This window comes from Papio anubis, chromosome 10 (assembly GCF_008728515.1).
Source record: "Papio anubis isolate 15944 chromosome 10, Panubis1.0, whole genome shotgun sequence".
NCBI lineage: Eukaryota > Metazoa > Chordata > Mammalia > Primates > Cercopithecidae > Papio > Papio anubis.
Window position 1 is genome coordinate 76,302,785 of NC_044985.1, and position 144,179 is coordinate 76,446,963.

Sequence of the window (144,179 nt, forward strand, 5' to 3'; positions counted from 1 at the left end):
AGTGGAGAAGGTTGTTATAAGGTATTTGCACTACACTGGAAGTGTTATACTGTCATTGAAGGTGGACCTATACTAGTTTAAAAATATTAAAAAGAAAACACTCAAGTTTTTTTTAAGACATAAAACAAGGAAATATATAAAATGCAGTAAAAGATGCTCAACTAAAAGTTGAAAGAATGAGAAGCAAAGAACAAATGCAACAAATAGAAAATGGTTACCAATATAGTTGCTATTAATACAACCATACCTATAACCACGTAAATGTTAACTGTCTAAGTATACAAACTAAAAGACAGATAATAGAGTGGATAAAAATAATGCAACAACCATATGATCTTTATGGCATGCTTACATTAAACATAAATACTCAGATATGTTAAAAGGGGTGAGAAAGATATATCATGCTTACATGAACAAATCCTAAATGCATATTGCTAAGTGAAAGAACACACTCTGAAAAACCTATCTACTGTATGATTCCAATTATAAAGTATTCTGGAAAAAGGGAAACTACAGAGGGGTAAACAGATCAGTAGTTGCTAGAAGTTCAGGATGGGATAGAGGGTTGAACAGGCAAAGTGCAGGGACTTTTTTAGGGTGGCAAAAATATTCTCTTTATGGTACTGTAATGCTAACTCCTTAACAGCATGTGCTTGTCAAAATCTGCAGAATTTCCCAACGCAAAGAGTGGATCTTAACTTACACAAATTTAAAAATATTTAGGAGGCCAAGAATTCCAGGGTAGAATACAGAATGTGATGAAACATTAACTGTATTGCAAATATATGAAAGACTGCACGAAAGTGGTGGGAAAATATAGTGTAGACCTAACTAACTGAGGAAGGGAGTGTAGTCTGTAAGACTGAAGGCAAAAGGACTATATGTATGCTCTGTGATCTACCTGATAAAGCCATTTTTAGTGACAGTATGGGCTATTTCTCAGACTACTATTCGTAAATATTGGACTTGAAAAATTAAGTAAATAGATGGTCAATGGTGGCAGCAAGATTTCTTCCTGTTGGAGGAGGAATTTACAAATAAGTAAACTAGGCCGGGCGCGGTGGCTCAAGCCTGTAATCCCAGCACTTTGGGAGGCCGAGACGGGAGGATCACGAGGTCAGGAGATCAAGACCATCCTGGCTAACACGGTGAAACCCCGTCTCTACTAAAAAAAAAATACAAAAAACTAGCCGGGCGAGGTGGCGGGCGCTTGTAGTCCCAGCTACTCGGGAGGCTGAGGCGGGAGAATGGCACAAACCCGGGAGGCGGAGCTTGCAGTGAGCTGAGATCCGGCCACTGCACTCCAGCCCGGGCTACAGAGCAAAGACTCCGTCTCAAAAAAAAAAAAAAAAAAAAAGTAAACTAGGGAGGCTAAAATAATCTATATGGTAACGGATTGGACTTAGAAAGCTAAATATGAACTCATGTTTAATTTAAAATAGATACAGATTATTTTCTATTTTATTTTTAAAATTTTTTTATTACTATCCTACTGAAAAAAAAATAGAGTCCTAAAGAAAAAAAAAATAGAATAGATACAGAACATTACTTATAGAAAAATTTATAGGTATGTTGATATATGTGCATGTGTTATTCATTCATATATTTGCATGTGTTATTCATTGCTCTGTTCTCTAAGAGGGTCTAGAACCAATAACATCTCAGTAGTGAGTATAGCAACTCATACTCCAATTAGATATTGATTTCTAATACTATTCTCCGATAAAAGAAACTAGGCCTCCTTGAGAAATGGCTGATTCTAAGACTGGGGCAGGAAATACTGAAAAAATGAATCTATAGCACCTTAGTGAGAGCAAGTAAGAAAGTGCTCAGAAAACACCACAATGACGGAGAATGCAATTATATGTCAGAAAAACACAGGAGCCAATTGAAAACGCCTTCAATGACCCAAAATGGTCCAATTTGAGCATCAGAATAAATAAAATATTATTTTATTATAACCTAATGATACCTTTTGGCTGTGTCCCCACCCAAGTCTCATCTTGAATTCCCACTTGTTGTGGGAAGGACCTGGTGGGAGGTAATTCAATAATGGGGACAGATCTTTCCCATGCTGTTCTTGTGATCGTGAATAAGTCTCATGAGGTCTGATGTTTCTATCAGGGGGAGTTTCCCTGCACAAGTTCTCTCTTTGCCTGTCACCATCCATGTTAGACTTGACTTCCTCCATGCCCTCTGACATAATTGTGAAGCCTCCTCAGCCATGTGGAACTGTTAAGTCCATTAAACCTTTTTTTCTTCCCAGTCTTAGGTATGTCTTTATCAGCAGTCTGAAACCCGACTAATACACCTAATGTATAAAAATAAGTATCTGTGGTTTCATATTTACATAAATAAATGATCAAATAAAAATAGAGAAGAAAAATAAAAGAATAGAAAAACCTGCCTTGCAGGGAAATTCCAAATAATTTATGTAGATACTCTTAAAGAGAGCACAGTGCACACTGATCTTCTTCTATATCGTATGTATAGAAAGAGGGAGGGGGAAATACCATTACAGTGCGGAAATCTGACAAACACTACTTTAGCTGGTGAGCAGGGTTTACATTAACCTTTTTACTGAAATACTGAAATATTAACCTTTATATGTACCATTAATATGAGTGATAAGGCTCTGTGGTTTTCCTTGCCAAAACCCTTAACCCCACTATAATCATAAGAAAATCACCAGACAAATCATAACAGTCAGCAAAAATCAATATTTCTCAAAATTGTCAAGGTCATCAGAAACGCGAAGAGTTCATGAAGCTGTTGTTGTCAAGAGGAGACATAAACAACAAAATCTAATGTGGTGTCTTTTGATAAGAGCCTGGATTAGAGAAAAAATAGTAGGTGAAAACTTAGGAATTCTGAGTATCGTGATCAATTTTTTTTTTTTTTTTTTGAGACGGAGTCTTGCTCTGTCACCCAGGCTGGAGTGCAGTGGCCGGATCTCAGCTCACTGCAAGCTCCACCTCCCGGGTTCACGCCATTCTCCTGCCTCAGCCTCCCGAGTAGCTGGGACTACAGGCGCCTGCCACCTCGCCCGGCTAAGTTTTTGTATTTTTAGTAGAGACGGGGTTTCACTGTGTTAGCCAGGATGGTCTCGATCTCCTGACCTCGTGATCCGCCCGCCTCGGCCTCCCAAAGTGCTGGGATTACAGGCTTGAGCCACCGCGCCCGGCCTCGTGATCAATTTTATGTGCTAACTTGACTGGGCCATGGAATGCCCAGACATTTGGCTAAACATTATTCTGGGTGTGCCTGAGAGGATATTTCTGCAAGAATAAATTTTGAATCTGTATACTGCATAAAGTTAACGTATGTGGGCCTCATTTAATTAATTAAAGACATAAATAAAACAACAGCAAATAAAGCCAATTAAGAGGAGATTCCTCTTGCTTCACTCCCTTGAGCTAAGACATTGGTCGTTTCCTGCCCTCATTCAGACTAAAACATCAATTCTTCAAGCATCCCCTCTGCCTCCTAGGTTCACAGAGTGCTGTGATATTTTGGAGGCACGACTGCAAATACTTATTAAAAGCTTTTTGAGTGCATATACCCTTTAGCTTAGTAAATTCACTTTTCGATTTGCAAAACAAATGACACATTGTTTACAATAATAAAATTTTTTAAAAACTTAATTATTTTGTAAAGGGAAACCAGATAAGTAAATTAAGATATACGATAAATTGAACAATCTGGAATCATTAAAAATGATGTGGTAGAAGAAGTATATATAACAATGTATATTCTCATTATATTACTTAGCAAAAAGTAGCTGCTTATAAAAATAAATGGTTAATAGTTAAGCCCTAATAATGGAAGTTTTTATGTAATGAGACAATGTATTCTGCCTTTGGGAGATTCTACTTCTAGAAACTTTCTCTAATTACTAAATTTAGATCTGTCCTATTAATGACCTCCAGTATTATAGAGACCATATCCAATTGTTCTTCCATTTGGTAGGCAATTGTCTTTTCAAGTCTTGTCTTTAATCTTCTTGTTGGGGAATAAGTTGAAAATTCTTATTTATTTTACTTGTATTTCATATAACAAGGTCTTATGTTTAATTTTTGAACAGGCTGAAATTTCTCCTATTTTGTTTTTAAAACCTTATAATGAAACATAAATCTACGTATGTTTATTGCGGCACTATTCACAATAGCAAAGACTTGGAATCAACCCAAATGTTCATCAGTGACAGACTGGATTAAGAAAATGTGGCACATATACACCATGGAATACTATGCAGCCATAAAAAAGGATGAGTTTGTGTCCTTTGTAGGGACATGGATGCAGCTGGAAACCATCATTCTCAGCAAACTATCACAAGAACAGAAAACCAAACACCGCATGTTCTCACTCATAGGTGGGAACTGAACAATGAGATCACTTGGACTCGGGAAGGGGAACATCACACACTGGGGCCTATCATGGGGAGGGGGGAGAGGGGAGGGATTGCATTGGGAGTTATACCTGATGTAAATGACGAGTTGATGGGTGCTGACGAGTTGATGGGTGCAGCACACCAACATGGCACAAGTATACATATGTAACAAACCTGCACGTTATGCACATGTACCCTAGAACTTAAAGTATATATATAAAAAAAAAGAAACATAAATCTAATATTAAAATACTTGGGTGTGATGTAGTGACTAACGCCTGTAATTCTAACACTTTGGGAGGCCGAGAGAGGTGGATTGCTTGAGCCCAGGAGTTTGAGAACAGTTTGGGCAACATAGGGAGACCCTGTCTCTACAAACAATTAGAAAATTAGCTGGGCATGTTGGCAAGCACTTGTGGTTCCAGCTAGTCTGGAGGCTGAAGTGGAAGGATCGCCTGATCCTGGGAGATAGAGGCTAGAGTGAGCCATGATATAGCCACTACAATCCAGCCTGGGTAACAGAGTGTAACCCTGTCTCAAAATATATATAAGTGACCAGTCAAGATTCATGAAGCACTATTAGCTAGATCATTAATTCAACTGTATATGGTGTTTGATTTTTCTCTTACTTTTTATTTCCTCTTTCCTTCTGTTTATTTCTTATTTCCATTTTCATTTTTTTCTGGAGTCACATGACACTACTGATGTTGACTAAATTTCTAACTTCCACCCAACACCCATGGTGTTCCTAAGCTCCCTCTGTTCTACTTTGAATTTGTTAATTTAGAGATAGAACAAAGCACCACTTTTAACCTGGTTAAAAGTTTTTATGTTCATGTACTTTATTTCAAAAATATTTTTTTGTTTTTTCTCTCCAAAGTATGCTATCCATTTCTCATAGCTTCCAGTCATTCACATATTTTTTCAGCTTTGCTTCTTCATTTTTCATCAAAAACATTGATGAATCATCTTCCACTCAATACTATTAATAGCTTCATAGGCAATAATTAATACCTGGTCATGTACATAACAACCATTGGGTGCCAACTTGAAACTACTAATACATTCTGTAAGTCTATGAATCTATCTTCTTCAGAGCTCGGCTTTAACTACTGTTTCTTTGCTGAACAACTCTTTGAATTTTTAATTTAAGCCAGATTATCTTAGCTCTTATTTTTCTGTAATGACACACAGTGAAAGTATATGCATGTATCCTTATTTTTAAAATTTACCTTTCCATAGGTAAATTTAAAAATCCATGGGAGCAGAGACAATTACTACTTTGATTACCAATGTATTTTCAGATTTTAGTGGAAGGCTTGAGGTAGATTAAGTATTCAATAATTTTTTTAAATTAAATAGTGAATTCCATAGGATCCATATCATGACAGAGTTATAGTTAAGGAATATATATGCATATATATCCATGTGTGTGTACATTATACATATATAAATATATATATACATATAGATCTCTCTATCTGTCTGTCTGTTTGTCTGTCTATCTATCGAGATCCTTTTCCATAAGTGGTAATAGTTCTTCAGTTAAAAAAGATGTAGTTTGAAATCTATTTTTTTTTAATTTCCACATTTACACTTTTATTGCATGGACATAGGATTGGAAAGGGTCATTTCTGAGGAACCTTCCTGGGTTACCTCAGTAAGTCTTTTGGATGTGTAAAAGACATGAGTTACACTCTTGATCCTGAGTACCTGCAATTAATCCCAGTAGGTTCCACATAGCAGGTGCTATTAAGGTGAATCACTGGGACTGAAAAAGAACAAACCATTTTTGCCTCGCTGCAATAGCACTGCAGTGATAGTAACACAGCCTTTTGTTACAGTCTTCTCTAGCTATGCTTGGTACTATATCCAATGCCAGGTGGAAAGAATTCCAAGATTATCTTCATGCCTTTGTCAAACTTTTTGTTGAATACTATTTTTTAATGAAAGAATATAAATATCTGAAACTTTATGTTGTACATTTCTGCTTTTGAGGGTTTGTGTCTGTAAAATTTTGTGTCATTATATATGGCTTTGTTCTTTCTTTGTTGAATTTCTTCCTCCTCTATTTAATCCATGAAAATGCAAGCTAGAGACATTTATAAATATTATGAAAGTTGCTAAATTCATTTTCAGAAATAAAACTCTCTAGTTTTCCAATCAGCTTATTCTTTCCTTACATAAATTTCTGCTTGTGACAAGCTTTGTCCTCCGCTAAGCCAAGTAAATATAGCTCTTTTTCTGTCATCAGACGTGCCAGGCTCTTCTAATCTCTCATGTTATTTCTTTTTAAGCATGGCCAGAAGGCCAGAAAGAAGAAAATGTATTTTATTTCAAATAAATTGTTTTATCTTTAATGTGGGATGCTCTTATTGGTGACTGCAGTTGTGTGTATGGGTGTGTTTAATCTCTGAAATCACATGTCTCTTCTGGATCAGGAGTCTGCAAACATTTCCACATAGTGTAAGATAGTAATTATTTTATACTTTAGGATATAGTTGCAACTGCTTAATTCTACCCTTCTAGTGGAAAAAGAGCCATAAAAAGGCATAAATAAATGCATATCTAGTATTCCAGTAAGATTTCACTTCTAGCCTGTGATTGTAGTTTCCTAACCCATCCTCTAGTTTGCTGAGAAAATTAATATTTTCTATTTTTGCTTTATTTCATGCTTTCTAATTTTTGTCAACAAATATATTCATAGAGTGTTCAGAAATGATATCTCAAAATTCTAAAAATTTTTTTTCTAATATTTAATAAAGAAAATACATGTGTAGACTTAGACATTAAGTGTATTTATGCATTTTTTCTATACATAAGAGTTCCCTCATTTAATTATTAGAGGAAATTATATTGGACTGCATATACTATTATTTTGATTTTCTGCATTATATTTATATCTAATATCAGGACTTGGAAACACCGTAAGGAAGAAAAACCTTAAATAATTTATTTTCTTAATAGTTTTGTAGAGCCTCACATTTGATTTTGTGGAAATTTTATCTTTATATGTCCACATCCTATAAGGTTATTGGTGTGAAAACCAGTTTACTTCTTTGATTTATGTTATATATCTTTCGAAGTATGCTAATGTAATGGAATCACCAATACACATGCAATGTGCTTTACCTGGTTTCATTAAAAATGGTAAAAAAAAATAATAATAAAAGAAAAACAATAAACTATTGTCATCATGTAGTGTTGTAATGATATCCTTGACTGGTTTTCAAAGCATCAACTTTTTAGTCAGATAAATAAGTTATCTTGAGAGTCAGCATATTAAAGGCTGCTGGCTGACAGAAAAAAATAGAAGAAAAAATTGCAATGCACCTTCAGTAGAATAATATTAAGGTTTAACAATAATTCAACATGTTGTGGTTCCATGTGTGCATCCATACACAATTCCACATATGTTTGTTTCTGTACATGATTGTGTATTTACATATTATGCAGTTAGACAATAAATTTTTAATATTCTGGAAGCAGAAATAACACCATTTTCACATAGATCCATCTAACTGTTCAATAAAACTTATCAAACTCATAGAAACATATTTATAACAACCTATGCTGGCTTAATACATTTTAGTAAAAGAACAATTTCAACTTATTACCTAATTTAATATGACATTCACAACCTTCTACAAAGTCAGGTAAGTAAATGTATCCCCTCTTTATTAATGAGGATGCTGAGTTTACAGTGATTACTCATCTTGCTCATGTTTTTATAATACATAAATTTCATTTTTAGGATTAGAGAACATGAATTATGATGCCTGGTATACACTCCCCACTCCCCTGTCTATCATAATTTCCTTTCCTTTGAACGACCATTTTAAAATAATCAAATTTTGACTCAAATACACAATATATGTATAAGACATAACTCAAACTATTTTGTCCTGCCATGCCATAAATAAAATTTCTTTTAAAATCACTTTTTATCCATGTTATATTCTTATGGAATAGGCAGAGCAGGTATTATTACCCCCCCTTTTTTCTGATAAAGCTAAAGAACAAAAGTTGTTAAGTGAGTTTATTAGTGTTATACTCCTAGTACCACACAAACATTATAAGCTCCAGCTTGGTTTCTGGGGCAGAAACAGGAAAATTTCATAAAATAGTAACAACGATAATAATGATAGAACAAAACAAATTAGTAACTAGTAGTCATAGGTCATTTAATGTGTCAGGTGTTTTCCTAAATGCTTTATATATTAGCACCTTTCTAGAGATGAGGAAAGTAAAGACAAAAGCTACTAAAGACAAAAGCTAGTAAATGATAGACTGTTGACTAATTCAGACAATCTTACCACACAGTCTGTGCACTTGACCAGAGCACTCTGCCACCTCTTTTACTAAATTAAGCTCCATTGTGTCCAGCAAAATAAATATTAGTGAGTAGTCAATGGAACAAATAGTTACAAAGTTAAGTAAGGTGATAGTTACGAAATAGGTATATAACTATGTACAAAACAATACAACTATACATTTGAACAGTAATTTACATATTAATTATTGTTTCAGAATAGTTTCACATACATTATTTTATTAGTCATAATATAGCCACAAGTGCAGCAGCTAAAAACCGTAGTACATAATTTTTATTTTTCTTGATGAATTGCAATTTTAAACACTATACGTAAATTTTAAGTCTTTATCCATCAGTTTAAGATGTTAAGTTTGACCTATTACCTTTTACATATGGTATTAGTGCCCCACATTACTCTCCAAACCTTTTCCTATTGCTGAAACTAGGTCTTCATCAGGTTTTCTAAGTTGTTAATTCTGTATACTTAAAATCTAATAAACAGATGGTATAATTTTATCCTTATATAAATATTATTCACTGAAGAGCCATGTATTATAATTACATCTGTGGAGAAAATAAACAATTGAAAGAAATTATTTTAAATACCAAAGTCAAGTGAATTTTAATCTCATGGCATTCCATTAAGCTTTACAAAATCGTACTACCAAGGACCATGTTTATCTCCAACAAACTATTTTCCCTGAATTTTAATGGGCCTTTTTTCTTTGAGAAAAATATGCCTGATGATTGACTTCTGCTGTCTGTCATTTAATCATGCAGTTGTTAAATATCCTAACCTGGCTCAGTTGTTTTGTAGGCACATACATGCCTATCATGATTTTTTAAAATTATTTTATTGTACACCCCATTTTGAATATGTACTTTCTTAGATCCCTTGTCTTTCTCCTTTTTTATTTCTAACTTTTTAATATTATAAATGAATGAAAATGGCATAGAAGTGGAAACTCTAATGAAAAATCAAGTGAAAATTTAAAACTAAAAAATTACAATAGCAAAAACTAAACAAACAAAGGGTAGACAGGAGAATACACAGAGATGAGAGGAAGATTAGAGAGCAGCACATTGACAAAAAAATACTCACATTGAAGCTGCGTGGGTTCTCCAGGGAGACCCTGAGACACAGCTTAACATTCAGAATGTTTATTTCAGAGTTCCCATGAGATTCACACTTTTTGGAGGAATGAGGAGGAAGCTCTGTAAGGGAAAGGAGGAAGATGTATGGGTTATTTTGGAAACTTTCCACATCCAAGTTTCTGTTCACTGTTGCTAGGATGCTGATCAAGAGAGTGTTTTTATATTTAATCTTCATTGATCTAAGGATATCCTGGTCACATGTTTGAGTTAATGAAATCACCTTTGAGGAAAGTTATATGACAGAAACATTATTTTTGATGAGAATTCCAGTTGAAGGAAGAGTAGAATTGTCATCAAGAAATAACAAAATCTCGCAGTCATTATTCCATCCAGCTTTTCTGCAGTGAGGATGAGCCACTGATGCAAAATGTTCCTGAAACCAATCAGAAAAGATGTCCCTGCTGCCCTGGTGATCCATGTTTCTTTGTTAGCATAATAGTGGAAGAATAAAAAATTCACTCCTTGAAAACAGCAAGCATGCAGGCTTTTGCCTATCACAACAAATCTATACTTAACGTGCGTCTACTGCATTATTACATACCACCATTGTTATTGTGTGCTCGGCATTTTAAATTTCTGTAGGGGTTGTCTCATCAGCTGCAGTTACTGTCTTTCTTGGGCAATAATGCCAAAGTAGTGATATTTTCTTAGCATTATAGACGAGTTCTAGCATCAGATTTTCATCAGTGATACTTTAGCAAACTCATCAATGAATTTCTCTGGGAAGGACCACTGCAGGTCTTTAAAAATTTAATACTGTATCTTTTCCTAAATTACTCCAACAAGCCTGTTGAATATTCACCGTACCCTCCAATTTTCAGTTCATTGTGATAGATCTTTGCTTGTTTCATGCTCAACATACCATTACATGGCATGTATTCACTACAATGCTCACAGATCTAATCCTTCAATACACAATAAAGATCTTCATTTTTAAGCTCTATTCAGTGTTTTTCTATTTATCAGTTAACCGCTGTTCATCACTTTCAACATAAAATTCAACAGTTTATACTTTTGTTTCTTCAGGATATAGCATGGTAGTTATTTCAGCACCATAATTTTCTGTAAGATACTTCACATTTACAACGTTGTCCAGTTTCTCTAAAGACTTGACTTTCTATGTTATTGGTAAACTTAAATGCTTTCTTATGTTTTGTCGCTGTTATCCATAGGGTTATCTGCAAGACCTGATGTTTTCAACAATATCTTTGTACCACACAGCAAAGGATAAGCAAAAACAACACAGTGAGCAATACACATAGGTCTTGCCCTATCTGGGACATCGTCAGGAACCTGTTGTTGGTGCATCCAACCTGCATGCATGCCATTTTATTACTCTGTGTAAGTGTGCTTGACTGAGGGAAGCTGGGCATGAGGAAAAAAATATAATGCAGCTGAAGGGTGTTAGGGTCATTTTTCCCTCAGGGATGCTGAAGAAACTGTGTATTGTATACCTGAGTTTTGATTGTGACCTGTCACATGGGGTCAGGTGTAAAATTTTCTACTTGTGGCTTCATGTCAGAACTCAATAAGTTTTGGATTTTGGAGCATTTTGTATTTTGAATTTCCAGATTAGGAATAATATATATCTTTATATCTATATCTCCAATTATATTCTCTTGTCTCTTGACATACATATATGCTGCTTGTAGTTATCCAAAGGTTCCCCATTAATCTTTTTATTCTCCTCTTCCTCCTCCTTCTCTATATTCCCCTTCTTTTTCTTTCATTTGTTTTTGGTAGTTTATACTGCTATGTTTTTAAGTTCATTAATATTTTTTCTGAAATATTTAATGTGACAGTAATCACTTCCAGTGTAGTCTATATTAAACTTCTTAGTTTCTATCTCAAGAAGGTTTATTTAGATTTGAAAATGTCTCTAAAATGTCTCTACAAACATATTCAATCTTTCTTCTAGCATTTAAATGTATGAAATGCGAGTATAACTATTATTTCAATAGCCTTATCTATGGATTCTAACCTCTACATAAATTCTGGGTTACTTTCAGTTGATCGATTTTTCTCATTATTATTAGTCATACTTTCTTCATTCTTTGCATACCTATTTTTTGTTAAATGCCAGAAATTGTGATTTTTTACCATTCTGGAAACTAAATACATATGTATTCTTATAAATATTCTTGAGATTTGCTCTCGGATGTAGTTAAGTTACCTGGAAACTGGTTTATTCTTTCAACTCCTGCTTTTTCTATTCATGGGGTGAGATCAGATTAGCATTGAAGCTAGAGCTAAATTGTTCCTCACTACTGGGTCAAAGCCTTTCTACATATTCTGTTCGATGAGCCATATATATAAATATTTCCCTGAATCTGACTAGTGGGAATAGAAAAACTTAAGAAACTTACCAATCTAATACTTATCCAGTAGATGTGCATAGCATAAAGAAATGCAATAATATATAATCAGAATAGTAAGAATAATACATGATAATCAAATTCAATTTATTTCAGAAATGCAAGGTTAGTTTTCCTAAAAAAGAAAAATAGATGAGGCTTTTCATCATTGTAATAGAACTAAATAATAAATTTATATGATCATCTCCATAGTTGCAAAAACAGTATTTTAAAAAATGAACACTGAAATAGAGTTTCAGTCTTGGCTATTACAGATTTATAACCTCTTACCCTAAACAATTATAAAAGCAAGACAAAACACGTTAAAAATTCATTTACAATATTGGAAAGCAATCAAATAAGGGAAATACTAATCCCTCATTTAGTTCAGCTTTCACCTTAAAAATATTCTTGAAACTGCATTGCCGATAAAGAAAACACTTGCAGAAAATGGTAGTTTTACCAGATAGAGGAAATAGATTTCAGAATTGAAGACTCCCAAAACCATTGGGATTTGTGGGAGGCAAGTTACCTGAAGAGATCCCCAATAGTCTGTGTAAAAAGTCTCCTAAGTATATGTATGAATAAACTTTTGAGAGTTTCTGGGAAGCTAGAGTTGAGCAGTTGAGCAGAGATTTCAGAGGCTACACATTGCATATTCCATCAGTAAATGCAAAATTAAAATAGGCAAAGTCTATAGCCAAGCATTAAAAACATCAAGATAGTGGATTGTTAAATTAACTACCTGCCAAGGAAAAAAAAAAAGTAACATTCTTTAGAGGAAGATAACATAAACTAGAGTCTCTACATTTGTTATCTATAAATTATATAAAATTTTACATTTCTGGATATGTAAGGAAGTAGGAAAAGTGACTGATAATCAAGAGAAAAAATAATCAATAAAACCTTACCTGGAAATGGTCCATATATATTGCTGATAGCAACAGAGAACTCAAAGTAACTATCTTTAATATAGTAAATAAAATAAGGAAAAATATGGAATAGATCATTTCAAATAGGAATTCAAATCTATAAAGTAACTACAAAACCTATAAAAACTTTAAAAATAACCAAATAGAAATCTTAAAATTCAAATGTATCAACATTAAAAACTTTTTTTATACATATAATAAGATTGAGAAGAGTAGAAGATCAATTGAACTATAGGTCAATACAAAGGATCCAAGTTGAAAAATAGGTAAAAATTTAAATAACAGAAATAAAAATGAGAAATATTTGTGTTACATGCTGAACACATCTCATACATAACTAATTTAAGTCCCAGAAAGAGAGAAAAGAGAATGGATCAGAAGAAATATTTGAAGGACAAGCAAAACAAATAAATGGTCAAGAATATTTCCACGTGATGAAAGGGAAATCTTCAGATTCAATAATCTAAATAAATCTCAAGCATAATAAATAGAAATAAAGCTAAAACCATGCCATACTCAAATTTCTGAAATTTCTCAAAGACAAAGAGAAAAACTTAAAAACAACAAAGGTAAAAGCCATATTACCTTCAAAGGAGCAAATTAAGCCTACCTGATGATGTTACAAAGAAAGGAGAAAGCTAGATGGTAATGGAAACAGATACTTCAATTGTTTAAGTGAAAGACTGGCAATCTAGAATCGTGTCGTCAGTGGATATATTCTTCAAAATGAAAGCAAGACAAGGATCTTTTCAGAAAAAAGAGAAGAAACAGGCCAGTCACTGTGGCTCACGCTTGTAATCCCAGCACTCTGGGAGGCCTAGCGGCCGGATCACGAGGTCAAGAGATCCAGACCATCCTGTCTAACATAGTGTAACCACATTACTACTGAAAATACAAAAATTAGCTGGGCGTGGTGGTGCGCACCTGTAGTCCCAGCTACTCCAGAGGCTGAGGCAGAAGAGTCGCTTGAACCCAGGGGGCGGAGGTTGCACTGAGTCGAGATCGCACCACTGTACCCCAGCCTGGCGACAGAGCAAGACTCTGTCCAAAAAAACCAAACAAAAACAAAAACACACGCAAACAAACAAAAACACGGAAGAAACAAAAACAAAAACACAATTGTATCAGTGATTATGCAAAATGTAAAAGGTTTAAACCCTTCAAATCACAGATAATAAAACAATTTTAAAGCTCCAATTACATTCTCTCATCTCTTGAAAATTTATAAATTAAAAAAAAGAGCATACTTTAAATAACTCAGGTGTCAATGGTAAAATCACAGTGTCTGTGAGAAACTATGTGGAACCCATAATAAAAATATATATTATCAAAATTTGCAGGATATAGCTGACATAATGCCTAGAGAGAAATTTGGAGCTTTAAATTACTATATCAGAAAAAAGAAAAACTGAAAGTTAATTATATAAAGGATGCATCTCATTAAACTGAAGAAAAATAGTGAATTAAATACAAACAATCTTACCCTTTTAATTCCTTTGTAGTATTTCATAGTGGGTGGTTTCCAAATTTTGCTAAATGTCAAGATCAACCTTCCATTACATTTAAAACTAGCTTTCTGATTAAGATGTTAGATGTGGGTTATTGTTTAGCTCTAAAATCTGTTAAAAGATGAGTTAGAAACGTATAGCTTATAAAATGAAGACTAAAAAATATATATATTAACATTAAAAATTTGCGACGAGGGCATTAATGATTGTAAAATAAAAGCCATTTTAAAAGACAAAAATATAAGAGAAACAATTGAATATACTTATTTGTGTATTTAGCCTACTTTTTTATCCATCTAGATAGCTGATTGTACCTACTATAAGTATAGATAATTGGAATATATATCTAAAATATTAACCACAGTTATTGTTGGGTTACATGATGACTAGTTTTGTTAATTTTTACATATTTTCAATATTCTTATAAGGAACATAATAATTATGTAATAAAAATTTTTAAAGAAGCACTAATATATCCCACTAAGGACTTTTTTTTTTTTTTTTTAACTAATTACTTACATATATTTTCCTAATTCTCATAAAAGCCATAAAAAGAGATACTGTTTGTACCTCCTAGGACAGATTAAAGTCAGAGTTTTCTACAGAAATTTCAAGGAATGTTGATTCAATTATTTTATCAAATTAAATTAATCCTTCAATTAGATTTCCATTTAGATATGAGTTAAAAGGCGATAGATGTAATTCCATCAGTAAAAATCTGTAAGATTATTAAAACTTTTGTATTCTCATAATTTCATTTTAGAGAAACATTTTAAATGTTATCCTTTAAATAAGGTAGGCTCCATTCAAGTTTCCCAATAGTGATAACACAAGAGGGAGATGTACTAAAAGACGTCAGGAATAAAAAGTCAATATACTTGTTATCAAATAGTTAACATTAAAATGTAAGAAGGTCTTTGAAATAAATGTGATTTTGAACAAAATCACAAAGAAGATATTAAAATATATAAACCATTTTATTTAAAAGTTAATAGTGCACCTATATAAGCAGACCAAATATATTTACTTAGGAATGCATTTGTCAGCGTATGTGTGATATAATATACTAGATTTTTAAGTGTCCTATATTTTATCTTTAAGTAATTTTAATTATACTATAGACTATATGATTAGTGCTCATAATTTATTTAAAAAGTAGATATGTGTAATTTAAAAAGCAAAATTATTCCTTAATATTATCCCATCCTATATTAGATAGAATTTTTAATAATGTTATACATATTCTTCTTTATACAATGGTACTTCGTAATAAAAAAAAAGAAAATAATTTAGCAGCAGAGGATTGAACATTATTGTAATTTGGAACTACACAGTTTTTTGTTTCTGGTTTTTTTTTTTTTAACTTCAAAGTTGTTCTCTGAACATTTAAACAATTCGGAAAGCCCTGTGACCATTACATCTTTTTTGTGTAGTTCAACCTCGTTAAAAATACTTGCTAATGAATTTGGAACCAAGAGCCTGCAATCACAAAGTGCAAATTAAGACTTCTGTTGTCATTAATGTAAGGAAACACCCACAAATCAAGACAAAATGGATCTCTATATTCTAAACTTTGAAGTTTTTATGAGAAATAAATTAACCATAAAATTAGAGTGCAGGCAGTTTTCTGAAGAAAAAAAATCTTAAAGGTATTCTAAAATACTTAAAAGGCAATACTTCCTTTACAAATTTAGGCAGAGACACGTAAGTTGAACAAGGCAATTTGAAAATTGGGCAAGATTTAGATTCTCATTAAAATTGGTCTTTGCTTAAGTTTTCTGAAAGTGAATTAGACACACTGTAAGTGGCTGCTACACAGTAATTTAAACAAAAACAACACAGATGAAATGCTCTTGTACTGCCTTAGACTCCTCAAACCTAGATATTCACAGAAGTCTCTCGAAAATGATGACTACTTCCAAGATGGCTATTTCAGAGCAGAATAAATAAACTTTTTTGAAGAGCATGAGAAAAAAATAAAAAAGAAATATTAAAAGTGCAGACAAATGTGTATGTTTAAGCTTTTTTTAAGTGAGAAGGAATTTGTATTTTTTTAACATGTACTCATTTTAAATATTCAATTTAGAGATAAATGTATATAAGAACACACAAAATTTAGATACTGTGCATCCACAAAATAATTATAAAAGTAAGATCATTTAAAAGGATAAGATCTAAAGAATATATGAACACTAATCCTTTTTAGCGTGACAATGTAAAAATAGAAATCTTATAAATATGAGCCATGAAGCATTCTCATCAGGATTTCACTGCAAAACATGAGACCAAGTTCTGAAAGACTGATTATATTAAATATCTCGACATATGTTGTTTAAGTCATGTTAACTTAAGCTTCTATCTCTATTAAAAGTTACAAATATACTTTAAGACCTTATTATAATTTCTTTCATATATCATTTGAATTTGATGAAAGAAACTAAGGCATATTTCGTATTTCAAAACATACATGTTCAGGATTTGCTAGATCAGATTTGAACCACTCAGCTTAACAATGTACCTCTCTTTAAGTATTGCTTTTATCATTACAACTTCAATTTTAACACTTAGACAAGATTTTGAAGGATCAAAGATAGGTGTCCTTTATTTAGATGAAGTCAATCAAGGAGGATTTAGTTAAAACTTTAATGTTAAAACTTTAAAAATTTCCAGAACCTTGTTACTATGGCAATACTTATTTTTAAGTCAAAATGGTTAGCATTCAGAATTCAGTTTAGAATAATTTTAAATAACCTTTGTTCTCTAGTCTCTAGTTCCTAACATGTTTGCCTCAGGAATCTCATTGAAATGAAAATATATATAAGGAGAAATATGATTAAATTTAACATATATATTTTCATTTCAGTGAGGTATGTGTGTATACACACAGACACACACACGCCTATTTTGAGAGCGAGCGAGAGAGTGAGTTAGAAGCAATTTCTACTGGTTCATAATTCCACATGGTTTCTTTATTTTAGACATTTCCATTATTAAAGAATGGCCATCTTGGATATAATGTTCTCTTTTTTGGTAAATTTTAAAAGGACATTATATTTAAATATTTCAGATCTATTTATATGTGTAAGAAAGAATATAACCAAAATCTGTTTACCAGTCACCCAAATCAAGTGCAGTTAAACCTATTTCTATCTTCCACCTCTTTCCTTTAGGAATTTTATCTTATTCATTTTTCTACCTTAATAGACAGATTCCTAAACTGTTGATAATATGTTTTCATACTTTAAATGTTGACCAAAGTACTTTTATATTGTTTGTATTTTTCTACAATTATAGTATTCTTTGCTATTTTTTAGTTGTGTTACTATTTTTTAATAAGTTTTCAGATTAGGAGGTCTGTTTATTGATGTTATATAGAAAATATTACACTGGTTTTATTCATATTATATTCAGTAAATTTACTTGTTTAATTTAAATGATTTGCTTACAGATTCTCATGTTTTGTTATCAAATGTTTTGAAAATAATGACAGTTCATTCATTGCCAAATTTAATATTTTTAATTTTTTTCCTTTGTGTCCTCCTATTCTGTTAGCTTAGACCTTGACATTGTTGCACAAAAATAGCAAGTACCAGGAATCTTGTATTCTTTACAATATTAAAACAATGCATCTTGAACTTTGAAATTTAAGATGTTTTCTGTAGTTTTTTGGTAGATAAGCTTTATTGGGAAAGAGTTAACCTTCTATTCATAATTTCATTTTAGAAAATAATATTCACCTGTAGGAATCAAATGTATTTGTAAATAATTTTTAATAAAATTTAAGTATATATTAAATCTCACATGTGAAAATCATATAGCCCCTGATAATTAAAAAAAAAAACTGAAAAATAAAAATAAACTAAAACCCAAGATATTTCTCAATTGTAAACATAGATAAATCAAATGTTAGTATACAGCAGTACACACAATCCAGAAATATATTAGTCGAATCATGAGTCTCAAAAATATTTATTTCGAAAATGTTAGAATGGTACTTTATTAACATGGAATTGAAAATCCTAAGGAAGATTTTTTACAGACATAAATCCTGATTCTTTCCCTTAGTACTGTGTCCTTGAGCACACTATTTACTCTCATTAATACTTTCTTCAGGGTTAATTTAATTCATGTCACCAATAATTTAATAATACCCCAGACTTTATATTTTAATGATTTGTGAAATAAGTTTTTTAAATAGCATATATGGATACAAAGGAAACATTCATTATTGTTGAAAATATTAGCTATTGGATCAATATCATCATTTTTATTTTAAATAAATAAATAAGACAAGAAACTAAGAGAATATAAACTATTATCGCTTTCTGGTTACATGATTTCTTTGAATACGTTTACATTTCAGTTAAGCTATATTAATTGAATGTGAAAAGATAAATTGAATAAAATTTATAAAATTAGTGAAATGTTATGGCTATTTCTATAATTAGTGTTCAGAAACCTGGCCGCTTAAAGAGTCAAATATATATGAATGGTTATCTCAATAGCAATTTTTTGGTTGTTTTCTTTATGAAATTTTCTGCCTTGTAAATTTTATCCAAAGGATGCATGAGTTTAATAACACTAAAATGAACAATATTTTTATAAGAAATAGTGGACTAAAAGTTTCCCCATTGTCGCTGAATTTTTTTTTTTTTTTTTTGTAGATTTCAGAATCAGAACTGAACACAAGGGATATAGAATACTTCATTTCTTAAGGACAATCATTGACAACTAGGGTTGCACACTTTCCCTCAGAGCCAAACCAAATTGTCACATGTTCTTACTTACAAGTGGGAGCTAAACATTAGGTGCATATGGACATTAAGTAAACAATAGACACGGGGGACTATTAAAGCGGAGAGGGAGGCAAGAGTTAAAAAACGACTTCTTGGTTACTATGCTCACTTTCTGGGTGATGGAATCGTTTGTACTCCAGATCTCAGCATCATGCGATATACCCATTAACAAATCTGCACATGTATCCCTGAATTCAAATAAAAGTTAGAGAAAGAAAGGAGGCTTCATATTCACAGGATGACCAAATGGGAGAGAGATTAATAGAAAATATACAAACCAAAACGCACAAAGAACAGAAAAAGAGAATAGAAAAAAAGAGAGCAGAAGAGACACAGAACACTGGGAAAATTTCTGCCAAACATACAGTTACAGTCCAGAGAGTAGTCAAGAGAATGGGGCACAATTAGTATTTGATAACATAATTCCAAAATATTGTCAAAACTGTTGAAAGACACCAACTCAAAGAATCAAGAATATCTGAGAACCGCCAATAAATAAATAAAAAGTGTACCAAAGTACAATTTTTCTCAATGTTTGGCTGCAGGAATATCATCATCATCACCTGGGAATTGGGTAGAAATACAAATTCTTAGGCTCTACTTCAGGTCAACCAAATTTGAAACTCTGCCTACAGGGCCCAGAAATCTATATTTCAACAGGCCCTCCAAATGAATGCTTTATAATTACTAAGTAAACTGATGGGAAAAAAGTAAACAAATCTGAGTTACAGCAGAAGAAATTAAGACAAATATAATCATATTGTTGTAAGCTAATATACAGACCCGAAATACAGCAATTTCAATGTATATTATCTTTTCTAATATCTAAGCATGCAAGTGATTCAGCGAATGACGATGTAGATCTAGCAAGTGCATCAATGTTGTCACACGAGTTTATACCAGGCAGGGCGTGGTGGCTTACGCCTGTAATCCCAACACTTTGGGAGGCTGAGGCAGGTAGATCACGAGGTCAGGAGTTCGAGACCAGCCTGGCAACATGGTGAAACCCCGTCTCTACTAAAAATACAAAAAATTAGCTGGGTGTGGCAGCTGGCCCCTGTAATCCCAGCTTCTCGGGATGCTGAGGCAAGAGAATTACTTGAACCCGGGAGGTGAAGGTTGCAGCGAGCTGAGATTGCACCACTGTACTCTGGCCTGGGTGACACAGCAAGACGCCATCTTGGAAAAAAAAAGAGTTTATACTAATTTAATATTGTATTTACAACCAGTATTATCTCTGATTTTACAGGGCCATTTTTTACTTCAGAGAATGGTTCATTTTGACTTGGATGCGCAACCTTCTTTAAATTATTTTGCAAAATGTTTCTTTGATTAGAAAAAGCATGTAAAAAGTTTGAGGAGAGCGTGCCATTAAAAATATTTTCTTTAAATTGTTATATGAGGAACTTTATTTCTGTGAAAATATTTGAATGAACATTGATCGTAATCTTCCTCCACCCTGAGCCATTGGATGTTTCACTTTTGAACTTCAGCTATTATATTAATAGGAATCTTAGAGCGTTTGTACATTTATTATCAGAGATTAACTTAAAACATAAGCAAATATGTGCATTGTTTCATGACAATATGAATACTAACCATTGAAATTTCTATTTTGTCATTTAGAAATAGCAAAATTATTGTTTAGGTAAGAACATTTTTCCAATATGGCTTTAAGATAAAAATAGATACAAATAAGACATTGAAAAATTCCTTTCAGGGGAAAGTTTATTAGGCACAAATACTTCTTAGTTTATACAAGCTACTTATTTGTAAGTGGAAATTCTGAACCTTTTGAAGCAGTATCTGAGTTGTCAACATTAAGAGAAGTGTGATTACCTATTGCTTTTGTTGTAAAGGTAAAGAATGCTGGCTGTGTCTTGCTTTAACATGACCTTCACAGGGAGTATCAAGGGCAGTTTACCTTTTGCTAATTTCATATATTGCATGCTGTGGGTAAGACTTGACCAGCAAAAGAAAATAGATTTTGGTGGCATTTACTTTACTTAAATTCAATAATATTGTCGTTTAAAATAGACCATTTTGTTCAAAGAAACATTTTGAAAGTTATTAAATCTTTAAAAAAGTATTTGTGTGTGTATGTGAATGTGTTTGGCATGGTTGTGAAAAAGCCAAAGTGAAAGAGAAAAATGTAAAAGTCTGCTCACTAGATATGCTTAATATCCCACATTTTGGATGAAGGCAGGGGGACTAAGCAGCATCCCTAAATCTAGTAGAAGAGGAACATAGGTATGCATATATTAGGCAGATTATGAATAACATTGTGACTTGTGTTTCAGAAAGAATATTACACGAATAGCATTTGTTGTTGTTGATCATTGTGTTTGAATAAACATTCCTTCTATGTCATATTACACAGTGTAATATCATTTTAGAAATTGAAGGGGTTGAGGTATATTAGGCCATCTAATGTCATTTATTTCACTGAATAGAAAAACAGAGTATGGAGAATTTAAGTGAATACCTTTAAATGTTTCACTTGAATCCAATGTGAAATGGTAGATTTTATTGTTAATATATAATTACCACTGTAATTATTGAGCAGATAGTTGAGGCAAACTTTAAAATTTTAAAACATGTTCTCAAATTCTTTGACTTACTTTCCATCAAGAGTTGGCTGTATATATACCTTCCCTTTGAATCTGAGAGACTTCTGAGTATGAGAGTGAAGCCCAGAAATCTATGTATTAACAGGCTTTCCAATTGAATGCTGGAGACATACTACAATAATACTTTAGTGTCAATTGTGTAGGACAAAGTAACACCCTATAGCTTCTAAGGCGATGTCATATGAATTATTACATCTTCTACTGTAATGTCTTAGAATGTTTGCTCTTTGGACAATTTCTTTGGGATTTTTCTTTCGGAATCCAGCCACCCTGCCATAAGATCCTGATATATTATGGGGTTACAGATAGGTGTTCCCGTAGCCAATCCTTGCTAAATTTAGCTTTGAGTCTTCCTACCTCATGCTCCAGACATGAAGAAGGCTTTAGATATTCCATTCCCCAACTGTTCAAGTCATCACCAGCTGTTCAAGTCTTCCCAACTGAGGTCCCAGACATTATTAAGCAGAAATTAGACATCCCTGCTATGGAAATCTCCAAATTCCTGTTTCAAAGAGTATTTGATAATAACAAACTAGTTTTTCTTTTGTAACACTCATTTTGGCATGGTTTGTTATATAGTGATGGATCTATGAAACACCAGACAAAGAAACCATCATATTAATGATTATAGTTTATAATTCTTGAGCATTAACTATGTATCATGACTTTAATAAAAATTATTTCACTTGGTCTATCATCACATTAAAAAAATAAGAGAAAGCCATTAAATATTTAAATCAGACACCTGTGTCTCAAAAAATTCACTATTTTTTTCCTTTTAAATGTGTATGGCAACCACTCAGATTTGTGGTCCAATTACTGAGAGAGATAATTGAGAAAAATGTGTATATGGATGCTTACAGCTTAAGGAGAAAAAATAATGATTTCATGGAGTTATAGAACTAAGAAAAACAAAAATTTACTTAGTAGAAAAACATGCTTAGTAGACAATGTTAAAAGAGGTGGTGTGTTAGGGTATTCTTGCATTACTATAAATACCTGAGGCTGGATAATATATAGAGAAAAGAGGTTGAAATGGCTCACAGTTCTTCAGCCTTTATAGAAATCATGGTGCTGACATCTTCTTGGTGTCAGGTAGGGACCTCAGGAAGCTTGCAGTCATGGCACAAGGTGACAAACGAGCCAACACGTCATATGGCAAGAGCAGGAGTCAGAGAGGAAGCAAGAAAAAAAGAAGGTGGCGGGTGTGGTCTCCTTGTTTTAAACAACCAGATCTTGCATGACTAACTAAGAAAGAACTCAGTTCTCACCAAGGGGATGGTACTAAACCAGTCATGAGGGATCTGTTCCATGATCCAATCAGTTCTTACTGGGCTCCACCTCCAATGACACACTTCTAGTAACTTTGGTAGTGAGAAATAAAATTTGGAAAAACAACAACAACAATGTTTTTAGAAGAGAAATAATAATAATAATAATAATAATAATGAAACAGAAGGGATGTCATACTCACATAGCCATATAGGGAGAGAAGTAAAAATTGAACAAAAATATTTTCAATAAAATAAAGTCAAAGTACATTTCCTGTGAAGTATATATAAGTAGAAATACTAAGATAATTTAAGTCATCTAGCTTAATTTAAATTTAGTATAGGAATCACTGAGAAACTTTTATTTCAACTTCCCTATTCAATATTTAAGGCACCAAACTGGTAAAAGTCATCTGAAAGCATGGGATATCATTTCATGCATTGAAACTAAGTGCCAGTTTTACTAGCTTTGTGGTCACTGGAACTGGACTGGAAAAAAAATCTCAGTTCTCCCAAATGAAATCCCTTGAAAATTTGTAAAACACTGAAAAATGAATCGTCAACTTATAGGTTCAATTTAAACTAAAAATGGATACATTCTCCCTTACTCTGAATAACACAGAATTAAAAGTAAAAACAATATTGTATAATAATGCAAAAAGACAATGTAGCTTAGGATTTCCATGAGTGGACTTAGAAGAAAAGAATGCTTGGATCACAAGACTTTGAGTAATGAGCATCTTCCTCCGTGAACTAGGATATATAATGGTACCTGTGTTTATATAATTTTTTAATTATAAAATCAGGTAATGTACGTGAAGCGCTTAGTACACTGCCAGACATGTATTAATACTCAGCACATGACAGCCATTATTACTAGTTACACGGACTGAGCAGGTATGCTATCTTTCACCCCAAGGCTTTTTTCCATGCATTCCTGCATCCTAAAGTTTTGTAATAAAGGCATTATTTTTATGTCCACTTTACTGTCAATTACATTTGTGTGTAGTGGACTTAAGTATATATCTATTGACAAGAAAAGTTAAGTTTAGTAAACTTAGGTATTTACTGACAAAGAAACTAAATTATCTAGTAAACTTAAATATACACCCCAAAGTTATACAGCTCATGTTGATATTCTTCCCACTCAGAGGGAAATATTTAGAGATTTTTCTGAAAGGTAAGAAAATTAATTTCTTCCCATTTAGTTGAGAAACTAAAAAAATAAAATAAAATAAATCTTTGTGACTTTATCTGTGCTAATTTTAGCATATACTGAAGATTAATACTATTACACATATTTTGTTGAAAGTGTAAAAATTTTAAATAATTAAAATCATTTAACAAAATAATGGATATTTATTGATGTATGGATCAATAAAAACAACTGTATTATTGTTTGAAACAATTTAGGTTTCCAATATTGAAAATTGTAATTCATTATTAACTAGTTTACTGTGCTGCATTTTAATAGCATGTTGTTCTTATTTTAAAAATTAATAGAAAAACATTTTATTGACTTTGAATGGATTTTCATATTCTTAATACAACGAAGCTCTGTTTTACTTTCAAAGGTTTTTATCAGTTCTTACTTTTTTTTTATCATTGTGAGATACTTCATTTTCTTATTGTAAGTAAGCCAAATTCATGGTATATTCCTTAAAAATATTTATATCATTTAAACTATTTATTTTATGACATTACTTATTTTTAATGTATTGTCTAATTTTAGTATTGTTTTTAGCATACTTTAGAGAGAGGTTATGTACCACATTTTTTTGAATATAAAAGAAGTTTTGAAAAAGAATGTTATGGCTGCCTTTGCCTTGTGTGAAAAAAATACTATTATAATGGTTTTCTTATTGGATCTTCCCAATGATAAGCCTTAATTTGAATATTCTAGCTCCATTGATAAACATTAGATGTGTATCATTAAATTTTCCGAAGCATTAACAGTGTTTTCTGAAAGTGATTGCAGAAATATCAGCATTAGAAAGAAGAGGATAAAATTGACTTTGTTTGCTTTATTAAATATTAATACACAAATCAGAGTGGGGAGTGGGAGATGTTGACCAAAAGACACAAAATTCCAGTTAAACAGGAGTAAGTTCATGAGATTTAGTGTGCATCATAGTATCTGTGTTTAATAACAATAATTGTATATTTGAAAATTGTCAATAGAGATTTTAAGTGTTTTCACCACAAGAAAATAACAAGTGTGTGAGGCAATGCATATGTTAAATATTCTTGATTTACATATTCAACAATATATACATGTATAAAAAATCATTTTGTACACCATAAATTTTTACAATTTTAATTCTTTTTTTTTTTTTTTTTTTTTTTTTTGAGACAGAGTCTTGCTCAGTTGCCCAGGCTGGACTGCAGTGGTGCAATCTCGGCTCACTGCAAACTCCGCCTCCCGGGTTCCCACCATTCTCCTTCCTCAGCCTCCCGAGTAGCTGGGCCTACAGGCACCCACCACCACGCCCGGCTAATTTTTTGCATTTTTAGTAGAGACGGGGTTTCACCATGTTAGCCAGGATGGTCTTGATCTCCTGACCTCGTGATCCGCCCACCTTCAGCCTCCCAAAGTGTTGGGATTACAGGCGTCAGCCACCGCGCCTGGCCCCTACAATTTTAATTCTTAATTAAAATATCTCAACATATGGAATGCCCAAAATAGTTAACAAAACATTTATTCATAAGGATTACATTAAAATTATTTGTTATTAATTGAGGTAAAACGTATTTAACATAAAATTGATCATTTAACTATTAGTTGACCTATATATTTTTAAATATATAGGTCAGTGGCATCAAGTACATTCACATTATTGTGCAACCATCACTGCTATTCATTTCCAAAATATTTTTCTTCTTAAAAAACTGAAACTTGTTCCCATTAAGTAGTAACTTCCTACTCTTCTCTCCTCTAAACTTCTGACAATCACCATTCTATCTTTTGCATTTATGATTTTGACTACTCTAAGTAACTCACATGAGTAGAATCATACGAATTTTGTCCTTTTGGGACAAAGGTTGTTTAATTCAACTAGAGTAACTTAAGATTCATCTATTTTGTAGCGTATGCTAGAAAATCCTTCCTTTTTAATCCTAAATAATATTCCATTGTATGTATATACCAAATTTTCTTTATCCATTAATCTTTCAATGAGCATTTACACTGCTTCCATCTTTTGACTCTCGTGAATACTGATGTTTTGAACACAGTTGTACATATGTATATTTATCACAGGCTTCACTTCTTTCGGGTATACACTCAAAAGTTGATGGCTTGATAATATGATAATTATATTTTTAATTTTTTGAGGAAGTACCATATTGTTTTTTATCATGGCTATAAAGTCTACAGTCCCACCAACAGTGCACAGGAAATCCAGCTTCTCCACATCAATCCTGGAAAATGTTGCATGTGCATTTGAGAAGAATGTGTATTCCAATTTTGTTGAATAGAAAGCTCTGTGTATGTCTGATAAATCTAGTTGCTTTATTTTGTTGTTCAAGTTTTCTATTTATTTGCTTATCTGGTGCTTATTATGTGTAAATGCCTGAAATTGTCATATTTTCTTGCTGCGTTAAACATTTTTGTAAATATGTAATCACTGATTTATCTGTAGTATTTTTTTTCTGCAGTACATCAAACCCATATTTTAAGTAAGTCATGGAAATAAGAAAATCAGAATGGATTATTTCAGGCATGAGAAATATTTTACCAACATTTACATTTGCTATAGAAACAGTTTCTATTGGTAAGTATGAATTTGTCAGTCTCACATGAACCACTTGTAATCTTTTCTGACTTAAAGTCAATTTTGTCTGATATTAGTATAGCCACCTCTGCTGTCTTTTGGTTACTGCTATAGCTTCAATGTGTCCCCAAAAGTTCGTGTGTTGGAAACTTAATCCCCAATGCAAAAGTGTTGAGAAGTGGGACCTTTAAGAGGTGATTAGATTGTGAAGGTTCTGCCCTCGTAAATGAATTAATGCCATTACTGTAGGAGTAGATTTGTTATCCTGAGAGGCGGTTTCTGATGAAAAGGATGAGTTTGGATCCTCTCATTCTTTCTTTGCCCCTCTACCATGAGATAACACAGCACAAAGATTCTTACCAGGTGAAGGCTCTTTGACTTTGAACTTCACCACTTCCTAAACTGTAAGAAATATATTTCTTTTCTTTATTAATTACCCAGTCTGTGGTATTCTGTATAGAACCAAACAATTGACTAAGGCAGTTAATATTCACACAAAATATCTTTTTCCATACTTCCATTTTCAACCTTATGTCTTTGCATCTAAAATGAGCCTTTTGTATTTAGTATGTCATTGAATCTTTATTGATTTTTATCCATTCTGCTAATCTCTGTCTTTTTACTGACAAGTTTAACCCATTTATATTTAAAGTAATTACTTATAAGAGGAGATGTCTGTCATTTTGCTACTTGTATATCTGTATGCCTTCAAGATTTTTGTCTCTCAATTTTTGCATTATTGTGTCCTTTTGTGTTTAATTACATTTTAGCAGTGAAATGTTTTAATTCTTATTTCCTTCCATGTATATTCTATAGCTATTTTTTGTGGTTGCCATTGGGATTACATTTAACTTTCTAAATATATTTGAATTTAAATTATTGACAGCTTAAATTTAATAACATACAAAATGTCTGCTTCTAAACAGGGTCATGTTAACTACTTTCCAGTTAATGATGTCATGAATTATATATATATGCATTGTGCATCCCCAAACATGAAGTGATATTTTTATGCATTATTCTCTTAAATCATGTAGAAAAGTGTAGTTATAAATAAAAGTTACATATAATACACTTTATAATTATGTATAGATTCACCTTTACTACAGATCTGCATTTCTTCATATGGTTTCAGGTTACTGTTTATTGTTTTTTCTTTTATTTCAACCTGAAAGACTCTCTTAACTGTTCTTGCCGGCAGATCTAGTGGTAATAAATTTCCTCAGCTTTTATTTATCTGGGAATGTCTGAATTTCTCCCTCATTTTTGAAGAAAATTTTTTCAGGCATAGGATTCTTGGTTGAGAGCGTTTCATTTTTTTGTTGCTTTTGTTTTGTTTTATTTTTCCTGAATATATTGATCCAATGTTTCCTGAATCCAAGGTTTTTGATGAGAAACCTGCTGATAATCTTGCTGAGGATTCCTTGTGTGTGTGTGATGACTTGTTTCTGTTTTATTGATTTCAAGATACTCTCTTTGCCTTCGGTTTTTGACAGTTGGATTATAACATGTCTTAATGTGGGTCTCTTTGAGCTTATCTTGCTTGGAATCATTAAGCTTCTTGGATGTTTTTATTTTTGTCTTTTATCAGATTTGGAGAGTCTGGGTCCATTATTATTCAAATAATTTCTCTGACCCTTTTTCCTTCCTCTCCTCCTTTGGAGTCTTCCAGAATGTACTTATTGATTCATTTTATGGTCTAAAATGGTTCCACAGGAACCTTAGGCTTCATCCATTTTCTTTATAACTTTTTTTATTTTTCCCAGGCTACATCATTTTAATTTTTCTATCTTCAAGTTCACTTACTGTCTCTTCTGCCTGCTGAAATGTGCCTTTGAATCCCTCAGGTGATTTTTAAATTTCATTTATTGTATACTTTTTATCTCTTGAATGTGTTTTTGGTAATTTTAAATATATTCTATCTCTTTATTATATTTTCATTTGGTTCATACTTTTATTCTGACTTTATCCACATCTTCTTTTAGCTCTTTGAACATCTTTAAAATAGATATTTTGAAGTCTTTGTCCACGTAGTTCACTATCTGGTTTTTCTCAGGAATAGGGCCTATTGATTTACTTATTTCCTACTGAATGGGCCCTACTGGCCTGTTTCTTAGTATGCTTTGTAATTTTTTTTTTGTTAAAAACTGGACATTTGAATCTTAAAAGGTGGTAACTCTGGAGATCAAATTCTCTCCATTTCCCAAGGTTTAATGTTTTTCCATTTGGTTATTAAAATTACATTTTTAATGGCTCTCTGTGCCAAGAACCAGTCAACAGTGAAAACTCACAGTCTTCTGAGATCTTTTTTGAGCTTGTGTTTCTCTGGGTATACATAATGGTCTTTTAAATACCTCTTTATGTATCATTTCTTTTGAATGTTCTAGTTTTTAAATTGCTACACTACCAAAAAGGAAAAAGAAAAACAAGGTGGTGGAGAAGGACTTGACCTATCAAATCGCCTGAAAGTCACTTAAGCCACAGAGAGAGGAGCTTGCCGCAATGGTGGTCTGCCTCTGTGCCTGTATCTTCAAGATCAAAAGGAGCAATCAGTGATCAGAGCACAGATTCCTGATATGTGTACGACAGGGTCCTCATTGCCCACCCCAGCTGTCACAATATGCATGCAAACTGCTCCATAAGTGAGAACATATCTGTCTGCCATGAGGCTGCTGCATAGGGGATGAGTAGTTATTAGCAAGCCATGAGCTGAAGGAATGAAGTTCCAAAATAGTTACATCAGAGTTTCTGCTAGTGCAATTATTGCCTAGGGGGAATGTAAGAATTCCTGGTAACTACCACTTTACCATCTTCCCTCTAGCTCACTATAAATAGTGCATTTTAGTAAATAAAGATTAGCGTTTAGAAACAATAATATCAGACGAGGTCTCTCAGAACAAATGACATTAAATCCAGGACTAAAATCTGGTGTTTTGGAATTGAACAGACAGAGAATGTGGAAAACACTCAACTGGGAGGAAATCCACATGCAAAATGATGGACGTGAAAGAAAGCATGGCAGGAATTAAAACCTGAAAAAGTACAGAACATCTGGGCTTAGATTATGAGTAGAGGGAGGTGTTGTAAGTGATCTTCAACTAGTTGAAACTTATTATGAAGATCTTACGGAATAGTTATGTGTGACAAAATAAAATCTTTGTTTTCAAATCGACAGGTGGAGAGAAAAACTCTATGTCCAATTAAGATCACAGGAGAGAAATGGCAGGAGGTAGCTGTGAATATGCAGAAAAGTAGATTATTCAAGATATATTTGTTCTTGATGAGTGTTTAAAAGAAATGCAGAAAAGTTAGGAGACAAGCTTAACTTACAGGTTTCTGGCTTGTGTAAATAGATACGGCTTTAAATAAAGAACACTTTAGAGGAAAATGACAGTCCAGATTTGAACATGTTGAATTTGAAATGTTTCTAAAACATCCAAAAGGAAAGGAAAAGTAGTCAGCCAAACATGTGGGACCAGTATGGAGATAAAGGTGTGCTCATTCACAGCTCATAGCTGAGAATTAAAGCCATTATAGCATATTGATTTGCCAGATTTAATGTATAATGTGAAGGGAGACAAGAGCTTAGAATAAATAACAAGGAACATTACTATTTTTGTAGAGTTGATAAAAGAAAAACATGTAAAGAAGACTGAAGACCAGACAGAGTGGTGCTAGGAAAGTGAGGAAAATTTGAAAATAGAAATAATGGGCTCAAATAACATCCAAAATGTTGCCAAGAAGTTAAAGGACAGAGTCCGTTAATGCCAGAAGCTAAGACCTTATAGGAATAGATAAATAAATCAGTGGGTAGTGATCTGGAAGTAGGAGAGTAACTGTCAAACAGAGAATGGCTAAAAAAGAGAGTTGGATGGGAAGAAGAGAAATTGAGAGAAATATTTTATTGATTTGTAAATGTAAGATAGAAATTCAGATTTCTGATTAGTGGGGATAAGAGTGAATATAGGGTTGAGAACTCAAGAGTGAATTTTAGCAAGCAGAGATATAACAGGCACTGGCAACTTTTGGCAATTCTTGCTACATTATTTTTGGCATAGCACAATGTGATGCATATGCAATTACTGCATTGTCTTTCCTATTTCCAGCAAAAGAGAGCCTTGTACATTTTCGTGTCATGTTTATCAAGTGTCATTATGAACTAGCAGAGTGGTTATTGTTATTTTTGTTGTTCTTATTTTTATTTTGGAAAGGGCCTCTTAAGCTTGAGCAGTTTCATGATACAAGTGTAAAAAATAACTTTTTGGTCTTGTGAATGTTCTTAAAAGATCATATTCACTACCACGAGCTGGAGGAAATTTGTTTTGGCCAAACTTACTTAACATTTTGAGTAAAGTTTGCTAATTATTGAAAATGTTATAATACACTTTCAAATATTCTTTATTTCTCTGGGACATTTCAAAGACAAGGGACTTTAGTTTGGAATTACAATTGTCATTGGACCTTTTAATGGTTCTTCTATTGTCAAGGATTTACAATAGAGTATTACCTTTTATAATGTTATGATGAAAAAGTAAGATAAATTTAATTAAGAGAAGAGACTAAACAAACTTATAAGTAACTTAAGGTAACAAATGTCACAGATATTTGAGTGAGGTGGGAAAAGAAAGAACTCTGTAATATATTTTTAAATAACACCTCTAAGGGTACTTCATCAGTGCCTCTCTTGTTCACTTAAATCGAGATTTGTACAATTGTTTATTCACTTACTTTCAAAATAAAAGGCATGCCACTTTCTATTGTCATAGAAGAATTCAATTTACACGGCAGATCTTCTTAACAAAATAAAATAACTTTAACAAAAGAGAGCCCCTCTAGAGTGGCTAACCACTCTAACAAGTTTTTGGAAGTTGTTCTTTGTGGTTATGCTTTCTGGGATATGAATTCCCTGCAAAATATTAAATTCTTACTTCCAAACTTGTCTATTTTTATAAACAATAACCACCATCTAATCTCTGATATTTTTCCATGTAATGTTTAAATTCCCCCCAAAATAGAGGGTATTGATTATTTGCCACTCAAGAACATCTTTAGAGAAGAACTGAGCTACATTCTCAAAGACATTCTGATTGTTATCATGTGTTAAGAAGTTAGAAAGTTGTCTCTATTTCAATGTTTTTGTAGTGTACATAAGAAGTTTTGAAAGCTTTTTTTGTAAAAAAGTACATGTGTATTCATAATTATATAGTGAGTATACAAGCTTGAAGTCTTTGTTCAAAACTTTAGAAAACACAAAAAAGTCATACCAAGTGGTGTTTATTCCACTATTATCTCCAATCACTGATGTATTACTTTCATGAAACTTTTCAATACACAATATGAACTAATTAGTCCAATCAAATTGCATTTTTAATTGCTTTTAATTCAGAATGGCCCAGGTCTAATAATAAAAAACGAAAAGCAAATAATGAAAAAATTGGCTCATAAGTGAATCTAGATGATGATAAAATTAACCATTTTTCTTTCAGGGAAATTTTTAGATATTTCACAAGAGATATTTCGTAAGATGGGACTAATATCTCCGCAAAAAATTTTGAAATTACTCACTTAAAATTCAAGCTTCGAGTTAAATCTAATGACCAGGATAATGGCGTCATTAAGAACTATAAGATGTATTGCATTATCCAGCAAACTATTCATTATACTCTTCCAACAAACATACTTTTCTAACGATTGTGATGAACTTTTATTGGTAAGAACTAATCACATTTTTAATGTATTTACTTTCTAAATTGATAAGTAAAATTTGTATATATTTATGGCACAGAACATGACATATGTCCACACTGTGGAATGGCTAAATAAAATTCACTACTTCACACACATACATTTTTATGATAAGAATGCCTAAAATCTACTCTCTTAGTAATTTTCAAGTATACAACGTATTGTTATTAGCTATGGGTTACATGATATATTTTAGATTTCTTGAATTTATTTCTCCTACCTAACTGGAATTTTGTCTCCTTTGACCAACATGTCCCCAGTCTCCCCACCTCCCAGCTTCTGGTGACTACCATTTCACTCTCTACTTTTATGAACTGTAAACTTTTTTAAATGAGAATTTCCATATAAATGTAGTCATTCAGCATTTATGTGTTTGGTTTATTTCAATTAATAAAATGTCTTCCATGTTGTCAAAAATAACAGAATTTGCTACTTTTTCTAAGGCAAAATAGTACTATGTTGTGTATATATACCACGTTTTCTTTATTTATACATTAATGGACACTTAGGTGTATTCTATATCTTGACTATTGTGAAGAATGTTGCAACAAATGTGAGTGCAGTTATTTCTTCAACATGCTGATGTATGGTTTGAAAATATATTCCATTTATTAGTAGTGTCTTAACTCTTTTGATTATTTCTTTTGCTGTGCAGAAGCTTTTTCATTTGATGTAATCTCATTTGTTTATTTTTGGTTTTGATACCTATGCCTTTGGGGTAATATGCGAGAAATCATCTCCCAGAACAATGTCATAGAGTGTTTCTCCTATATTTTCTTCTAGTAGTTTTACATTTTCACATCTTACATTGAAATCTTCCATCTTTTTTTTTTTTTTTTCTCAGAATCTCCCTCCTGTTACCCAGGCTGAAGTGCAATGGTGCATCTCAGCTCATTGCAACCTCTACCTCCTGGATTCAAGTGATTCTCTTGCCTCAGACTCCTGAGTAGCTGGGATTACAGGCACCTGCCACCACACAGGGCTAATTTTTTGTATTTTTAATAGAGACAGCATTTCACCATGTTGGCCAGGCTGGTCTTGAACTCCTGACCTCAGGTGATCCACCCTCCTTGGCCTCCCAAAGTGCTGGGATTACAGGCTTAAGCCACCGCACCTGGCCTGATTTTTGTATATTATAGGAGATGACGGTCTATTCCAATCTTCTGTGTATGAATATCCAGTTTTCCCCACACTACTGATTGAAGAGACTGTCATTTTTCTATTGTGTGTTTCTGGTACCTTCATCAAAAATCAGCTGACTGGAGGCAGAGCAAGATGACTGACTAAAAGCCTCCACTGATCACCTTTTTCATGGGAACGCCAAATTAAACAACTATCCACACACAAAAAAAGCGCTTTTACAACAGCCTACAATTAGGTCAGAGATCATAGTGCCTGGTTTTAACTTCATATCACCGAAAGGGGCATTGAACAGGCTAGAAAAGACAGTTTTGAATTGCCAAGGCCAATCCCCACCATCCTCCAGCAGTGGCCACATGGTGATGAGAGAGAATCTGTGCACTGGAGGAGGGAGAGTACAGTGATTCTGGGACTTTGCATTGGGACTCAATGCTGCCCTGTCACAGTGGAAATCAACAGCAGGAAGAACTTAGCACCCACAGAGGAAGTGTATAGACCAGCCCTAGCCAAGGGGAATCACCTATCCCAGTGGTCGGAGCTTGAGTTCCAGCAAGCCTCACACCATTGGCTAAAGAGCTTTAGGATTCTCTGATGGCCAGTGATGATGAGCATTTTTTTCATGTGCCTGTTGGCTGCATACGTATCTTCTTTTGAGAAGTGTCTGTTCATATCCTTTGTGAGCTTTTTGGTGGGGTTGTTTGATTTTTTCTTGTAAATTTGTTTACGCTCTTTGTAGATTCTGGATATTAGCCTTTGTCAATGGGTAGATTGCAAAATTTTTCTCCCATTCTGTAGATTGCCTATTCACTCTGATGGTAGTTTCTTTTGCTTTGCAGAAGCTCTTTAGTTTGATTAGATCCCATTTGTCTATTTTGGCTTTTGTTGCCATTGCTTTTGGTGTTTTAGATATGAAGTCCTTGCCCATGCCTATGTCAGGATGGGGAACATCACACAACGGGGCCTGTCGTGGGGTAGGGGGATAGGGGAGGGATAGCATTAGGAGATATACCTAATGTAAATGATGAGTTAATGGGTGCAGCACACCAACATGGCACATGTATACATATGTAACAAACCTGCACGTTGTGCACATGTGCCCTAGAACTTAAAGTATGATAATAAAAAAAAAGAGAGAGAGAGAGAAAAAAAAAAGAGGTTTAGGATTCTAAATAAACTTGAAAGGCAGTCTCAGCCACAAGGACTACAGTTCCTGGATAAGTCCTGGTGCTATTCTGGGAGTGGAGCCAGCAGACTTGGGGGGCACATGTACTCAGGGAGTACAACTTGCAGCTACAAAACAGACTCCTTCCTTCTGCTTGAGGAGAGGGGAGGCAAGAGTAAAGAAGCCTTTGTCTTGCAACTTGGATACCAGTTCAGCCACAGGAGAATGGGGTACCAGACTGAGCCCTGGGGCCCCATTCCAGGTCACAGCTCCTAGGTGACTTTTCTGGACATACTGTGGTCCTGAAGGGAAACCTGTGTCTTGAAGGGAAGGACCAAGTCCTGGAAAAATTCATCACTTGCTCACTAAAAAGCCCTTGGGCCCTGAATAATCAGCAGTGGTAGCCAGGCAATACTCACCACGAGCCTTGGGTCAAACTCAGAGATGTACTGGCTTCAGGCATGACCCAGAACATTTCCAGCTCCAATGGCTACAGGGAGAAACTGTTTCCTCTTGAGTAAAGAAGAGGGAAGAGTAAAGGGGACTTTGTCTTGTAGTTTAGATACCAGCTCAACCACAGAAGGGAGATCAGTAAGAAAGGAGAGGGAAGATTAAAGGGGATTTTGTCTCGTAGTTTAGATACAAGTTCAACCACAGAAGGGTGGATTAGTAAGCAAGCTCTTGGGATCCCTGATTCCAGAATTTGGCTCTTGGATGGCATTTCTAGATCTGCCCTGGGCCATAGGGGAGCCCACTGACCTAAAGGGAGAGTCCCAAGCCTGGAAGCATTCACCAAAAGCTAACTGAAGTGCCCTTGGGCCTTTAGTGAACATCAGGAGTAGCCAAGCAGTACTTGCCATGGGCCTGTTGTGGTGGAGGCCATGGGGAGAGGCTCCTCTGCTTGTGAAAAGGGGAGGAAAGAGTGGAAGAGACTTTGTCTTCAGACTTGGGTGCCAGGTGAGTTGCAGTAGAAACAGAACACCAAGTAGATTTCTGAGGTTTCAGACTCCAGGCACTGGCTCCAGGATGGCATCTCTGGATGCACTCGGAGCTGGGGGTAAATTGCTGCTCTGAAAGGAAGGACACTAGCTAAGCTGGCTTCACCTTCTTCTGATTGTAGAGCCCTAGAGCCTTGAGAAAAAATAGACGGTGGCCAGCCAGTGATTACTGTGGGCCTTGGGAAAGACCCAATGTTGTGCCTGCTGCAGGTCTGTCTCAGAAGTCCCAGTGCTAGTGGCCTCGATGGTGCTTGTTCACCCCTCCCTCAGCACCAAACAGCTCAGAGCAGAGAGACACACTCCATTTGTTTCAGAGAAAGTAAGGAAAGCAAGTGAGAGTTATCCACCCAGTAAACCAGATAATTCTTGCAGATCTTATCCAAGACCACCAAGGCAGTACCACTACAAGTCTGAAAGAGCCACAGTGTTACTGGGCCTAAGAAGCTCCCTATTATAGATATAGCTGCAGTGACCAAAAACTTAGATCACAGCACCCACATCTTTTTAAATACCCAGAAATCCTTCCCCAGAAGGACAACAAGCCCAAACTGTAAAGACTACAATAAATACCTAACTCTTCAATGCTCAGATGCCAGTGAACATCTACATGCATCAAGGCATCCAGGGAAACATGAACTCACCAAATGAAATAAATAAGGTACTAGTGATCAATCCTAGAGAGACAGAGATAAGTGACCTTTCAGACAGAGAATGTGAAATAGTTGTTTTGAGAAACCTCAATGAAATTCAAGATAACAAAGAGAAGGAATTCAGGATCCTATCACATACATTTAAGAAAGAGACTGAAATAAATACAAAGAATCAAGCAGAAATTCTGGAGTTGAAAAGTGCAATTGACATACTAAAGAATGCATCAGAATCTCTTATCAGAAAAATTGATAGAGCAGAAGAAATAATTATTTAGCATGAAGACAGGCCATTTGAAAATACATAGTCACAAAAGACAAAAGAATGTAGACTATGAAAGAATAAAGCATGCCTACAAGATCTAGAAAACAGCCTCAAAAGGGCAAATCTAACAGTTATTGGACTTAAAGAGGAGGTAGAGGGAGAGAAAAAGAAACTTTAATTAAAGGGATAATAACAGAGAACCTCAAAACTGAGAAAAAGATATCAATATCCAAGAACAAGAAGGCTACAGAAAACTAAGAAGATTAACCCAAATGAGACTATCTCAAGATGTAGTCAAACACCTGAAGGTCAAGGATAAAGAAATAATTGTGTAAGTAGCAAGAAAAAATGAACAAATAACATACAATGGAACTCCAAATACATCTGGCAGCAGACTTTTCAGTATAAACACTATAGGCTGGCAGAGAGTGGCACAGCATATTTAAAGGCTGAAAGATAAACAAATTTATTCTAGAATAATATATCTGGCCAAAAATTGTCTTTCAAACTTGATGGAGAAATAAAGACTTTCTCAGACAAACAAAAGCTGAGGGATTTTATAAGCACTAGACCTGTCCTACAAGAAATAGTAAAGGTACTTCTTCATTTTGAAATAAAAAGATGTTAATGAGCAATAAGAAATCATCTGAAGGTACAAACTCACTGGTGATAGTGACTAGATGGAAAAAAAGACTATTTTAACACTATGATTACCATGTAGTCTACTTATATTTTGAATACAAAGAAGTTACAAATTGACACAACAAAAAATTTAAAAGCAGGGGGATAAATTCTAGGGTTTTGGTAAGTATGTTCCTTGCGTGTTTCTTGGTTTGCTTTTGTATGCAGTGTTAAATTGTTGTCAACTTGAAATAATGGGTTGTAAGGTATTATTTGTACACCTTATGGTTTTCTTAAGTAAAAAAACTTACTAGAGATTACACAAAAAATAAAAAAGCAAGAAATTAAAACAAAGCACTAGAGAAAAATACTTTCACTAAAAGAAAAACAGGAAGGAAGGAAAGAAGTAAGAGAAGACCACAAAACAACTAGAAATCAAATAGCAAAATGGAAAGAGTAAGTCTCCTTATTAATACTGGCATTGAATATAAAGGGACTATACTCTTCAATCAAAAGATACAGAATGGCTGATAGAAGAAAAAAATAATAATTACATGACTTAAGGATCTGTTGCCTACAAGAAACAAACATCACCTATAAAGATCTGCATAGGCTGAAAATAATGGAATGGAAAAAGGTATTTCATGCAAAGAAAACCAAAAGGAGAAGGAGTAGCTATATTTAAGACAAAATAGATTTCAAAATTAGAACTATAAAAAGAGACAAAGAAGACCATTATATAATGATAAATGGGTCAATTCAGCAAGAGTTTATGACAATTGTAAATATATATTCTCCCCAACACTGGAACACACAGATATACCAAACAAATATTACTAGAGCTAAAGAGAGAGGTAGACTCCAATACAATAATAACTGGAGACATCAACACCCCACTTTCAGCTTTGGATAGATTGTCCAGATAGAAAATCCACAACAAAACAGCAGATTTCTTCTACACTATTGACCAAATGGGCTTAATAGATATTTACAGAATATTTCATTCAACTGCTGCAGAAAACACATTTTGCTCCTTAGCACTTGGACCATTCTCAAAGATTGACCATATGTTAGGCCACAAAACAAGTCTTAAAATATTAAAAAAATTGAAGTAATATCAAACACCTTCTTTGACCACAATGAACTAAACAGATTAACATCAAGATAAATTTTGAAAATGATACAAACACATAGAAATTAAACAATATGCTACGAATGATCAGTGGGTTAATGAAGGAATTATGAAGGAAACTTTAAAATGTCTTAAAACAAATGATAAAAAAACAAATCTACCAAAAACTATGTAATACAGTGAACGCAGTACTAAGAGGATAGTTTATTGCTTTAACACCTATTTCAAAAAACTAGAAAAACTTCAAATAAACAACTTAATGATGCATCTTATAGAATTAGTAAATCAAGAGGGAACAAAATCCAAAATTAGTAAAAGAAAAGAAGTAATAAAGATTAAAGCAGAAATAAATAAAATTGAAATGAAGAAAACAATATGAAAGATCAATGAAATTAAAAGATAAAAAATAGACAAAACTTTAGCCAGACTATCTAAGAAAAAAGAGAGAAGACCCAAATAAATAAAATCAGAGTTGAAAAAAGAGACATTACAATTGACGTTGCAGAAATTAAAAGGATCATTAGTGGCTGCTATGGGCAACTATATTCTATAAATTGGAAAACCTAGGAGGAATGGATAAATTTCTAGGTACATGCAACCTACCAAAGTTGAACCATGAAGAAATCCAAAACCTAAACAGGCCAATAATAAGTAATTAGATTGAATCTGTAATAAAATGTCTCCCAGCATAGAAAAACTTGGAACATGGTGGCTTGACCGTTGCGTTTTACTAAACATTTAAATAAAAACCAATACCATTTCTACCCAAACTATTCCAAAAATAGGGGAGAGAAAACTTCCAAACCCATTCTGTGAGGCCAGTGTTATACCTAAACTGAACCATAAAAAGGCATATCAAAAAAATCCAAAAAACTACAGGAAATTAAGTATTATTGATTAACATTGATGCAAAAACCCTCAACAAAATACTAAAGTTGAAACCAAATTCAACAACACATAAAAAGGTAATTCATCATGAGCAAGTGAGATTTATCCTGGGGATGCAAGGATACTTCAACATACACAAATCAATCAATGCTATACATCATATGAATAGAATGAAGGACAAAAATTATATGATCATTTTAATTGATTCTGGAAAAGCATATGATAAAATTCAGAATTTCCTCATGATGTAAACCTTAAAACAACTTAGTGTAGAAGGAACATACCCCAAAACAAGGAAATCCTGTATGACAAACCCATAGTTCATTTCATACTGAATGAGGACAAACTGAAAGACTTTCCTCAAAGATCTGGAGCATGGCAAGGATGCCCCCTTTCATAACTGTTATTCAGCATATTACTGGAAGTCCTAGCTAAAACAGTTAGACAAGAGACAGAAATAAAGGACATCCAATTGGAAAAGAAGAAGTCAAATTATCGTTTGCAGATGATCTTATCTCATCTTTGGAAAAAGCTAAAGACTCCACCAAAAAACTGTTAGAACTGATAAACAAATTCAGTAAAGTAACAAGATACAAAATCAACTTACAAAAATTAGTAGCATTTCTATATGCCAACAGTAAAAAATCTGAAAAAGAAATTTTAAAAAATCAAATTTATAATAGCTAAAAATAAAACTCAACACCGAGGACTTAAGCAAAGAAGTGAAAAGTCTCTGCAATGAAAACCATAAATGTTGTTGCAAGTAATTGAAGAGGACACACAAAAAATGAAAAGATATTGTATGTTCATGGGTTGAAAGAATTAATATTGGTGAAATGTTTACACTACCAAAGCAATCTACAGATTTGAGGCAATCTCTATCAAAACATCAGTAACATTCATCCCAGAAATAGAAAAAAATTTCTAAACTTTATATGTTACCATGAACGGACAGACAAACTATGCTGAGCAAAAGAACAAAACTGGAGGAATCACATTACCTGACTTCAAATTATACTACAGAGCTATAGTAACTGAAACGTCATATAGTAGTGGCATAAAAACATATACATCAACAAATGAAACAGAATGGAGAATCCAGAATCAAATTTATGCATCTACTATAAACTCATTTTTGCAGTGGTGCCAAAAAACATATATTGGGGAAAGGATAGTCTCTTCAATAAATGGTGCTGGGGAAACTGGAAATTCATGTGCAGAAGAATGAAACTAGACCCCTACTAATTGCCATATACAAAAAATCAAATCAAAATGAATTAAATATTTAAATACAAGATCTCAAACTATGAAACTACTAAGAGGAAAGTATCGGGGACACTGTCCAGGAAATGGAACTGGTCAAAGATTTCTTGAGTGATAAGCAACAAGCATACTGGACAAATGGGATCACATCAATTTAAAAAGCTTCTGGACTGGGTCCAGTGGTTCATGCCTGTAATCCCAACACTTTGGGAGGCTGGGGCAGGTGGATCACCTGAGTCAGGAGTTCGAGACCAGCCTGGCTAACATGATGAAACCCTCTCTCTACTTAAAAAAGAAAAAAAGAATACAAACATTAATCGGGCATTGTGGTGGTCACCTGTAATCCTAGCTACTCGGGAGGCTGAGGCGGGAGAATCGCTTAAACCTGTGAGGCGGAGGTTGCAGTGAGCTGAGATCGCACCACTGCACTCCGGCCTGGGCTACAAGAGTGAAATTCCATCCAAAAAAAAAAAAAAAAAAAAAAAAACTTCTGTATAGCAAAGGAAACAATCAACTAAGTGAAGAGACAACCACAGAATGAGAGAAAAGTTTGCAAACTCCATTTGACAAGGATAAATAATCAGAACATGTAAGGTGCTAAAACAAATCTATAGGAAAAAATCTAATAATTCAACTTACAAATGGGCAAAAGATCTGGATAGGCATTTTTTCAAAAGAAGACATATAAATCACAAACAGTTATATGAAAAGGTGCTCAACATCATTGATCATCGGAAAATGCAAATTAAAACTACAATGAGATATCCATCTCACTAAAAAAAAAAAAAAAGAATGGCTTTATCCAAAAGATAGGCAGTAAAAAATGCTGGTGAGGTTGTGGAGAAAGGGGTACCCCTTCTACTGTCGTTGAGTATGTAAATTAGTACAACCACTCTGGAGAATAGTTCAGAGGTTCCTCAAAAAACTGAAAGTAGAGCTACCATATGATCCAACATTCCCACTGCTAGGTATATGCCCAAAGGAAAAGAAATAAGTATATCAAAGTGATATCTGCATTCTCATGTTTATTGCAGCAGTAGTCATAATAGCCAAGACTTAGAAGCAAGTTAAATGTTCATCAGCAAATAAATGAATAAAAACGTGTGCTACATATACATTACGGTGTACTATTCAGCCACAAAAAAGAATGAGATCCTGTCATTTGCAACAACGTTAATTGAACAACATGGAATTGAAAGTCATTATATTAAGTTAAATAAGTCAGGTACAGAAACAAAAACTTCCCACATTTCTCACTTACATGTGGGAGCTAAAAATTAAAACAATCTGAATTCATGGAGATATAAAGCAGAATGACAGTTTCCAGAGGCTGGAAAGGGTAGTCGTGGCTGGGAAAAATGAGGATGGTTAGTGGGTAAAAACATATAGTTAGATACAGTAAGTCAGACCTAGCATTTAATAGTATAACAAGGTGACCACAATCAATAATTTATTGTACATTTTTTAAAAAGAAAAAGTGTAATTTGATTGCTTGTAACATAAGGATAAATGCTTGAGGAGACGACTACCACATTTACCTTAATGTGATTATTACACATTATATGCCTGTGTCAAAATATCTCACGTACCGCATAGATATATACATTGACTATGTATCCACAAAAATTGAAAGTTAAAAAAAATCAATTGACTGTAAATGCGTGGATTTACTTCTGGGTTCAACATTCTGTTGCACTGGATCTACATATCTATCTTTATGCGAGTATCCTACCCTTTCGATTACCATAGATTTGAAGTAGATTGTGAATCAGGCAGTGTGATGCCTGTATTTTGTTCTTTTTGCTTGAGGTTGCTTCAGCTATTCTGGGTCCATATGAATTTGGCAAGATTGTGATTCCATGAAAATTTTAAGATTTTAATTTGATTTCTGTGAAAATCTCATTGTTGTTTTAGAAATTGCATAAATCTGTAGATTGCATTGGGTAACGTGAACATTTTGACGATATTAATTCATCCAATACATGAACAAGACATATATTCCCATTTATTTGTGTATTCAATTTCTTTCATCAATGTTTTCTAATTTTTCATTTCTAAGTAAATAATAATTTTACACCACCTTGTAGAATAATTTTATTGTCATAGATACTTTCCTAGAACAAATCATTAAGATCTAAATTTCATCTAAAATATCTGTTTCAACAAACGTATCTCTGAATCCATTTTGTAAACAGGTATAAATATATACAAATATGGGTGTACAGATCATTCATTACAACGTTTGTGATAAAAAATTAGTGGAAGCAATCTCAACATCCATCAAAACATTAAAACTGAATATATTATACTCTTAAAATAAATATTTTGGTAACGGAAATAAGTTTTAAACTCTTTATATACAAATATTGAATATTTTGAATAAAATACTGATAAGACAAAACAAGATACAAAATAAGCAAGATACATAAAAGGGAGAAAACAATTATGAGTCTGTGTATATGTATTTGTGTGTGCACATGCACTGCTTGTATATGTATGAATTAATTCCTATAAGGATTACTTAGCAGGTGAAGACCAGGAATTGGAGGCAGACTGTATACTCGCCCTATACTCATTCTCATTTGTAAAACCTGAATAATATAAGTGAATTAAATAAAAATACATAAAATTAAGATAGCAAAAGATATGGCTTGGCTTATATTTATCTTAATTTAATATGGTTCTTTGGAAACATATCAGTGAATAATTGCATAGAAATTTTCTATCCTGGGAATTTCTTACACAGCTAACATGAACCATGAACAAACTTCAGGGTAACATATATATAAACTAAGAGGAAAACAAATGTTTTACTTGGGAAAAGAAAAAGACAAAAAACATCTCTATTTCCACATTATTAAATTTTTAAAGTAGTAAATATTACCAGTCAAAAATAATAATTATCCATTCTCTCACATGTTGTGAATAACATTCAATTATAAAACGTGCATAAAAATATATTTTGCTCTGTTTAAATGTATTTATTAACATATTAAATAAAATACAAAACCAAAATATATTTAAATATATATTTACTAATAACACATAGATACTTAAATGATTTTGTCTATTGAAAATGAATTTTTTTATTTAATTAAATTTTGTTTTCTTGATTCCAGAAACAATTTGTGTCTTTCGTAAAGATTCAGTTTTACAAAATATATGAGAAATAATTCAAATATAAATTATTTTTGTAAGCTACTAATTGCCTAATTTTTTACTGAGTATTCTTATACATATCTTTCTTTGCACACACATACACACATATGTATATGTAAAAGTCCATGCAATTTTGTTTACAGTGGGATTTTCATATGAACAGTTTACATTCTTTTCACCTGCTGTCAATATGATGTGAAAATTGTACCATGTTAATATGCTCAGATAAACACTATTATTTTTAACAATTGCCTTGTTTCCTATTATTTTAATTCTAGGGTTTACATATAAAACAATCTATTTAAGCAGTCTGCAACTGTTGGACTTACAGATTTTCCACATCTTTTCACTATTATTAGAACAACAAAAATAAGTATTCTAACTGTGATTTATTTTCTGAGAACTATTTTAGAATATACAACCGTAAAACAAGGTATATAAAATTATAGTTCTGATTCATTACTAAGCATATGTTTTTATATAAAGTTTTATGTTTTATTTTATAATTTTATATTACAGGTACTCATTATTCCAGGAGTAATTCCATAGATTGTATGCTGGCTTTGAAATTGTTGTATCTTTGACAATTATTTGTTATCAATTTCTAATTTTATTATGACATCATAACCATTTCATTGCCAAATAACAGAATGACTTTTGTAAATTTTCATAGATATAAGAATTGTGTATGTTCTTTAATTATAATATACACAATTATATAAACTTCTCTTTAAATACATTTGCTGATTATTTAATTCCTATATTTCTTTGCTTATGTACTACATTATCGCTTAATCCAATAATTATTAAAATAGTAAACACACACAGAAATATTTCGATGTTGTGTATTATGGGGGAAAATCTAAAACTGAATTATGATACATACTATGCAAAATTATGAAGGCAAATTTTAGAGATGGTTGTACTATATGATCCTATTTTTATATTCATATCCAAAAGTGAATAACAGAGCAAACTTATGTACAGGCTGACAGCCTGGAATATATGGAAAACATCACCCTTCCCCTGCTACTGAGTCCATAACAATTTAGCAGCGTATTGATGAGCACATGCATGTAAGGAAACTTCCTGAGGCTCAGAAAAGACCGTCTGAAAGTAGTAGAGAGAAGGGTACTTAGTGTTCACACAGGGCTAGTAATCGTGTCTGTTTTTACCAATCAGACTGACAAACTTTGTAATTCAAGCGGTAGTAGACAGAGATTTCAGATGGGTCTCCCCTTAATTGTGGAGAATAATGAGCCCTTTGGTTCCACCAAACACAAGACCCTAAATGATCACATTTTCCAAGTTACTTAAAGCATCCAGAATAAAGATCATGAAAAAGAAAATTACTAACCAAAAAAGTGAAATTCACAGTATCTGGAATTCCATGAAAGATTAGCAGGCATGCAAAGAAGGAGGAAATATGACCCTCAAAAAGATAAAAATCAATTTATTGAATCCAGCCCAGAGCTGATATGCGTGTTACAATTAGTACACAAAAAATTCCACGCATCTCGTTATCTTTTAAATAGAAGAAATACAGTTGTTATAACTATAACTATATAATTATATAATTTATTCTGTTCAAAAGATAAAGAGATACATGGAAGTTTTTTTTGTTTGTTTGCTTTTAAAGACCAAACCCAGACTACAATAGTAGGAAAACTACTAAGTTTTCGTACTATTTTTTCAGTGACTAAGCTGAAAATGTACTAGATGTGATTAGTAGCAGATTAGGAAGCAGACAAAAGGATTAATGAACTTGGTAAGTGAACCACTAATTTCACACCTCGGTTTACACCTCTCCTTTTAATATGTTCACTAAAAGACATATATATACAAATATGCTCCTAGAAGCTGTATTTATATCTCAAAAATGGACAAAACCCAAATGTCCGCAAATATTAAAGTGAATCATTAAATCATGGTACATTTATACAATGGAGTAATATGCATAAATGAAAGTTAACAAAAATATTCATTTATCCAAAGAATCTAGGTCCAAAAAAATACATACTGTATGATTCTACTTACATGACGTTTAAAACAGGTATGGTAGTAGAAATCAGGGTAACGTGTACCTTTGGGTGCAGAGTTGCTTAGAGAGGGCATACAGGAGCATCTGGTGTGCTGGATAAACTATATTTCTTGTTAAAATTGGTGGTTGCAAGAGTGTGATCACTGTGATAATTCATAGAGCTGTATGTTAATGCTGTTAGTACCTCTGTGTGCCTGTGTTATAATTCAATAAAATAAATAGACTGGAAAAATAAAGGCAGACCAGACATACACACACAGACACACAAAAGATGAGCAAAACAAAAGACACATAATATCGAGACAATTGAGATTATAACACGGTTGGGCAACAATAAACAATTCTGATGAAGCTGGATTCCAGGATATTTTTGGAGGTGGAAGAGAGGTAGAAAAACCTGTGTATTGGCTGAATGTGAGAAGTAAAAGAATATGCTAGCAGCAGGAATTGCAGTACCTCTTTTATTTCTCATTGATATTTTGTTTGGATTATCTAGAGGACACTCAATTGGTGGTTCTAGATTTTTTAATATCATTTACAATTTTTCTCATCCTGCAGAAATAAAAAACTTACTCCTAGGCTAAGCATATTGAAACAATCTATGACAATCAACTTAGTGACATTTCTCTAAAGCTTTTATTTCACCAGTCATATTTTTATTTTTGAATTATGTTTTCATATTATGCATCATTCCTGTCTTTCTATGCATTCATATTTTACAAAAAAATTAAATACCATGCTTCATATCAATATTCCTATGGAAGTGTCAGTGTTACTTAAAGTCATTCAGTGTCATATTTAGTTTGCTAGATTAAGACAGATGATCGTTAAATTTTGACAGGCCAGAATTTTTGGAAAGAAATTGTCTGGCTTTAAGCAACTAATTAAATTAACAACTACATCATTCTACATACATTTTAGGAACATATCTGCTGTCAACAGTTTTCTTTGCATTGCATTTACCCAATTTATTATAGTTTCTGGTGTAATGTAAGTTGACTGACAACTCTATTCTCTTTCCAAGGCTCTACTACCAATGCTTGACCCTAAAGTTTCCAGCATTCCAGGTTCTTTGTTTATATCTTCAGAATCTTTCTGGTGAGTCTTCTGCTAACCTTTCCTCTGTGAAAGAAGTTTTGTGTCATTTTCCTTGAACAATTATGAGAAGCTATATTTTTCTTTTTTGCCCCCAAACAGAAATTAATGTTAATGATGTTGATGACATTGAATTGATTAATCTAATTAATTTCTCCAAAGGCTGCTTGCCATTATTTTTCAATCCATTATTAATGAGCAAATGTCACCACAAATTGTTATTAAAGAATTTATTTACAACATATTATTATACACTTATCACTTACCACAACAACACTGGCAAACACAGTCACAAACATACACACACACTCACACACACACATATATCTTATATATAATTTATGATAGCACCATTTTAAATCTACACAAGAATATTCTAAAACATTCTCCATTAGCATGAAATACACCTTTACATTTTGTTTAAAGGAATATTTTTGGAGAGCATAATTGTACCTTCTGTTTAGATAACTACACAAAATTTTTAATGCCCAAGGTATTATTTTGAAACTTTGTACTGGGAATAAATAATTAAAATATAAAAGAAAAGGAACTGAATTTTTACATATAACTAATAATCAACATTTATTGAATGTTCTTCGTGTTATATATAACTAATGATTAGTTTCTATTCAATGTCCTTTATGTTATATATTTCATGTTACTTAGGGCGGCACTTCTAGGAATTTTGACACTGACAGCACCTTCAAACATGACAAAGATGTGACTGAGGTACTTGTATGTCCTATGGAATTAACATCTGAGCTGGTGTTGCTATCAAACCTGCATTGTTTACCATGGTGATATCTCTCTTCTAAAAAATAAAAGAGAGAGAGAAACAGACGAACTCCCCAGAAACTTCTTTGTAGCTGTAGACTAATCATCTGCTTGATCCAAAAATGTGAGATGAGTTCCATTTCCCATCGCTTGTCCTGTTTCCCTCCATTAAAAATAGTAGGTATTTGAGCTAACTTCTCTGAGCACATCATTTTCACAACTTCTCTATAAAATGGTAGTGATTTCCCTGGTGACTTCGTAAATTGTGTTTTATTGTTTATTTCTATTTATGTCAAAGAAAGATAATGTGAAAGTGTCAAAACTTGCTAAATGTAATATATAGATAAATGTTGGTAATTAACTAGAGTCTGCATTTCAAAAATATCAACTCATTTTGGAATATATTATATTGTTTGTGGAAATTAGATAAGAACACTATTAGATGTAAGTCTTCTGTTTTATAAACCCATATTTAGTGGGGTGGACAGGTACTCTACTTCAAAGGAAAAAATGTTAGAAATCCATTAGAGAGTCACAAAATACATAGAATTCTGATAATATTTATATACTCTTCACAGTGAGTATCTTTTAGTACCACAGTCTCCGATGTTTTGGATGTGGCAATCCTTGGCTGCTCTGTTTTTCGTCTGCCACACTTCCTCACTTCTCTCCTTCCCAGAGTGGTGGGTTGATGGAAGCCACACTCAGAGGCCATTCTACCTAGTTTTCTCTAAAGTCACATTGAAACTATTGGTGACTTTGCCTTTTAGTTCTTTTTCTGAGTGCTTTTTTTTTTTTTTTAAGTATCTCCTTAGGATAATGTGTATATATATTATTAAACAAAGAAATCTTTCTCTACCTAAAAGAAGAAAAGAAGTAAAGAAGGAGGTGAAGGAGAAAGTGGGCAGAACATTCTTGTTGGTCAGATGTCTGATTTATTTAGGCTTCCAGGTAACCTCTAAATCTCATCCAGCACTGCACTAAGACAACTGCTCAGCAGGAAACACATTCTGCACTGTTTCTCCTATTTGTCAGACACTCATGGGCCACTTTCTCTGAATTATTGGTGTGGAACACCACAAATCAACATTTAAGATTGAGTCATTTGTCTTTAGAGGATTATAAGCAGAGCAAATAGTCACATTCACTGCTTTAACTGGAAGATATTTTGTTTGAGGATTATACTTCCAGTCTCTTTAACAAAAATTGTTATGCATTCATATTTTTCTAAATTTTCCACTTGGCCATACAAACTTTCTTTCATGGAGGCATACACAAGAGAGGATTCTGAGGAAGATGCGTCCAAAATGAGGACTAAATCCTGCAGAGGCGTAATTCTCATATAACGTTTTAAAATGCATATTGTACTTGCCATGGTTTTCCCCGAAAAGCCATCATGTTAGTATTTGCATGCTTTAAAGTTCACTTTTCTGTCTTAGAAAATAATATTTTTTTCTAGGAAACTTTCTTACCCTAAAGCTTTTTATAAAATTCTGCATCAAAGAATTGCAGGAGTGGGATGGGAAAAGATGAGTTAGAGAAGTTTAGATTTAAACCTTCAAAAGTGCAGCTTAAGGTACCAGTTTAGACAAAGACGTTTGTTTACTCCTCCAATTATTAGTTGTAGAAACTTGGGCAACTTATCTTCTCTGTCTTTACACTCTCATCTACAACATGATCACTCTACATATGCTCAGAGGAAATTATGAAAATTGTATTATTTATTATTTAGAAAGGTGCTTAAAAGAGCATAGGTAAAACATATATGTGTTTGTGTGTGCGTGTGTGTGTGTGTAAGTCAATCTTTTATTATACAAGTCAGTGTAATTCTAAATCACCTGGCTTAGGGTGATTGTCTCAAACAGAAAAATATGGTGCTCAAAAAGCATCATATACATTTGTGTTTATTAATCTTAGAGTGTCTTATAACGTAGGTTAATATTTACATTTATCTTAGAACATTTGTTGAAGTTTATCACAAAGGCATAGTAAACATTTCAACAGGAAAATACTGTTGAAAGTAATAACACATAATGAAGGAGTGCTATATCCTTTTTGGAGGAAAGAGTTCTATAGTGAATTGGGATAACCCATTTTTAAATGCTAATTAGCTGTGAAAAAAATCAGTAAATTACTTTTTCGCATTTGACTTCTATTACTTTTACTGCTTATTTATGTATAATAAGGACTTGATTAGATTATCTTTAAAGTTACCTTTCCTTCAAAAGTTTTCTGAGTCTCTAATGTAAGTGTATGCTGATTGATAATTCAAAAATACTGTGACATCACTCTACAGAATATTTTGATAACTGTATATATTTTGTCCAGATGGTTATATGTTATGTTTGGTCTTATTGTAGAATATAGTCTATATAACTCTTAACCAATTACTTTATTGTGTTAAAAAATTATCTCTCATTTAAAAATATAAGGGAAATTTGGATAAAAAAGAAGGGATGCCGAGAGGAGAGAATCCTATACCATATGTCACATTCTGAATTAAAACTGTATAATAAATGCATTTTCTCACCCTCTGTAACAAGTAAATGAGGTAAATAGTATGCATGAAGCCTCGTTGTCTGGGCCTGTTGACATTCCATACATATTCAATGAATTAAGTGGAAAAGAAGTAAAAACAACGCACCATTATATACGACTTCAACACAAAAACTGTGTTCATTGATTTCCAAATGCAGGACTCATGTTATTCAATACAAGCTTATTGAAACTCTGCTATATGCTAGAGACAGTGTACTTTCCTGAGTAAATTTTACCACCACCAACAAATAAATACATGAACGTGCCTATTTTTGAAAATGCTCTGAGAATTATAAAATTCATATAAAATATGGCACTATTATTGCAATGGTGAATATTTTCCTTATTGATATTTTCATCCCATTGCTGTTAATTATGATGTCTGTCATTTTGAAATTACGCGATTTTTAGAAACCCAGTAATTAATTACAGACTTTATTTCAAACAATATATATATTTTTTCATAGTTCTGCCCTGTTTTCTTAAATATAGGGTATATTCTTAGGAATGAAAATGTGACTGCTCATGACACTACATGCTCCAATATATTTAGCATGGAATGTACCTTGTACATTTAATACATGATTTTGTATTTTAATGTTTATTTGTTTTTTGGAGGGGTGGGGTAAAGATGAGAAATCTCACTATATTGCCCAGGCTAATCTTGAACTCCTGGCCTCAAGCAATCCTCCTTCCTTGGCCTCCCATTTAGTACATGCTTATTACATTTCTCTTGTATTTGCATCCTAAAGTTCTCATATATTATTTTATCTGAACTGTATTTTTACTACCTTCAACACACATGTGCTCAGGCATGCACACCAACACACATTTTTCAAAATGAACTTACCATTAATAATTTATATAGTAAATTTGTAATTAATGCTTGTTGAATGAAGATGGTATGGAAAGAGATTATAAAAACTAAACTTATCACATTCCAGATTCTGACTCTCATATTCTTTATCATCTTTTTTTTTATAGTTTAAAGGAGATTATTTATTATATGGGAAAGGCAGTTAAGAGAATGTATGCAACAACAGTGGTGTATCTGTGTAAAATATCTGTCAACAAGAGCCGGGTGCGGTGGCTCACGCCTGTAATCCCAGCACTTTGGGAGGTCGAGGCAGGTGGATCACGACGTCTGGAGATCGAGACCATCCTGGCCAACACGGTGAAACTTTGTCTCTACTAAAAAATACAAAAAATTAGCCAGGTGTGGTGGCAGGCATCTGTAGTCCCAGCTACTCAGGAGGCTGAGGCAGGAGAATGACGTGAAGCCAGGAGGCGGAGCTTGCAGTGAGCCGAGATTGCGCCAGCCTGGGCGACAGAGCGAGACTCTGTCTCAAAACAAACAAACAAACAAACAAACACTGTCAGCAAGAATTAAAACTATTTGTTTTCCTTCCATCATTTATAAATGGGAATAGAACCTACCTCTTTGTGTAGTTTAAGGTTATCATAAGAGTCAATATTTGGAAAGCATTGAGAACTGAGCCTGGAACTTAGCAGGTACTTTCTAATCTGCTTTATATAAAAGTCAGTAAATTAAAAAGCATATATTTTGAACTGAGATATAAAGGCATTTAAGTCTGTTTTGTTCACTTAGATATATTATCTAAGAATGATAAATTACTCTTTTTGATCCTTATGTTTCTCATCTGTCAAAAGAAGATAATATTTCTAAGTCTTAAGATTTCTGAAAATATTAAATGAAGACTTCTGTATTGTATAATTTTGAACTAGATAATTTGGACCTTACTATGAATTGTGAGAAACAACAACAACAAAATCTGGGTAACATATCAAACATTTACTTTAAGACATCAGAGAATCAACAAGAAAGTAAATAAGTAGCAGGCCATGGGTTGAAGGAGAATATAGACCCAGGGAAGTGAACTTAGTATTTATGGTTACTACTTTTTACCTGCAGAAATATGAAAATCTCAGAACAGATGATTTAGAATTTGAAATAAAGATGAGAACTTTTGGCTGCCTCTCTGGTAGAACAGTATTGATGAAAGCCTAAGACCCCCCAGAGGAGAGATCTATCCCTTTGTGTTGGGACCCAAAATGAAGTCCCATAAGATGGGTAAACTGAAGCAGAATGTCTGCTGTAGAAATTGCATACCAGCTTCAAATGACATTGGCCTATGAAATCATGTTTCTCCTTTATGGAGAAAGAAAGACAATCGAATAAGAGCAGTTGGAGAACTATATATTTAAGTAATCAAATAGCACATTTAAAATAAACAGGTTTAATCTGTACAAGGTGATAGACTGATTTTCTCAGGGTTTCGAAACTATCTTTCAGTTTTGGTTCAAGTCTCTGCCTCTAATTTTTTCTCTTTTTATTATTTTGAAAACATTAAAGGCAGAAGACTGTTCTCAAATTATGGTTCTAATATTATCTTGTTCTATGGTTATAGATTTATTCCTCATGAACTCCTATTATATCTATGTATATCTATATCACAAGAAATCTCATAAAACTTAATTTTTGATTAATTGATCTTTTATTTTTTTAATTTTAGTCCTTTACATGTTTACTGTTTTAAAAATCATTTTCGGGCAGGTACTATCAGCTTTATGCTCCTTCCCGTTTGTTCCTTATTATGGAAAATCAATCTAGAATAACCAACACTCTTTCTTGGCTTTAAAGGAAAATTAAAATTTTTTGAGTATTTTGGGATGGAGGAGGAGCTTAAGTTATTTACAATGACAACAAAATTAGATTATTATTAGACTTTGTAATAGTAATACTTTATGCCAGAAATCAAGGGCGTAATGTAATTAAGACATACAAGGAGAGAAAACTTAGCTGAGGATTTTATATCCACTAAAGTGACCTTCAAGTATAAACGTCTCAGTCAAATTCTTATGAACATGCAAGGTCTTATGAAATATTGATTCATTGTCCTTCTCACAGAATCTAGAGAACAAGCTTAATATGATCAAAGTGGCTGAAATGGCAACAACATGAGGATTAATAGTGAGCATTAAACATAGATTTACATATAGAATTAAGGCCAGATAACATTTATGAATAAGAAAGTACAGTATTTAATGTCTGCATACTCTACTTAGATGCATTTCAACAATTAAATATGCAGCAGGATGTGTTTAAAATTTTGAAAAAATAAGTTACAAATATAAGAAAAAAATTGAGAATAATCTTGCTCTTAGCTTTATATGTATTAATTGGAAGTAAATTTTTTTTCAAATTAGATGCTAAAGAAGGGATAACAAGAAGAAAGAAGATCTCAATAGTTCATTTGATATTGTTTCTAAAGCAAAATCTAAAGATAAGGTCAATTAAAGAGGGAAAATGTATAATGTACAAGTAATAACATAAATATCATTAGAACCAAATATAAACCTCCTAAATACTAAAAGGTAAGATGACAAAGAGAGATAACAAATACATTATAGTACATAGTAAAATATTCATATAGCTATATATGGCTGGGCACAGTGGCTCACACTTGTCATCCCAGCACTTTGGGGAGGCCAAGGCGGGTGGATCACCTGAGGTCAGGAGTTTAAGAGCAGCCTGGACAACATGGAGAAACCCTGTCTCTACTAAAAACACAAAAATTAGCCGGGTGTGGTGGCGTGTGCCCGTAATCTTAGCTACTCGGTAGGCTGAGGCAGGAGAATCGCTTGAAACCAGCAAGGTGGAGGTTGCAGTGAACCGAGATCACACCATTGCACTCCAGCCTGGGCAACAAGAGTGAAACTCTATCTCAAAAAACAAAACAAAACAAAACGTGTCTATATAATAGCTTTATGGTATTTAAAACTATGGACAAAAGTATGAGGTTTATTAAACAAATTATTACCTATTGGAGAAAAAAAAGAAAATGGAGGACTCAGGAGTAGCTTTCTATAAATAGCTCATGTCTTCTGGAATTTACTTTCAAACTGGAAAATATATAATAATTTACAAAATACAAAAAGTAATTTACATAACACGAAAAAAAATAATTTTTTTGTTACTACAAGAAATTTAGAAAACAAACTCAGAAGTGAGATGAGAAAAATGAGCCTTCGTATCCAGTTAGTGATACTATTATCACAGTGTGAAACACATAATTCAGTTTTATATACTTGGCCAGAAATAAGAACAAAAAGAATAATCAAAAACATTTTAAACTCTCTTCAGTAGTCACAATTTATCATTCTCAGAGTATTGGGATGATAATTTGGCATGAACCAGTACATAATTATTTTGGTGTCATTGAAAAAATTAAAATGGCTTTCATCAGGAAAGAACGGCTTTATCTAGCATCATCTATCTACCTATCTATTTATCCAATCTCTGAGTAGAATTAATAATTCTGTGGTTACATGCAATTTTTCCTAATTCTTCCCATTGAAAATAACTAGGAACAATGGCCAACTCAGTAGCAACAAGCATCACTAATATCCTAATATGGGGCTTGGCACAGTGGTGCATGCCTGTAGGCCCAACTCCTCTGGAGGCTAAAGTCATAGGATCGCTTGAGTCCAGGAGGTTGAGGGTACAGTGAGCTGTGATCACGCCACTGCACCCTATCCTGGGTGACACAGCAACACCCTATCTCAAAAGACAAAATAAAATAACCCAATATGGTCTCTAATACCATATCATATCCTCTTGAATGAATCCAGGGTTTTTTAGAGAGATGGCTAATTGCAGCTAATAGTCAAAGAATGTGCAAGATGAATGCCACACCAGAAAGTAAGGCACTATCAATTACTTCTAGGGTCATGTCAAACAGTGGGAATTTCATAGTATCAAATGTTTACATTAAAAAAGAAGGTACTCTAGTTATTAATCTAAGGTTCTTATTAAAGAAATTAGGAAACCAGGAAAAACAAAAGAAATTAGGTAAACAAAAAAGGAGCTTATATCTAATACAAAAACAGGAAATAAAATATGAGAGATAAGAACATAAATTGATACAGTGATAATGAAAAATGAGAAACAAGTAATAAAAGCAGGTTTTTTTGAAAAAATAATCAATAAAATCAACAAATATCTAATGAGATTGATCCAGAAAAATGGGAGAAGATATAAATCACCAATATTGAGCATGAAAGAGAGGACAACACTGAAGATGGAATGATGGACTCATTCTGTATGGAACCATGTTTCTAGATACATCATACATAGAACTATGATTTTAGATACAATTGTCAAAATTTATAGAACTACGCACCACAAAGTGTAGATCACTTTAAGTAAATTTTTAAAAGCAACTAAAATGTGGGAAAGGGGAAAGATCCAAATGAAATGCATGTATGAAAAGTAGAATCAAATTGTACTATAAATGAAATATATACACTTACAGGAAAGAGAGAGAGAAGTTGATCCAAGTTGCTTTGTGGGGGGAATAAAATGTTTTGAAATGATGCAATGGGACGAAAGAACACAAATAACTTTACACACACATTGTACTCTAGTTGGTAAGCTTGTTCTACACAAGGCTGTGAAATATAAATGGCATGTATGTATAATTAATATACACAGGTTTACCAGCTCTGTACCCTAAGAGTGTTGTGGGAAGTCAGGGACCCCGAACGGAGGGACCGGCTGAAGCCGCGGCAGAAGAACATACATTGTGAAGATTCCATGGACATTTATTAGTTCCCCAAATTAATACTTTTTTAATTTCTTACACCTGTCTTTACTGTAATCTCTGAACATAAATTGTGAAGATTTCATGGACACTTATCACTTCCCCAATGAATATCCTTGTGATTTATTATGCCTGCCTTTACTTTAATCTCTTAATCCCTCAGGACCCTGTGATTATATCAACTGCACAAATTGTTTGTAGAGCATGTGTGTTTGAACAACATGAAATCTGGGCATCTTAAAAAAAGAACAGGATAACAGCGATGTTGAGGGAACAAGAGAGGTAACTTTGAACTGGCTGCCAGTGAGCCGGACGTAACAGAGCTATATTTCTCCCCTTCCATAAGCAAATAGGAGAAATATCGCTGAATTCTTTTTCTCAGGAAGGAACATCCCTGAGAAAGAGAATGCACCCTGAAGGTAGGCTTATAGACGGCCCCTTTTTAAGGAGTCCCATCTTTTATGGTCGAAGCCGAAGGGATGAAATAAGCCCCAGCCTCCTATAGTGCTCCCAGGCTTATTAAGTGGAGGAAAATTCCCATCTAATAAATTTTGGTCAGACAGGTTATCTGCTCTCAAACCCTGTTTCCTGATAAGATGTTATCTACGACAATGCCTGCTGAAACTCCATTAGCAATTTTAATTTCACCTCCTCCGGTGGTCCTGCGATCTCGCCCTGCCTCCATTTGCTTTGTGATATTGTATTACCTTGTGAAGTATGTGATCTCTGTGACCTACACCGTATTCGTGCACTCCCTCCTCTTTTGAAAATAGCTAATAAAAACTTCTTGCTGGTTTTACGACTCGGGGAACATCATGGATCCTGCCGACATGTGATGTCTCCCTCAGACACCCAGCTTTAAATTTCTCTCTCTTGTGCTCTTCCCCTTTATTTCTCAACCCAGCTGAGACACTTAGGAAATAGAAAAGAACCCACGTTAAACATCGGGAGCGGGTTCTCCTGATATAAGAGTAAAGACACAGTTATTATTATATTTTTACATTTCACCTTGTTTACATTTCACCTTGTGAAATGTAAAAAAGTAAAAAAGAATTTCTCAAAAAAACTTATAGTGAATACATATTTGAAGGTGTTATTTCAATATAGGGAAGCATGATTCTAAATAGAAGTTCAGAAATGTAGAACGAAAAAATGAATAATGAAAATTGTATGCATATATGTATGTTTAAATTACATTTCACTATATTTATGATGTAATCAAGAAAGTTTTTGTTTTGTTTTGTTTTTGAGATAGGATCCCACTCTGTCACCCAGTCTGGCACCATTTCAACTCACTGCAACCTTTGCCTACCAGGTTCAGGCGATCCTCCTGCTTCAGCCTCCAGAGTAATTGGCAGTACAGGCAAACATCACCACACCTGGCTAATTTTTTTTGTAATTTTTTTTGTAGCGACAGGGTCTCACTATGTTGCCCAGGCTGGTCTCGAACTCCTGAGCTCAGGCAATCCACTCGCCTTGGCCTCCCAATGTGCTGGGATTACAGGCATGAGCCACCATCCCTGGCCAAGAAAATTAAAATAAAACAAATTCCTTGATCTTTCCAGGCATTCAAAAAGAGATAAAAATGCTAATTAATGTTAGAGTTTGATAAATAGGTTGATTGTTGTTAATTTCTATAGTAATCATCTAAAGAATATCAAAACTGTATGGTACAAACTGCCAATAAAGTATGAAATTGAAAAATCAGATTCACAATTTAAATAAAGAAAAACAAAGAGAAAAAAACATCGAGCAGGAAGGAAAAATGTACTGAATAAAAGTATGCATAGAAAAGTCCTAATTATAGGTGAAAGGACTAATAAATACAGGTGCATTAAAACCATGGAATTCTGTTTATCAAAAGACATGCCTGTGGTTAAGTAAGTTGACTAAATCACTTTAGGCAAGAGAGAAGAGGAGAAATGCTTGGGGCAGAGGGACCTAAAATGTAGATGTTCTGGTTTGGGCACTTTCTTGATGGATTTAAAGAAATATCAAAAGGCTGGCTGAGGCAGATTTAAGGAGAGTGCTACGAGTAATAAAAAATGAGATCAGAAATTAACAGAGAGCTAGACCAAGAAAGCCAATTTTTTGTTTTTTGTAAGGATTTTGCCTTTCATTCTGAAATATGAAAACTGAGATTTCACCATTGATTTTAGCACCCTGTAGGCCATTGAAACGTAACAGATGTTACAGCACAATGTTGGTGGTGGTGGTGTGTAGGTGGGTGGGTGAGGAGAAGGAGTAGTAAGAATATTACAAAAACCTGACTGGAGATTTAGAAAGGAATAAAGTAAACTGAAGACAGTGAGTACTGATGACTCTTCTAAGAGCTTTTGATATAAAAGAAGTGGAGAATTAGGGTCCTGGCTCCGATGTAATTGCTTTTTCCTTTTACTGAGAGAAATTGATATGAGTTAAGAAGGAATTACTAAGGCAGATAGCAAGGGTAAGGGAGTCCTCCGTAAGGCTTTTCTTTTTAATGAAAAGCAGCCCCAAATCATTTTCTAACAAAGAGCACCCTGCAAACTGGGAGCTTGCATGAGCAAATGCCAGCAGGAACTCAGGACTAGACATTTTCAAGATGGCGGCTCCATCTTCCCTTCTCTGCCAGCCTTGTGTGCTGTAAGCAGCAGACAAAATGGGCTCTATCAACTGGAAAGTCTATTTGCATAAGATTAGGTTGGGGCCACGAGTCTTCCCTGTCCACTATGTAAATGTCACACATTATCGAACCAATCTATGAGCCCTATGCAAATCAGACACCGCCTTCTCAAACTGGACTATAAAATTTGGGGCATTTGCGGCCAGATGGCCCTTTCAAATCAGACTGCTTGCTCTATAGAGGAAGCTGTTTCTCTTTCTCTTGTTTTCTACCTATTAAACCTCTGCACCTAAACTCCTCGTGTATGTGCTTGTCTTAAATTTTCCTGGGGTGTGACAATGAACCCAGGGTGTATATCCCAGACAACACAGTCACTTCAAAATAACAGATTAATCTGCATGTTTATGTTTTTCTTTGTCAACATGCAGCTGCAAGGGTAAGTACACTGAGAAAGGAGCAGACTTAATAAGGATTGTTCTTTTTTTTTTTTTTTTTTGATGTTTCAAAAATTATTTGTATTGTTACATTCCAAAGAGGACACAGGAAGAAAAAAGCCAGTTGTCCAATAATGGTTATACCTTTCAGAAGAGGCAGCCACAACCCCAGCTCTAGTTCAAAGCTGCAAACAAAGAGTTGCCTCTCAGCACGACCGGAAATGCTGACAAATGTGTATATATTATCAATCCAGGAAGGCTCGGGTTTAAAATAAAATTTCTTTATTGCAAGTGTCCAAGTCCTTGGGATTTGTCCTTAAAGGTACTAGAAGATGATGAGTAAGAGCACACACTAGACCAAGACTATGTCTAGTCTTTAAAGTAAACTAGCAAATGGCCAGTTTGTTCTATGATGCATTGCATCAGACATCACAGTACATGAAGAAAATCTGCTTTTTGTGAAAAGCCACCAGGCATTTCAGATCCAGTTTACTATGAAGTGCAGACACAGCAGATACCCAGATAAGACAGTCAGTGCAAAAGCCAAATGGGTAAGTCAACTCTTTGATGAGGCTGGCTACACTGCAAAATATAAATGGAACTCAAAAATAGAAGGTAAGGTCTATTTACAAAAGTTTGTTTAGTAAAGTGACTTGAAAAAAGTTTTAACCACTTCCCAGGGATCCCTCCCCTCTGCCACCAAAAAAACAAACAAACAAAAACAACAACAAAAACCCTGAAAATTATCTTGAAAATCAAGTTAAAACTATGTGGTGAAAAAGAGAATGCTTGTTCCAGGTAAAGGACTTCAAGATAATTTACAGGCAGATTTATTTTTATTAGTAAAAGTAACAAATTGGAAAAGATGTACTGGCTGACTTTGAGCTGTGTGCTTTTAAAAATGTCTCTATTATTACATTAACAAGAAAAAGAAAATCAAGCATGTTTTTGCTTCCAGTTTTGAATCTTTCAGCAACAGTTGGTGAAATCAACAGGGTATTAAAACGAAACCCAGCAAAACCCAGTCAATTATTTCCAGTTGTCTGCCTGTTTCTTTCTAGTCACCTTGAATTCAACCCCAATTAGCTGAGGACAGACTTCCGCTGCTCTTGGACTTGAAGCTTCCAGCGCTGCTGGGCGTATTCTACCTTGCTCAAAACGTTGGCTCGACTGCGGGAGCGGGCTAGCACATGGTGTTCATTTGCAAAAGGCTGGTGATCCCCAATATCATCATCACTCTGTATCAACTGTGAGTGTCCAAAGAGGCGCCTCTTCGGTGTGGGCTCAACCAGAGTAAGATATACCATGTACAGAAGTAGAAGGCCCAAAATGGAGAGAGAAATTATAATGGTAACCTTGATTGTGACAGAGCTTCTCTCTTTGTATTTGCATTCACAGAGTAGACAGTATGCTTCTACATCAGGCCCCTGCACAGGCATAGGCTCCACAGGCATAGGCTCCACAACATGAAGGCAATCACACTCTTTCTGAGATATGTTCTTATTATAAATATGTCCAGAATTTTCTTTATAGGGAGGGCAGATACATTTACATCTGACATCCTCGAAATTCTTGGCGGCGTCTGACAGCTGCGCCAGCAGCAGCATGCACAGCGCCAGGCACTACAGGCTGAGCAAAGAGCCAAGTCGAGGAAGGCCTCCCCACAGGGTCGCCATCGCTGGGGGCCCGGCGGTCCCACTGCCCGGAGCCCCAGCGACCGGCTCCCAGCTCGGGCTCAGGCTCAGGCTCCGGACCCGGCTGGGGATCCTCCGCCCGCGCTTCCGTAGGATTGTTCTTTAGCTAAATATTTAAAACGAAGGTGCAAGTATTTTAGGGTATACATAAATGAAGTGAGGACATAAGGCTTTAAGAGACACTGAAAAAGTGGAACAGTTCAATGAATTATGGGTCCTTGTGGGGTCATAGTTTTCTTGGTGTGGAGTTAATGCATGTTATCGTTGCAGAACTTTCTCCTTAGTTCAGCTAAAACCAGGTTCTTGTCACGCAACCAGGAAAGATTAAACTCGCAGACACATAGAAAGGTGAGTAGCAGAATTTACTGGGCAAAAAGGAAAAACGAAAAAAAAAACAATGCTCAGCAAAGTGAGATGGAGTCCTGCTAGCCAGCCCTCCACCTCGCAGATTGATTCCCAGGTCACTACAGGAGCTGAAGAGAGCAGGCTCCTCCCCTGCATAAGGCGGGAATTCCCCATGGCTCCACACTTTTTCCCCCCGTGCACACGTTGGGCTCCAGTGCACTGTGGGCATGCCCAGAAAAGCCCTGGACAGGTTCCCTCATCTGACCAAAAGTACCCGGTGTAAACACTTGTGGGGCAGGTGGGAGACTCTCTGGGGACCCCTTTTTATCTGCCTAGCCATTTGACTGTCTCATTATCAGCTGAAAAGATAAAAAGGGACAGTTGGAGATACTTGAAATTGAGATTTTACTGGTGGCACAGTTATTGGTAATGAAAAAAATATCTTTTATGACGACAGGAAATACACATATATGTGTGAAGACAAGATCATTGCAAGAGAGGTATTATTATCCTGCATCCTTGAATATTAAAATCATAATGAGGTCATCTATGAGGATACTGAAGTCACTGAAACTGATGACACAGTGCTGAGTTCGTAACAGTGAGTCAGGGGCAAAAATCTTCGAGGAAAAGAAGGGAGTGGCCTGAGACTGCAAATATTGTTGCAAATATGTGGAATAAGGAGAATGAATTATAACGTTGGTTGTTTACCAATAATAGGATATTACTATTTTGGAAAAGCCTTGAGAAAATAGAAAATCGGCCGGGCGCGGTGGCTCAAGCCTGTAATCCCAGCACTTTGGGAGGCCGAGGCGGGTGGATCACGAGGTCAGAAGATCGAGACCATCCTGGCTAACACCGTGAAACCCCGTCTCTACTAAAAATACAAAAAAAAAACTAGCCGGGCACGGTGGCGGGCACCTGTAGTCCCAGCTACTCGGGAGGCTGAGGCAGGAGAATGGCGTAAACCCGGGAGGCGGAGCTTGCAGTGAGCCGAGATCGCGCCACTGCACTCCAGCCCAGGTGACACAGCGAGACTCCGTCTCAAAAAAAAAAAAAAAAAAAAAAAAAAAAGAAAATAGAAAATCAGATATAAATTTTGACAAGAAAGTTTTTGATTAGGCAGTAAGACACCAATATTTAATTATTAGTCAGTGGACATTCATATAACTATAAAGTATGACAAGCATTTAGTAAACTTTGCTTTTCCCTATCAGGGGCATACAACAAATTGCCATTTATGAAGATGACAACTAGATTCATAACTAGATAGCAAAGAGCTATTTCATTATATAAATAAGAATGGAAAGAACCAAAGTAGAGCTGAGGCCATAAAAGGGAAGTAGGAAAGCACTAGAAAAAAAATCTTAATTATACATATTTTTCCATGTGGTTGTTTGGTTAAAGCTGTTATTCGTTAGTGCCTCAATATGGGGAAATAAATTAGTGATTTCTAAAGGACTTCAGCCTTGTATTAAGTGATAACTTTACTAAATACTCATCTTTATTATTTTTAACCTAATAAATGCACCTGTTGTATAACAGCTTCTCCTTATTATTGCGTATACACTCTTGCTTTTATCATATTCAACAGTATCCAATTCTCTTTCAGAAGTACAACTTGACGGGTAAAATTAAAAAGCTGGGAATGGCTGCTATTTACTATGTCTATCATATGCAAATTAAACCATAAGGAGTAGTAAAACAAATGGCAGTTTTACGTTGAATAAATCTTGAAGCTAAAGAAAGCTGGGAATAAGAACCATGGAATTTGCTTAGGTGGTTAAAGTGATTAAGGTTAACGCCCTCTGTATGCATTACAAACTCTGTCTAGTGATCTGTGTTTGAGTACAGAGTAATCTAATGAATCAATCAGATCCTACATTTCAGCTCAGCTGGTGGAGGGAGAACAATAAAACTTGTGGGACAAAATTGTTCTATTGATCTCGACTTAATCTAATCTCCCCTGCAGTATCTCCTGATCACTGGGTGTCTACCCCTGCAGGACTGTTGCCCTAAAGTAATGACAGCTGGGGTTGTTATTAGGTCAACAATGCTTGCTAGCTCTCTCATTAAGTGCTGTCATCCATTATCAGAATACAACCATCAAAAACATGACAGCAAGCACTTCTCATGAGTTTGAACCATTCTATAAGAAAACACATAGCTGAATATGCGCGCACACACACACACACACACACACACAACAAACACACATACGCACATTTCCTAGTCTAGGTTTATTGATAGGAAAAGAGATTTGGTGCCAAGCCATGTAAGAAAAAATATCTAATTCCCCGTTTCCCATCGATCAAATTAGAATTGCAGGAGTCAGAAGTTGAAAACGTAGGTGCCTTCTTACTTTCTGTTTTTTAAAAATCACTTTATTCAAGACATTGATTATCATTTTTAAAAGGAAATAGGAGCTCATTTCAGTGACAGCATGACCTTCAATACTGCCAGACTCCTGCTGCCTCTAAAATGGCTTTTATGTTTCAAGGGGATTTTTTTTTTCTTTCTTCAACTAAGATTTAAAACTACAGTTGTGAGGTCAGGTGTCTTGTAGAAAGAGATTCAGGGAAGACAGATTCAAAGAGAAATACTGTAACACTTCTGGTTAATAATTTTGAGGAGAAAAACTAAACAAATTATTGGCATGCTTATTCAGTGTGTAAATATAATTTCTGCATTATTTTTAATAAAGGGAATGACTAAATCAGTGGAGAGTGAAGTTATTATTTAATTATAAAGTATAATCAATATGTGTAAATGTTAAAGTTGTGGTGTATTCCCCTTTGAGGGTTACCTATCTTTTTAACGAGGCTTGGAAAAATCCACTATGTTGATTGGAAGTCTTCAATGTAATATAAAAACCTTAAAAATGGTATTATTATTCTTAAAATCTTTGAAAATTTAAAAACATTTTAAAACATTGCCTTCTTCATTTGTGTCTAGTTACAAAAAGTGTAATAAATATGTTGAAAGGGGGCTAATGACACCAAGGCATTTAACATTCTCATTTTCAGACTTTTATGAACTATAATTAGAGAATTACTGCTAATTGGTATGCTAGGATAACGGAACTATTAGTGTGTAAGAGAGTTAGCAATATGTTGAATGTATGGCATTCATCCAGAGATCAGTGGCGCCGATGTTTTCTTTGCTCTTTTTTGTTAACATTGAATAAAGAATCACTCTTGCTCTTCATTAGCTCCAAAAGTGATTTTGCTTACAATTTTCACTAGTTTATGTTTTACACTATTCATGTTTGTTTCTTTGATCCATTGCTCTTTTCCACAGTTGAAGGGAGTTAAACAAATTATTCACTGAGAACTAAAACCTAAAGCCAACCTTGCAAACTAAACTGTGAGGACTTTTTGTATTTTGAAAGTTCTTTCTCTCTTCTTAATTTGTGGAACTATTTTTGAATACGTTTTTATAACAAAATCATGCTTAAAATCACGAATGCTTTCTAGGGTTATGACCATCATGTTAATACTGGCATTATCTCAAATGTAAAGGCAGCCTGAATTATGCGAAAAGACAGGATGAAGATAACCAGGTGTATTCAAATATAGCAGTAGACATAAGATGGAGAAAGACCTGTACCAGTGATATTAAACTGCGAAAAAGGAGATTAAAATCTCAAGTGGTCTCTTCTATATTCTTCTTAATATATAATGTTATTTAGACCATTTAGAATGAGTTAATATAAATGAATACATTCCTGTTGGCTCTGATTTACAGTTGCAGGGCTAGAAAACTGCCTTAAAATCAAGAAACAACTATGAACACATCTATTGTAAGATATTCAAAGATATTGACTTCCTCATGGATAAACCAAATGAAGTAAGTTAGTCCCTAAAGGCAGTAATAAGAATTACTAGATACTGTCTGTCATCTGAGCTACAATATTCAACATTACAATTTCTCTAGAAAAATTTGCTTCATTTAATCTTGGTTTCCCCTACACACACACACACACACACACACACACACACACACACACACACACTTTTCAGAATGAATAGAGTAGGATTCTGAGATATAATTTTGCACATAACTCAATACCCAAGAGCACTTCTTTATTGCAATGTTAAAGACTCATTTTAGGCCAACATTAACATTGCTGCTTTATGCTCTAAAATGTCAAGCATGTTCTGCTTTAGAGTCATCTTAATAGACCCGTCTTCCTTGCTAGTTACTCATGGCTTCTAACACGAATAGAAATGCAATGCCTAGAAGCATAATGACATGCCTTAAGAAAATATTACTTGTACCATCATTCATTAATTCACTCAATGACAGATGCACCCATATATGATGAATTTCACCAAAGGACTTTAAGGCAGCTATAATTTTTTTGAAAACATTATTTTCTCCACTAATCCAAATCTGCCATATAGTTATTACATTCAAATGATTCCTTCTTTCTGGACCTGTGTCCATTTGTCTAAATGAGTGATGGTTTTCTCCCACCCCTGACCATGCATCACCTGTATAGCACTATTTTTTTTTTTATTATACTTTAAATTCTAGGGTACATGTGCACTTTTTTAAAGACAGTTGTTAGGAATCCATTTCATTAAATAAAGAGCACCCTAGACTTTATTTATATCTATTTATATTTATTGTATATCCTTACCCTCTCAATTGAGCTCCTTCAAAGAGAAGTGAGCACTCCTGGTTTCTACTTCCCCAGTACCAATCACTTCATTATGGTATGCCTCGAGTACATCATTTCACAAGAAACTGCTTTTGACAAAGACACAGATGACCTCCTTCTGGACAAATCTAATAACTATTTTAAAAACCTTGGTGTAAATATAAGCTATATTGCAGAATGAGTGGCTCTTGTGTCTTAATTTTTTTGTTGTTGTTTCTTTATCTTGACACCATTTGCTCACCTCTGTTTACTCTTGGTGTAATACTTGTGTTTCTCATTTTGTCTCCAAAGCAGTGGTGCCTTCCATAAATCAGTAACTCTTTTCTCTCCACATATACTTCCTTTGCAGTATTTCATCTCTCAGCATTTGAACCATCTTTGCACTAATTGGCCCAACTCTAACTTTCTAAACCCGGCTAATTCTGGAGGTACAGATTGTGTATTTAATTTCCAATTATTCTTGTGTCCTATGGGCTCTTCAAATCTGCCCTATTTCATACTGAGGTCCTCATCTATCTCTCTGTGCCTCTATCTCAAACTTGTGGGGTTTTTTTTTGTTTTAATTAATTTATATTTCTGTATAGTTGTCATTACCAAATCAAATGGATTTGAAGCCTGGAAATTATTCTATTGTTACCTTTTCCAATCAATTACTAGGTTCTGACAATTTTACTTTCTAATTTTTTTCAAACATGTCTTACTTTGTCATCTCATCAATTAACAGCGTGTCTTCTCTTACTTTGTTGTGGCAATATTATCACAAGTGGTCATTTTAATACAGCCATGCCGATCTTGAACATGTTTTCCATTTTGCCATTAGTTTATTTAAAATTCAGGTACAGCAACATCAATCCCTTCATTTAAAGTTTAAACAAATCTTACTTCCTCCACAGAGTCCCCTCAAGCCACTTAGATTGGCCTGAAAGTCTATAGTTACTTCAATCTCAGCTCTTTTTTCAGTTCCTCTTTCCTCACCTCAATTTGCATTTTACTATTTGTAGTTACTCAAACAACCGTGCTATGTTTCTATGCTCTCCCATGCATTTCTATTTTAGAATGTCCTTCTAAACTTTCTTCATGTCACTAACCCCTTCCCATTCTCCAGTTGGCAGTTTAACTTTTATATCTGTAGAAAAACCTTCCCTGAATCTCAAGTTTAGTTGAGATATCCCTCCTATTTCCCGTAGCTTTATGTGCCTATTGGTAACTTAGCCTTTGCATGATTTTGAAAATTTTTGTTTCTATGCTTATTTCAGTGAATAGGCAGCAAATACCCGCAAATCACGGTCTGTGTCTCAATTATATTTGCAGAGTTTTACACAGTGCTTACCTAGTAGGTACTCAGTAAATACTTGTGGAACTTAAAATGAAGTTAATATTGGAATACTTCCAATATTCCAAACTCTTTGTCTTTGGAATATGACTTACAACATGACTTACAACATACAATATTTTCAAATTATAGCATATTATAGATATAAATACATTGACAGAGGAATTCCAATATATGATTGAGCTTTATCAGTGCTTCAACCATGTCCTATAGACTACTCTATTATCCTCCTTCAATACTTTTTTGCATTCTTTCATTGTCTGCTTTTTGTTTCAATCACACACAGAACAGTCATAAATACTCGATAGTTAATTGTGGATTGTGCTTGCAACTACAACATAGTTCCCGTGTTTATTAAAAACCAATATAGTCTAGTAATTAAAAGAGCCTCTCTGGTTAGGTTGCCTGAGTTTGAATCTGGACAATGTCACCAACTAGCTGAAAATTGCTTGACCTTAATCAGCTTTAGTTACTTATATATAAAATGAGCATGATAATATTATCTACCACGTAAGTTGATTGTGTAGAATGAATAGAATATCACCTATAAAGACAGGGGAGAATTGAGAGAAGAGAGAAAAAAAATGAGTAAGTTAGTTGCTGGATCTCAAGGATGTTTTAATGTAGTGTGTGTGTGTGTGTGTTGCACAGAAATAGTACAAGGTTATGAAACAGAATGGCTATAAACTAAATAGATGAGAGATATATTTAAAATAAGATTTGAGCCTTCAGAAAAAATAAGAGGTCTCTTTTAACTGCGTCTAACTACGCACAAAAATAACATTGAGTCGGATTATGAAATAGGGCATGATGGGAGAAATAAATATGAAGATAGTCTTAAAAGCTTGAGGAGTACAGTTGGACAGGGGAATAGGGATAGAGATGGGAGAAATTCAAGTTATCATTAATAGGGCAGTTTAGGTCACAGAGAAGCTTATGAATGTCAAGCTCCAGAATTTGAATTTTATTTTAACATATGGTAGTTACTTTAGCATGTGGTAGTCAAACAAAAGTACTACCTTTAAAAACTTCGTTATGGATCTTTTAATGCAAACTGAAGGAGACTATCAAGAATAAATACCTGTTTCATTTATTAAATATTTAAACATCATTCTTATTAGGTAGAATTGTTTTAAAAGAGGGAGAGATTAAGTAAAACATAGTAAAATGTGTATCTTCTAAAGGCCTTGATTTAGTCATTGTGCCTTTCCCTTTATTTATTGGACAAAGGTATATGAAAGAAAATTTAGAAATTTCAAATGCATTAGGAAAACAAATGGAGGTGTCAGCTCTCTGCACACACCATTACATGCTCACCTAGAGTGGGCAATGAACAAACTGTCATCCATCACCTTTGTTTGCCTTGTAAGATACACTCAAAGTACCCAGACACAGTGGTTTACTCGCTGTAAATGTTGTTTAATAAAATTGTTACTTCACTTGCTACACCTGCTATGTTCTGACAGTAAATAGTGCTATCAACCTAGTAAAATCAGTGACATTAGGAAGCTAAGCAGATGTTTTAGGGCACAGAAACAAATCTTACCATGAGTGAGTTAAAAAATTAATTTTAACACCAATTTGTCATTTTGCTCGTTTCTTTTCCTTCTTGATCTGTCTTGTAATTAAATGGACAGAGTGCAATGGTTTCAATATGGAGAGACTTCTAAAATATGACACCTTGGTAGAGGCATTTTGTAGACTGTCTGATTCACAGATGCACTGTCTTGTACTTTAGCTCCTGAAAATTTGTAACTCAAAAAGCCTCAAGAAAGAGTTCTTGTGCTGATATATTTTGATACAGATTATCTCCATAAAAGTGTCACCACATGAGACTTTGGAGTGTCCGGAGCAATAATTAAACATAGCACTTTGCATTTCAGCAACAACTGATGGATTCTTCCATCATTCTTTAGAGCAGGAAGGCTAGAATTTGTTATTTCTCTGATACAGAAAAAACGTCTTTCAAGTGTGACAGATTATCCTATTACATCCCTGATATAATTCTATAACCACACTGGACACGTGGAATTTATCATTTCACCTATTTGAGAAATAGAAAAATAAAGGCATGCTGATGAAATACATGAAATTATTATTACATGAAATACGTAGGAAGAAGAGCATGGGATTCCATATTAGAAAATCAGTGTTCAATTCGGGTTCTGCTATTTATTAGTTAGTTTATCTCAGTGGATAGTCAAATGTCTCTGGATCTTTTCCTCATGTATAAAAAATTCATAGAACACTCTCAGAATGAAATAAGTAGTACATAGCATGTGGCTTAACTTATTCTTCTTAAACAGGTAATTCAAAAGTTTAGTGTTTAGCAGATAATTTATCACATTCACTTAATATTTTAGGTTACTTATAATCTTGAGGAATTTAACAAAAATGATATATTATATTGATTTGACCAATATTTATTGTGTTTCTGTTTTGTGTTATGTACTTTTCTTGGCACTAAGGATAGGGCAACGAATAAAATAGGTTATCAGCTTTCGTAGAGCTCCTGTTCTAATAAATACAGAGCCACAGTAAGGTAAACTAACAAAATACAGTATTTGAGGTGGTAATAAGTTTTACGAAAAAAAGGTTAAGCAGGTTAAGGGAGGAGGGAGTGACATAAACTAGAGGTAAATATTAATTTAGAATAAACCTGTTAAGAAAAGAAACTCAGATTAGAAAAACAAATGGGCAAAGACCCAAATGAAGCAAGTATTGTAAATATTAGAGATCATTCTTAAAGCAAATGAGCATAAACTGGGCCTTAAGGGAAAAAGGCCCTGACATGTTTATCTCCCCGGTGTTCTTTTAGGTACTACATTGTTTGCCCCAACAAGTCTTAAATGTATTAATTAAAAAACAATCATATTGAAGTCAGAAAAAGCTTCATGATGCAATCATGTAAGAAGTTCTAGGTACCAGGCTAAAGCACAGGATGAAAAGTCCATACACATCTCACATACAGAATATTTAAGTTCAATGAATAAATTTCATTAGACTATACCACTTAAGGATTTAAATGCTGGAGCACTAAAGAATCTTAGAAATTATGGTGAAGGAATTATTAACCCCCAAACTGTAATTAATTTGTTGTATATGTATTTAAAATTAATCTTTTTTTATTTTATTTAACTTTTTCGTATACCATTTTCCTCTAGTATATTTAGCTTTTGTTTTGTTCGTGTTTTACATGCTTATTTTTTATTTTGGTTATTGTTTTTGTTTTAAGTAGTAGACACATAATGGCCTACAAGATGAAGTCTGAGAAACGCATGCATGCATATAGGTATACCATTTGTTAAGTAGTAATAAAGTCATACCTTCCCAGACTCAAAGTTTTAAAAGCTCTGATACTGTCTTTCTTCTGAAAGAGTCTATCTTGTAGATGATGTTATTTCTGGCCACATTTTGCCTTAATTTATGGATTTTGGTGTGATATATATATAATATACTAGAAATCAGCTCTACTCAGTATGTAGCGTTGTGTCTAATTCCTTTTCTTTCTTTTATCACATATATTTTTATTTTCAGGTACAAGATATCTATCTGGTATCAATAACAAACAAATCACATTTTTTCACTCTGTAGGAATTAGGCTGATGGAAAAGAGCTTGCATTTCTGTTTTCAAATTCTCTTTTATGGTAGCCTCATAATATAATGCAGGGAGAGACAGTAAAGTCTGTGGAAAGGGCTATGCTTAAAGCCAGGAACTTGTGTGTCCTTATGTTTGCTGCTGACTAACTTGAGCAAGTCATAACTTTCTGAGCTTCAGTTTTCTCATCTAAGATATGAGGTCCTTTGAGTGTTTCCACATTTTATCCCTCTATGATTCTGTAACATTTAAGAGGACTCATAGTTATTCTCTTCTGTTAACTATTACATGTTTCAAATAATTTCAGAAACCCAAATATAACATTGAACACCACTTATACCTTGACATTCTCAACTTCATATCTAGAATAGATTATCATAAAGTATGAATATGATTTAACATTTTCAACTTATCTACTCACAAATGGGAGTAGGTGCCCTACACTCATATTTTATTTACCTTTTTACCAATCTAATATGACCTGTTTTATTAGTTTGAACTATTTTTACCCTTAGTTATTATATTTTTCTATACATCTACTTTGTCTTTGTTATGAGATTGTAAACTTTATGAAGATAATGAATATAACTTTTTGTTATATCCTGTGATTTTTCAGCACAATGTGCAAAGCAGTCACATATAAATAAGTACATGGACAGATGCTTATTTAACAAAGGAGAATGAATAACAATTATTTTTAAGCTGGTCTTACTAGGACATTGATTTATTATGGTTGTCAGATAAAAGGACCATATACAGAAATCCAACCACAAATCTAGTGATACATTTCCTTAGGCATCTTACATTCAACATCAATTTGTGTCTTATTAAATTAAGGGGAAATAAGTCAGGTAATGTCATGTCATGTAAATATCTGAGCTTACCAATATTTCTATAGAAACTTGATTTAATGTAAATATCATTGTACAACAGAGCTGACTTAAAGCAAATAAAAATGGGATAGGAGGGGGAAAAAGGATTTTATCTAAAACTACTATTCTATCAGTCTCTTCTTTCATATTTTCTTCAGAATAGAATCACTATTTGAAAGGCAATATGTCATAAGAATACACGTCCTTTGCTAGCATAAGATTACATTTACTCATTTATTTGTTTATTTTTTTCTGATACATTCCACTTACAGTCTAGGGTAATAGTAAACAAAGTTCTTTGTTCTTCTAATATATTTTTTCTTAGAAATTCTGTCCTAGAAACAGAAAGCTGAGCTTATGTTAATCTTGATTTGTTTGCATTTTTAAAATTTTCAATAAACAAATCCGTAAGAATTATAAAAACTAAGTAATAAACAATTCTATTCACTTTTTAATGCCCATAGAAGTTTGGTAGTTGAAATTCATTTTAAATATAATTGTGTTGCAGACTGCCATTTCAGTTACATTTTTAGAATACTTTCAGATAAACTTTTGACCACTTTCTCTTTATGAAAAATGGAAAAAACTACTAGTAATCATTCACACCACCAGACATAACTCACTGTTAACAACAAGAACAAAAAGTCTCAATTTAATCATTCTTTTTATACAAATGGATTTTCTTTTTAATCATTGTTAGGATCCTGCTAGCTGGATGTCCTCTCGTGGCTTAAGCAGGTACCAGATATTTGAATTTAATTATCTTCCTGGTACCTACAATTTATTCTCTATGGGGTTTAAGCCTATACAAATTATTCACTTTTTGATCTAGTTATATGTTTTCATAACCAAACACAAAGATATATGCTTGTTGATCATTTAATTTGAAGAATTGTATGAAAGTTAATTGAGTTAGAATATATTTCTAACATGATAGATGATCATTTAATATATGTGAAAATATTCTTCTGTTCTTTCCAGATTACCTCAACCTCCTACTTCTTTTTACTACCATAGTTTATAAATGGCAAGGAAGAAACAATGAACTAAGGATAGAGTGAAAAAATTGAAAGATGTAAAATATGTTATTTCCTGAATAATAGTTGGATTATTTGGGGAATATGTTCACTCATTCCATTAAGATTTTATCCCCAGAATCATCCTCAAAATATGAGTTATCTGTGTATTATATTCTCCTTTATCAACATAGTGATATGAATACTTTCTCATAGGGTAATTTTAAGTGTCAGATGATTCTAAAAATAATACTCAGCAGGCCGGGCGCGGTGGCTCAAGCCTGTAATCCCAGCACTTTGGGAGGCCGAGACGGGCGGATCACGAGGTCAGGAGATCGAGACCATCCTGGCTAACACGGTGAAACCCCGTCTCTACTAAAAAAAAAAAAAACTAGCCGGGCGCGGTGGTGGGCGCCTGTAGTAGCTACTCGGGAGGCTGAGGCCGGAGAATGGCGTAAACCCGGGAGGCGGAGCTTGCAGTGAGCTGAGATCCGGCCACTGCACTCCAGCCTGGGCGGCAGAGCAAGACTCCGTCTCAAAAAAAAAAAAAAAAAAAATAATAATAATAATAATAATACTCAGCAAATAATGTTATTAGATATTAGATACTATATTATCATTATCATTAATATTACTGGACTTGTTATTATATGGCAAATTTGGTTATTTACATGAGAATAATTATTCTGGGGATTTTTGGAACAATGATTTAAGTAAACTTCTAGTGGAAAGAGAAGAGATGGCTCTGACCATCAAAGGGTACAATTTCCTGTGGTTCATAACATGTACACACGCCAGTATTGGGTTGTACTCTCCTCTCCATTTTAACATATGCCTTTTAGCTTTTTCGTTGTATGAAATAATTTCTCACTCAAGCATTTTTTTGACATTCATATTTTTTCACCTGTGTAAGAAAAGAGTTATGTGAGTTAAGGAAATATGCATTTCTCTTTGTTCATACTTCTATGGATGACCTTAGCCTCCCCACACTTCAAGTGGGGCAATTTCTGTATGCTCAAGTTTCTAACCAATTATATGACATCTTCGTATTGATTTCCTCTCTGTTCTGGTACTTTGTAAATTGAAACTTGCTTTTATTCTTCCGGGAATATTTTCCCTATCGTTAACAGTAACTTAAGTTTCCCAAGCTAGTTTACTATGATTACCTAGGTAAATCCTCTCAATTCTTCCTGAAAAAGGCTGTTGCTACAATCTGCACTTTATGTGTGTGTGTGTGTGTGTGTGTGTGTGTGTGTGTGTGTATAGATGCACTTCAATTATATATATATTTACTCATCATCACTATTAGAGGAAATACATATATACAACAACATATATAAATATAATAATATGTAAGTATATATATCAACGTTTAGAATATCTACTTATTGATTCTTAGTTCTAACTTGTTTATACATATTAACTCATTTATAATTATAATTAGCCCACAAATAATGTTCTACTATCATCTTCATTTTATAGGAAAATTGAGTCACAGAGTGGCTAAGTGATTTCCCTGTGATAAAGGAGGGGCAAAGTTGGAAAAATAATATGGTCTAAATTCACTCACTAAAGGTATATGATTATATGATTGTCAAAAAGCTGAATATGACATAGATTGCTATATGTGCATGCTATACTCTTTATGACATATATTTTGTAGCACCCCCTTTAATATATTGAAATATTATATAATAATAGTATAAATGATTTATGTATCTAGTTTAAATAAAATTGATATATTATTCAACCTTTAAAGGAAAACTCGGGGGAAAATAATTTATAATACACATTATTTTAAGTTTTAAATGCTTGTACTCAAGTACAGGAAAAGATTTAAATAAGTATATCTGATTCTTGTATGTACACATGCGATATCATCAACATGAATGGGTCAGGCATATTGTATTGCAGAGTGATACAAGTGTGTTCTATTGGTGGTATGATTTTTCAAAGTAATGAACAACTCTTGGTAAAACTCTGAATAAAATAAAGTACAACTCCTCTCATGATTTACACAGTAATTACACTAATGAAAATTCAGCATGTATAACTGAGCAAAATGCCCTCTGTGTTGACATCGAAATTTAATTTGTTTCTATGTTTAGATAATTACATACATGTTTCTTATTTCATGAATGCCTGTTGGGATATTTAGAAGATGTGAAAGATGTAGAGTAACACTTCTTTGGGAGTTACTGACCCATGGGTTTTATAAAACGTAGTATCTTTCATCCTATTTCATAAAATGCCAACTGCCCTTCCTCAAATTACTCCTAGCCATTTCTAGGACACCACATCTAGAGCATGATATCACATATGCTGGGAACATCCTAATTGGTTACCTCTTGTCAATATAACTAGAAACTATGTACATTTTTATAAGATACATCTCATGTTTTCTTTTCCTTGTGAATTTAGAAAGTATATTAATAAAGCACATATACACTCTCAGGTCAAAAGTTCATCCCTTTTATACAATATTGGGTTACTAGAAACGAATTCTTCTTATATGTTTAAAAGCAGAACAGTTACTGCAGGGAGAAGGAGTAGTCAATAATTTATTGTGCATTTATTTGAAGCCAGGCTTTCAAATGCTAAAGTTGAGTACTGTTCATTTTAAATGCTTTTTGATCTTTTTACTTGCTGTCTTCACCTTTGCTTATAAGGTAAAATCTAAGGGAGAAGATATGTAACTAGTTTGCTCTTAGTTTGGTAGTAATGTGATAGTAATAAGAAAACAGTAAGTCATAATAATTTAACAATTAGTATCTAAATTCCTTTTATGAGATAAAATTGTCATTTTTTATGAAAATAACTTCTGGAGCCACCACAGAGAAGGATTCAGCAAAAGACAATAAAATGAAAGAAAAGAAAATGTTATACCAAAAAGTTACTCAGTGTGATGGTTAATTTTAGGTGTCAAATTGACTGGATTAGGGAATACCCAGATAGCTGGTAAAGCATTAGTTCTGGATATGTCCGTGATGATATTTTCAGACGAGATTGGACAGAGTAAAGAAGATCCACCTTCACCCAATAAGGAAGGGCACCATCCAATCAGCTGAGGGCCTGGAGCAGAACGAAAAGGCAGAGGACTGACAATTTCATTTTCTTTTCTGGAGCTGGGACACCCATCTTCTTCTGCCCTTGAACATCAGAACTCCAAGTTCTCTGGCCTTGAAACTCAGGGACTTACACCAGCAGCATTCGAGCTTTCCAGGCCTTCAGCCTCAGACTATGAGTTACACGTGACTCACCTGGTTCTCAGGCCTTTCCACTACAACTGATTAATGAAATAGCTTCCCTAGTTCTCCAGCTTTCAGACTTTCAGACGGCCTATCGTGGGACTCCTCAACCCCTGTAATTGCATGAGTCAATTTCCCTTACAAATCCCCTTTCATGCACATATGTACATATATGTAGCCTAGTAGTTTTGTTTTTCTGAAGAACCCTGAATAAGACATCCAGGAATTCGGTGGATGCGTGGACAGAAAGGCTAAGGTGAGAGTGATGGGAACACAGTTGTCACCGGTAGAGGGTGGTGTCTGCAAGTTGTCCAGGTTCTCGGTGTTTTGAACACAGGATTGGACAAACGCAAAGAAAGAATGAAGCAACAAAATAATGAAAGCAGGGATACTTTGGAAATGAAAGTACAATCCACAGTGTAGGAGCTGGCTGAGCAGCAGCTCAAGGGCCCAGATACAGAGTCTTCTTGGGTCCAAATACTCCCTAGAAGTTTCTTATTGGCCACTTCATGCTCACCTCATGTAAATGAAGGGGTAGCTCGCAATCAGTTTGACTGGTTGCAGAAAACAGCTAACCAGTGGCTGAAGTGGAATTACAAAGGTCACACTACTGTGCAAACATCTGATTGGTTGCAAAAAGCAACAAATCAGAGGCGGCGGTGAAGCTACAAAGTGATACGTCTATGCAAACGAAGACTTGGCCTAGAATCAGTCTGATTGGTTGTGAACAGCAACCATTCAGAGACTGGAGTGAAGTTACAAAGTTGCAAACGAAGACTCAACTAGCAATCAGTCTGATTTGTGGCAGGACAGTGAATTTCCCATCTGCCAGCACAGAAAAGGTGGGGGGTTTGCAAAGGGAGTAGCCTCTGGTCCTTTTGCTACCTAGGAGTGACAAGTTGGGGTTTTCCTTTCAGTTTAGTTCTAGGAAGTCGGGGTGAAACAGCCTTAGGTTCCCTGCCTTCAGACTCTATTCTCCTGCCTCACAGTAGTAATGTGCAGGAACTGAGAAACCAGGCGTTCAATGAATGGTTTCTAGTGGCCTTCGCATTGTTCTTTTTTGCAATGGAATAGTAATAGACGTAATTTTTAACAACAAAGATTAGTGACTTTGTAAAGTAAGTCTACAGCAATCATAGCATTGTGTTTAAACTTAAGTACTTAACCATTCCTTTGCATTTTGAGAATTAGTAGTTAAAATAAAGTGTTTTAAAATAAATTTTTCATATTTTTCAGCTGTTTATATAAAATGTAATCAAAGATTTTTTATTTATCATGTGTTTTCTTTTGTCTGAAGAATATTGAGTCAGATTCCATTTCTTAATTGCATAGGTAGTTGTATCTATCTCTGGACTCTATTTAACTGGTTCTTAACCTCTTTTCTCGCCAGCACATACGAAGAGTATGTCATTGACTTTGGATCTTCAAAGTAGGCATAAGAAACAGATTCTCTGGGCTGAGGGAAGTAGATGTATGTTTCTTGGTTTGGAAACTCTTTTCCTGCCCCCAGCAATGCAAGCTTTCTAGAATGAGAATCACCGAATCTAAGTAATTAAATCATTAATTGTATTCTTGATCCTGGCTTACAAGGTTCAAAATTGCTGTCTTATAAATATTTGAAAAGGTGTTCTGTTATTTGTGTCCTGGTATGTTTATATCAAATAATGTATTACATTGTAGTGTTTCCTAGAGGATTGTAACAATGTCAATCAGTTATTTCAACTTTATTCCAATTTTAAATGTACTAGGTGATTGCAGCTATTCCTTTCATCCTGTGATGTCTCCACTCACTTTTTTTGAACTTAATAGTAAACATTTCAGAAACACAGAAAGCTGAGAGACTAGTACAAGTAACTTTTTTTTTTTTTAGACTCTGCAACTGATATTATTTTTCCATCTTTGCTGTATCTCTCCCAGGAAAATTTAGGTTTTCAGAGCTGTTTGAAAGTAAGTAGCATGTATTATGGCAATTCACCCTTAAATACCTCAATATACATCGTCAAATAAGCACAATACCTGTAGCACACTGAAGAAGATTAAATGCTCTGTAATATCATCAAAATCACAGTCTATGGTCAAAATGCCTCAATTTTTTTCCATAATATATTATGTAACTTTCTAACTTTTTTTGGAACCAGAATTGAATTAGGTTTCCAACACTAAATTTGATTTTGAATCCCTTGAATATCCTTTATGCTAAAGTGTCTCTCCACCTTTTTATTTAGACTAAAGTTAGAAGTGCCTGGTCAGTTATTTTATAGATTGGTGCTGCTAAAATTTTAGTGTGCTCATGAATTAACTGAGTCTGCAGAAAAGCAGATTCCTACTGAGTAAGTCTAGCTTGGGGTATGAAAGTGTAAGATTCTAACAAGCTTCCAGGTGATATCGTAGGTCTGAGGACCAAGCTTAAGGCTGTAGAAGGTCCTACATTCCTAATTTATTTCTCCATTTCTATTTCCTCCTAATAGATGTTGTTGTTTTTATTGTTTTTTACTAGGACGTCTACTTTTAGTTTAATGTAAACTGGAAAATAAGGTTATGCTTGATTGGATTCATGTTAAATATTTTTGGCCATAATACATAATAAAAGGTATTATGTTCTTCATATTGCATCATTTGAGGAGATACTTGTTATAATATTCCAAAATCAGTGATGCTAGTTTTATCACTTAATGAAGGTGATGATTGACAGCTCTCTCCTTTGTTAAGTTATGTTCTTTCCCTTTTGCAATTGGCCTCTTATCTGTGGGGTGCTATTTAGCTCATGCAGATATCTTGATTTCTAACAGTCTTCCCTCCGTGTTTGTTTTAATGTGATTACTTTTATTTTCATGATGGTTTAAATTTGTGCTAAAACACTATGTTTAAATACCACCACCAATAATAATAAATCCACTACATTGTAAACTTATATATAATTGATTGAGTAGCAGGCTTAAAAGGAAACAATTCATTCAAGACTTTGGATCTGCATTTAGTTTAAAAACATTGTAAACACGCAAACCTTATCATGCCAAAGTAAAACTTAAAGAGCTATTAAAAACAAATACATTGTTATTTTGGTTATAATCCCTCCTAGAAGAAGTCTACCAGATGCAGGCACAACTACCCGGGGAGTGAACACAGCAGCCTTCAGAAGGTGTCATGAAAGCGTAGACCCTCATTTTTCCATCCTCAGCCTCCAGCAGGACAACATGGGGCCTCTTGATGACCATGAGCTTCCCTTGGTTCCTTGTGCTGGCACTTGCTTGGTTTTGCAGTTTAAAACCACTGTTAAGAAAGGACTGTTTGACTGTTTAAACAGTGAACTGCCATGAACTGTCCTTCAACTCACTTCAGTTGGATGTGAAATGCAAGAAGACGACCTGGCAGGCCTGTGACTTCTCCCCAAGTTCAAAGCCCTGTGAGAGAGGTGCAGGAGCCATGCCTGCATGGAGATTGGAAATCTGCAGCTGGGGACAGCGGCAGAGGAGCTGTCTTAGAAGGCCAAATGCTGGACCCTGTAAACTGGTCCCTGGAACCCAGGTTTGGGACATTGGCAGTTGTGAAGCTGGACTCCATCCATGGCCATTCTGATAGGCCATAAACCCCAGCACCATCCTGCTGTACTTTGATGCAGGAACGCTTCTCCCTTCCTATACAGAGTCTGCGAAAGAGTGGCCAAAGTTGCTGTATCTGTTTTTCAACCAACAGCTCATCCTTACCAAGGCCAATGGGACGTTTCTGCCAGTCCACCCGAGACTTGTCAGAAGACCTGAACTAGAGGGTGCTCCTGTTGCTTGAATACACTCTGGATGAGCATCTCCACCAAAGACTTCAAAGATCTGGTGTTACACTATGGGGTTATTTCAGTGGTGAAGATTTCTTAGCCTTTATCACCAAGAGGGGAGAGAGGGGCTAAGGAGAGAATAGGACCAGGCTCTTGGAGGTAACTGTCAAAATCTCTTCAAACCCCTTAAAGCCATTACTTTGTTAACTGTCTCCTTAGGTCATTATTGTGTGGAACCTACTTTTTGAGAGACAATCCAATCTCCATTTTACCATAGGAGGTGTTGAAAGTTAAAGCATACTTTTCTGGAGAACCTCAAGATCCAGGCATAGTTTGGGTCTCTGATGATTATTTTTTGCCTTCTATATGCTGTGTGATTGTGACTCATTTTGATTATCTATGACCACAAAATGCTTCTAAAGTCTTTTGCCTTTACCCACTGAGTCTGTCTGCAAGGTTTCACTAGTCTGTTTGAGTGATTTATTCTTAATCTTACATGTTTTGGAAACCAATTGAGTCCCCATCCATGACTCTCCTCTTTAGTCTAAATTTCTCAATCATAACCTACTGATACTTGAGCTCCAAGATATCAGTTACCCGCTCTTGACCTGGATTTTAGGTGTGTTCTTTAAGTCAGCTCTTCCATTTCTTCAAGTTGGCTTTTGGTTTTCCCACTATGAAGTCCTCCTACCACCAGATCCTATGTGTTTGATAAGTGTATACCATTATTTTCACCACAAGACACAAAACTTCCATACCGCCTTGTGATTGGGCTGCAGTTTTGTAGGACTCAGAGTCTTCAGGCTTCTCCTGATGAAGGCCCAAACTTGTGCTGATGGAGGCAGCCATTCTTGTGCAACATTGACAGAGGTACTTGGCTCATGTGGACACTAGACTATTGCAGACGTAGATTCTGTAACTCCATTAATTTGCCTCTGGGACCCCTGATGAATTGAATATTAAAAAGAGTACCCCTTGCTTCCCATAAAACACACATGAAAGTCAGAAGTTGCCTTTCCTCCTGGAGTAACTGACATCACACTATCTGCTTTTGGTTGGTACATTCCCCTTGTAGATACATCATTTTTCTTTTTTTAACCTTTTGAGTACATCTTTCATTCAGTTTTGTGGATGCTTTCTTTAATAGGCATTCCAAACATGTGTGTGTGTGTGTGTGTGCACGCGCACGCACGCCCATGTGCATCTCTTTTCTGCTAAAATATTTTATCACTTCCATGGCAAGACTAACCTGGGCAGTTTGCAGCATCTGAGAGCCTCTTCACTGGAGTTATTGACTGGCCACTAGGACGGGCCTTATAATGGAGCAGAAGTTGTTAGTGTTAAATAGCCCTTGCTGACTTCCCATAGCTGTTGAACTCTCTGCTCTCATTTTTGAAGAAGATTCATGGACTGGAGACACAGTAGATGAGGCTAGAAAAACAAGATTCAACCTGGGGGAGCCTGATGCTGCACTCTCCACTCCAGTGTCCCTGAGGGGCCTCGTCTCTTCTTGGTACTGATGCTACCATTTTCCAGGACAAAGGGACCTGTTTGTATTATGGAAAATGAGCAGCAGTGCTGAGCTCAGGAGAGGGAACAGATACGGGTGCTACTCCTGTGGTTTGACCCAGATCAGCTGTAACCACCTGATGAGTCTTATCTTGTCATACCCTGTTGATAACAGAACGTCCAGTTATTTTGTAGGCACAGAGCTAAGAAGCTGTAAAATCATGTCCCAAATGGTTAAAGAAACAAATGATTTCTTTAACCAGGAATTACTGAGTTTACAGAATGGCAGATGAGAAAAAGAGACAGATTGCTGACAGTTTCTCTACTTGTAGGATACCAAAACTAGTTGAAATTCATTGGAACCAATATGACCAAATGGAGAGTGCACAGAATGAACTTGCTGATGTCACACTCTGAATATCCATCGCATGTAGCATACTAACTCCCCCCAGAGTTACACATGAAGAGGTACTGAGAGACAACTGCACATGCCAGGAGGCTTTTCAGTCCTCCTCCTTTTACCAATCACCTGCTAATCCCCGAACTTGCCCCCTAAACCTTTACTAATAAATATACTGTCTTAAAGCCAACATAGAGAGACAGATTTGAGTTTCACCTCCTGTCTCTTTGCCGGTCAACTTCACAGTAAAGCCTTTATTTTCCTCAAAACTGGTGCCACAGTATTGGCTTCTATGTGAATTGGGTGGGAAGCCCTTTTGCTTGATAACACAGTAACTTCTGTTGGCTGACTCCCGAGCTCACCCTGAAATGGGTTGTCGGCTAATTGCCCAGGCCTCCCAATTGTAGATACATGATGCCTACACCTAATATCTTTGGCTTTATTGATAAATCACTATTGAATCAGTTATCAAATCTGGGCTCACAAAATAATGATTTCTTAATTGATAATTGCCATTTATCTAGAGAGAAGAGTTTTCTATTTCTCCTTTAAGTTTGGTATTGCTATGAGCTCTTTATTTGGTTTTAATTATTTAACAGTTTTGACTTACTTGAAGGTTTTTTTTCCCCTCGTTGTCAAAAGTTAGCCATTTAGTCAGAGGGGACTCCTTCAAGCTGGCTTCTAGGTTCTTTTCATATAACCATAGGTTATTGTTCTTCATGTTTTAGTACTTCCTCACTTTCTGGAACTACTACATCTAACATGCTTAACTTGTATTTTCCCTACTTCTGATCAGCCATATTCCCAAGGATCTCTGATCCTTTTAATGGGGAAGAATATTTACAAAACAAAATGTGGTCACTAGGTGAGCCCATTGCTAGGGGGGTTTCATTGCTTCTAGGTTGTTCTAGTGGATCAGTTATTTATTTTTATCAGATCTTATTTGTCTCATATGAGTCATATTATGTTTGGCTGGATTGCAACTCCAAATAAAATTTTTGAAGAAGAACATATAAATAGCACACTATTCAGGCTGTGATAATGTTATGAACCAGAGCATAACAGAAAGGTGTTGAAAATATTTTTCTGTCACTTTGGCACATTGTTAAATGTCATCGGATATAGAACCCAAGCACCACACCTTTTTCTCTAGTTTAGTGATGTTGGTTGTTCCGCTTTCTTCTGTTTCTATATTTGATGAGGAGTCTGAAGTGAGCCCCTATTGTGGTTGATTGGTTGTTGGTTATTTTTTAAAAATAATGTCTACCAAGATAATAGAATTCCTTGAAATCAAATGTATTCATGAGGATTTTTTTTTTTTTGTAAGGTCCTGCTCTTGCCCATTCTGGAGTGCAATGGCACAATCACAGTTCATTGCAACCTCAACTTCCTACACTAGACTGATCTTGTCACTTCAGCCTCTGGAATAGCAGGGACCACAAACACATGCCACCATGCCTAGATAATTATCTTTTGTAGAGACCAGGTCTCCCTAGATTGGTAAGGTGGTCTTGAACTCTTAGGCTAAAGCAATCTTCTTGCTTCAACTTTCCAAAGTGCTGGGATTACAGGTGTGAACCACTGTGCCCAGGCCATAAAGAATTGTTGAATTTAAATGGGTTCATTTTCATATTAATGTGATTATACCTTTATTACCGTCTCTAATAACTTGGAGGAACATTTATAATTTCACTCTAGCATTTGAGCCAGAGAGCTACATTTATTTAAGGTTGGGGTAGGGAAGAATATAACATCGTAGGCAGCATTAGCTTGTAAAATTTTCTCTGTGATTTCTCTCTCAACTTATTAAGTATTAATACCTGTTATCACCTTTGAGAGGTAGCCCTTTTGTTTCATTCCACTGCATTCGTAGGAGCCAGCTACATTTTTGGTAAATTGGATAAGACTGACTCCCTGAAGCATAGTGACATGTTGATTTTGTACTTTGCCTTGCATTTTCATCTCATCATTACTGCTATTTCATAGCTGCAAATTTCACTTCCTTAAAGTTCTTATCTTTCCTAGTTTAGAAAGTTGTGGTTCAGTCATAGAGCAAGGGAGAAGAGGCGACAACGTAGTCAAATATTTTCTGAAACTATTTCCCCTAATATCTTCTTTTCTGTTGTGATAAAGGAAGGGCCCAAAGTGATAAAGAGTTTTCAACCTGCTCCCTGCCAAGTAGAAGATCATTTTACTAGCTTCCTTCAGACTTCTCTCCGGATTAACCCACAATACTATATGATGCTTATTTGGGGCTGGATGAGTACTTGCTACTGGTTAATCCTTTCAGTTTGTTTCTTTTCCAGATTGTATATTTTTCTGGCCAATATTTTTTGAACTTTGTGTTATTATCAGTTTGAGGCTCTCTCCACTTTGGATATAGGACATTTTATTTTGTGGGGGTTTATTTCAGAGGTCACCATGAAAGAGGAACAGGTGTTAAATGTTTGTTGTGTTGCTTCTATCTTCAAAGCTGGAGAAACTTAAAGCTTAATGATTTTATCCCTCTAGAAGTCAGAATCACTTCAGTATAATCCCAGGTGCATTCTGATTTGCCCTTCAATACCATAAAGTTCAAAATCCAAGAGCCATTGGGATGCAAAAGAAAATTGTGCCTTCCTCTACTTTTTCCCAGTTCAGAAATCACAACACACAGTACCACTTTAAAAAGCCTTGTTTCAGGTAGAGAAATCTATCATATACTGGAGATTTTAAAATTTCCTTTTCAAAACACATGACCGTGAACATCAAAGGTAAGGAAATCAAATCATCCTTTGAATGAGCCACATGAGTCAGACCTAAGAAAAGAAATATATATATTTTTCATGTTGTGAAACAATTTCTCAATCCAGAAGTTGGAGACTGGTATTTCTCCCATTGAAACATACCAGTCCAGACTGAATGTTACATTGCAGTCAAGTTCTAATCTAGAACTTTATGTAACTGAAACAATGTATCCCCTTGTGTCTGGCTTTTTTCACTGTGTGTGTGTTTGTGTGTGTGTGTGTGTGTGTGTAAGTAGACCTCTCCTTTTTATCCATGAGTATAATTCCAGTGGATCATATGCCACAGTGTATTCAGTCTCCTAATGGTGGACCTCTGGAGTGCTCCAGTTTTTTGCCATTATGAAAAAAGCAGCTCTCAACAGTTTTGTATGTCTTTTTATACGTCCTCATTTCCACTGGATAAACTCTTAGAAATGACATTGCTCAGTCACCAGGTAGGTAGGGTATATTTGTTTTAATTAGATACTGCCAAATTTTTAAGAGCTTGCGCCATTTTACATTTAGCAAAGTATATATGTGAACTTTGATCTGTATCTTTCTAATATCTGGTATTGTCAGGTTGTTTTATTTGTCTTTCACAAAACTGATAGTTGACTACGACATCACAAAACAAGCCTAATGCAATTTGTAATTACAAGAGTTTAGCTATTTATGCAGTAAAATTTTATTTATACTTTTTAAAAGATAATTTCCAACAAGTAGGTAAAATATCATGACCAATATATAAATATAAAAATTTATTTGATTATTGAGAGAATCAATAAGATGTTACAATCAATTCACAGGAAAATTTAAAAAATCACGGACCTATATAGGCAAAAAATTTATAAGTAAATGCAAAACTGAATTTTTTTCATGAGGGTAGGGTAGCAGGAATCCATTGTTTTCCCACTGAACAAAAGTTATTTCTGTGACTATAAATGAAAATTACTTGGATTGCTGTTATCTATAGCTTACAGAGTAGTAAATAGCTTGAAAACAATTATATAAAGGCATAAAATCAGATAACCTTAAGCAGCTATTCCAACCAATGCGTGTTTTTCTTGTGACTGTTGAAGACATTCAGTCATTTTTTGTTTCATTACAAAAACTTCCACAATTTTTTTCTACATCCTGTACTTAGTATTAAAATGATCTGTTTGCAATTCCAAGAGATAAAAATACCTAATTGCCATTCCGTGTGTGTGTGTGTGTGTGTGTGTGTGTGTGTGTGTGAGAGAGAGAGAGAGAGCACGAGAGAGAGCGAGCGTGCATGAGAGAGCACATTATTAGGAAGCATCCCTACTATTCTTTTTGAAATGAGGTCTGATATGGTTTGGCTCTGTGTCCCCACCCAAATCTCATGTCGAATTATTATCCCCATGTGTGTAGTGGCCTGATGGGAGGTGATTGAATCTTGGGGGCAGGCTTCCCCCTGCTGTTATTGTGATAGAGTTCTCACGAGATCTGGTTGTTTGAGGTGTCTGGCACTTCCTCCTTCTCTCTCACTCTCTCCTACTGCCATGTAAGACTTGGCTTACTTCCTCTTGCCTTCTGCCATGATTGTAATTTTCCTGAGGCTTTCCCAGTCATGAAGAGCTGTGAATCAATGAAACGTCTTTTGTTTATAAATTACCCCATCTCTTTATAGCAGTGTGAAAAAGGACAAATACAATGTCATACTAATTCCTGTAGAAGTTAGGCACCATATCAGGTAGTACATATACATTTTTTTCTGACTTTTTTTAATATTAGGAAAATACTTATAAAGAAAATTGTATATCATACACACAGAGAAAGACACATATATTATCTTAACAGAATCAGAACTATTGTTAGGGAATTTTAGCAAAATGCAATAGCTATAATTTGACTATTTAGAAAAGTGATTAATTACCTCCATGGCCAGTTCTCTAACATCCTCATCCAGAAAAAGTTATGGAACTTCAAGTAGACAGCTATTACTGGCTAGATTAGCCTCATGTTGGAAGAATGTTTTGTTTTGTTTTTTTCTTTAAAGATAACGTACTTATTGGAGAGACTATATCACTATTCTCTGAGTTATCCATGTAGGTATAGCCTCCAAATAACATAAGTCTTTTAAATACATACTACCTGTGTAGAGAAGAAGAGGAGTTGTAATAAATCAATTAATAAACACTTCAGGCCACCAAATGAGGGTTAGTTTGGAGAGGAGAGAGACACGCTATTAAGTTAGATAATTATTTTTTGTTTTACCCCTAATTAATTCATCAATGTAATCATTTACTGCTGGTTTTAATATTGGATTGATAACCTATAATTTATTCAATCAAGCAGTATAATTTTATTGTGATTCTGCTAAATGCTAGCTATAGTTTTAGGTATTGGAGGTATGAAAAATTTAGTTTTCTTAAAAACAGCCTGTCAGAGGAGATGGACAAGTTTAAAATTTTTGCTAAAATATAATATGGGTTAAAATAAAAATTGTTTTCTCAATTAGTGATGTCAGTATTAAATGAAGTATAAATTATGTGCTAAATTCTCTTTGAAAAACAGGTGGTTTAACTTTGAAAGTAAAAACTAAGTTTAAATTTAAGTAAATTATTCCATTTAAGCAATATGTTTTTTGGCGTACTAGAATAGACTGAAGTCATGATTCAACTTTTAAAAAAATGAAATTTTAAATAAAATACTTTGTCATAATGTGGATACAGATGTATTTGTAAAAAAATAATACAGGAGATTCTGTGCCTTGCCTAGTTTCTCTCAGTGATATCATCTTGAAACCTGTAGTACAATAGAACAATCAGGATATTGACACTGATATAGTCAAGGTACTGAAGAGTCTATCATCACAAGGATACTTACTGTTGCTCTTTTAAAGGCATACTCACCTCCCAAATCCCTATCTCTCACGCCTGGCAACCGCTAATCTCTTCTCTGTGTCTATAATTGTACCCTTTAAAGAATGTTTTATAAATGGAATTATACAGTATTTGAGCATTTAGAAGTGGCTTTTTTCACTCCACACTATTATCTGGAAATTGATCCAATTTGTTGTGTTTATTAATAGTACATTTGTTATTATTGCTGGGTAGTATTCCATGGTATGTATTGTGTAAGCTTTCACCTGTTGAAGGGCATCTGTGCTGTTTCCAATTTGGGGTCATTATGAATAAAGCTGCTATGAATATTCATGTGCAGAATTTTTGTGTGTAGAAATGTATTTTTATTTATCTGTAACAGTGCACAAGAGTACATTTTGCTGTATCATATGGTAGTTGCATGCTTTGTTTTATAAGAAACTTTCAAGTTGTTTCTAGAGTTCCCTTATTATTTTACATTCCTCTCACCAATGTATGAGTACTCCAATTTCTCCACATCCCAACAGCATTTGGTGTTGTTATTATATTTTATTTTAGCTATTTTGATAGGAGAGTAGTGATAGTTCATTGTGATTTTTATTTCCATTGCCCTACTAGCTAATGATATTGAATATCTTTTCATGCACCGATTTGCCATCTATATATCTTCTTTGGAAAAAAATGTCTGTTTATGTCTTTGCCTATTTTCTAATTAGATTTTTTTTTTTACTGTTAACTTTTGAGAGTTCTTTATATATTCTTGATATGAGTCCTTTCTCAGATAATATGGTTTGCAAATATTTTCTCTCAGTCTGTAGATTGTCATTTCATCCTTTAGAATGAAGTTTCTCAGAATAATTTTTAAAAATTTTAATGAGGACCAACTTATTAAGTTTTATGTATATGGACTGTAATTTTGGAGTCAAGTCTGAGAAATCTTTGCCTAGCACAAGATCCAAAAGATTTTCTCTAGGCATGAATGATTCAGGAAAAGCTATTATTCTGGGACCTGTGTCATGTCCATCTAATTTCATAAGGTGCCTAGCAAAGTTAAGAATAGTTAGTATTTAAGGTGAATTATGGGGCACCAAAAGCCTACTGTACCCTATGTTTTTCTGACATTGTTATTTTACCTTAAATATATCTGTATATATTTAAGGTAAATATTATATATATATATTTATATAAAGAAAGAGAGCATCATTGCTGAAAATCAAGCATTCTATGGGCAGATCAACACACCTGAGGCATTAATTGAAAAACTGAATTAGTTAAGCAAATTTCTGAGAATATGGACCCAAACCAAATACGTCTGATAATTTGATAAAATGGAAGCAGATAGGTGGGAGATTCATCACTAAAGATATGGAACATTCCATTGATAATACATGCATGTTTTAATTCTTAATATAAGGCAGAGAAGTTAACTTTAAAACATTTTATATCCTGCAGATCAAGTAAATCTATATTCTCCTTAATTTTATTAGTACATCAGTATACTAAATTAAATTTCACTGTATCATTTTCCTGCTTTTAATGAGAATGTCTCTCATGTTTAATCGTTAAACATTATTCTCATCTTTGAATTGAGATAGACCATTTGTATGCTGTTCATAGTATAATGGCATGACTTAAAACTCAAGAATGGATATATAATTTTATTGAATATCTTTTTGGAATATATAAACCTGTTTTCTTCATACATGATTTCATATAGTACAGCATTTCCTAAAACCATGATGACTTTGTAGTCATCCTAAAAGTAATCCTCTGAGATGGCATATAATTATTTTAACACAGTGCTTCAGTTTATTGGTTGGAATTTGTTTCATGATTGTTACTTCTATACATGTAACGTTAGTCTGAAGTTTCTTTTCCCTGTGCAGTTTTTTTAATAGTTTCTGCTGACAGTTTTATTGTAGCTTCACATAATTAATATAAAATTTCTTTATTAAAATACTTTAGAAGGATGAAAGTTTTGTTTGTTTTTTGTTTAAATTCATCAAAGCCCAGATGTAACTTACTCATGAAACTACTCTGGAGATATACTATCTTAGTATAAGAATGATAATATATTCTAATTTTTCTTTATGATAACTGATTTATTCAAATATATTAATAATTCTATGTTAAATTTTGTTAGTGTTTGATTTTGTGAATTTAAACATTTTAGTGCCAAATTTTACATTTTGCATATTTTATTTTATTAATGTATCCTCATAAAGCTCTAAATGTAATTTTATCATCATTCTAATTATTATAATTTTTCAAGTGGACTTCACATTTAGCATTTTATTATCAAAATATAGCTTACTGCATTATAGAAAAAATTGCCATTGTCATTTATAATATATTGAGCTTTTGATTTGTCCAGTGCATAATTTATTTTTAAAGTAATTTTTAATTATCTATAATAAATGAAATGCCCTGTTTACATTGCCCCAAATATAGTGCATTTTAATAAATAGAATAATCTTATGTATTTAAATTTTAGCTACATTTTTAGTCTCCTATTGACTATAAATAATACCAATTCTTATCTGTTTTATAACTCCTGTGTTCTCTTGGATTACACAGATCATACCTTTGTTTTTTAATATTTTCAACTTTAATTATGTCTTTAATTTTGAGTAACATGTCAATAGATTCCATAATTTTTTAAAAGTATTTTTCTCTAGGAATCTTACATGAGTGGTGTGGCAGACATTCTTTGTTGCTTATAAATATCTGTATATTCTTTCTTCCATCTAAGTAAAGAAAATATTTAGTGAGTAGGCATACTTGGTACTTTGTCCAGTCTCCTCTTTTTCTCTGAATTTTGGATATGGTATCTGAAAGTGGAATAGCCATCTTGCAACCAGAAAGACTACAATAGCTTCTATGGATCACGAATTTGGGCATGACTTAGTTGGATGCCTGTGTTCACAGTTTCTCATGAGATCGTGATCACAGAGTTAACCTGGACTGTGTTCTCATTCAGAGGCTCAAATGAGGGAGAATCCACTTCTGCCTTTACTCATGTTGTTGAACTAAAGGCCTTAGTGTCTCACTGACTCTTCCTCATCATGTGTGCTTCTCCATCAGAAAACTCTCAACATGACAGCTGGCTCACTTCAGAGTGAACGAGAGAAAATTCTCAAATGGAAGCCAGTCTTTTCGTAATCTTATTTCAGAAGTGGTATCACCTCATCTCAGTGACATTCCATTCACTACAAGTCAGTAAGCCTGACCCACACTCAAGGGGAGGAGATGAAACAAATATACAAATTCTAGGAAGCCACCTTAGAAGGTGTCTCTGAAAAATTGATACTTCAAGCTGAGAATGACAAAGTGTCATTCCTCTACTCATAAGGGGAAAACATTTCAAATTACCAATTATCTATATCATTAGGTTCTCTCATAATTGCCATCAAGAAGTTTATAGATTCATGCTACCAAGATCACTTTACATTGGTCTCTTTGGATCTTTGAGAATGTTTGAAGGATCATTAACTTAGTCCCTGATGGTATCAACGAGCAGCTGCATCAGTTCTGACTTTCTACTTCTGGAATTATTGTTATATGATCCCTAGTCCTGTACTCCTCTGGTCTCCCCAAAAAAGGGAAAAATAATTTAATAGGCTTATTGAACCTCTGTAGTCAGCCCAAAGTCAGTCAGTATATGCAATGCTGAAGTGATATGGGTGGCATATTCTCTGAGTTTTTCTATGACTGAAAGCATGATACATTACACTAACTAGATGTGCTTCTTTCTTTCTTTTTCTTTTCCTCTCTTCCCTTTTTTGCTTACTCTGTTTTTCATAAGTCTTATTCATCATTTTGTATAAAGTCTGTGAGAATTGCTTAAATAGATTTTTTTAGTACCTTGACTTGATTTTCTACGGTATTAAAACTACTGTTTAATATCTCTGCAAATAGTTTGGCAGAATGTGTTGTGTTTTTTCTCTGCAAGTGCTTCTACCAAAGTATTCATCTGAAATTATTCCTTTTCTTTGTTTACAAATGTGATGTATTTTCAAATTATATGAAGAGTAAAAATTAAAATGTTAATATCTTTTTCCTCATTTGAGGGTGTACTATCTTTCTTAGGGATCAAATTTGTTTGTTTTTTAAGAAGAAAAGACTTGTGATGTATTAATTGACTGGCTTTTTTTTTTTTAAAAAGAGAGAGGTTTATATTTATTCATATTCGGGATCACAATTGATTCTTTTAGACACTGTAGATGTTTTAGGTACATATATTGAGAATACTATTGCATATCAGGGAGAGTCACTGCTTTTGCAACAGCTTCTTGTTTCAGTGAGGGCTTTCAAGTGCTCTTGCACATTGTATTATTTTCCTATGGCTGCTGCAATTACCACAAACTTGGTGGTTTAAAAACAGAAATTTATTCTTTTAGAGTTCTAGAGGCCAGAAACTGTCTGAAGTCAGTGTCACTGGGCTGAAATCAAAGTGTCAACAGGGCTGCACTTTCTTTCTCTAGAGGCTTTGGGGCAGAGACTATTCACTGCTTCCTTCACCTTCTGGTGCTTGCTGGCATTCCTTGGTTTGTGAGCATATTTTCCCAATTTCTGCCTCCAAGGTCACATTGCCTTCTCCTCTTGTGTGTGTTAATTCTCCTTCTGTCACTCTCTTATAAGGACTTGAGATTGCACATAGGCCCACCAATAATCTAGGAATACTTTAATAGCTCAAGATACTTAATTTAATCACTTCTGCAGTCTTTACCATATAAGGTGACATTCACAGATTCCAGGAATTAGGACATGGGCGTAACCTTGGGAGCCATTATTTAGCCTACTACAGACACTGCAGCCTTTTCCCTAATACGCTCATTAGTACTCTGCTTTATTGACCATGTCTTTTCTATTCAAAATAGTTCCCAATTGCAACCACTGGTGGGCTCCTGAAGTTGTATGATTCTCTTGCAACCTCCTTTTACTACTGCCTCATAGCCTTTCTTTACTTACAACAAACGCTGTTTTGCGCTTAGAGGCTCAAATTATTTTTCTGGGAAACCTCATCTGTTTATTTCCCAGTGCAGCTTTCCTTCACATGGTTTAAATTTCAAATTGGATGATCATTCATTCTTTTAAAAATACACATTGACACTATCAGAATTATGCTTGTTCTTGATCTTACTCATATTCTATTTTACAAAAGTTTATCAAGGTTTGTGCCTGCTAATTAAAGCCCCTCATGATTTCCACTGATGGAAGTTATACAAAAAAGGCTTACCTCTATTTGAATTATTTTTTGGTCATTTTACTGTTACGTATAAAGCGAAAGAAGCTGAATGCAAAACTGTATATCATCATCCTTGAAACAGAAGAATGATCCATCTATTAAAATAGGAAAACATAATTCATAAGCATATAAAATATGAGACTAAGCCCACAATAGTGACCTGAGAATTTTTGCTTATGGGAACTATTTTAATGATTACATATATTTTTAAGCTAAATTTCTATTTTGAATTATTTTAGATTTACAGAACAATTACAAAGATAGTACAGAAAGTTTTCATATACACTTTACCCAATTTCCCCTTGTTGCTAACATCTTACATTTCCATGGTACATTTATCAAATTAAGAAACCAGTGTTGATATATTATTATTAGCTAAACTTTGGACTTTTTTGGATTTCATGGCTTTTTCATGAGTGTCCTCTTTCCATTCCAGGGTCCAGTTCAGTTTGCTATTTTGCATTTGGTTGCCATGTCTACCTCAACTTCTCTGGTATAGGACGTATAGGACAGCCTCTTGTCTTGCATTATTTTGTATAACCTTAATAGTCTTCAGGAGTACTCTGATTTCTAGGCTGGAGTGGTGCCATCTCGGCTTATTGCAGTGTCCACCTCCTGGATTCAAGTGATTCTCCTGCCTCAGCCTCCTGAGTAGCTGAGACTACAGGCACGCACCACCATGCCCGGTTATTTTTTTATTTTTATGTTTTTGTATATTTACTAGAGACAGGTTTCACCATGTTGGCCAGGCTGGTCTCAAACTCCTGACCTCAGGTGATCCTGCCTCAGCCTCCCAAAGTGCTGGGATTATAGGTGTGAGTCACGGCACTCAGCCTGTTTTTGTTTGCTTGTTTTTAATTATTAGACTGGGTTTATTGTTTTGTCTTAGAATATGATCAAGGTAAAGATCCCTTCATGTTACATTATATCAGACATTCTATAATGTCCACATGAAATCTCAGGTAATGTTAATCTCCTTCACTAGGTGAAATTGTCAGCCAGGTTTCTCTACTGTAAAGTTACTTTATCCCTTTTTTTTTCTTTTTCACTAGTTCTTCAGAAGTAGTAAGTGTCTAACTCTGGTCCACATATGGAGAGAGTTAAACTCCACTTCCTAGAGTGGAAGAATATCTACAGATGTTATTTAAAATTATTCAGTAAGAAAGACTTTTCTGCCACTAAATTTATGAATTTATTCAATTATTTATTTATATGATCCTGAACTCATGCATATTTATCTTTTACTTTGGGTTATATTTTGTCTATATTTAGAATATATTTTACTATGTGTTTTTAAAATATTTTTCTCACATTATTTCCGTTTTGGACATTAGCAGCTCTTTCAGGTTGCTTTCTGTGCCCACTTGACATTCACTCAACATTTCTGTATTCTTTTGCTTTTCAAGAACTTTCTTACTTTTTGGCACTGAAAGGTATTGTAGACTCATCTTGCATTTTTTTTCTACTGTAATATGTTTTGGGTCTGTCCTCACCCAAATCTTGTCTTGAATTCCCACATGTTGGAAGGACCTAGTGGGAGGAAATCGGATCATGGGGGGTCAGGACTTCCGCTTGCTGTTCTCGTGATAGTGAATAAGTCTCATGAGATCTGATGGTTTCCCTGAACAAGCTCTCTTGTCTGCTGCCATGAGAGATGTGCCTTTCACCTTCTGCCATGATTGTGAGGCCTCTCCAGCCACATGGAACTGTAAGTCCAATAAACCTCTCTTTTTTGTTAATTGCACAGTTTTGAGTATGTTTTTATTAGCAGAGTGAAAATGGACTAATACTGCATGCCTAGAATCAACTACATCTCCAATGAACCGTGGTTTCCTTTACTGAAGAATGACATTTAGAGATAAAGATATAGGCACTGTGCTCATTGCTACTGGGGCATCAATGCTAACCATGTATACTAGTTTGTTAGGGCTGCCATAACAAAGCACTGCAGACTGATGGCTTAAACAACAAAAATGTATTTTCTCACACTTTTGAGAAAATAAAACTAAGGCTAAAGGGCCAACATCAAAGTGTCGGCAGGTTTGGTTTCTCCTGAGAACTCTCTCCTTGGCTCGCAGATGATCACCTTCTTTACTGTTTCCTCCCATGGTCTCCCCTCTGCATGCACATCCCTGTGGTCCAAATTTCCTCTTCTTATGATGCCATTCAATTGATTAGACCTACTCTGATGGCTTCAGTAAGGTAGTGGGAGTTAGAACTTCAGTAGATGAACTTCACGGGGGGACATAATTCAGCCCATAACACTATTTGCACACATGTATCTATAATTAAATTTGTATCTGTTCATTGCTGTGCATATATGTAAATGATCTGAACCACCCAGATGTCTTCCTGAGCCCTCCCTTCCCTCATGTAAACTCACATATGTGAGCTAAAAGTAGGAGTGCTAAGTAAGTGTCGTAAGTTATAATCCATGCTATAGAGTACATTAAATTTAGTAAGTAAAGTGATTAAAATCTTAATGAATAGTATTTACTGTCAGTGTATTTGTGATGCAGGGTATTTGGGAACCATCTTTTTAAAAGTGTACACTTATTTTTACCAATTTTGTATTGATTATGCATGATTTACTTGTAAGTGTTGAAGACTTAAAATACTTATATTAATGTTCCAAAGAGATTTACATAAATATCAGGGTAATTCTATAAACCTCCTGGAGGCATTCATTGAAAAACCTAAAGAAATACAGAAACGGTGCCTTAAAATTTTCCCTGCATATATACTGAAAGTAGTCATTATTAAGCTAATACTTTATGAAGTTTGGATAAATATTTTAATCATTATTATTCTAGGCTAGAGAAATAATTATTTTAAAAATAATTTAACTAAATACATTTTATATTTTCCAGGAATAGGAATTATGTTTTTAAGAAAAAAAAAATACATTGCCTCAATACTTTTCTTTTTAGCTCGTGAATAAAAAATTTTTAGTTTAAATTAATTCCCTTTTTTGACACAGATTATAGCTACATACAAAATCGGGAAGCAGGCCAACATTTGGTGTTTCCATTCTATTTCTGCATCTGCCTACTTTTTTCCCCTTTCAGACTCCCCATCTCCTCTGGTAACCAGTGAACTTATATTTGTTCATCTCCACTTGAGAAACATTTCCTAAAGATATATCTTGATAAAAAATTAATGCTTAAGACTGAGGAGTACAAGAACAGTGTTCTTTTCCCACTGCATTAAAAAACTATGGTTTAAACCAAAAAAAAAAAAAAAAAAGGAAAGAAGTAGGTTTTCTTTTTTTTTCTTTCTATAGCAGAAGTTGGTGAATAGATAGAGTAATATATGTACAAATTTAGCTTAAGACTGAGGAGTACTAGGAACAGCATATTATCCCCAACTCATTAGAAAACTATGGATTAAAGCAAAAAAAGTTGGAAAGAAGTAGGTTTTCATTTTTTTTTCTTTCTATGGCAGAAGTTGGTGAATAGAAAAATATACATACTAATTTAGCATATACTCTGGTTAGTCACAATACTAGGGATTTTTCATATTCTTTTACTTGGCCATTATGAGTTGAACAGTGCCCCCTACAAATTCATGTCTATCCCAAACTTACTAATATGACTTTACTTAGAAATAGGGTTTTTTGCATATATAATCAAATTAAGGTGAGTTCATATTGGAGTAAGGTGGGCCCTAAATTCAATGTGAATGATGGCCTTATAAAATGAAGGAATTTTAGACAAAGGGAAATGGGTATACAGAGAGAAGAATGCCATGTAATCATGGAGGCAGAAACTAGAGTTAAACTGGTACAAGCCAAGAAACACCAAAAATTGCTAACAATCACCAAAAGCTAGAGGAGGCATTTTGGTTATGACAGTTCTAAGAAACCATTACAATGGCTGTTTCACCATCCTGACCAAAGAGGATTCAGAGATGGAAATCTGAGTTTTGAGAGATTAAATAATATGTTCTAAATTACATAATTTTGTAAGAAGTGAGACTATAACTTAAATTGAAACTTTGTTTCAGAAAAAATTTCATGCTACTACCATTATCCAAACTAGTGGATCTTTTTAAGAATATATAAGATATAGAGAGAGCTAATTTATTCCTACAACTTCTCTGAATTTGCAGTTCACCCAGCATACACGTTCATATATATACATACACTCTCAAACATGTCACTTTATATTTAATAGTGATAGTTTAATTAGCCTTTTTAAAAGACCAGCATTTATAATCACAAAGCAAATCATTAAGGTAACCCAGAATATAAGAAGACTAACAATATTTGACATATGTAATAGATTTTTGGATGGAGTAAACAGTTGGTATAAAAAGAAGTATGGTTACTGTCAAAATGAAGTCATAAACAGGGGAGCAGAGCTAATGTGTTTGATTCATGTTACTATATAATTGATTTCAGTGTATAGTGGATCAGATGGCATTTCTGACCTTTTTAAGCAACAACTTTCTTGGTAAGAGAAAGAATAAAGAAAGGTAAAATATTTAAGCCAAAATTAAAGAGGTGACAAGCACTCTCAGTAAAATCTTGTTACAATCTGGCAATGATCTCTGAGCAGTGCTTTTTATATGTTAAGTACTCAGTAAGACAGTGTTTGATAATTTAATGACCAAAGGTCATGGTTCATATGGAGTATCCAACTCTAAATTAAAGGAAGACTTTACTGTTTTATTGTTGAAAATTAATCCATGTATAAGACGTCTACAAATATTTGCCTCCTGGTATGTTGTCTGTTCTTTTTCTGCTCTAATTCCCTCCTGGTATTTCTATGTAAAAACCACTGATCTGAAAGATCCATAGGGTTAATACCATTCAGGCACCACTAAAAGAAATTGGACACTGTTATTGTCTTGTTTATTTCATAAATGATGAGACAACAGTCAACAAGAAACAATCTCTAGTGTATACTGAATTCTCAGATATATTGCAAGTGAAGAATGACATAAAATAAGTTACAGCTACTAAACAGATAAGAGATTGCAGAGTATTTCTTTCCAGGACAGGTTCCTCTTCTACTCCTGTCCTTTATTCATGGGTTCCGGGCCTGCTCCTGCTTGCCTCTCAGTTTTCCTGAGCGTCTCCTTTCTCCTTGCCCTAGGGCACAGTACCTGCCCAAAGCCCAAGAATTGGTTGATTATTTTTGTACTCCATTATGAGATTCTATTATGAGACGTGTCCTTTGTGTCTTTTTTAAAGAATGCTGGTTAACATGATTGCCACTATAGAAAACATTAGAGCAGAGTGATTAAGAATTTAGTCTCTGGAGTCAAACAGGTGGGATTTAAACACGTGCTCTAAAAAATTACTAGTTGTTTGCCTTTTCCTTATGTATCCCCTTTGTACTCTACACTTCATTTTCTTTATATTCTGTAATGATACATTCATGATGACTAAATTTGATGTATTTCATCAAGTGCTTAATTTAGACATGTAGTAAGTATGCAAAAATCTTAGCTTGTTTATTCTTTTTCTTCAAAAACGTCTCCATATTCACACACACATACTCCCTACTACCTATGCAACAAAGCAGTCATGCAATAAATTGACAAAACGTTGCTTCATGTTTGGACTGCGCAGTTTAAAATAACATCATAGTGTTTCATCACTATGACCGTTGGATCTGCACAAATATTAGCTCATTTTCTTTTGAGCTTCGCTCATCCAGTGGCTAAAAATCATGGAATACAGCATCTGAAAAAATGAATTATAGTTGCTTCAGCAAATAAAACACAAACTCTATAAGATGAGAAGTAAAACGATCACGATTTATTAGAATAAAGTGACTGAATGACTGTAAATATATAAGCGGTTGCTCATGGAAGTGTATAAGGTGATTGGCAAGAAATTGATGCACATAGATATGTGGAGAAAAAGAAAACTAATATTGAATGGTCAGCTATTATTTACATGATGTTTTCACAAATAGTATCTCATATAGATAATATAAATATTACAACAATCTTGTAAATTAGCAAATATAATTTTTCCATGGTAGAGAAAAGGAAATAGGCTTAGAAAAGTTCTGCATACCACGTAGATAATAAAGAAAGGATTGTAATTTAAGCATAGGTCTCTGTGTCACCAAAACACACGCTGGCAATTAAAAGGGGGAAAAATACTGGTATATATAAGGGAGTAAAATGTCTCAGTGGCTGAAACTTCTAGAAAGAAAAAGATTTTCCGTAGTATGTGGAATTCACGGCTTAAGAACATAAAATCCCATGGACAGTAATTACTGAAGATTCCTGTCAATAACATTGGGGATTTGTCAGAAAATAGGTAAGGACATTTAGAAGGGGCAAGCATCAATATAATCTTTTTTGGGGGAGCAGTGGGCACAAAAGGAGAAATATTTAAGGGATTCTGAGGAAAGAACCAAAGAAAAAGCATTAATGAGTATTGTGGGTTTGTGTTGGGATGGCAAAATGGAAGTCTCAAAGGTAAGTTATAGAAACACTGTCAGTGAAAAGAATAGTATGTCAAAAGCATGTAATTGTGGAGTAGCATTATATATTTACAGAACTATAAGAATGTTCTTATTGCTATAACAGAAAAGTGAGAAAAAAAACACTATGAGGTTGGGGATAACTTTTAAAAACATGTTAATTCTGAATGTAAAAACGTATTTGTTATGAGTTTAGAATGATAATTTGATTTGGTAATATCAGTGATTCATCCTTAAATTTAGCTATAAAATTAGTCATCTCTTGCTTACTTTTTTGTTTATAAGCAAACAGTAGTTGCTACAGAATTCTGAATGCCTCTTTGGGTCATGCTTAAAACAAATAAGCTAGCAATTTAGCAATCAGGTTAGGTGGACAGTTTTATTTCTTTAAGAGAAACATTTTTTTAAATCAAAAGAATGATGAACTATTGTAACAAGAAAAGCTTCATGTTTGATGGTATAGAGTTAAGAAAAACTGAAATTTTACTTATAGTGTCAGAGTGATTTGACTGAAAGAGGAGATTGGAGGCAATGTGGTGTTATAGGGCACACATCTAAGATACATACATGCAAAATCTCTCACCAGTTAAGTCCGCCCCTCCCTATGCCCTGTTTCTTATTCAAAGGGAACAGTGAATTAGCCAGCAAGAACCTTTCCAGTCCCTTTTTGTGCCAGTAGCAGGTGAGGCAGAGGGCTGATTTTCATCAAGACCAAAACCTTTCTACAGCGATGAGAATGGAATAATAAATTAGGATTGGTCCACTAGTATTAGGAGCAGTATTTTAGATCTAAAAGTACACACAAAAAATCAAGTTGATCAGAATGTGAGTTCTCTATATACCAATAATCTAGTGAGACTAAGTAGTAAATATAAACAGTTTTTGGCAAAAAAAAAAAAAAAAAAAAAAGCCCAGCGCAATCTACTTTTCTTGCTTACAATGGCAAAGCCTTGCAAACTCACTATAATGGTGGAGGAGGACAGCTTGCTTCTTTACCCAGACACTTACAGAGTCGTGTTTTAAAACACATTCATAATGACAAGTATGACAAATCATTTAAAAATATATTTTTTGTTTTATACAGTTCTATTAGATGTTGTTAAATTAAAATAATTAATATGTCCTTTATAAGAAGGACAAATATATGAAAAACCACTGGAATAAAAACTTCACATTATGCTATGTTATTAATTCTGTTTTATTATTACATAGAGTAATCGCTTTGGAAAAATATTAAAGACATTGTATTACCACCTGTGGTTCAAACTGAATTTTGTGATTCATACTTGATTTTGTTTTAAATTTAAAATCAATAAAAACTACAAACATTTAAATAAAAGGATAGGTGAGGGAGGGCCTTGCATAGACTTAATTCTAGATTAAACTTTGTTAAAAAATAAAAAGTTATTATGTCACATTAATACTAATTATATACTTAAAATATAATGTTAATTTAAATAGTTAATAGTGATTGGAAGAGTTTTATTTTTAAGCAACATGACTAGATTGGTTTTTATAATGAAGATTTGACAGTAGAAATATGTAGAGATAGTTAGACTGGAGAACAGGATCACCAGTCGGGTAGCTTCAGAAATTATGCCATGATATGAAAATTAACTGAGTTATACCTTGGGTGTTTGTCTGTTTGTACTATTTATAAGCTACGGATATTTCAGCGCATAAGCCAGGAACCTCCTTGAGGTCTGGGATTTTACTTGCTTTTATCATTAAGGGCATAAATGGCACAAAGTAGATATAAGTACATCTGTTAGTTTTTTACTTTCCCTCTCTATTCACCTTTTCCTTTGAAAATCATAGCCCAGATTACCTGTGGGTATTTATGTTCTTCTCTCTTATGTTTCTGATGAATTAGCTTGATCCCTAAGCCTGAAGACATGAAGGAGGAGCAAGTATGGGTACACAGATTTGGGAAAATCAGAGTATAACCACCACAATTTGTTATGTAATCGGAGTCAAGGAGTGCATAGAGATATTGCTGTGACTTCTAGGAGACATAATTACACTATTTTCCTCTAGAATTAAAATGGAACCTGAGAGTATATAATATACGTAACATAAAAAGTTATCTTTTACTGTGCTAAGAGTGTTTGCACAAAAATAGAGTCTACCTGAAAGAAAAGGGTTTAATGTGTGAAGAGAAATAATTCTGGTAACATTGTTAGATGTCTTGGATCTGATTTTGCATACAGTCTGCCCTACTGAACTTCAGTTACACTTCCTTAAGTGAATCTGAGTTGGATTTTCTGTTATTAGCGTCTTAGCTGATATAAAGTTAGGCAATTCACTTGTGTTCAGTGAGTGTTGAATTAATAAAAAAAAATTGCTTTGGAGACTGGAGAGTTGCATTCTTAAATGATTAAGTTACAGTACAGAAATATTTAACTTAGTGTTGATGGGTCTGCACATACTTCTAATAGTTTGCTACATGCTCTCCCCCTTCAACTATATGCAAAATTTCGAGAGGGCATGCTTATTTGCATTTCTCTGGGGTGAGGGAACAACATTTTCATCAGGCTTAAAGAATTATCTGACTTGTAACGTTGGAAGGAAAATGAAATGCAGAAAACTATAAATAAGAAATTATCAGCATTTGCATGATATGTATTTATAATCTAAATGACTGTTAAAAACAATTTTCAAACATTTTTAAAATTTGATTGCTAGAAGATATATTAAATACCATCTTACATATTTAACCTAATTTCAAAGTAAGACCCTTTAAAATATGTTGATTTTTATTTTGAAATAAAAGATAACCAGACTAAATTGACTTTGGATTATTACCAAATCAATTATCCCTTAGATTAGATAACACTGACACTTACATTTGTGGTGACATATTGACCACCAGCTTTCTACAGATATAGACACACTTTTTGAAATAACAACAAAGATCAAACTGAAAAATTTGATATATAGTAATAAATTTCAGTAACAAATTTAAATTTAATTTAAATTTAAATTTGATCTAAACATATTTTTCACAGTTATGAAATATGTTTCTCATTATCACTGTGAATGTGTCTTATTTTGTACCTAAATAATTTTTGCCACAGTAATTTTCACATGATAGATATGCCACCTGTTTATCTTAATATGTTAGTTTGCACAGGACTACTTTGGATATGGATTTTTGTCACTAACTTGATTTTGGTTAATACAAACTGCCACTGGAATGTTTATATTAGGATTCTTCTTCATTGCTATTTCACAATATCTGTTTTCAGTTCCGACAAAGACTTTTTGTGTTACTCTGTTTTCCATGATGCTGATAAAGACATACCATAGACTTGGTAATTTATATAGGAAAAAAGGTTTAATTGACTTACAGTTCCACATGGCTAAGGAGGCCTCACAATCATGGCAGAAGGTAAGAAGGAGTAAGTCATGTCTTACATTGATGGCAGCAGGCAAAGAGAGAGCTTGTGCAGGGAAACTCCTGTTTTTAAAACCATCAGATCTCATGAGACTATCCAAAAAACAGCACAGGAAAGACCCATCCCCATAATTCAGTTGCCTCCCACCGGGTCCCTCCCACAGCATAACATGTGGAATTCAAGATGAGGTTTGGGTGGGGACACAGCCAAATCTTACCACTTTTTAACCAAAGAATTTATGTATCTGGAAAAATGCAATTTGAAGGAGGAAAACACAATTAATAATAAAATATGCAATTTGAAGGCAGAAAAAATTCTCAGTAATCTTTTTGTCCTTTAGGTGAAAACAGATTGTATTAAAAATTCTACTCAGATTTGAATAACAAATCATTAAGCAATTCCTTTTTGTTTAAATATGTTTTTAGAGTATACTTTTTCAGAGAACATAGTTAAACCTATAACATGGTAGTTTTAATGTGATACAAGAGATAGTTATCCAAGGTTGATTCTATTGTGTAAGTAGTGTTGACTGAAGATCTCTTTTCCTATTCCCCCATTTGTAACAGCTCAAAAATTACTTAAGGTTGGTGGGAGCCAATAAATGAAAATGCCAAGAAAGCCTTTAGAGTATATTAGTTAAATGCTTGACTAATACAATGGACACTTTCCAGGGGGTTTTGATAGATTTCGGTGGTCATGCAAACCGAGCAGAGAAATACATGCTTAGAGAAGAAAATAGAAGATTTTAAGTAAATGTATAAAGAGTGATTAGTTCACTTTCATAAACTTTATGAAAATGTATCCATATAACAGTATTACATAGGTAAATTTAACTTTTGGAAAGTGTGGGATTGACTGTGGCTCTGGGAACCCGAACTCTTCTCTCACAGGATCCTGGACCAGTTGAGATAATAAATTTTTCACATCTCGTTATGATTCTAAGGAATTTCCTGCAAATACATCCTTGCTAGGCGATCCAAACATACTGACTACAGCTTAATGGACCAGAAAAGATCACATAGCCCACGCGAGTACAATCACAAGTGTGTATAACAAGAGGAATACTATTAATTTACTGATCCATTTAGATTCTGTCTCAGGAGCTTGAACTAGATAAACACGAAACTTACCAGTGGTCTCGAAGTAGAAAATGAGGGCGGGGTAGGGGAACAGCAAGACTGTGGGCATATCTGAGTTGTGCTAAAAGCAGATTACTAGAACAGGGACAAGAGCATTTACATTGCTAAGTGGTCAATGAAATAACTCAGGAATTAGAGATGAGAGTCCATTTTTCTAAATCATATTCCAGTTTCCATAAGCATTGTTTGTCATGAATTTCCATTATGTCTAACCTTCCATTTACAGAATAGGCATATATCACCAGTTTCATAGATATTCTGATCATCTCCATCGCTTGAAATTTAATAAAACCAAATACCATTCATGGCGACATTCCACTACCCATTGTGGTTGTGGAATGACAGCAATGACATTTTCCAGAAAGCTGTAATTTCCTTGAGGGAAAGTACTGCACTATCTTCTTTTTCAGTACTTAATACATAGTACCCAATGCATATTTGTAAAATAAATGTGAGAAATAACTGTGTTCTGGATCTGGAAGTTGAAATAGAAAAAAATTATGAAGCCAAAGAAATGAAAACTTCATATTCATGATAATCAAAATATGTCGGGGCAATTTTGAATAAGAGACATGCATTGAACATTTTCCTTTAACCAATATCTATAGATCTCTGGTTGTGTTACATAATGAAAGAAAATTCAGTATTAAATTGAAAACGCTGTTTAGAACTTCCTTAAGGCCTGCATATTGAGTATCCTGGAATTAAAGAACAGAATTGTAAAGTTCATGTTTCCTTTCCGTCTGTTGATTTGTTTTCCTCAATTGCTTTTTTTGTTGTCTGTGAGTGAATAAAAAAGACATGTTTAATGGATCTTTGTCCTTAACTTGTGGTTTGGTGTTTGCTTGTGTTTGAAGAATCTGGTATTTTCTTTCTAGCCTCTAGAATTATGAGAAATAAATTTCTGTTTTTCAAGTCACCCAATCTATTGTATTCTTGTTATAGCAGTCTGAACTGACCCCATTCACCCCATGAGTACAATTTATTTTAATAAAAAAAAATTATACTCGCTTTGATTTTGAAACTGTGAAATATGGAGACTGTTAGGAAAGTTTGGAAAAATGACCCTATTTTATTTAAGACAAATAAATCAATACTCTTCCAGATGTTTTTAATATAGCACAAGTACAAAGAATATATTTATTATTGAAATTTGAGTATTTTAAACTAAACGTATTTCTTGTTATAAGTCTAGCTGTGTACACACATTTGAAAGCTATTTATTTTTCATGACTATTTTTGGTAATATTAGACAGTCTTCTTCCTACCACCACTAGCAGTGATATTTTAAACTACCAATAATGTTGATAGGGTTTGTTCCTGTGAGTAGGCTGAGAATTTATCTTCAGCCAAAAGATGATATTCCTAGAATCTTAATTATTATTATTTTTCTTTTTCTTTGTCTTTGAGACTTCAGGCATAAAAATCTGTATTGGAATTAATACCTCCCTATGTATTTGGTTTATAATTGTTATAGGTATGCAAATTGCTTGCTGTTAGCATCCATTATTCTATTTTCTTTAATTTGTGAAACTAAATTAAATGCTCTTCTTTATTGAATGTATAGATCATAGACTCAGATAGTGCAAATGACCTCCAAAGTTCACAACAAGTGAATGTTATGGCTTCAAGCCACTACTATAACTTTACATTTCTTTGTCTCTTTAATCTTTGAAAATAATTGATATCATATACAGATATATGATTAAACATTATGAAGCTATCAATTATTCTTTTTATATATGCTTGTAATGTATTAAAAAGTATGACTAATCTTTAGTCCAAGTTGTGCCATATATTTTGCACAACTTCTAGGTATCATGATTCAGGTTTCAGGGTCAACCTCTATGAATCTAATAGTTTTATTCAAAACCATAGAAAATAGTGTTGAAAATGGGAACAATTCTAGATAGCACTGACATACACTGAGAACTGTACAAATACTCTTACCTTGATTTAAGTGAGATATGTAGTTGAATTCAAGTTCAAGGTGAGAGTTTGAGAATATTTGCCTGTCCTCTAATCATCCTATACCACCTGTCAGGATCCTGTTCATATGATTGCAAAATATACTTAAATAAGCTAAAGATTCCTGGGGGGAAAAAGGATGTATCATCAGACTAAATGTTTGGATGATTTATCTTGGGGGATAAAGCAAACAAAATTAAATAGGCTGAGATCTCCATAGGAAACAAACATTAACTCTAAAATTAATTGGTTCTTTCCCAGGCAGCTCTTGAAAAGATCCAGTTTACAGCCAATAAATACAAAGTGTAAGAATAAGTCATCAGAACAGCATCATTGCCATTAATTTAACACTGCAATGAAAACAGGTGGACCACTTAATTCCCTACATTCTTATTATATTTTAGCTCCATTACTAGCAACAGCTTCCCCTCCTTATTATAATAGCATTTAAACTTCTCTCTAAAATAAGTAAATAGTCTACCCAGGCGTTTGCCCTTTCAGAGGGATCTGAAAGGTAATTTAAGCACATTTAGAGGTAATCCCGTATCCTCCCAATAGAAAGGGAGGGGAGATAAGGGAAGAAAAGGCAACTTTATTCAAGATGGAAAGATACGAAGCAACTTGAATCCCAAATTAACGAGCTTTTCACCCTGGATATTACACAGGTATTTAAACTGTCCAATACCCCAGAGTAAAAATGAGCATCAATACTCTATTCAACAGTTGTTTGAGAACAGATCTGCTGAACTATGGAAAAAAAGACAAGTCAGCTCTATCATTAAAAGCTAATATGTAAATGGATGATCAGGATCACTAATATGAAACAGGACAAGAAGAACTAACAGAAGTCTCCACAGAGGAAATACGAATAATTCAATAAAGAAGAGAAAACTTAAAATAAAACTTTAATATTCTTATTACTTGAGAGGCTATTTTAATCTAAAGTAAGAAAGTGCTACAAACCAAAAGGAACAATTAAAAAAAAAGTGTCATTGAAAATTCAAATTATTTGTTAAATATAATTATGTGGAGGGTCCAAAAATATGGTTAAGCTGGAAGTCCAGAAAATAAAGTCAAAGGAATAAAGGAATTCTGAGTGAACACTAAAGATCTCAGAGCACACACACACACACGCACACGCGCACACACACACACACACAGTAGCCCCTTCTTATCTACAGGGATATGTTTAAAGACTTCCAGTGGATACCTGAAAATGAAGATAGTATTTAATTCTGTACATACTATGTTTTTTTCCTATATATGCATACCTATACCTGAGAAGTTTAAGTAATAAATTAGGTTTAGTAAGGGATTAATGAGAATTAATAATAAAATAAGACAATTATAACAAAATGCCAGCATCACTACTTTTATGCTTTCAGTTCATTATGAAGTAAAATGAGGATTATTTGAATGCAAGCATGGCAATACCTTGACAGTGGGTCTCATTACCAAGGCAGCAACTAAGTGACTAATGAGCCAGTAGCTAGTATACAGCTAACCCCTGAGCAACTCAAAAGTTAGGAGTATCAACCCGCAGCACAGTCATGAATTTACATATAAGTTTTGACTCTCCAAAAACACACCTATTATTAACCTACTATTGATCATAAGTCTTACGGGTAACGTGAACTGTCTGTTAACACATACATTTAATGTTATATGTATTATGTACTGTCTTCTTTCAATAAAATAGCTAGACAATAGAAAGTGTTATTAGGAAAATCATAAGGAAGAGAAAATATATTTACTATTCATTAAGTGGAAGTGAATCATGGTAAAGTTCTTCATCCCATCCTGAGTGGATGGCCGGGGTGATGCGAGATTTCCTCATGCTACTCACAAAGGCATGTCACTTAAAACGTATGGATTGGTAAATTCTGAAATTTTCAGTTTAATATTTTTGGACCATGGTTGACTTCAGGTAATCAAAACCACGGAAAACAAAACCACAGACAGGAAGGCACCTACTGTTTATACACGACATAGATTCAGGAGCTCAATCACTGGACAATAGTAATTTCAGAGTAGAAGGATAAACAATGAAGAGAAAAATAACAAATATTTTTAAGTAGAGGGTTGAAATTCTTGACATATTGTGATGTGAAGAACATCCTAAAATCTTCCAGAGAAACAGTTAACATCAACAGCATCAGAATAATAATCGAAGCAACCTGTCATGAGCAACACTGAATGCTAGAGGTCTAAAGCAATGTCTTCGAAGTTTCATGTGGAAAGTTCTTATGAAAGTGTTATTATTATCTTATCAATCAAAAGTGACTGTAAACACTTTCAGGCATTCACATAATTAGGACATTTACCAGTGGCCCCACTCTACCTCATGAAAATTGTACAAGGTTGTTTGATAAAGCATAGAGAAAAAAATAACCCAAGAAGTAGAAAACGTGGAGTCATAGGAGAAATGGAATCTTAGACTGGCCCCCAAAGGAACAGAAAAAGCTAAGAGATAACTAAAGCTAAGCAAGTTAAACTTGATAGGAGCCATACAAATATATACATACACACATGTATATACATATCTATAATATGAATACATGTATGTATTCATCACCTTAAAGAATCTATGTAAATGTAAAAGAATCTATCTAGTATATTTATCTAAATATATATTTAGCTTTAGATTGTATAAATATATATTTAGATAAATATATACTTATATATTATATAAACACATAGATAGTTTATTATAGATAAATATATATTTTCTATACATATTTATATAGATAAATATATATTTAGATAAGTTCTTTAAGATGATGAATATACATGCCTGTTAAAATATATTTAGATAGATTCCTCAAGGTGATGAAGCAAGGGCTTGAGCTTATTATTGAAAATTATAAAATTAATCACAAAAGAACATTTAAAAATAAATGGTTAATAGTTGTTTCTTTTCTGAAGCATCATACAGAGATTCAGGAGATATATTTAACTTTTTCTTTAATATTCTAGTACATAGGATTTTTTAAATCTATGAATATCATGAATGATAATATCAGTAATAAAGATTCAAAAGGATTAAAAAAATTATGTTTGCTGTTTATTACATTTACTCAATACATATTTACTGAGTGCCTAACTCAAGTCAGGCATGCTGCTAGATGCTAGGCAGTGAACATATATATTTCTTGGCACTCAAAATACCAGCATGGTAGTTAAGAATGCAAACTTTAAACTCAAACTGCTTGTGTTTTTATTTCTAATAACTAGTCCTTTGTGACATTTTGGGTTTTTATTTCTATTCCAATAACTACTCATTGTGTGGCATTAGAGTTGAATAATCTCTTTGTTTCTCAGTTTGTTCTTCTGGAAGAGTAACAGTGGCACCTACTTTCTTAGGGTTGTTGTGAGTATTACACTAGTAAGCATTTAGAAGCATGCTTGTCACATGACAACTGTCATAAAAATGCAAACTATTATTCCTATCTTTATTATCTAATGAGAACAACATACAATTCTAAAAATCTCTACAATAAAGTGAAAAGAGCTTATTAATTTGATATACCTTTTGTCATGTGAACACATATCAGTGTAATGAAACATGTGCCTTTATTTTTAAAGTATTGTTTGTAAGGGAGAAAAAATAGCTGCTCTTTTAAAAACTGAACACTGAGGGGATGAAGAATGCTGTAGAAATACACTTACCCTGATAGCTCAGAAACCTAGACTCCAGGCACCAAACATATTCTGTGCAGTCATTTACGTGAACCATCTGTAATCTGGCATCTGCATTCCAGATTTATGATTTAGAGCCTTAGGAACTTTTTTAAAAGCTCTAAACCTTCACTTTTTTTTCACTAAAGTCAACTTATTTTCAGGTGCCATCTCTGCAATACAATTATACTGTAGACCCTCCATATCTATGGGTTCTGTATCTATAGAGTCAACCAATTGTGGATGGAAAATATTTTGGAAAAAAATACCTGTATTTAAAACATACAGACATTTTTCTTGTCATTATTTTTGAAGAAATACATCATAACAGCTATTTACATAGAATTTACATTGAATTTACAATTCAATTTACAAATTACATAGAATTTACAATAGGAATGTACAGTTGTAAATTATATTTCCATTGTAAATTCTATGTGAAGATATAAGTAATCTAGGTATTATAAGTAATCTAAACATGATTTAGTGTATACAGGAGGATGTGCATAAGTTACATTCCTCGTTTTATATAAGAAACTTGACCATCCATGAATTTGGATATCTACAAGGAGTCCTGGAACCAAACTCCCACAGATACAGAAGGAAGTCTTTATATCTTTATTTTTAGGTTTTTTTTTTTTTTCTGAGTAAATTATATGTTTTCTTTTTTAATTACATAATTATATTTTATGATTGACTTTTTCTGCTACTCCTTCTTGCAAACATTAATAATTATAGTCTTTTATAATTTGTATTTGAGAACTCAGTAGAGAGGGTCTTTTCTGTGATGATGTCTGTATTAACTTGTGGCCAGAGAACTGACGTGTTTTTTCAAGTCCCTCAATTCGTCCGTTTCAAGTTGGCTTGAATCAAATGACTTCGTTGTTGTTTTTGAGACAGGGTCGGTCACTGAGGCTAAAGTACAATGGTGTGATCTAGGCCCACTGCAATCTCCCCATCCTGAGCTCAGGTAATCCTCCCACCTCAGCCTCTAGAGTAGCTGAGACTACAGGCATGCACCACCACGGCCAGCTAATTTTTGCACTTTTTTTTTTTTTGATAGAGATGGGTTTCACCATGTTGCCCAGACTGGTCTCCAGCTACTGAGCTCAAGCAATTCACCTGTCTTGGCCTCCCAAATTGCTGGGATTATGGCATGAGCCACCGCACCAGGCCAGGGATCAATTTTAAAACAGTGGATTTCCAAATACATAGCAAAGCAAATGTTGAGTTGATGAATTCTGAGGCTCCATATAGGACAAAAGATGCCCATCTTATCCAGTTATTTCCTTACCTTATTCTTCAATAACTTGATTGCAATCTCTTCCTAACCTGATCTTCACACTGCTGCTAGATTAATATTGATTATACATTACTTTCATTGCATCACTTTCATGCTGAAGGACAAACAGTTTTATCTCAAGAGGAAGTCCAATGTACTCTGCTCCTTAATTTGTTTATAACTAAAGTATGCAACTATATCCCCTTATTGTTTAGCAGCACTCTACACTATGTAATACAGAAGTTCAGTTGCCTTCCTGTCTCCACCATTATGCTCATTCTTTTTATTTCTGAACTTTTGCTTTTCCTCATATTATTTGCTGGAATGTTCTCCATTATGCCTGTTATGTAACCAACTAACATATATCGTTTCAGCTCTTAGCTCCTCAATATTCCAGGAAAATTTCTTTAACTCTTCCTAACTCTTTTATTTAACATCCTCTGCTTGTTTTATGTGTAACAACATTTTATTTCCCAACTGAAGTTTACATTCATTGAAACCAAATACTTTGCTCTCTTGTGTTTCTTCATAACCCTTCAGTGCATGGTAAACATATATCATATACTTGTTCACTATCAATTAATTTTTGAGGATGTAGTAACTTATATAAGTAAGTTATTAAGCTGTCACACTGTGGAGAAAATCTTCTTACTGTTTACTCTGTGGAAAATAAGAAGCCAGTGCAGTTTATATTTTCAGTATGATAAGAGCAGGAGAAAAAGTTGTGCATATAGAAAATATACTTTAATGTAAGTTGTAGTAATAAGTATTATCTCTGTTGTATTTGCAAACGTAGACTGAAATCTGACTGGAGGTAGAGTCTTCTTGGAAGGCAAAAAGGGTTGCTTTTGACACTACGCATGGTAACCAGGACACAAGAATGGACTCAGAGTGGCTAAAGTTCACACAAAATAGAAATAGATAACAGAAGACAAATTAATTAACACATAATGAGTAATATCACTGTTACATGGATGAATATCATAAGTTTTGTATGGTTAGTGAATTTCCTCCTTTTTTCTCTTTACTTGAGAACTCCAATTATAAACAGAAGTTATATGAGGACTTTTCTATGAAAATGTATTATCACATTAACTAGATATGTTTAAGTCTATATTAAGAGACATGTTTAAGGTCTATACTAGTAGCATAATTTATCTATCTAGTTGCACCTTTATGGGAGGCAAAAATTATGTAATGAGCATGGAATTAGAACTAGGGTAGCTAGATGAATCAATCATTTAATTGAATAAGATATTTACAGTTGTTGATTCTAACTGCTAGATTCATCTCCATATCAGGGATTGCCTTTACATTAAAAATTTTCAATATTGGCAGATGAATGGATAAGATTCTCTATCCCAAGGCAGTGCTTAGATAAAAACTGATTTGCCTTTTTATGCTTCTGTGACCAAGCAACAACTTTTTTCACAAACAGAATTTTATTTCATGTTTTACTGTAATGGCCAACACCTCACGATAATACTGACCAGGGAGAATAATAATGGGCAACATTTGTGACTCACTTTCATGAGAATGCCACCCCAATATACTATTAATGTAATACTGTTACTTCTTTTGTTTTGGCTCTGCCTTTAGAAGGCATTGAGACATACTGCTGGGCCTAGCACTAAGAAGATGTGAGTGCTCTGCCTGAATCCTGACTACAGGGAGCATTGTGATATATTTCTTGACCCATTACAATGTTTTTAAAATACATGTCTGCAATATTGCTTTTTTATATATTCAGACTGTCTTTGAACTGAAAGTGTAAGTGTCTTGTATGTAACATTGCTTAGTATACTTGTTAAATGTAGATTTTATAAACTAAATGGCTCTCCACTAATTTTTATTTGAACAAAGTGCAGAATCGCTGTAGAAAAATATGAAAGGTAGGATTGCTAATATAGGAAAAAACCAAATAACATCAAATGCAAGGATACTGTACTAAAATCAGGTGTATTAAGTGAGAATGAATGAGAATGTATGTCTAAGGCTTGACATTCTTCATTTTTTCCCTTTGGGTTTACAGAATGTTGGCAGCTAGAGTTATACTCTCCAGGCAGGAAAGTGGAAGAGATCTCTCTGGATTTTTTTTTTTTTTTCTTTTTTAGACGGAGTCTCACTAGATCACCCAGGCTGGAATACAGTAGCACGATCTCAGCTCACTGCAACCTCCACCTCCCTGGTTGAAGCAATCTCTTGCCTCAGTTGCCTGAGTTACTGGGATTACAGGCAGGCACCACCACACCCGGTTAATTTTTGTATTTTTAGTAGAGACGGGGTTTCACCATGCTGGCCAAGTTGGTCTTGAACTGCTAACCTCAGGTGATCTGCCCACCTCAGCCTCCCAAAGTGCTGGGATTACAGGCCTGAGCCACTGTGCCCAGCCCTCTCTGGAAATTTGAATAGCCTAATGAGAAATACCTAAAAATAATGAGATGTTCGTGTCCCAGTGACAAAGTTCAGGCAAGTTGCCCCCATGATAAACCTCATAGTTGACAAGGTTTACTTATGGGCACAGAATAGAATCTATAAATGTGTTGGCATTTTGATCTCTTTTTTTTTTTTTTTTTTTACAGGAATATAACATAGTTAATATTTAATTATCTAAGATCTTGTCATTTAGAAAAATGTTACCCCAAACTTTGGTATACATTTTGCTGATTTATAAACTGTATACATTATATGACATGGATAACAGGATCCCAGAATTTAACAGTTACTTCTCAATTATTTTTATAAAACTTAGTAGTATCGATATTTCTGGAAGCCTCTTCTACCAAGAAACATGAAAATAAATGAACATTTAGTAAAGGTTAAAGAATACATTTTTCTCAAATATTTTCTCCCTCAATTCTCAATAATATTTTTGGACAATATAGTTTATTTAATTAACTATATTATCTAATATATATACATTCACTTTTATATTTTTATATTTCATGCTTCAAAAGATTAGTAGAGTGAAATATATTAAAAATGTCACTTTAATCTTGATAGAAAATATATGTTGTTCAAGAAAATAGCAAGTTTTCCCATTATAAAATAATACAACTATTTTATAAAAGGAAAAGTAAATGAAACAGTTTTAAATGTTCAATGATTTATTCAGTGATGGTAACATCTAAAAGACCCTCTTCCCACAAAATTGCAATTTTTTCCATATTAAATGTAACATCCTACAGGGTCTTAATTTTAATAGATCATGCCATGTTAGTGTGATTAGTTTTCATAATCTTATTTTTATTTTATAGAAGTCTTGACCTATGTATGTTAGGCTTATTAAGTTGACCTAAAGTAAATTATTCTTGGATGTCCAGTTTTTAATTTGGAATATACACGGAGTGAGTATTAGTATAGCTAGACTTATACATAAGAAACAAAACATCATTTTTTAAAATATAATCATGTCTATTTTTTTCATTAAATGCCCACATGTTCACCAAAAATCTTAGGAATTCTCTGCATAATATTTGTTTCGCTAAACAGTTTTTTTTTTTTTTCACTCCTGGATATTAGAAGAACCTGCTTAAATATTTTACCTATTAATTTATATTTATTTTTTCAGAAAGTGATTTAATGTGAGAACATACACTTCTAAGGATTTGGATCTAGATAACCTCTACCCGTTCCTTACAGCTGCAGTTTCCCCACACACCTGCTCCTCAGGAGAGAGGGATTTATCCTCTTCTTCAACTGTTATGGGAAAGCCACATCTGAACCATGAATATTTTTCTACTTAGTATTTCACATGTTCGTTTTTAAAATGCCTGATCAAATGAAAGTTGAATAAGACTAGATTATTCTCTCTCCAAAGAACATTAGGAAATGATACATGTTCCTCATTCAAATTTTAACTCTCCTCAATTCTGAGGTCTCTGAGAGCAATTAATCTTGTATTTCACATTTATAAAATTTTTGTTATGTCCTGCATAAATTTCACAGTCTACTTGACTCTTTCTCTTCCCCCCATGAGAAGAGAATGCCACATTTAAATCTTTAAATTAATAATTGCTAATATATAAATATCTCTAATTTTCTGCTAATGTAACAACTCACATCTCACTCTGGAGCAACATACATGCTAACAGACATTGAGAAGGGGTAATGAACAGCAGAAAGGGTAATGAACAGCAGAAAGGGTAATGCACAGCTTTTTAAAACCTCTCCCATGTGATTTTATTTTTTTACTCTAAAAAGTCTACTCTTGGTTGTATTTAAAAATATATCAATGCAAATTTATTATCACTTGTTATAAGGAAGTGTTTGAAATATGTAAAATGTTTAGTAGAAAAAATACAAAATTGAAAAAGCTTTTCTTAAAATGTTAGCTAAGTGTGTTTCTATGTCCTACAATGCTATAACTAATATTAATATATTATATTTTCCCATTGTGTCCAACATTGAACACTAAACTATTTTTATTCCCATTTTATAAATGAGGATGCTAAAGCCCATAGATCATCAATGAATTGCAAAAAGTCACCCAATTGTAACATATCCAATATAGTACTGGAAAGATCAATTATCCATTCCAAAATTCAGTCACAATTTCTATTTCTTGAAAAATATATTCACTTCTCTTTCTCATTGTGACAATTCCTTGTTAGAGTACTTATTGTCTATATTTAAAGACAGAGAGATAGAAAAGCAAACATAAGTATGCAGATGTTATAATGAGGGATTCATATAAACTCAGTAATCTTTAGTTTAGAAAAAAGGACTGCAGATGCAATCATTGTTACTTAATGGCAATAATTGAATTTTAATATAGATTAAAACATAGAAAAAACATCATTTTAACATAGAAAAATACAATTTTTTTACCTTTCAGATTTTGCAGTTCATTCTGTTTCCCACATCCACTTTCTAAAATAAATGCACCATGCTATTTGAAGGTGAGAAACCTTGACTCTGCCCTCTAAAAGCTCATAATTCTTGATGAGAGGGAAGGGAAATAGCCTAACTATGTCCTCAAATATGCCCTTTCTACCATCTAATTATCTTGAACATTCATGAATTTTCTTTCCCCATCTCTCATTATTAATGTTTTCCTGTAAAATATAGTATTTTAATATTGTTTACTCTCCTTTTATTGGTTATTAACACAGAAAAGTTATTATATTTATTATTCTAGGTTATACAAAATGATATCACTTTAATGAAAAGGCTCAAATATATCAAGTCCTTAACTTATAAACCTTAGTGGTTACTAGATAAACAGGTTGAAGGTGGGATCTTAGTGCTTGGGAAATCTACAGATAAAATTAAGTTGTCTTTCTCCAGAGCAACTCAACACCAAGTAAAACTCAAAATGTCCTTCACTGATGGCATATTTTGAATACCAGCCATTAATCTAAACAAAACAATGTCATTTTGATTAGTGCAATGTGAAGTTGGAATATATTTCCAGGCAAGTGAATTCATTACATTATCAAAGGCCAACAAATAAGTATGCTAAAAAAGTTTAACTGAAGTCACCCAACACGTGAAAATAAAAACACAATTAAGATACAGATAGTGCAGAAAAACTCATGATGAAAAATTGTAGTAGTGAATGCTATAAAACATAGGGATTTCCCAGGGCCTAATGCTAACCACTGTTAGTTTACATAGTCAATATTGTTAACAAAATAATTTTGGTGGTAGTATATTCGCTAACACTATCTTTCTATCTATCTCTCTCTCTCTCTCTCTATCAATCAATCAATCATCTATCATTTATCTACTTACCATCTTTCTCAAATTGAAAACAATGGAGAAATATATCTATGCATTTTATCCAGAGGAACTCCATGTCATAAATTTATTCCTCATGCTCATGATCTTATGGTTCTCGAGAGTATCAAAATTTTGCATGACTAGATAATAGTAAATGGCAGAAATTCATGTTCTACAGGCAAAATCACTAGCAAAGCACCTATAGTAGAACAATGTTGGGTTTTTGACTCCTTACAAGGGGTTATGCCTGCTATGGGCACACATAAAATGACTTGGTAAGAATATTCTAGGGATGGGGCTTGTGTATGCTGATTCTGGGCAAAATTCAAGGATGGAGGGTTTTGCGTTACATTGGATGGCATTAAGTGGCAAGGATAGTTCTATGATTATCTTCACTCTTGTCTAGAAAGTGATGGTAATTGAGCGAAGCTAAAATGGCAGTTGTTAATGAAGAAACAGTCACTCATTTTAGCCAAGACAGAAGATTGTTCAGACATGCCTGTGGTTTGGACAATGAATTGTTTGTCAATGAATTGTTTGTCAATGAATTTTTGTCTTGTTCCATTAAGGTCACAGAATAATCTTGTCTGGTGGCGTTTTGTGAAATTGTCTCTATACAACAGGATAAGATCTTTGTCTAGTTGGGAAGAGAGCTTGCAACACAAATGGAGCCCTAGCTATTCGTCAGCTTGTGGCTATGAGAGTCTGGTTTTCTTTTCTCTTTCTCGCAGATTTTCTCAAATTTTATTCAAATCTCACTCTGCCATTGTCTTGCTCAAAACTTCACACAATAAATGGCATTAAATTGCTGATATAAAATCTACGCACTGATGAGTCACTAATCTTTCTCAGAGAGAGTGCTATTCTGAGGGGATTGTGACAAGAATATGAAAAGAAAAGTAAGATGGAAACATAACAATAACTATGTCTTGTTTTAAACCATTAAATCTGTAGTAATTTGTTATGGCAGCAAAATATCACTGATGCCATCGACTTTGTACAGCACTTTAGAATTGCTTAACATTTTCATGTGATCTGAGTGGTTGTTTGTTTTCTGTCAGGAGGAATATGGCTATGCATCATGTGTTGGTCACTTCTTTTAAAATAGTTTGTGCATTTTTTTAGAACAAAAGCCATATTATACACATAACATAATACACAATATTCAACTTGGAATAAATTCAGTTCATATTAATCAAGTGAATCAAAACAGAGAAGAGTATGATTATTGGATATAGCCTATGTCTACTGTCTTTAAGACAACAGAAAGTGAAAGGATGTTTTGGGACTTCATTTTGGGGAACAGCAAAATTTGTTTGACGCATGCCTACTCTGAGTTCTTGACTGATCAATGTAGTGAACCAGAAAAATTTAATGTCTAAATTTTGGTGACACTTATATATGTATCATAAGTTGTTATAAGAAACGTAATGTTGAAAATGTGTTTTCCTACTAATTTTAGCATAATTTACTGTAAGTGCAAACATTGACTAAGTATGTATATGTAGATGTGTAGAGTGGAAGGAATTAAATATTTCTAAAATTCATAATGAATAAGTTAGTTAATGTTTAAGAAGAAACATTCAGTTTTATTGATGGAAAATATTTTAAGAAGAGAAGAAAATCAAAGTGTACTGAGAATAAAGAGACTGTGGTCAATGTTTTTTTGATTAATATTGCAAAGAAAATTAGAGTCAAACATAAGAGAATATGCAGTGAAAAGATTCCTTATTGCAAAATTCCAGATGGTCTGACAATTTAAAAAATATATACTGGTTTTGAGACACTTCTCCCTTTCTTCCTTTTGTATTGATTTCTAATGTGGAGAGAGCTACTTATTGCTCAAGGATTATGGGTAGCAACTATTGTTTTATTCCAACAATAGATATTATCTAATAAAATACAGATTCAGTTGAAGAAATTACATTTTGAAATTCAATCTTTTCTCTATATTAGTACTACTGAAGTAAGTTTTTTTAAAAACATTATTAGTCCATAAAATATATGCTGGTCTTACTGTTTTTCTAACTCAAGGAATTAGACTATTAACTATCTAGGTTAATTTACATTGTGAACCTTCAAGTCTGTGTAATTAATCCACTCTTCAAAATTATGTAAGGGCACATCTGATGTGTCTAGAGGAACTGGCAATGTAGGTGTCGCCTTGACACTTTTATTTTCTTAGTGATGTTTCCTCTAACACACAGAAATGTTGTATAAGATGAAGGAATAACTTTGCTTTGCCCATTTCTCAAGGATAAATGGAAGACAATGCTAAAACATGGATTGGCATTTGAAGTATATGTCAATTACCATAAAATTATTGTATAATTTATAACATCCTTTCTAATAATGACCCAATAAGATAAAGAAGAATAATGGTTAGGTAAGAATAAACTTAGTTTCAGTGTAGCCAAATGATACTTTTTCTTACAAAAATACATATGTATTATTTATTTCAAGAGTACTTGGGTTGACACCAGCCAAGCGTATTCTAGGTAAATTATTTTTTTGTGATTACATGGAAAATAAAAGTATTTCAAGAGGATGATCTACTTAATACCACTCTAGAACATGGGCTTAAAGTTATTTTTACGTAGAGAGACTACGAAAGGTACTGGATCTCTAGTTAACCTGATCAATGGAAAGTTACTTCCTGGTACTTTCCGGTCCATTTTGTAAGTAGTTTCCACTACAGCTTCTAAAAGTATTTACTTACTTTTCTGTTCTGTGTCAAAACCCAGTCTTTCTTCCCCATGAAATCTTAATAATAGAAGGAACTTCTCCATGAGACAGAGTTGGGCTTGACAAACACTCTGCATGACTAACTGTGAGAGCCTGGTAAATACCTTGTAAGTTTCATTTTGCTAGTTAGAATCTCAAAGTCATTGGCTAGCTAAATGTAGAATGAGAAATATATGTTAAGTGTTTAGCCAAGTATGTCTTTCCTAGTAAGCACCTAATCAATGAAAGGGGCCACAGTTACTATTACTATGTCAGAATCAATTTCTTGGTTCACTATCAAGATAATTTGAATTTTTTACATGGGTTCTTCTAAGGTGGTATTATCCTGAATTTCAACTCATGATCAATTTTTTGAGAAAATATTGATGTCTCTTGCCTGCCATGCTTTGATAGTTTATTGAGTGCCTGCTATGTGCTAAATTGATTTAGATGAATTAATAAAGTATTATCTTTGTAAAATTGAAAAAAGACAGATCCATTTGACAATATATTGTATTGTGTAGTCAATAGTCTAAGACAAATTTGTAGAATTATGACATGGCAATCGGTAACTAATAACAGCCTCTCCGATACCTCCAGCTTTCCTTCCTGTAGCTCTTTTGTGTCTCTGGTGCCTGCAAACCTTTGACTCTCTATCTCTTTGGTTCGTTATTTCTAGTTCCAAATATAAAAGTCTGAGGGTCTACCACCAATTCCTAGTTATTAAATCCATCATAAAATAAGTATATTTCCATTTATTCTATTAATTCTCAGGGGTTTTATACCTTATATTTTTATTTTAAAAAAGCAGTTTAGGCCGGGTGCAGTGACTTATGCCTGTAATCCCTGTATTTTGGAAGGCCAAGCTGGGAGGATGGCTTGAGCCCAGGAGTTTGAGACCAACGACGGCAACATAGTGAGACCCTGTCCTTACAAAATATTTAAAAATTAACTGGGTGTGATGGTATGGTGGTACATACCTGTAGTCCCAGCTTCTCAGGAGACTAAGGCAGAAGGATTACTTGAGCCTAAGAGTTTGGAGGATGCAGTGAGTCATTACTGCACCACTGTACTCTAGCCTGGGCAACAGAGTGAGATGCTGTGTCAAAAACAAAAACCAACCTTTATTGTGAGCAGACTTACTGAGATCCACATGCCATGTGATAAACTCAAAGTATGCAAATCAATGAATTTTAGCATATTCACAGTGTTATGCTTCCATCACCACAATAAACCATAAAGCAATTTTATTATTTAAAAAGAAACCAAGCACTACTTAGCCATCACCCCTCAATTTTCCTGTTTCTCCCAGCTCTAGGCAACCACTAATCTTTGTGTCTCTGTAGATTTGCCTGAACATTATAGAATAATTCAATATAGAGTCCTCTGTGACTGGCTTCTTTCACTTAGCGTAATTTTTCAAAGTTCATCCATGTTTTCGCATGTATAAATAGTTCATTTCTTATTATTGTTGAATAATATCGCATTGTTTGGCTATACTACATTTCGTATATTTATTTATCAGTTGCTAGATTTAAGGATGTTTTCATCTTTTGTCTATTATGAATTATGCTTCTATAAACATTTGTGTACATGTACTTTTTTGGATTATACATTTTCCTTCTCTTAGGTATATTCCCAGGAAAGGAATTGATGATAATTACATTTAACTGTTGAAGAAACTTCCCAATGGTCTTTCAAAGCAGCTGCACCATTTACATTACGACCAGCAGTTTATGAAGGTTACAATTTTTCTACATTCTTACCAATGTTTATTATCCCTCTTTTTGATTATATCCATCCTAACAAGTGTGAAGTGCTATTTTTTTTTGTTTACATTTTGTTTCTCTTACGGCTAATGATGTTGCACATATTTTCATGTGCTTCATAGTATATCTTCTTTGGAGAAATGTCTAGTCATACATTGTGTTCACTTTTTAAAGAGTTATTTGACTTTTTAATTTGAGTTATGATCATTTTTCATATATTATAGATAAAAGACACCAGATATATGATTTGCAAAAATGTTCTCCAGTTGTCTTTGTTATCTTTTCACTTTCTTGATGATGTCTTTTCTAGCACAAAAATTAATGTTGATGATATTCATTTTTTCCTTGGTCACTCCCTTGTGCTTTTGTGTAGTTGTTTAGTTTTTAATATAAAAGTAATAAGTAATAAGTGTGGAATATTAAGAAATAAAATAAATGTAAAGAGAAACAAACAGTTTTCTTAATTTTACCATTCAAAAACAATTACTGTCAATATTTTAATATATTCTTCCCCTTGTTTTTCCATTCATTTGTATAAACTTTATATTTTTGAATGTACTTATTATGGCTATTTTAAAAATTAATATTATATAAGGTATTATCTAGTCCCAAATTATCTTTTAAACAATGTCCTTTATAACGTGCTGTTGTATCCATTTGTCATAACTTAGCTTGACCATTACTCTAAAGTAATATTGGACCTTTAGATGATTTCCATTATAAAATTATTTTTATACTTTAAATTATTTCATCAATCAAAAGTCCCCAAAGTGGAATTATTATGTAAAAGAGCTATGAACATGTTTAATGCTCTTGATGCAAATTGTCAAGCTGCTTTCCTCCAAAGATACACCAATTTATACCACACTGGTGGTAATTGTGTTTTGTCAGTGCCTTCTGTTTATATTTACCTTTTCTAAGTCTTAGCAGATTAAAGGGTTTTGCATTTTACATGTGAGAGTACATATTTCAATTTTCATTTCATTTCATATATTTTTATTAAAATAAATATATTATTTAATAAAAGTAAATATGCTTTCAGAATTTGAAGTTGGGCTACTTTAAAGTCAATGTATCTCTCTTCTATACTTAATACTAGACTCCACCCATCAACATCTTGAAGAAGGTATTTTTCTCTGCTAGGTTTTGGTTTTGCTAACAGTGTATGATAGAAAAAAGGTAGTATTTTGTGAAGGAAAGAAAAAACTATTTTTTTTGTACCTTCCATAATGGTTCTAATGCCCTCGTCAACACTTTCCAAAAAAATGTAATGACTTAGTAAGTTAAATGGAAAAAAAATATGTGGAATATATTATGATAGCACACTATAAAAGCAGTGGAATGAATGATCTGGAGTTCTGAAATATGAGGTCTACATTAGGAGATAAAATGACAAGAATGAAAGGCAGAATGCTCTACATAATACACTGTCAAACATCACTCCTAGAATTTGCTTCATTTAATACCTGTGCAATGTACTGACAAGAATGATGTATTACGTATTATTTTTAAAAATTCTTCAATAACCAGGAAAGTAATAAACAGATCTTTTGACCCTGGACCCAGAAATAATTATGATTATCTGTGCTATTTAACTTAAAAGAATCAGTCACCACTTATGGTCTATTACTTCAAATATAATATTTGATAATCTGTACATACAAATAATTGATGGTCATTCAACCTTAGAATGCTTCAAATTGGCTCAGTTATCCTTAAATGAATAGTCAAGTATATTGCTACTTTTCTATTATCCACCTGTGTTAAACCTACCTAAGTATGAATTGCCAAATGATGAACACATTGATTTTATCTGCTATGAATAAGGCTTGGAAAAATCCAATTATTTTGGATGTGTAAATATATTTCATTGAATAGAATACTAGAAAGCAAGACATGTAAATATCCTACAGTATAGATGTTTCTGTCAAATAAAGCTAGAATCATATTTTATACCTAGCCATCATTTGGTCTATCTTGTTTTGGGCAAACAATTTGCCATGGTTCTAAAACATAATAGAAATTTTTCTTTGGTTCCAAAGGCATTAATAAAAACATTTTTAAAAACGTGAAAAAAATTTTGAAACATATAAGTATATGCATACACGTGAACTTTTAATGGCTATATTATATAACTTTATTAAGTCCTGAATAACACTTTTATTGTACATTTTCAGTTCACAATTATCTTTAGTCCCATAGAGTTTGTTTCTCTGTTATTTTTTGTAGTTCATCCTGTTCCCCACTATTAACAAAAGCATGAAGTTTAAATATTGCATGTCCAGATCCTGAGGTTACTACAGGATTTTACACTATGTTTAGTCCACATTAGTACATTAGACCTTTACTTTTTTGAGTTCTAATAGAGGCAAGAATCATGGTAAATTTCCTATTGTGGATACATTTTAATTGTTATTGGTGGAGAGATGTGGTATTGATGGTAATAAAGTCATTTGTACATCTAAGCTCAGACAAAAATGTCATATAACATTCTCTAAATGACTAAAATGGAAGCAAAAATATTATCCATTAAGAAATTTAAGCTTAAGCATCAACACATCAAAATTCTCTTATATTCTCTTGTATTTTGTTTAATAACACATCAATAATGAATCTGATAATTCCCCAAATCTTAGTTACCAATCTGGGGCATAATTCAATCAATAGAATGTGGATAAGAAAAGTGCCCTTGAGATAAAAGCCTGTTCTGTTACCTCTAGTTGGATGCAAGTTGGGCATGGTGGCTCATGCTTGTAATCCCAACACTTTGGGAGGCCGAGTCAGGCAGATTACCTGAGGTCAGGAGTTCAAGACCAGTCTGACCAACATGGGGAATACCCATGTCTACAAAAATACAAAACTTAGCCAGGTATAATGGCAGGTGCCTGGATGCAATACATGGCTTTCGACCAATGTTGTGGTCAGTGTGCAATGTTTCAAGCCATTATAAGGCAATGGTGTGGCAGGTTAACCAGAAGGATAGTTTCTTGCTCAAATACATTCTCCCTATGCTTCTATAGAATGCTAGTTGTAATCAGAGGTTAACAGGGTGTTAAAGAACAATGATTTGGGGGGATTTGGCAAGATAGCCAAATAGGAACAGCTCTGGTCTGCAGCTCCTAGTGAGACAAATGCAGAAGTTGGGTGATTTCTGCATTTCCAACTGAGGTACCCGGTTCATCTCATTGGGACTGGTTAGGCAGTGGGTGCAGCCCATGAAGGACGAGCAGAAGCAGGGTGGGGTGGTGTCTCACCCGGGAAGTGCAAGAAGCTGGGACCTCCCTCCCCCAGCCAAGATAAGTCATGAGGGACTGTGCTGTCTGGCCCGGATGCTACACTTTTCCCACCGTTTTTGCAATCCACAGATCAAGAGATTCCCTTGTGTGCCTACACCTCCAGGGCCCTGGGTTTCAAACACAAAACTGTGCAGCTGTTTGGACAGACACTGAGCTAGTTGCAGGAATTTGTTTTCATACCCCAGTGGTGCCTGGAACCCCAGCGGGACAGAATGTTCACTCCCCTGGAAAGGGGGCTGAGGCCCACAAGGGAGTCAAGCGGTCTCACTTAGTGGGTCCCACTCCCACGGAGCCCAAAAAGCTAAAAACTACTAGTTTGAAATACTCACTGCCAGCACAGCAGTCTGAAGTCACCCTGGGATGATCGAGCTTGGTGGCGGAAGGGAAATCCACTGTTACTGAGGCCTGAGTAGGCAGTTTCCCCCTGACAGTGCTAAGAAGGCCAGGTGGTTGGGACTCCTCAGAATTCACTACAGCTCAGCAAAGTGGCTGTGGCCAGACTGCCCCTCTAGATGCCTCCACACTGGGCAGGGCATCTCTGAAAGAAAGGCAGCAGCCCCAGTCAGAGGCTTATACGTAAAACTCCCATGTCGCTGGGAAAGAGGAACTGGGGGAAGGGGCCGCTCTGGGTGCAGCTTTAGGGAACTTAAACATTCCTGCCTGACGACTCTGAAGAGAGCAACTGATTCTGACAAGGAGGATTATCCTAGCCCAGTGCTTGAGCTCTGCTAAGGAACAGACTGCCTCCTCAAGTGGGTCCCTGACCCCTGTGCCTCCTAACTGGGAGAGACTTTCCAACAGGGGTCAACAGACACTTCATACAGGAGAGCTCCAGCTGGCATCAGGCTGGTGCCCCTCTGAGACGAAATTTACAGAGGAAGAAGCAGGCAGCAATCTTTGCTGTTCTGCAACCTCCACTGGTGACACCCAGGCAAATAGGGTCTGGAGTGGACCTCCAGCAAACTGCAGCAGACATGCAGAAGGAGGGCCTGACTGTAAGAAGAAAAACTAACAAACAGAAAGCAACAACATCAACATCACCAAAAGAACCCCCACACAGAAACCCCATCCAAAGGTAGTCAGCCTCAAAGATCAAAGGTAGATAAACACATGAAGATGAGGAAAACCCAGCGCCAAAAGGCTGAAAATTCCCAAAACCAGAATGCCTCTTCTCCTCCAAATAATTGCAACTCCTTTCCAGTGAGGGCACAAAACTAGATGGAGAATGAGATTGAAGAATTGACAGAAGTAGGCTTCAGAAGGTGGGTAATAATAGACTCCTCTAAGCTAAAGCAGCATGTTTTAACCCAATGCAAGGAAGCTAAGAACCTTAATAAAAGGTTCCAGAAACTGCTAACTAGAATAACCAGTTAAGATAGGAACATAAATAACCCAATGGAGCTGAAAAACACAGCACGAGAACTTTGTGAAGCACACACAAGTATCAATAACTGAATCGATCAAGCGGAAGAAAGGATATCAGAGATTGAAGATCAATTTACTGAAATAAGGTATAAAGACAAGTTTAGAGAAAAAAGAATGTAAAGGAATGAACAAAGCCTCCAAGAAATATTAGACTATGTGAAAAGACCAAACCTACAATTAAATTGCTGTACCTTAAAGTGATGGGGAGAATGGAACCAAGTTGGAAAACACATTTCAGGATATTATCCAGGAGAACTTCCCCAACCTAGCAAGACAGGCCAACATTCAAATTCAGGAAGTACAGAGAACACCACTAAGATAATCCTAGAGAAGAGTAACTCTAAGACACATAATTGTCAGATTCACCAAGGTTGAAATGAAGGAAAAAATGTTAAGGGCAACCAGAGGAAAAGGTCAGGTTACCTACAAAGGGAAGCCCATAAAACTAATAGCAGATCTCTCTGCAGAAACCCTATAAGCCAGAAGAGAGTTGGGGCCAATATTCAGCATTCTTAAAGAAAAGAATTTTCAACCCAGAATTTCATATCCAGCCAAACTAAGTTTCATAAGACAGGGAGAAATAAAATCCAAACACTGAGGGATTTTGTCACTACCAGGTCTGCCTTACAAGAGCTCCCAAAGGAAGCACTAAATATGGAAAGAAAAACTGGTACCAGCACTGCAGAAGCACACCAAAATATGAAGACCAATGATGCTATGAAGAAATTGCTTGAACTAATGTGCAAAATAACCAGCTAACATAATGATGACAGGATCAAAGTCACACTTAACAATACTAACCTTAAATATAAACAGGCTACCAGCAAATTGGATAAAGAGTCAAGGCTGATTGGTGTGTTGTATTCAGGAGACTCATCTCATGTGCAAAGACACACATAAGCTCAAAATAAGGGATGGAGGAATATTTACCAAGCAAATGGAAGGAAAAAAAAGCAGGGGTTGCAATCCTAGTCTTTGATAAAACAGACTTTACACCAACAAGAATCAGAAAAGACAAAGAATGGCATTACATAATAGCAAAGGCATCAATGCAACAAGAAATGCTAACTATCCTAAATATATAGGCACCCAATACAGAAACACCCAGATTCATAAATCAAGTTCTTAGAGACCTACAAAGAGACTTAGACTACCACACAGTAATAATGGGAGACTTTAACACCCCCATTGATCTGTCGATATGGGACAGGTCAATGAGACAGAAAGTTAACAAAGATATTCAGAGCTTGAACTCAGCTCTGGGCTGAGCAGATCTCATGGACATCTACAGAACTCCCACCACAAATCAACAGAATATACATTCTTCTCAGCACCACATAGCACTTATTCTAAAATCGACCACATAATTGGAAGTAAAACACTCCTCAGCAAATGCAAAAGAGCAGTGCAGCAAACCACCATGGCACATGTATACCTATATAACCAACCTGCACTTTCTGAACATGTATCCCAAAACTTAATGAAAAATAATTTTAAAAAAAGAACATTGACTTGGAGGTCAGATTTCCTAAGTTTGAATTACTGCTTTACCAATCACTAACTCTGTGACCTTTGGCAAGTTATTTAACTCATCAGTGCTCCATTTTCTTTATTTTCTAAAATTATTATCTTACAGTCACATTGTGAGGATTAAGTTAGATGTACATGTAAAATACATACAGAAGTGCCTGCCACATAGTAAGCTCTCACACATGTTAGCTGTTATACAAATATGACTTATTTGTAGGTTGGCTGTTTTCATTACTATGGGAGTATCAGGTACAATATAAAGTTAAAGATAAGGTTATTAGTAAAACTGATAATTTTCTAAACAAAAGGCAAGAATCATGAAAACAAATACTGGGTCAAATTAGAGCCTTTTAATCTGAGAAGATTCTGACAAGTACATGATATGCTGAGCTTTTAGAGCAAAGTTTTCTAAATAATAATGGTTTTCAACAAACTCTCCACTTACTGAGGGTATCTATGCAACTTTTGCAAGAAAAATGAAGTTAGATTTTTATAACTTCATTTTGAGGTTGGATAGAGAATGGGAAGGTAGAAAATGTAATATGTGCTATTTGTGATATTTCACTAAAGAAGAATTATTGTTGACAGATGATGCTATGTCAAGGAACAAAAATACAAGACAATTAAGGTAAACACACACTTAAGCTGGAGGTTAAGTGGAGGTTAAGACCAGTTTAGAAAAGAATAGCTTTAGGTACAGTAGGAATTTGGGAACCAATCAAAAGTCATTATTTATGGCATTAAAAAATAAATAGCATGACAAATGAGTAAATCAAATAATAAAATACTAGAATATGGAAGAAAATACATCTTTCTGTATCTTCTAGTTTTATTCTTTTAAACTTAAATATATATTAAAAATTCCACACACTGTGGGGAGAAACAAAAACTAATGTATTCATTTCAACTAAAGATTTAGGGTGGCTATCTTATGTAGTTAAATCAAAATAAATCAATAAACAATTATTTTTATACAACCCCAACCCTCTTTGAATGCCACTATTAATCTTGAATTAATTTTCTCTTACAATTGTTATAACAAGTAACAACATTATTGGTTTTTATATCCCAAATCCTATTTTTAAAAAATATAAAGGGCAATGAGAAATATATTCTCTACAAATCAATATTAAGGAAAGAGATTAAAGCCATATATCATTTATACAACCAAATAACAAGATTGACTATTCCCTATGAGAGTGCAAACAAATCTTCTATAAAGAGTAACATAAAAATAGTAATTTTTGCTTCCTTGCATTCTATGGCCATAACTCCTTTTATTATATGTTTAATCACTAGTTTTTATTACTAAAAATTGCATATGCATACTGTAAAGTCCAATGCAATAGGACAATTATCCTACAATGTATTCTGGACAATAAATGCATTTTCCCAGGACTTCACCATTGCATAATATTCATCCTTCTCTCACCTCCTAAATATGCACTAGGTCCTATCTGCTCTAAACTTATCTCTTTTGTGACTTTACCTTGACTTATTTCACTTATTAGTTTTGTGCCAGTAGACCTCAATTACAAGCTCCAAGTCTCTATTTCCAGTCCAGTGAGAGAGCTAGAGGTTATTTCACTAGAAAATCTTATTGTAAGTTAATAATGCATCTGTTCAAAATGAAGCTTATATTCTTCCTTCTATTGTAACATTCACACTTAGCTGAGGCCATATGCAAGTTAAACCCCTTACTATATACATAGTACATTGCATTTTTTGGTTGTGTCCTACTACTGTAGAAATATTTAAGGTACTTACTTTTGGAATATCACGATTTTGTTCAGCTTCAGAATCTTTTTTGAGGGGAGGGATTGGGGGTAGAGTTTATGTCTTGCTTTTGATCATTTACTACTTTCCACTCACTGATATTCATTTTCATCAGAAATGAGTCAATAGACTGTGTATTAATCCATTTTCATGCTGCTAATAAAGACATACCCAAGACTGGGTAATTTTTAAAGGAAAATGGTTTAATAGACTCACATTTCCATATGGCTGGGGAGACCTCACAATCATGGCAGGAGACAAAGAATGAACAAAGTGATCTCTGACGTGGTGGCAGGCAAGAGAGCTTGTGCAGGGGAACTCCCATTTATAAAACCATCAGATCTCTCGTGAGACTTATTCACTACCACGATAACAGTATGGAGGGAACTGCCTCCCTGATTCAACTATCTGGGCACTTTTCATTGCCCTTGACATGTGGGGATTATTACAATTCAAGGTGAGATTTGGGTGGGGACACAGCCAAACCATATAAGACGGGTGAGGTAGAATAAGAAATATATTGGAGTACAATACTGGTAAGCAGTTCAGGCAGATAATTGCATAGACTGGAATTTTTAATTACAAGTGTTAGAAGAGGGCATGGCTATTTGGAAGATAGAAAAATGATTCACAGTACCGATAAAAATTCATGGGAAGAAGAAAATGGAAGAGAGTAAGAAATATTAAGGAAAGTTCTAAATGTGTTATAAAAAGTAACACACATTAAAAATATTGGACTTGAAATTTAAACCTAGGTTTTCTTGAGTTCTAAATCCTTATCGTATCTATGTTAAAGCATTACCTCTCATCAACAGAGAAGTGTGTGTCCAATGAATTAGGTAACAAATTCCCATAAGTTAAGACAAATTTAAAATTAGAATTCTAAAGGAGTTACTTTAGAATTTTGTTTATGCTTAAAGTCTTATTGCCATATCACCAAATACAATGAGTTCTGTCTCTTTCCTTGACCATATTAGGGAGTAAAATAAAATATTCAAAAGTATCAAATTTTATGCAAGCAAACATAAAATGTTAATTACCATTTGCTAAATCACCTGAAGTTCTCACATGTTCTATTACCATTTTTTTTTGCAGTTATTATTCCTTATCTACTATTTGTTGAAATCTACTTTCTACAAACAAGAAAAGACAGTTCTTATGACAAAGATCATGAATCATCAAATTTTAAAGTGTTGACTTTTATTGCCATAGGATCCTAAGGGATAAATTATTCAGTACTAGATAGTTGCTGGTTTAAATCACTCTATTATCTTCTCCTTGTAAAGAGGACTGTACCAATCCATCTTTTCATCTCAAAAGAATTTTGTGGCCCTTTTTGCATAATGGAAAAGCAAGGCAAATTAATCATATTGGCCTCTTTTTCATAGGTTCATATGCCTATTACAGTACCCTGGATCTTACTACTTCAACAGTGCTAAGGTTAAAAAGGCCAAAATATGTCTCTACTCCACCAATGCACACACAGAGTTTCATCAAAAGGGAGGAAGGAATCTATTTTTTATTTTATGTAGATCTTTTTGTAATTCTATTAATCTATGCACGGATGTGAGAGAAGGTTCTACTTGAAGGAGACAGTCTCTAGACCCATTCAATAGGTAGATTTCCAGGAAAAGGTAAAAAGAAGAGCCTCTGAGGAGCTCTCAGAGAAAATGTTCAAAGCAAAGTAGGATAATTGAGCTGTTCTATTTATAATCCCCTTAACTTTGCCTCTAAAAGCTACCTCCTCTAGCATGGAAACCCACTTATGTATTTGGCATTGACCTATATCAGCATTCTTGAAGCTTGGGAGTCCTATAAAATATGAATTTCAAAAAAAGAAATTAAACTCGAGCTCCACACAAAGGATAGATCATGTAATAATTAACACATATTGCTAGCGAGGTTATGGTTCAACAAATAATTCTAGGTGACTAGATGTTATTTATCTCTTTCATATGCCTCTTCTTTTGATTATGTGAAGACTGTTTTATATAGTTTAATAGTATTAGCTGTTTTCGTACCATTTTCACAAAAAAGCTTTAATATTTGTAGGCATCCAGAAATAAATGTTGGCCTATTTTAGATCCTTGGCAATTAAATAAATTGTATGATAATTTTTTTCTTCTAGAATCTGAATTTCCTTTATGTTTCAATTGTTCTTCAAATTGTTTTCCTTTTAATATCATTAGATATTCGCCAATAGTATTTGAATCAAATTAATATTCAGTACTTAGCCCTCAGTGAATACATACTTTTCATTTTCCAACCTTAACTCATATTACTAATATCAAAATATTCAGATGTTTCCCTGAATTCTCAATAATCACCTTATGTTTTAAATAGTCTTCTGAGATTGTAGACTGTATAATTTACTTTCCTAGAAAGAGGCATGGCAAGTGAGAAATGAAACAAGACAGTGATTAAGACAGACTTTCATTTTACTCTCATTGGCAGTTAAATGTGACAGTTACAGTGAATACTTCATAACAAGCCTTTTCCTAGACAGTGAGATTGACATTTGTAAATAGCTTAAAGATAGTGAGTAGAGATTTTATGATTGGATGACTGATAAAAGACCAGTAACACTTATCCTAATGATACCCTTATGCCCTTGATGTTATGCACTGTGGCACCACTTCTAATCCTGATTGTAAAAGGCTAGTGAAGTTCATGTCATACTGAAAATGTTTCAATGATACAGCACCTGAGTATATATACTATAGTCTTCAGAACCGCTTTATTTGTTCTTATTGTCCTATAAGTATCTAAGAATAAAAGGAGGCTCAACTATTATAATTATTTGCCCAAGCCTGTTCTTTCTTGGCCTGGGGATTATGAGACAGAGAGGAGGGCAGAAGGGGAAGAGAAAGGGCCAGAATTCATAGTTATGCACAACAAGGAGAAGGAACAAAAGTGTCAGAGAATTTACCATAAGAGGTAAAGTTATTTGAAGGGACTATTTAACTCATTAAATTGAAATGAGTTGTGGATTGATTCTTTTAAAAAATACATATTGAGAGCCCACTGTGTGTCAGGTACTGTTTAGGTGCTGAGGGTACAGAACTTGTTGAACAAACTCTGCCTTCATGGGGTCTGTCATCTAGTGCAGGAAGACAAGCAATGAACAAATTCAGTAACACATAGAGAGTGTATTTTCAGATCATTATAAAGGCTCTATACAATCATCAAATTGGATATAGCAACAAAGGAATGACAGTCTTTTGGAAGGGGTGAAGAAGAAAGTTCTACATCTAGCTGCATTACGAGAGCCAGTCTCCTTGACGATATGTTTGAGGGGGATGAAATTTCAAGAGCGTGAAGATCTATGTAGCCCCTATTTCAATACTGTGCAGCATAGACTGAGGTGTTGGCAGGAGTGGTTTTGGCAGAGCTCCATGCCTCACTCAGTTTAAAGTCTATTGAGTCTAGCTTTGAATCTGAAAAACAGCAAGTTTGCCAGGAACACAAGTGGCTCTGTGCATCCCCTCTCAATCCCCACTTAGCCACACCCCAACACCTTAAAACTTCTCATGGGGGTTTCCAGGCCTGGGGAGAGTCACCCTCATCTGGAGCACAGTAGGAAAGCAAGTGGTATTAGGTAAAGGGAGAAGTAGGACCATGTCTCAGCCAGCACCACATTGAACTCTGGAGCAGAGCAGGCCTGTCAGACTTGTCCTGTGGTGGGCCAGAATGGGCAGACACTTTTGCCCCATGGAAAAATGTGATACCTTTGGCAGCTATCCCAGCAGCAGAGACTTTCCTAATAACTTTTAGGGGAAAAAAGTTCTTACTTGAAGGGAAAACTATGTGGTGCATCTCTGTGTCACTGCATCAGTTATTTATAGAAAAATCACAAAGTGACATTGCCTTAGTGAATATGAGTAGAATCCATTTAAAAATTCCCTCCAATACTAAACTTAAAATAACTGGAATTTTGCATTAGAGTTCAGACTGCTGTAGAATTATTGAATATTCTTCTTAAAAGGAACAAGCTGAGGCAAAATTAATATAAAGTAGAGTTTATTTGGGCCAAGCTTGAGGATTGCAACCCGGAAGGAGAGATGCAAGTTGTCCTGAATATACACTCCAGTTAGCAACAGTTACAAGCTGATTTTTAAGGGGGGAGGAGGGGTGAGATAGTTCCTGAGTTGTTTACCAAGAATTTACATTGAAATAACTTAAGATATTAATTGGCTATACATTGTTTTTTGTATCACAAATTCCAGGAACATAAAGATAATGGATGAGGCAGCTAACTAGGAACAAAATGACTGAGAATTTGCCCTCAGGTGTGACCCAGCTTAATACTCATATCTCCCTGGCACTGTGTGCCTCACGTACCTCAGACTGCTCTCAGCTATTTTTCTTTTCTCTTTACATAGACTTTATTGTCTACCCTACTTTGCTGTGTTATGAATTTTATTATTCATTGTTTTTGATTGAAAATCAATGTTTTTTCCCTCTAATTCCAAAGATATTGTTATTTTAAAAATTTGGAAAAGACAATTAAATATAAAAGAGGAAATTGAAAGTACCTATAAGGCATCACCTAGATTTAAATACTATTACTATCTCAATGTATTTTTTCAAATCTTTGTGTAAGGAGGATATATTCAGTAGGTTAAAGTAAAATCAAATTCCATGTACAGTTTTTTTATGTTTTCCCTGTTTTTATTGAATATTATCTGATTTGTATTTTCTTATGTCACATACCTGCTAGAACCTAAAACTCTGTGAGGGCAAGTAAATTTGCTTATATTTTCATTGATGAATTATTTGATCATCAGTAGTGTTGAGTACACACTGCACATTTAAAACATATTTTCCAAATAGATAAAATACCTAAACTTTATAAAAGCATAATTTTAATGACCATTGTTAAAGATTACATCAAGTGTTTACTCACCAACAAAATTTGTTCTCTCGAAAAAGAGGAGAAAATTTTCATACAAAAAAATCTTTTTAGGAGTATTCTGAAATAATCTAGCCCCTTCAAACTCAATGCAAGAGAAACATCGTTTTTAGGGGGTGGTCTAAATTTCCGATTCTCTGACCGTTATTGTTTCTTTGGGTGGTAATAATATTTCTTATCAATTATAATTAACACTTGGTGATAGAAATTGAACTAGTTTGTAGTGTGTTATTAGCTTAGTATTAAAAAATGTCACCTCCAGTTCCACTCCTTAATTCCTAGACTCATGTAATCATATGATATGAGAAGTGACAGTTACATAGTTTAGATTTATGTCCAAGCCAAAATCCCATGTTGAAATGTAATCACCAATGTTGGAGATGGGGCATGCCAGGAATTGGATCATGGGAACGGATTTCTCATGAATGCTTAAGTACCATCCTCTCGGTGCTGCCCTCATTATGGTGCATGATTTCTTATGAGATCTGGTCATTTGAAAGAGTGTGACATTTTCTCCCTCTCTCTTGCTCCTGCTCCCACCATGTGACATGCCTGCTCCCATTTCTCCTTTCACCGTGGTTGTAAGCTTCTTGAGATCTCCCCAGAAGCTGTCAGAGCTATGCTTCCTACACAGACTGCAAAATCATGGGCCAATTAAACTATTTTTCTTATAAATTACCCAGTCTCATGTATTTTTTATAGCAATGTGAGAATGGCCTAATACAGCACCATATGTTATTTGCTGGTTAGGAACATTACAAGCAATTTGGAGTTCCCCAGTAACTCAAAGATTTCATTTCCTAGATCTTCAGTTGATAAATCTATCATTCTCCAAGAGCAACTGTTTTCTAAATGATATATGTTATATATTATATACGAATATGTTAATTTGAATAAATGGAAGATGCTATAGATTTAAGCATGGTAGGTAAGAGAAAAATCCAGACAAGGACAAATTACTATTCGCTCCATAATACACATTGTTTACTGAAACCAACCGGTCTTTGTTAGCTTTGGTAACAAGAATTCTGTGACTGCATTGACATTTTCTTAGCCTTTATCTCGCCATCAAGGCCACATTGAGCCTTTTTAGCAAACACTGAACTGTCTGGTGAAGGAGGCTGACTCTGTAAAGCAGGTTTTCTTGACTATCTATTTCATGAAAACCTCCTTAGATAACTTGTCCATTCAAATAAGTCAATTCATGAATCCTGTTCTTGTTTTTCCCTAAATCCCCGACCACCCCAAACTATTAATCCGTCTTTGAGAATCAGTGTAGTATCAGGTGGTCTCTCTTTCCAGACTAAATTAATAAAGTGTTCTGCTCTGAGTTCTACACATCAAGGATTTCCATCTTCTACTTCCATTCAGGATCAAACCTAAGAGAGCCTGTGATGCTAAAATATGTCACTAAGACTTTCCCATATGACACAATAGCATTGAAATCAAGCCTGTGTTTTTCATCTTGTGTCAAATAACCATAGGAAACTCTTTTCAAGGCTACAGTAACAGTTGAAACAAGATTAGCAATTTGGCAAAAGATGGCACATGGCTAGGGTGAAAAACTGGTTCATGCAACACAACTGTGCATTCCAGTCCTAATCGGGTCAGAAACAAAATTTAGTATTATACTAGAGGTTGGGCTTTTGAGAATATACAATGATATGATGAAGTGGATGAGACAGACCAGTAATGGAGGTGAAACACAGGTTGTGTGGTTATTTGAGTTTCTACTGATAGTCATGTTATCTTCACTAGAGCCTAGCAGCGAAGTCATACCAACTTCTTAAAGGGAGAATAGTTATTTACTGTACTGAGATGTCTTCTAGTTTTGCCTCAAAATCCAGAGACCTCTCATCCTAGTCTCCTATTGAAATTTGCCTTTATAAAGTCCTCATATCTGCTGCAGAAAATTTAAATTCCATTGGCTTCTCCTGGTCATAATAGTCACTGTCAGAGACACTTAAACCATGAACGGTACCAGCTGAAGACTCTTCTGTTTTGTGTCCCATGAAAATATAGCTACTATGAGAGTTACCCTGGAAATATCATGAATGAGAATATTTAAGTGCATAAAGTGTGACTCCCGAATTTGAAGCAGTCCACCAAATAATTTTCCTTCTTAATGGCGGGGGATGCAGGGGACAGAAAAGCATGTATTATTATCAAGTCATATTTTTCCTCCTGGAATACTGTACATGTCAATGAATTTTATTTTGTACCATCCTCTGCCACACATCTCTCTTATTAAGTCATGTAAAGGTAAATGTTGCTTTCTTCTCTCCAGGTGTTCTCAGCAAACTCTCATCAATACAAGCACACCTTCGAGATATTTCAGCTTTGGGTTCAGACTACCATAATAAAGCAAATATTGCCATAAAGTGAGTCACACAAAATTTTTGGTTCTCCACTGCATATAAAAATTATGTTTACACTATACTGTAGTTTATAAAGTGTGTAGTAGCATTATGCCTAAAAATGTACACACTTTAATTTAAAATAGTTTATTGCTAAAAAAATGCTAATGATCATTTGAGCCATCACTGTGTCACAATCATTTTCCTGGTGGAGAGTCTAACCTTCATGTTGATGACTGCTGACTGATGAGAATGGTGGTTGCTGAAGGTTGGAGTAAGTGTGGCAATTTCTTAAAATAAGACAACAGAAGTTTGCCACATCAATTGCCTCTTCATTTCACAAATAATTTCTCTGTAGCATGTCAAACTGTTTGATAGCATTTTACCCACAGTAAAACTTCTTTCAAACTTGGGAATCAATCTTCTTAAACCCTGCTCATGTTTTATCATCTAAGTTTATTCTAAATCCTTTGTTGTCATTTTAACAATGTTCAAAGCATCTTCACAAGGAGTAGATTCCATCTCAAAAAACCACTTTGCTCATCTATAAGAAGCAATTCCTCACCCACCAAAGTTTTATTATGTGTCTTAGTCTGGTTTCTGTTGCTTATAACAGAATACCTGAAACTCGGAAATTTATAAAGAAAAGGAATTTGTTTCTTACAGTTATGGAGAATGAGAAGTGCAAGATTAAGGGGCTGCCCCTGGGGAGGGCCTTCTTCCTGGTGGGGACTCTGCAGAGTCCTGAGGTAGCACAGAACATCACACGGTAAGGGGGATGACAGTGTTAGCTTAGGTCTGTCTTTCTCTTTTTATACAGCCACTAGTTCTATACCCATTAATCCATTAAATCACAAATGTGTTAATTTATTCATGAGGGCAGAACCCTCATAACCCATTCACCTTGGAAAGGTGCCACATCTTGGAATAAATTTCAACATGAGATTAGGAGAGGACAAATATTCCAGTCATAGCATATGGCTCCAGATCCCCATAATTCATGCCTTTTCACATACAAATACACTCATTTCAACTCCAATGGCCCCAGAGTTTTAACTCATTACAGCACCAACTCAAAAGTCCAAAGTTCAAAGTCTCAACTGTGAGCCTGTGAAATCAAAACAAGTTATATACTTTCAAGACACACTGATGTTTCAGGCATATGACAGACATTTCCATTCTAAAAGGAAGGAATAGCCAAAAATAACGTTCTTAAGAGCCACAGGATGTTCAGAGTGGTAAATGAGCATTGACTTCAACTTAGTCTCCAACTGCAATAGCCCCTAGAAAGAGAGTCTGCCTGTCCTTGGAAGCTCTGAAACCAGACACTGACTTCTCTTGTGGGCCAGTCGCAGTGGCCGATGCCTGCAATCCTAGCACTTTGGGAGGCTGAGGCAGGGTGGATCACCTGAGGTCAGGAGTTCAAGATCAGCCAGTCCAACATGGAAAAATCCCATCTCTATTAAAAATATAAAAATTAACTGGGTGTAGTGGCCGACACCTTTAATTCCAGCCACTTGGGAGACTGAGACAGGAGAATCGCTTAAATCTGGGAGGCAGAGGTTGCAGTGAGCAGAGATTGTGCCACTGCACTCCAGTCTGGGCAACAGAGACTCTGTCCCCCCATCTCCCCCAAAAAATTAAAAGTCCTAGGTGACATCTACTTCCAACAGAAGGCTGTTTCACCTATACTGAAAATCTGTTGTTTAATGTAGCCACCTTCATTATCTTAGCTAAGTCTTCTAGATAATGTTCTTCAGCTTCTACATCAGCCCTTGCTACTTCACCTTGCCCTTTTATGTTATGGAGATGGCTTCTTTCCTTTTACCTAATGAACTAACCTCTAATAGTTTCAAACTTTTCTTCTGCAGCTTCCCCAATTCTCTCAGCATTCACAGGATTGAAGAGAGTTAGGGCCTTGCTTGGGTTAGTCTTTCTCTTAAGGGAATGTTGCTGCTGGTTTGATCTTTTATCCAGACCACTAAAACTTTCTCTGTATCAGCGATAAGGCTGTTTTGCTTTCTTATCATTCAGTTGTTCACTGCAGTAGCACTTTTAATTTTCTTCAAGAACTTGCCCTTTGCATTCAGAACTTGACTGACTGTGTGAAGTAACCGGCCTAACTCTTGGCCTATCTTGGCTTTTGACATGCCTTCCTCACTAAGCTTAATCATTTCTAACTTTTGATAAAGTGAAAATCATCAACTTGTGACTCTTCCTTTCACTTGAATGTGTAGAGGCCCTTGTAGGTTATTAGTTGTCCTAATTTCAATATCGAGCTGTCTTAGGAAGTAGGGAGGAATGAGACAAAGAGACAGGAAAAAGGCCTTTTGGTGAAGCAGTCAGAACACACACATTTATTGATTATGTTTACAGCTTTATATGGGTGTGGTTTGTGGTGCTTCAAAATAATTACAGTAGCAGCATCAAAGATCATTGATCACAGATCACAATAGCAAGCATAATAAAAATGAAAATGTTTGAAATACTGCTAGAATTACCAAAATGTGACACAGATATGCAAATTAAGCACATTCTGTTGGAAAAAAATGATGCCAATAGATTTGCTCAAATCTTTATTTTGTAAAAAACACAGTATCTGCAAAGCACAAAAAAAGAAAGTGCAATACAATAAAGTCTGCCTGTATAGTTGTCTAGTATGATGTCCTTTGAGATAATCAAAGTTGCTGTGGCATGGAGTCAGAGTTAAGATATTCCAAAACAGGATGGCAAGAATTTGGTTTCTTTTCACCAGGCAAAAGGAACTACTTCTGGTAGTCTTTATATATCAGATGCTAGAAAAATGCACTTGAAAGGTAAAATGTATTGCAGATATTATCAAATGTAAACTTTTTTTACAGGAAAGAGACTATAACTGCCACAGAAAGTTCCTATTGGAGTCTCTACTTCATTAAATTTAAGTCAACACGTGTAATATCTAGAAGTCTTGTAATTGTTAAGATGGAAACTTGAACCGAAATTTAATGAAATATATCATACAGAAGTATGCTAAGTTTTTGATGCTAGCATTAATCTCTGTAGTTTCTCCAAGAAGGTAGTGCATTTCATTTTCCAATTTGGTAGTTATTAAGATTTACAGCATTTCTAACTTATTGCAATCACCCTAGTTCCTTAAATATGGAATGAAATAGGATTAAAGACAGAAAGTATTCCTGGAAACTCAGGGGAACTAATGAACATTCTGTCTCTGTTTCTAGTGTGCAATAATTTGCCTTCGACCAACTTTTCTCACTCTGAGCATGTCCTTTTCAATTTTCAAACTCCCAAAAGAAGATAATCCCATTGATCCAGGTTTGGTCAGTTTTCTCTGCTTGGATCGATTAGCCACAGCCGAGGGGCAAGAGGAATAGGAATGACAGACATCAGATAAGGGTCATTGTGAGTCCTCAGTCAACCAAATTTAAATTTAAAATTGTAGTTAACTCACTACACTAAAGAAAATAAAGGCTTTCAGCCTCTAGGTGCATTTTAGCTAAGAAAGTTAAAGCTCTTTCTGAAACAGAGCATTTCTTTGTGTATGAATGGAAAAGTGGCACACAAAAAACACAATTATCCTCTCTATTAAAATTCACCAGATTTTAGACATCATGGCAAAGTTTTTGAAAATTTGTACTCCAGACTTAGATCACTTTTTTGATCTGGTTCCTAAACCTTTCAGCACTCTTCCCTTGCCCTACGTGACATCACTTAGCCTTCTGCACACCAAGTTCTCAACTAAAAATAAAAATAATACTAGCATCTACCCCCCAGAGCTGTTTTAAGAATAAAATGGATTAATTTTGGGGTGTGTTTATGTATTTTGACTAACTCATAGTAAGCACTATGTAAATGTTTGTTCAGTAGCTACATGAAGCCACACTTACTAAAAGAAAAGTGAAATATTCAGCTAAATGACTTGAAAGGAATCGTGTAAGATCTCAATTTACCAAAACCATGTGTGAGTATAGAGACATTCTTTTAATGCCCTAATACTTTAGAGTATGGACCCAAAAAACTACAATCAAAATATAATGTAAGTAAAAAGTTCAAAAGAAAACGTGAAAACAGTTGAATAAATTGCTAAATGGCAAGATAGGCTCCTTTAAGCAAAGACTATTGTATGTTTAATTAATTAACATGCAAAAATAACAAATGAGGAAGGATTTAGGGGGGTCTTTAATAAATGACAGGTATTTTGCTAAAGAGACTGCACAACTTACCTTGTCCCCCAATCTCTCTTTAAGATCTTTCCACTTGCAAAGAGCACATGTATTTTTCTGCTGTCTGCCATGCAGGAACAGGTGCCTCTGATCTTTCATAGGTGGGGAAATATATCTGATCCATCTTGTCTGTGTTTACATTGATTCTGACATCAAGCTGGGGAAAGGTGTGTTGTTTATTTCTCACACATAAAAACAAGAGGGAAAAGATCTTTCCTCCTCCGCAACAAGATAAATGCCCCAACAAAATCAGTCTGCCCATGCTCATGCAATCCCAGGTTTACTCCTGAGACTCTGTCTTCAGCAAGTGATGCAGCAATACCGCTAAAGAAGAATAGAAACATGGCAGTGGTGGTGACAATCCAGTATGGGGTGTATCTGAAAGCTGACACTTTCACAGCTTTAATACCCTAATATTTTAGAGTATGGACCAAAGTGTCCGCTGCTTGCAGTGATGCACAGTTTTGAGGGTGGTCTGCCGCCTAGCCCATCTGGGTTCATGTCCTAATGGATTTGACTGCTCAGCTTTGACATGATCTCATTCTTTTTTTTTCAGTCTCTCCTTGCAGTGATGTTGAGTTTTAAACCATTTTCTGCTCACACAATAAGGCTAAACCCAGGTGGTTTATGAAGAAAATAGGGTAATTTCAAAAAATATAACTATAGTGTATGGTAGACAGTATAATAGAAAATATTCACCAATTGGTAATTATTTGTGAAATTTCAATTAAAGCAGTTAATCACAGAGAACAAAAGAAATTTAGAAGTTAGTGGGAATTTTGACCTAATTATCTCTACACTGAAATTAATCTTAAGAAAGCAATAAAACTAGATAAGTAAATTCAATAAATGTACCCTTTAACCAAATTTATTTCTATGTATTTTAATGAATTTAGTCATAGAAGTTGGTGACAATTGCTACAATTGTACCTACAGGCCCTTTATTTATAACAATTTAACTGGGAAATATGTAAAAGGAAATAAATCAGGAAAGTATAATTTTACATTGTTTAACTTAATATACAGCATTTTGACAATTGAGAAGAATATTATTTAGTGTCAGAATGATATGACTCTGTTCAATGTCACCTTCAGTATTTGTGAATAAATACCCTATAATCTATCTAGAACTTGTTATTTTCACTTACTTTCCACATTTGTACCTTATTAGATTTCTATCACCCTCAACTAATGCAACAGAATATCAGGAAGAGACATTTCCAAAATCACAATAAATTTTTCAAAAGAAATTGAAACGGTTGCTTGTTTAATTCATAACTATGAAATATGAGGTGAAATTTCAAAGGCAGTGGTAAACTTAATGCAAGGAAATATGAGGGATACTCCAAGTTTTGACTTTGAAAATGTTTAAGTAATGCACAATATTAAATGATTCACAAACACTACCTTACTTTTCTTGTACCACTCACCAGTAGCACTATTTAGTGCATGCTATATTTATTAAAAATACATATATACTGCAATTTAGCATTTCATTAGTGTTCTATACAATGAATATATACGGAATTTAAATTAAAGATAGAGTATTTTAAACATTGGATAATAAAGAAACGACCATTTATTAATACATAAATATGTAATTTTAGTATGTATAAAACTTCCATATGTAAGAAAAGTCAAAATTTTAATCAGAGATAAGACAAATAACATATCTAGAACCTCTCTCTCTCCCCCGAAATAATGGAAGGAAGGAAGGAAGGAAGGAAGGAAGGAAGGAAGGAAGGAAGGAAGGGCAAAAGCTTAGACAGTTTCTGACAGTATTAACTTTAGTCTGAGATAACAAATAACCTCCTCTCCCCAGTGTACCCATTTAGAGTGACAGATGGCAAGTAATACTCCAGATATGCTTTCCTCTTGGTTCTGCCTTCTGCAATCAATCTGATCAGTGCTTATGGGAACACTGGGGCAGGTTGTACTCCAAACAAAGGTGCCTAACTACTTTGGTACAATAATTGAAATCCACACTGTGTTCTACCTGCCAAGTCATGAACCCTAACTGTGGGCTGTGTTAGTGTGGAGAGGTGGGATTTCTAGAATCACACCTTTCTAGAATAACACCAGAGCAGTGGTGCTCCTGCGCTTTTCCACAGGCACACTGACTAGCAGTTTTGATATTGACCATTGGATTATTGTAAAGGAAAGAATAAATGTGTAGCTCAATAATTTATCCCAGGCTAATTCATTAGTTAGGAATGTACTTTTTGAGCAATTGAGTCACAAATAAGTAGAAGTTTTGCTGTGCATAGGCAAGCAGAAAATATGGGTACTTTGATGGGTTCAATTTTTCATTCCTCTACCTCCAGAAATTCATGCTAATGCTCTGGGATAATGTCTAATAAGACTACAGTAAGTACACTGCTTGGTACAATTTTGTGCAGTGGAACTCAAACCTGACTTAGCCATATCAAAATATCAACTTTTCAAGTCCCCTCCCTTAAGTTTCATATCCTCCTCTGTACAATACCATTAGTCCTCACAGCCATATGGGAAAAGAGAGAAGCATGATCCTTTGTTCTGAACACCTTCTAATCCTGTCTTGTAACAGCTGCTCCTATAAATCACTAGCCAAAGCACCTTTCACGGAGCATTTAGTCTTTTCTTCCCACAAGTGGAACTTCTCATTACCCTCCTTGCCTCCCCCAAAATATCTGCCGAGCAAATGCCCCCTGGTCGAAGATCAGCTTCTCAGGAAGGCCTTTCCTGAACATCCTTTCTAAAATTTCGTTGCCTCAAAAACTCCCTATCCCACTCTGCTGCTTATTTTCCTTCTTATCACTTATCTTCTAAAGTATAAAATCATGTATTTGTTTATCTTTTTTATTGTCTCTGTCTCTGCTAGACTTGTTTACTACCGAAGCCTGAGGCATGGAACAGTGCCTGATATGAGAGGTACTCTAAGTGTTTGTTAAATAAATAAATAAACAAACTGTGAACTCTCGACATTTGGTGATCCTCAGAATTCATTCACACACATTAAAAGAAACTGAGTTTTCCTGGATAATTTAGGCTGCATACTAAAAAACTACTTTTTACAACTTTGTTGAAATTAGCACTATTAATAAGTAGAAGCATGGAAGCATATTTAACGAAAGTATTTCAATTAGCCAGGAAGAAAAGGAAAACACAGCTGGACATACAGAACCATCCTACCTTTAGAGCTAGAAAATGATCATATGTCGTATGGCTTGCCTGTGTTCAGGCCTTATCATAAAAAAAACAAAAACAAAAACAAAAAGTATCCGCATATGTCAGGACAGGTGTGGTGACTCATGCTGGTAATCCCAGCACTTTGAGAGGCCATGGAGGGAAGATCTTTTGAGGCCAGGAGTTCAAGACCAACCTAGGTAACATAGATCCTGTCTCAACCAAAAAATTAAAAATTAGCTCGACATGGTGGCTTGTGCCTATAGTTCCACCTACTCAAGAGGCTGAGATGGGATGATTGATGGAGCCCAAAAGTTTGAGGTTACAGTAAGCTATGATGGCACCACTGCTCTCCAGCCTGGGTGGCAGAGCAAGACCATGTCTCAATCAATCAATCAATCAATCAATTGCGTGAATCAAATTTTAAGTTAACACTGATAATATTAGTGCTGATGATACTAGAATTATTTTTTCTCAATCAATTATTTTATGAATTCTATTAGACCAACTTTTAGATATACTTCATTATGATGTGGGAAAATTTGTTTATAAATCTCTCTACCCTGTTAAATTGAGTGCTTTGGGATAAGTGTGAATGGCATACTCACCTGTCTAGCCGTATACCCTTTAGCGAGGCTTTATGTTTGTTAGAGTGTAATATGATAAGTATATTTTTAGTAAGAAAGACGTATGCATATGCATCTCTAAGTTCTTCTTCCCCATATACTCTGTCTGTCTATAGATGCAATTTTATCTATCTATAGATAACTGTATTTTTTATATTAACATAAAAAAGTGAGAAAAT

General features: G+C 34.2%; 1 pseudogene across 1 annotated transcript; it reads right to left on the minus strand.

Moving 5' to 3' along the window:
• Window positions 1-59,304: 59,304 nt before the first annotated feature.
• On the minus strand, window positions 59,305-62,023 carry LOC110740916 (annotated as a pseudogene). Its single transcript, XR_004176603.1, has one exon. The product of XR_004176603.1 is annotated as a transmembrane protein 9B pseudogene (transcript).
• Window positions 62,024-144,179: the final 82,156 nt, after the last annotated feature.